The sequence below is a fragment of the Phodopus roborovskii genome, unplaced genomic scaffold (genome assembly GCF_943737965.1).
Source record: "Phodopus roborovskii unplaced genomic scaffold, PHOROB, whole genome shotgun sequence".
Classification (NCBI taxonomy): domain Eukaryota; kingdom Metazoa; phylum Chordata; class Mammalia; order Rodentia; family Cricetidae; genus Phodopus; species Phodopus roborovskii.
Genome location: NW_026126418.1, coordinates 22,323,427 through 22,467,605, shown reverse-complemented (window position 1 = coordinate 22,467,605; position 144,179 = coordinate 22,323,427). Strand labels below are relative to the sequence as shown.

At 34.9% G+C, this 144,179-nt stretch overlaps 1 protein-coding gene and 1 pseudogene across 1 annotated transcript; both read left to right on the top strand.

Moving 5' to 3' along the window:
- The first annotated feature begins 14,928 nt into the window (after window positions 1–14,928).
- LOC127222353 (methylosome subunit pICln-like) lies at window positions 14,929–15,791 on the top strand (annotated as a pseudogene).
- Window positions 15,792–57,164: 41,373 nt separating this feature from the next.
- Fsip2 (fibrous sheath interacting protein 2) lies at window positions 57,165–127,128 on the top strand. The gene is made up of 24 exons (XM_051184374.1): window positions 57,165–57,287; window positions 57,767–57,892; window positions 60,111–60,272; window positions 61,462–61,551; window positions 62,540–62,679; window positions 63,395–63,536; window positions 64,050–64,160; window positions 67,249–67,372; window positions 69,276–69,362; window positions 75,754–75,869; window positions 78,119–78,155; window positions 78,734–78,837; window positions 81,354–81,417; window positions 84,794–84,851; window positions 88,036–88,069; window positions 90,145–99,094; window positions 99,894–106,902; window positions 107,251–109,516; window positions 113,324–113,818; window positions 120,276–120,367; window positions 121,944–121,990; window positions 124,993–125,030; window positions 125,525–125,594; window positions 126,954–127,128. Exons 1-24 carry the CDS (start codon window positions 57,189–57,191, stop codon window positions 127,088–127,090), a joined length of 20,598 nt encoding a protein of 6,865 aa, XP_051040331.1. The 5' UTR covers window positions 57,165–57,188; the 3' UTR covers window positions 127,091–127,128.
- Window positions 127,129–144,179: the final 17,051 nt, after the last annotated feature.

Genomic DNA, 144,179 nt, shown 5'->3' with positions numbered 1-144,179 from the left:
CAATATGAGTCATTACCTTTATATACTACATAATGCAAAGATCAAGAGTGTTTTCTTAGCTGTGCAGTGATAGTGCACACCAAGGCAATTGGATCTCTGTGAGCTGTGAGTTTGAGGCCAGCCTGTTTCAAAAATCCAGAAAGAAAAAGGGCTTTACATGGAAAGAACAATGATTGTGCTTTTTAAGTAATTTTTTTCTTTATTGAAACTTATATTTACATACAATCCATATATTCTGGTTATGGTTTCCCTTCTCCCTACTCCTCCAAGTTCCTTTTTACCTTCCCCCCCATCCAGATCCATTTGTTGCTATCTGTCATTAAAAACCAAACAAGCATCTAAGGAATAATGATAACATGACATAAAATCAAGCAAATCAGAATAGAACAAACCAAAATAAACAGAAGAAATACAGCTTAAGGAAAAGCACAAGAACTATGTATAGATGCAATGACACACACATTCACATACAATGGGATCCCATAAAAATCCTAAGCTATAAGTCATAATATACATAAAAAAGAGAGGAGGAGAGAGAGAGTGCCCTTACTTAACATAATTATGGGACTAGAAATCTTCAGACATATATTAAATTTATTTTGTGTTAGCCATCTACTGATGAACATGGATACCTACATTTAAAGTGGTTTGTTTCTCTAGTGACAGTCCCTTGGAGTCAATTAGTTTTTCATTTCCAAGTGGTTATCTCTTGAAGATTGCTCCTGGGTTAGGGATGAGTACATGTATTCTCTTTTCTTTACAACTCTAGGACCCTATGTAGGACAGAGTCATGCAGGCCCTGTGCATGCTATCATAATTTCTCTGAGCACGTGTGTGCTAGCCTTGTATCTACAAGGTCTGTTTTCTTGGTGTTCTCCATTTACTCTGGCTCTTAACACTCTTTCTGCTTCCTCTACAGAATTCCCTGAGCTCTGGGGGAAAGGTTTTTATGGAGACATCTCATTTGAAGTTGAGTGTTCCAAGATTTAATACTCTCTGCATGAGCTGTGGGTCTCTGTATTTGTTTCTGTCTGACAGTGGATGGAAGCTTCTCTAATGATGGCTGAACAAAACACTAATCTAATGAGTATAGCAGAATATCATTAGGTGTCATGTTTCTGATATATCCCTTTAGAAAAATAGTAATATTTGGATTTCCCCCAAGGTCCCTGGCCTATCTAGTGTAGTGGGATATTCACTTTGTCTCCTTCTGTGGCACTGACCATGCCCATTGGTGGGTGGAACCAGGGGCAGAAGTGACCTGTAGAAGGAGGTCTGAGGAGCCAGGGAATGCTCTCTTGCTGGAAAGTCACAGAGAGGAGAGCAGTGGAACTTGCTGGTGTTCATCTGTGTAGGTTGCAAGTTATTTCTCCTTGAATAAACATCTATTCAGCCTATTTATTTATCCTGATCCTTATTTAACAACAATATCTGGTGTCAGAAGTGGGATCAGGATTTTCACGGGACCTGGGTTTCAACCAGGTGGCAGACACCATTCCCCAACAGGCAGGGTCCCTTGCCTAACCAGGTGGACTCACCACAGCTTTGGGACATCTGCTTCTGCTCTACAACTCCTTTGCCTCCACAGCAGGCCTGAGAAGGCACTCACTGCTTCTTAATTTTTACTCATTTCCCCACTTTGCATTCATGCAGAGCCACTTGGCGCCCGCCCTGCTTCTGAGTTTCCCACAGTTAGCCCTGCGGTTCCAGCAATTTCACAAGGCTCCTTTTACTCATTTGTCTAACAAAATTTAGCTTGCCATAGTTTGTTAAGAGCTATTCTACAGTGACAGGGATCAGAAGTATCCTCTGCTGCCAGACACTATTTGGCGGTACACTTCTGGACAATATTTGGTGGTACACCTCCAGATAACTACTATAAGCTGAGATCTACAACTAAAAGTATCAAAGTTCCAGGATAGTAGAATTGCACCTAAGGTAATTGTAATATCCTTTGCAATTTAAGCTGATATGTCTGAGATCAATTGTTCCATACCTATGGCAGATAATTTTACAATGCAGGACTTTAGGAATTATTTTACTTCATATATAGAAGGAATTTTAGGAGAAGAAAATTATGACTAGACCAATATGTACATTTATTTTGTAAATATCATTAACATTGTAAATATCAATAACATTAACATGATATTCTTAAAGAAATTGTTTGAGATTACAGAAAACATTAAGGAAGTTGTACAAACCAAAGGAGACTTAGTAACAAGGATTTGAAACATTGAAAATGATAGAATTCAAAACATAGAATGCTTAGAAAAAAAATGTTCAGAACATTGAAGATGGCAATGGAGAGCTGACAGGTAGAATATAAAACATGGAATATAAAAATGACCAAGTAGAAAACAGAATTTGTTCCATGTCTGATGCCTCAATAACCAGAACAGAAACAATGCAACTCATTAACACACTAGCAGAAACAACTCATTCCTGGTCAGAGGAAGTTACTAATAAATTTAAAAAACTGGAACATCAGGTAGAAAGACTAGATGATAGAATCTCTTCCATATCTGAGGATAATGGCAAACTAGCAGATAGAACATTGTTTCTGGAAGGCAGTTTACATGCCATTCAGATAATATCTAAAGATGAGAATATTAAAAACATGAAATCATTTGTAGTTGGAGAAAGTAAGAAACTGATGCAGTGAAGTCTTTAGAAAGTTATTTGATTCAAGAATTTCTGACACTCAAAGAAACAATGGTGAATAGATTTCAGGCTTTAGAAGACTTTCAGTCTGATAGAACTACAGGAAACAGGGCATGAAAAAGACTTTCCACACCATTTAGGGTCAGGGGAGCTTTCCCTGTATCTATTAATGAAAAACCAGCAATGAAAAAACACCCAAAAGGTGTCATTGCTTATCAGTAGGAACCAATTCATAAGAAATATTTAAAAGGTATAAAGGAAGCAGTAGTCTCTTATGGCATACACTCACCATATGTGAATCATGGGCAAGGAATAACAAGGTAACCATAAGGATTGGGATCAATTAATATAAGCTGTCCTTGAAAACTCCTCTCAATTAGAATGGAGAGCTTTATGGAGAGAGGAAGCAAAAGCTCTTGAATGTCAGGGCTTAAAGAAAGGTTAAAATTCTTGGTGAGGGTCTTTATGCTGACCCAGAAACCCAAGCTGCCTATGATGAACATATCTTGTCTCAATGCAGTACAGCAGCTCTGAATGCTTAGGATATGGTTCATGAATTAGGGGAGAGGATAGAATCCTATACCAAGATAAGGCAAGGACCTAGAGAATGCTTTAGTGTGTTTCTAGAAAGATTATCTAGGGCAGTACAATTAGAGGTAGCAGACATAGATTCTAGGCGAATACTCAGAGAATCTTTAGCTTATGAGAATGTGAATCCTCAATGCAAACAGGTGCTTTGGCCTTTAAAAATGAGATCAGCACCCTCAGATGAATGGGTCCTATATACTGCCAACATTGAGTATAATGACAATAAGACTGAAGCATGGGTAGGAGAAGCCACATCTAAAGGTCTGAGAAGACATCAAGATAACGGAGGTCTTAACTATGGTGACATAGAAGCTTGGGTAGCAGAAGCCATCTCCAAAGGTTTGAAGAGATATCAACATGTCAGATGTTATAACTGTGGTAAGATAGGACATCTAAAAAGAAATTGTATGCAAGCTTCCCTAGAAATAACACTCCCAGGAATGAATCGAACAAAGGCCTCAGCCTCCTGGGTTATGTAGAATGTATGACAAAAGAAGACACTGAACAAATGAGTGTAGATCGATCAGAGACAAGCAAGGAAACCCTTTTCAATTGGGAAACTCCTTGGGGGGCCTCTCGTAGTTCCCTACGACACAGGTGGTCCAAACATTGCCAGTCACAGTGGAAAACAATCTTCCACAGGACAATTAGAAAACTCTATGCCTATTATAAAAACTCATACCGCTCTGGATGACAAACTAGTGATGGAAGATGAATCAAACACGACAGAAGGAAATAAAAGCATATATTTTATCAAACCTCTATAAATAGTCAAAGGCCTAGATTGATAGTTATGGTGAATAACAGACTGTCAGGTTACTCGACACAGGGGCACATGTAACTATTATAACTAATAAATCTTAGCCTCAAAGATGGCCCCTGCATGAGGTAAATGTTCAATACTTAGGGATTGGAACCCTGTCTCAGATAAAACAGAGCATGAGATGGATTGAATGTATTGGACCAGAAGATCAGAGAGGAAGGTTGAGACCATATGTGGCTGATGTAGTGATACATTTATGGGGTCGTGATCTATTACAGCAATAGAATACACAGATTAACATTCCTCCAGTATTAGATAAGAAACATAAATGACCTCATGATTGTGGAGAAATATTATAAAGTACTATACAAGACAGATACCAAATATCCAGGCTGTAGAAGAACAGAATGCAAGTGCTGAACAAACAGAGGAACCAAAAGTCCTACCATTAAAATGGCTAACAGAGGAACCCTTCTGGGTATGACAATGGCCTATGACCGCTGAGAAGTTAGAAGCTTTAGAAAGCCTAGTTCATGAACAGTTAATGCTGGACATAAAGAGGAATCAACCAGCCCTTGGAATTATCCTGTATTTGTTATCAAAAAGAAATCGGTAAATGGAGAATGCTTACAGACCTGAGAGCCATCAATAAAGTTATCCAGCCAATGGGCTCTCTACAGCTTAGAATGCCCTTGCCTTCTTTGATACCCAAAGAATGGCCTATTATAGTTATTGATTTAAAGGATTGCTTCTTCACTATACCTTTACAAGAACAAGATAAAGAGAAATTTGCCTTCTCGGTACCTAATTACAATAATTCTCAACCAGTGAAGAGATATCAATGGAAGGTTTTGCCACAGGGAATGCTAAATAGCCCCACCCTGTGCCAATATTTTGTACAAAAACCACTAGAAATAATTTGTAAACAGTGTCCACAATCCATAACCTATCATTACATGGATGATATATTGTTAGCTTACTCTAAAGGAGAAATATTAGAAAAAAATGTTTGAGAAAGTAAAGGAAGTTTTACCTCACTGGGGATTACAAATTGCACCTGAAAAAATACAAAAAGAAGAGTCTATCAACTACTTAGGGTATAAAATAGGTCTACAGAAAATTAGACCATAAAAAGTACAGATCAGGAGAGATCGCTACCAGACCCTTAATGATCTTCAAAAATTACTAGGAGAGATTTCTCAACTGCAAACCATTATTGGAGTAGAAGGGCATGATTTGAAAAACTTGAAAATGGCCCTAAAATGAGACAATGACTTGAATAGTCCACGAATACTATTGGCTGAAACTGAAAAGGAATTAGAATGGGTAGAAAAGAGGATACTAGAAGCACATGTGGACCGTGTGGATCCAAACCTAGACTGTGTTCTTGTTATATTACCATCTAGAGAAAATCCTTCAGGGATTTTGATGCAGAGAGAAGATATCATATTATAATGGATATTCCTACCACATAAACAGAATAAAAAACTAAAAGCATATATAGAAAAGATCTCTGACTTGATTATAAAAGGTAAATTAATACTTCGTCAGCTAACAGGAAGGGACCCAGCAGAAATTATAGTACCTTTAACTAATGAGGAAATTTACTCCTTGTGGAAAGATGATGAATATTGGCAGAGAGCATACAGTAATTTTTGGAAATAATTAGCAACAATTATTCCAAAAGTGAAAGAAATGCATAAAAAAAAAAAAAAACCGATTTGGTTCCTTCCACGCATTGTAAGAAAAGCACCTATTTCTGTAGTTCCTACATTCTATACTGATGCAAACAAATCAGGTAAGGCAAGATATAAATCAGGAAAAATTAGTAAAGTGGTTCAAAGCCCTTACAATTCCGTACAAAAGGCAGAATTGTATGCCATTCTCATGGTACTCATGCATTTTACACAACCCCTCAATATAGTTATTGACTGTTAATATGCAGAGAGAGTCGTCTTACACATTGGACTGCAGAATTTATTCCTGACAATATAGAAATAACTTCATTGTTTATACAGTTACAAGATACTATCAGAAAGAGGACTCATCTTATATATATGACACACATCAGATTCCATATGGGTCTGCCAGGTCCTCTAGCACAAGGCAATGATGAAATTGATCGTTCATTGATAGGAAGTGTGCTAGAAGCCTCAGAGTTTCATAATAAGCACCACATGAACAGCAAAGGTTTAAAAAAGGATTTTTCTATCACTTGGCAACAAGCCAAGGAAATGTCTTACTTGCGCATTCTATTACCAAACTCCTTTACCACCAGGTAGTAACCCTAAATGTATAAATAGGAATGAAATATGGCAAATGGATGTCTTTCATTTTGCAGAATTTGAAAAATTAAAATATGTACATCACACTATAGATACATTTTCAGGGTTTCAATGGGCTACTGCTCTGAGCTCTAAAAAGGCTTATACTGTTATCACACACCAATTGGAGGTGATGGCCATTATGGGCATACCTGCACAAATAAAAACTGACAATGCTCCAGCATATGTCTCCAGAAAATTGAAACAGTTTTTTGAGTATTATAACATAAAGCATATAACTGGTATACCACTTAATCCTACAGAACAATCGTACTTTAAAAGAAATGCTCTATGAACAGTCAGGTGGAACAAAGATACCCAAACACAGATTATATAATGCCTTATTAACATTAAACTTTCTTAATGCTGATTAAAAAGGAAACACAGCTGCAGAAAGACAATGGACAATAGAAAAAACTTCTGAACTAAATCAGCTAGTGTACTTCAAGGATGTATTGACCTCAGAATGGAAACCAGGATATGTGTTACATTGGGGTAGGGGTTTCATATTTGTATCTACAGGAGAAGAAAAACTATGGATACCATCTAAGTTAATCAAGATCTGAGTTGAACAAGAGAAACATCTTAATGAAGAGAAATGACAAATCATCCAACAAATTAGGTCCCATGAGCTGTGCAGAGACCTCTCAAAGGTAGGGGAAGTGTTCTGTTCTTGTTCTTACAGGAAAACAGAGAAAACCTATCTTCAGGAAACAGCTGAAAGACACTGAACATGTAGGTACCTACAGAAGAGAAGACAGCTCTCCAGAAACAAACACTTAATGAAGAGGAATCTGATTTATGGTAGAAATATCTAATTCTAGTGAACTATTTCTATACAGAAATCTATTTCTCTTTACCATCCAGTATTCCTGTAGTCCCAATTCATGTAAACCAATGCTGGCTTTGGAGTTGGATTTGGCTTTCCTTCTCTAAATTCAAGCATGTTGTTAAGATTAAATTCATGGTCTCTGCGTTAAATCAAGAAGTCAATTGGTGTAAGGCAGAAGAAAACAAAATCTGGGGACTCATTTCTTATACTCAATTTTCTCTCTAAAATCCTAATTTTCTCACATACATGTTAATGCTTATTGGTGCCTTTCCCTTATGCATACCTTAAAGCTTGAAATTTTTACTTTAATATTGATGTTTAAGTTTTCCACAAGGAATAATAACAATTCCTAACAGCAGTCTTTGAACTTTCCAGAAAGAAGGTGTCCCCCCCGTCATCGTTTCAACGTGACTCAACCTGATGCATCTGAACTACAAACATCACCCTAAAACTGGTTTGAGACTGTTTTGCTCAATACAACTCATGACTAGCTAGCAGTAATGGTGCAACTTCTTATTACACCGTGTGCAGAGTTTCAAATAAGACTACAGTCTAGCATTTTCTGCCTCACAGTGACTAGCTACATATGTCACAGCCAGTTCTGTTGAGAAATTTGGTTGCTAAAAATTTTCTTCCTACATGATCTCAGGAAGCAATCATCATCGCATTTCAGCAGGAAGTAACCTTAAGATAATGATGTCCCCTTTTTCTACCCTTGGAATTTGGGGATAATAGTTATCTTCTTTGGGTTGGTTTTAGTTATTTAGGATCAGGTATGGAAGGTGATACGTACACTCGGGTTTATCTTTTAGACTGGAATAGGGTGTTGTTGGGAAAGGTATGGTTTAGATGGGATATAGGTAGATCAGCCTATTTTCTTGTGAATTATTGAGTAAGAGTGAGATAATAGTATTTTACAGCTTACATTGTTATATATTCTTATTTATGGTAAGCTATGTAAAGTTAAGTTTATATTTTGTTATACTGTGTGAAATCTTTCCACTTATGATGTTTTATGCACATTTATTCTTGCCATATTCTATGTATGTATACTTTTCTTGTATTCAAGACATTTTGTATATTGATACAATTTGGGATATGTATCATGCTGCCCTTTATAGTTCTACCTCTTGTCTTGACATTTCTACTCTACCTCTATTTTAGGGATTTATATGTATGTATATGTATATAGTTGTATTGTTTAAGTATTTGTTCCTGCTTTACTCAGGGAAGTTTTAATCAGTCTTTTAGCTAAGTTCCTGAGTATTACAGATTATCTTCACTCATGTTTCCTTTACCTATGAGATTAGTCAGACATAGATGCTTAATCTTCAATCACTTCATAGACATGCAGAACATGGCATTTAAATGTTTTAATATTAGTACTCCACTGACATGAGACACTGTTGCTCCTGACAGCACTGTGCACTTTCCCGAGAATATGTTTGACACTGTTGTTGCTCCTGCTGGAGTTCATTCTTGCCTTAGCTAATGGCCTCTTGGGCAAAGAACTGCCCCCACCTTGACCACTGATTTGGACCTGCAGTCTTATGTGCTTGCAGGAGACAAATACAGAAGACTGCTGGACCTTGCCAAGTCAGGGTAAGATAGCCTTTCTACTTCCCTGCTGTTGTTGTGGTCTGTCAATTACTCTTGGCTTTAGCCAAACCTGGGTGTACCAACATAGCTGTGAGACCTAAGGTGACTGTCAATGTAGCTTGCTGTTTCTGTCCTTGCTGCACCTTTTGGAAGTTGCCCAGCTGTACTTCCTGTCTACCCTAGTATCATTATTTTCCTTCTCAGGTCTTGGTGAGGTTGAATATTAAACTATCACAACTATTATTCTCTCTTCCTAGTTAGATATATTAGGTACAAGATTTAAGTTTTCCACCTTAGGACAAGTCTATTGTAAATTCCATTATGCCTTTACCCTAGGACTAAATATGTAGGTTGTTTTGTTCTCTCTCTCGATTTTCCTTTTTTTAGAGCACACTTGTTATTCACTGTTTTGTATATAGTTTTGTATCAAGTCTAAATCTTTTCTTTAAACGAAAAGGGGAATTGTAGTGGGAGATTCACTTTGTCTTCTTCTGTGGCACTGGCCACGCCCATTGTTGGGTGGGGCCAGGGGCAGAAGTGACCTGTGGAAAGAGATTTGAGGAGGAGCAGGGGAATGCTCTCTTGCTGGAGGGTCGTGGAGAGGAGAGTATCTGGTGGAACTTGCTGATGTTCATCTGTCTAGGTTGTAAGGTATTTCTCCCTGAATAAACATCTATTCAGCCTATTTTTTTTGTCTTGATCCTTATTTAACTGCAATAATATAATTTTAGGTTCTTAGCCACATAAGCAATATTGACGTAGGGGTTACATTTCATGTAAAGAACCCCAAATCAAATCAGATTGTGGTTGGTTTCTCCCACAAGCTCTGTATCCCTATTGAGTCAGCATATTTTAAAGGCAGATCACCACTGTAGATTGAAAGGTGTATAGTTGGGTTGATGTCCTAGTTAAGATTACTAATGTAGTGACAAAATACCATGACTAAAAGCAACTTGGGGAGTAAAGGTTTTACTAGGCTTACACAGTTCTTCATCTAAGGAAGTCACAACAGAAACTAAAACCTGGAGGAAAGAGCTAGGCGGAGACAATGTAGGAGTACAGCTTACTGGCTTGTTCTTCATGGCTTGCTCAACCTGATTTCCTGTAGCACCAAGGACTGCCCAGGTATGACACAACCAAAATGGGCTAGACCCACCACCATTAATCAATCACTAATTAAGAAATGTTGTACAGGATTACCTACAGCCTGATCTTGTGGTATTTTCTCAATTTAGGCAACCTAATTTTTTTCATAACCCTCTGAGTTTTGAATGAAAATGATCTTGGGACAGGGGAGACTTTATGTCAGGTGCATTAACCCAATTGTTCTACATCTCAGCCTTTCCTGGGAGAAGTGTTATATAGGTGACTTGGTTTTCTTTCAAATAATTTTTTAAACTTTCAAATTTGCCCTCCTTTCTACTGCTTTGGATGGAATGCACTTGTAGTGAATGAAGCAGATTTACTTACTTGGGAGAAATTGGATGCATGTTTCTGTGCTGGAAAATAGCCCCTATGTTGACCCTGGGCCTGCCAGTCTCTACATGTCACTTCTGATACCTTAGTAGGGTATCCTATCACCTGAGCATATTTTATGTGAAACAGGGTCCAGGGTTGCATTCCATTGTCCATGCCACTTTTGATCTTAGTCAAGAATTAATATATTCTAAAGGCTAAAGAGGTCTCAAAGTGCAGTCTTGACAAAAATCCTACAATCAACCATATGGCTTCTATTAATAGCACTAATGACTCCTAATAGCCAAAAATTACATAAGGCAAGACTGAATGGTCACCTGGTCTCATCCACTGCCTGTCTTCCACAGCTCACAGATATTATTGGTTCTTTGAGTGGATGCATAGTAGCCTTGGGGTCCTGGAGACTATAAAGTGTTACTGTGATCAGACATTCACTAGCTCTGACTCCTCTCAAGATGCAGGCCCAGCAAAGGGCATGAAAACACAAGGCACCTTTGTCTCATCTCAATTGTTTTTCTCATGGTCCTTGATCACCAGGGGTGGGAATTCTACTTCATTTTGTAGGTACATTTAGATATGTTCTCCCTTCTTATTATAGATGACAATTCTAGGTCTCTAGTCCAGATCATATGAGAATAAGCAATGACTGGAGTCCAATTCCAGAGGGAACTGAAGTGGTTGAATACCTATCAAATGAAATCCCATCACAGAAGCATCCTGATTTCTTTCTTCAAAGGGGGAAAGCACAGTTGGAAGACTTGAAATTTTTTTTAAAAGAGATTTTGGAATTTTACAGTGACTTTGGGTTTTGAAAAAGACTGGATATTTTTAGAGATTTAATAATTAAGTGTTGTGATTTAACAGTATGTGTTTACATGCCAATCTGACAAGGAATCATCTATTCTGGTTAATTTTATGTCAATTTGACATATGCTATAGCCATTCTAGAGCAGAGAATCTATAGAATGTTTATATGAGGCCAGTTTAACACAGTCAGTACTTCCATGTACTCCCTATACATGAGATATAAACAATACTATATTCCTTACCTTTCTACTAAACCAGTCAATAATCAGGTGTTAAAATTCTTAAAATTTTCCATATTTCAAATTTTTACATCTCCATTTATAATTACCTGCTTCATTCTAACTCCATTTCCCTTCTAATTTATGCTTCTCTAGAAAGGTCCTACTAAAGCTTTGGCCCCACTAACATATAGTGATTCATATGGTAGTTAATTTTGCATATCTACTTGACTAAACTAAGGAATGTCCTTGTGCATGGTTAAATGTTATTTCTGTTAAAGTATTAAGAGATTAACACTCATATCAACAGACAGAATGAGCATCTCTTCTTCCAATGTATATGAACATCATCCAATCACTTCAAAACCCCAAAAGAACAAAACTAAAGAAATCAAATTCCTCAAATGTCTCCTTTCCACTTCCCCTCTATTACAAGCAGATTTCCCGCCAGCCAGAGAGAGGGTCTAGACCTCTTCTCAAGTCTCTACATCTTGAATCTTCTACTATATCTCCCAGAATCCTTCTTGTCTCCTAGTTCCTCCAATCTTGCCTTCCTATTTCCCAACAGTTTTTTCTTTATTCATTAACCAATCAGAGAAACATATTTATAGAATGGCATCTCCCATCATCTCCTCTTTTCTGTCTAAAATAAAAAGATATGTTTTAACTATAACATAGTAAAATATGTAACAAAACAATTATCAAATAAGAACTATAGTTAAAAATATTTAGTCCATTAACATTTAGCAAGATTTAAAGAAAATATTCCATCATCTATCATATCTTTGTGAGTCTAAACTCTTATTTGTAACTTATCTTTAATATTAAGGAATGCTATAACCATACCTGTCTGTCTTCAACTCCCTCAAAGATCACAGGATAATATATAAACTCTAGAAATGACAGAGACAACTCAGCTACCAGGTCTCTACATCTTGAATGTTACACTACATCTCCCAGAACCCTCCTTGTTTCCTAGTCCTGCCTTCTTGCCTTCCTATTTGCCAACAGTGCTTTATTTTTCAACCAATCAGAGAAACATATTACAGAATGACATGTCCCATCACCCCTTCACTCCCCTCTCCTTTCCTCCCTTCTTCTGTTTTACTTTATCCTACTCAGCCCCCACTCTTGCATCTCTCCCTCTCTTTTCCTCTCCCCCTCCCTCTTTCTTGTCCTCTCTCCTTGCTCTCCCCACATATACACCTTGACTGACTAATACAGTTAGTTTCCAAATTCTACCTTTAAACATATCAAAGGATGTTTATTGCCTTTGAGATCTGATTTAGACAGCAGTTAAGGTCTGGAAAAGAGTTAATTCTCCTGCCTTAACCACTTTGTTCTCTCTACTTCAGTATTCCTGATGGTTCAAAGTCCTACATCTTCTTTTATTGTCTTATTTGCTCCTTTGTCTCTAGTCTTTCCTTTCTTCACATACTCTTTTATAATGTTTTAAAGGGTTCTCTAAACCCCCCTTATTCCACCCTTACTGTTACATAAAGGAAGCAAATACTATGCCTTTCTTGATTACTTAAATATATTCATAAAAGTTTTTAAGTAAACTTTATTATAATAACTTACAATTTCAAATTATCACACAGTGAAATTAACCAGACCCTAACTGCTATACAGTTAGGATCTGTTTAGAAATAATTAGAAAGAGTTTTCTTAACAGACAATTTCTCACACATTTCATATTGTGCAGTACTAAAGTGATTGGCTAATTAATAGGCCTTTGGAAAAGAATAATGAAGTAAACAGCCAATATATCACTTACTTATAGTGTGAAATTTCACAAGTCATAAGAACTTTGAAAATTTCTATTAACACTTCAAAGAATGCAAAAATGCTGATCTCAGACATTGTATACTTAAATATTGAGTATACAATTTGTTATGTGGTATTTAATATGAACAATTTTGTGTTTATATGAATACATATGAAAAATAAAAATATGGCATTTTACCAGTCAACTTTTTATTACAAGTGTTCACATGTATTTAATGATTTTGAAATTTTTATATTTCAATAATTTCTAAATTAATTTAATTTTATACATTTTATACCTTTATTTTAATAATATTGAAAACCATGAAAATGTTGAGTCAGTATGTATTAATATTTAGTGTATTGATATTCACATTAAAAATCCATTTAAAAATTATTATTATTACTGACATTTTATATGTTCACAGAAATAAAATTTATTTATAAAAATAACAACTACAGGGAAAATCAGAAATACTGAAAAAATCAGAAACCTTTGTAGTTTTGGAATTTAAAAATTTTTATTTCATTAAAGACATATTTTCTAACTGCTCTGAATTCAATTTTAAATAAAATAATTTCATTTGAACCATAAATAAAATCCATCTTATACCAGGCATTGTGATGCATATCTTTAATTCCAACACTTGGGAGGCAGAGGCATTAGGATATTTGTGAGATTGGCCAGCCTAGTCTACATAGTTCCAGGACAGCCTGAGCTACAAAGTGAAACCCTGTCTCTAAAACTTCCCCTGCCTCCCAAAATCCATTCTGAACATATACCATATAAAATGATGATTTTAATGTTTGTTTATTTGCTTCTGGAGTACAGTAATGTGACTACTTCCCATACTTAGCAAGGGATAATTTCTTGAAAGGAATTCACTGTGGGTATGACCACACTAATGGAACATTGAAATCTATTGCTCTATCTCTTAATTTGAATGGAATTAATATATCAAATTGTTACATAATGTGTTCAATGAATGGCACACTTATTCACTATGGTATAAAGACTTCCCTATTGTCAGAATATTTTATCTTATAATATTAAAAATTACAATCATTAATATTACTGCTGCTTTGGTAAAAAAAAAAATCTCTTTATGTAATGGGAAGCTATCAAAACCTTAGTAGTGAATATCTTCTCCAGTTCATACATTTTGTTACGAGAAAAAGCTTTATTTTTAAATTAATTAGCCATAGTTTTTCTAGAAATGTAGGGTACTGCTGAAAAAAATTAGTTCCCATAACTCAAACATGTCCTGGAAATTGTACCTTTACAAAAAAGAAAAAGGTTGGATATATAGTTTGCTCTTTCATAGATAAGAAAAAATATTTATGTTCAAAAAGCAACCAAATATTTTATTGAGTCAATATTTACGTTGTTATATTGAATATTTTCAATGTATACTTTGCTTATAATATATATGTATGTATGAGTGTGTGTGTGTGTGTGTGTGTGTGTGTGTGTGTGTGTGTGTGGTCCCTTGAATCTTGTTGCTCACATAGATTAAAGACATCAGATCTCTCTTGAGTAGAATTTATGGGCAGGCCTGAGCTGATAAACATGAGTGCTAAGATTTGAACTTGGTCTTGTGCAAGAGCTGTAGTAATCTTAAATGCTGACCCATCTTTGCTGCTCAGTTTTGAGCACTTTCTCATATATTTTTGACTATTTGTACGTTTATGTGAAAAATATAAATGTGTATGAAATTATAATAAAGTGCTTTTAATATATGAACAAATATGTGTCATTAATTGCAATTGACCTTAAAAATTATTGAAGTATTATGCTGGTACAAAACCAATGAATGGCTGCTTATGCACTCTGGGATTGTGGCGCTCGGCGTCTAGGATCGTCTGGGATCGTGCAGAGCCAAGATTTCACGGGCAATGAGCTTCCTCAAGAGCTTCCCGCCACCTGCGTGGGAAGATGGGCTCCAGATGCAGCAGCCAGACACCAAGGCTGTGCTGAACGGGAAGGGGGCTCGGCTCCGGCGCCCTTTACCAAGCCGCCTGTCTTGGTTAGATGGTTCTGGATTAGAATTTTCAACTGGAATACCCTACGATTAGTTAACATGCGATTTCCAGGGACCCAAATACTTATCCTCGAGAGCATGTTATGGTGAATGCCAAATTTGGAGAAGAATCGAAAGAATCTCTCTCTGATGAAGATGAGGAAGACGTCGATGAAGTTGAACCCATTACTGAATTTAGATTTGTGTCCAGTGATAAATCAGCATTGGAGGCAATGTTCACTGCGATGTGTGAATGCCAGGCCCTGAATCCAGAACCTGAGAATGAAGACTGATGATTACGATGGAGAAGAGTATGATGTGGAAGCACATGAACAAGGACAGGGGACATCCCTACATTTTACACCTAGAAGAAGGATTATCCCATTTAACAGCAGAAGGGCAAGCCACATTGGAGAGGTTAGAAGGAATGCTTTCTCAGTCTGTGAGCAGCCAATATAACATGGCAGGAGTCAGGACAGAAGATTCAGTAAGAGATTATGAAGATGGCATGGAGGTAGATACCACACCAACTGTTGCTGAGCAGTTTGATGATGCAGATGTTGATCAATGAAGATGATTTGTGCTGCTAAACAATTATCTCATAATGGTAGGCAAGAACTTGGTGCGTCTTCCAGTCCAGAGTGGGGCTGGTGAAAGGCTTTTTCTTTCTCCAAAACTTACTTTGCAAGACAGACTAAAATGAGACAGTAAGCTGTCACCAGCAGAAGAGACTGAGAACTTCATCAACATAGATGAATTAACTGAGTGGGTATTTTTGGCTCTCATTTACCCCCAAGCTTCCTGGTCGAAGTGTCTTCCTTAATAGGCCTCTAATTCCTGCCTTTGCAGTATGTACATCTGTCAGCCAGAAGGCCTATGAGGTGAAATGTACAGAGCTCACACTATACAGACTGGGTAAGAAAAACACTGAGAAGAGAAGTACAGGCCTCAGAGGAGGCAGGCTCTATCTAGTCTAGCCTTTTCCACAGAGGCATGGGTCCTTTACTTCAGGCTGACTCTAGGTCACCTCCAGGGAACACCTTGCCAGGACACAATAATTCTGTGCTAGCTTCTGCCCTCCTCCTCTTTCCCCAGTTGCTCTATTACATTCTCCCAGCATAGATCCTTGACTGTCTGCCCTCTTGGCTTTCTGTAACATAATAAGTAAAGTGTAATGAAGTCTGCAAAGTACACTTTGATGTTTTTGTCTTTGTAATAGTTAATAAATCTAGATTTTCTATATCAAAAAAAAAAAAAAACAATGAATGTAAAATACAAGAGTCTTAAAATACTAAGGATAATGTCATGAACTTGCTTAAGATGCTACATGGTATGATATAAACTAAATAAAGAATAAAATAAAACACAGAGTACAGGTGGACACATGCAAAAATCTACGTTTATATAGAAAAAATGTACATTTTAAGATACGTTGTTTTATAAATATAATAAATAAAAATTGATAGAAATAGAAAAATGAGTTAAGAGATTATGTTATGTAGCAAATGTAGGAAGTTAATAAATACTGTATGTGAGATAATCAACAGAGAGTTCATCTACAGGAAAGCTATACATTTTTCTCAACAAAACCTTATAGGTAAGAAAATCACCATTAAAAGATTTGCAAGGATACTTAACAACAGGAGTGAGAAGAGACAGGATTAAGCAAGCAGTTAACATTCATTCTCAAAAGGCAATAAGGAGAAAGATACAAAGTAAACTTTAAAATACATTTTATAAAATAGAGAAATATAAAGGATATGAGCCCTTGATAAAAGAAATGATGCTATTTCTATTTATGATAAATAGTGCTGTGAAAAAGACTTAAAGGAAAAAAAATTCTATTTTATATGAGAGACAGATTTTTGTCAAGAATTAATTTCTGGTAAGAAACAAAAGGAATAGAATGCCAACCATTTTATGAAGACAAAGGAAATGTAGAGAGAAACAAGTGTATGAAATACCATATGAGACGAGTTCCTGCCCACAAGATCCTTGACCCCCAAATCCAGGCCTCTGCTAAAGAAAGAGGCCTCAGCTGGAGAGTTCCAGTTTCCAGTGAGATCTGACTACCCTGCAAAACCTTCCCAAGTTTCAGCTCAGCTTTGTCCTCTTCTGCCAGCTATTGGCCAGAGGTGAGTCTGAGCCCAATTGGGCTGCCTCTCCCCTACAACCTCTCCCCCCCCCCTCCGCACTCTCTGGGTTGGCCCCTGATCCCACTGCTCCTGTGTCCTGTCCCCATCTAGAGCACCCTTGGAGCTCTGATACACCCCCACCCATCCCCACCGTGAGCCTGCCCCCCTACCATGTGCCCTACCCTACCCACAGTCCTACCACTCTGGTTAAACACTGGGACAGAGGGTGGAGCCAACAGTCCACCCTACTTCGGAGACTTCTCAGAACAATGCTGAACAAAGGAGACCTGCATATCCAAGCGGGACCATGCATAATTTCCAGCTGCTTGGTCTCTGACCCCTACCTCCAGTCCTCTGCTGGAGTCCCTGGCTCCTCCCAGAGATCCGCCATCTCTGCAAGACCACTGTGAGTTCCTGCTGGCATCTTATACTGGACCCTCATCCTTGACCCCATCCCTGGGTCCCTGTCTGCAGAGAGACCTCCTATACAGCTTGGACCACACAGAGCTACAGATATTGAATCTCTGACCCACATAAGCCCACTGGGGAAGTACCACAGAGAGAGGGGGAGACTCCACCAACACCTACTGGAAGAAGCTATGGGAAGAAGGCAATACAAGAAAACCCCTAAAAACAGAAAGGCAAGCATGACACCACCAGAATCTAGGGAATCTACACCAACTAGAATGGAACACAACAACAAAGCAGTGGAAGCAGAAGGGAACGACTTAAAAATTACCATCATAAAAATGATAGAGGCCCTCAAAGAAGATGTGAGAAAATCCCTTAAAGAAATGGAGGAAAAAACAAACAAAAAAGTGGAAGAAATGAACAAATTCCTTAAGGAAAGTACAGAAAGCCAAGGAAAAACAATTAAGCAGGGGAAAGAAAATGGTTCAAGACTTGAAAACTGAAATAGAGAAAATAAAGGTAACATAAACTGAAGGAATGCTGGAAATAGAAATACTGGGCAAAAAATCGGGAACTACAGACACAAGCATAACCAACAGAATTCAAGAGATGGAAGAGAAAATCTCAGGCGCAGAAGATAAACTAGAAGAAATAGATTCATCGACCAAAGAAAATCATAAATCCAATAAATCCTTAACACAAAACATCCAGGAAATGTGGGGCACCATGAAAAGGCCAAACCTAAGAATAATAGGCATAGAGGAAGGTGAGGAACCCCAGCTCAAAGGTGCCGAAAACATATTCAACAAAATCATCGAGGAAAACATTCCAAATCTGAAGAAGGACATGCCCATGAAAATACAATAAGCATATCGAACCCCAAATAGGCTGGACCAAAGAAAAAAAAACCCTCAACATATAATAATCAAAACACCTAGCATACAGAATAAAGAAAGAATATTAAGAGCAGTGAAGGAAAAAGGACAGGTAACATATAAAGGCAGACCTATCAAAATTACACCTGACTTCTCCATGAAAACCCTCAAAGCCAGAAGGTCCTGGATAGATGTTCTAAAAGTATTAAGAGAACACAGATCCTACCCTAGGTTACTATATCCAGTAAAACTCTCAATCACTACAGATGGAGAAAACAACATATTTAATGGCAAAACCAGATTTTCCAAATACGTATCTACAAATCTGGCCCTACAGAAATTATGGGAAGGAAAACTCCAACCTAAGGAAGGTAACTACACCCACAAAAATGTAGGTAACAGATAATCCAAGTACACAAGCAACCCAGGTTAAAGCAGAACTAATATATTCAAAATACCACTGCCAACAACAAACCTAAATCAAACAAGCATCAACAATCAATGGTCTTACTCACTCTCAACATTAATGGTCTTAACTCACCTATAAAAAGACACAGGCTAACAGAATGGATATGAAGACAGAATCCATCCTTTTGCTGCACACAAGAAACACATCTAAGCTTCAAAGATAGACATTACCTCAGGGTAAAGGGTTGGGAAAAGATTTTCCAATCAAATGGAAATAAGAAGCAAGCAGGCGTAGCTATCCTAATATCTAACATGTTTGACTTCAAACTAAAATTAATCAAAAGAGATGAAGACGGTCATTTCATATTCATCGCAGGAAAAATGCATCAACACAAAGTCTCAGTTGTGAACATCTATGCCCCAATACAAAGTCACCCACATTCATAAAAGAAACACTATTGAAACTCAAAGCTCATATAAAACCTCACATACTTATAGTGGGAGACTTCAATACACCACTCTCAACACTAGACAGGACCACAAATCAGAAACTCAACAAAGAAACAAAAGAACTAACAGAAGTTATGTCTCAACTGGGGTTAACAGACATTTATAGAACATTCCATCCAACGACAAAAGAATATACCTTCTTCTCTGCTCCACATGGAAACTTCTCTAAAATCGACAACATACTAGGTGACATAACAAACCTCAACAGATACAAGAGAATAGGAATAGTCCCCTGTATCTTATCAGACCACCATGCTTTAAAATTGGAACTCAATAACAACACAAATAGTAGAAAACCTGCAAACTCATGGAAACTGAACAATGTGCAATTGCACCACTCCTGGGTCAAAGGAGAAATAAAAAATTAAGGAATTTCTAATATTCAACGAGAATGAGGACACAATATACCCAAACTTATAGGACACCTTGAAAGTGGTGCTATAAGAAAGGTTCATTGCACTAAGTGCCCATATGAAGAAAACAGAGGATAGTCATATAAGAGAATTAACAGAGCAACTGAAAGCCTTAGAACAGAGAGAAGCGAACTCACTCGGTATGAGTAGACACCAGGAAATAATAAACTTGAGGGATGAAATCAACAAAATATAAACCAGGAAAACAATACAAAAAAATCAATGCAATGAAGAGTTGGTTTTTTGAGAAAATCAACAAGATAGACAAACCTTTATCCAAATTAACGAAAAAGCAGAGAGAGAACATGAAAATTAACAAAATCAGAAATGAAAAGGGGAACATAAAAACAGACACAGAGGAAATCCAGACAATTTTCAGGTCATACATTGTAAATCTGTATTCCATAAAAATTGAAAATTCAAAGGAAATGGACAAATTTCTGGATAACTATCACTTAACAATATTAAATCAAGAACAAACAAACAACTTAAATAGACCTATAACCCGCTATGAAATAGAAGCAGTCATCAAAATCCTTCCAACCAAAAAAAGTTCAGGGCAAGATGGATTCAATGCAGAATTCTACCAGACATTCAAGGAAGAACTAATACCACTACTATTCAAACTTTCCCACTAGATAGAAACAGAAGGTTCATTGCCAAACTCTTTTTATGAGGCCACAATAACATTGGTACCTAAGCCTCACAAAGACACAACTAAGAAAGAAAACTACAGAACAATATCCCTGATGAACATCGATGCAAAAATACTCAATAAAATATTGGCAAACCGAATTCAAGAATACATCAGAGAAATCATCCACCATGACCAAGTAGGCTTCATCCCTGGAATGCAGGGATGGTTTAACATATGAAAATCTATCAACGTGATCCACCATATAAACAAACAGAAAAAGAAAAACCATATGATTATCTCCCTAGATGGGAAAAAGCCTTCGACAAAATTCAACACCCTTTCATGATAAAGGTCTTGGAGAGGTCAGGGATAACAGGAACATATCTAAACATAATAAAAGCAATATACAGGAAACCAACTGCCAACATCAAACTGAATGGAGAGAAACTTAAACCAATTCCTCTGAAATCAGGAACAAGACAAGGCTGCCCTCTCTCTCCATATCTCTTCAAGATCATACTAGACGTTCAAGCTAATGCTATAAGACAACAAAAGGAGATCAAGTGGATCCAAATTGGAAAGGAAGAAGTCAAACTGTCTCTATTTGCAGATGATATGATAGTTTACATAAGCGACCCAATAAACTCTACCAGGGAACTCCTACAGCTGATAAACACCTTCAGCAAACTAGCAGGATACAAGATAAACTCAAAAAAATCAGTAGCCCTACTTTTTTCAGACGACAAAGAGACAGAGAAAGAAATCAGAGAAACATCACCCTTCCCAATACCTACAAGCAATATAAAGTATCTTGGTGTAACGCTTACCAAACAAGTAAAAGACCTATATAATAAGAACTTTGTGGCTCTAAAGAAAGAAATTAATGAAGATACCAGAAAATGGAGAGATCTCCCATGCTCTTGGATAGGTAGGATAATCAGTAAAAATGGCAATCTTGCCAAAGCAATCTACAGATTCAATGCAATCCCCATTAATATCCCACCACAATTCTTCACTGAACTTGAAAGGATAATATTCAACTTTATATGGAAAAACAAAAGACCCAGGATAGCCAAAACAACCCTATACAATAAAAGAACTTCAGGATGCATCACCATTCCTGACTTTAAGCTCTACCACAGAGCTATAGTTCTGAAACAGGCTGGTACTGGCATAAAATTAGACAGGTAGACCAATGGAGTCTAATTGAAAATCCTGATATTAACCCACACACCTATGAACACCTGATTTTCGACAAAACAGCTAAAATTATACAATGGGGCGAGGACAGCATCTTCAACAAATGGTGCTGGCACAAGTGGATGTGTAGAAGACTGCAGATCGACCCATGTCTGTCGCCATGCACAAAACTCAAGTGCAAATGGATCAAAGACCTCAACTTCAATCCAGCCACATTGAACCTCTTAGAAGAGAAAGTAGGAGGTACCCTTGAACAAATTGCTATAGGAGACCGCTTCCTGAACATAACTCCAGGGGCACAAACACTGAGAGAAACAATTAATAAATGGGACCTCTTCAAACTTAGAAGCTTCTGTAAGGCAAAGGACACAGTGGACAAGACCAAATGGCAGACCAAAGACTGGGAAAAGATTTTCACCAATCCTATACCCGACAAAGAGCTGATCTCCAAAATATACAAAGAACTCAAGAAACTATTCAACAAAACACAAAATAACCCTATTAAAAATGGGGTACAGAACTGAAGAAAGAATTCTCAATAGAGGAAATCAAAGAGGCTGAAAGACACTTAAGAAAGTGATCCACATCCTTAGCTGTCAGGGAAATGCAAGTCAAAACAACTTTGAGATACCATATTACTCCTGCCAGAATGACTAAAATTAGAAACACCAATGATGACTCATCTTGGAAAGGATGTGGAGAAAGGGGAACACTCCTCCACTGCTGGTGGGAGTGCAAACTCATACAGCCATTTTGGAGATTAGTATGGCGGTTCCTCAGGAAAATGGGAATTAGTTTACCACAGGACCCAGCAATCCCCCTCTTAGGCATATACCCAAAGGATTCACATCCATACAACAAAGATATCTGTTCAACTATGTTCATAGCAGCACTATTTTTAATAGCAAGAACCTGGAAGCAACCTAGATGCCCCTCAATTGAAGAATGGTTAATGAAGATGTGGCACATCTACACAATGGAATACTACTCTGCAGAAAAAAATAATGGTATCTTGAAATTCGCAGGCAAGTGGATGGCACTTGAAGAAACCATCCTGAATGAGGTAACCCAGTCACAAAAAGAGGAACACAGTATGTACTCACTCATATATGGATTTTAGACCTAGATCAAATGATCACCAGCCTATAAATCACACCACCAGAGGAACTAGGATACAAGATGTATTCTAAGAGATTCATATAAACTCCCTCACAGAACTGGTAAGGGACAAGTCCCCCAGAACTCAGGGGAAGTGAGGGGGTAGCAGATGGAGAGAGAAGTAGGAGAAAACGAGGGGGAGGAAAGGAAAACATGAGCGACCAAGAAGATTGAGCCTTGTTAGGAATAGAAGACAGGAAAGAGAGAAAGAGAGAGAGAGAGAAAAAAAACGTAAAAGAGGGAGCCAATATTGTTGTGAAGATATAATTGAACACAAAGAAAGGTCTAGAGAACTACAAGACTGCTGCCAAATAACAATTTGAGCTTCCGAGGAAAGGCTACCATAAATGCCCTTCCTGGAGTGTGAGATCAACAACTAACTTATCCATGGAGCCCTCAAATAATGCCTGTTGAAAACAGGAGCAAACACACATACATAAACACTGAGTGGAAGTAGAACTCAGATGCAGATGGAGAGGACAAGACCAAGCTGCAGAAACACATAAAGACAGCTTACCTGAACAAGGAGGAGCTAATGGGCCACCAGACTGATAGCTGGGAAGCCAGCATGGGACTGACTCAGGCCCCCCTGAATATGGGTCTCAGCCAGAAGGATTGAGCAGTCTAAGGGACCTCGGACAGTGGATCCAGGATGTATCCCTGGTGCACAATAGGACCTTGCTAGCACATCCCCCATGGAGGGATAACTGCCTTAACCTAGAGACAGGAGAGAAGCCCTAGTTCCTACTTCACATGATCTGTCAGACCTACATGACCCCAACTGGATGGCATTCCCCTACATATGGAATTGGGGTGGGGGGATGGGAGGGGAGGGTGGTTAGAGTGCATGTGAGAGGGCAGAGAGTGTAAAAGAGAGGGAAGAATGGAGGGAGAGAGGGAGGGAGGGAGGGAGGGAGGAAGGGAGGGAGAGGGATCGACATGTAAAATAATAAATTAAATTTAAAAACATGCTTTGTCTCCAAAATTTAAGTTCAAGGACAAGTTACTGGGGAAAAGGATTTCTATTTTTGTTTCCACAGAAAATGAAAAGATGTGGATTCCTTCCAGACTAATGTGGTTTGATCAAGCCAGACCACCTGAAACAGAGTACCAGGTGATTCTACATTCAAAACAGCTGGACAAAGCAGCCTTACAGACTATAGCCAGGATTTCTGAATCTTATTGGAATCCCCCATGACAGCGCCCCTTACCAGAAGGAAGTAGTTTGGAATAAACAAAGCCCAAATCCCCAAATATTGTCTATAAATGTTTGTTTTCATTTAAATTGACTTGGTTATATAAAATAAATTAAAAAAAAAGAAATACCATATGAGAACCATCTATTTTATAAATGTACTTTTAAAAAAATAGTAATTTTAATAAGTTTGAACAGATGCTTCATATATGAATAGATAGTGCTCATTCCAGAAGACAAAAGTTATTGAATATAAATCCCAGGAGTAGGTATAGGAGACTTTCTTACAAGCTCCCAGAGGCTATGTTAATGTCCTTGGTTGCCCACCAGAATTAGGGAATAAAAGTCTATTACTGAAGACAACATATTTTTACAACCCAGGCTAGAAGTTTACTCCAATTTGATTAATATTCATTGAGTTGGATGTTAATTCAAAAAGCTGTCCAGGAAGAAAATTCACCTATGGGCTTTCCTAGCTATAGACACCATGATCTGTGAATACTGGTGCAATGGTGGCCTGACTATTAGGAGGCTAATCAATCACTTTCTACTTGAATTTGAGGCCCACCACGTTGGAAGGAACTCATGCATAGTACACTATAAACCTGGCCAAGAACTTGGAGGTCATAGGCCATAAAGCAGAACCTACTATTGATGTTTTGCTTAAATTGGCAGTGTCAAATTGCCTTCTAAACACTCATGTATTTAGATGAGTGTTGGTTGATCTCAGCTTTCATCAGAGAAGGTACTTGTTATAGCAGAAGTTAAGGCACAGACATACCTGGTGAAATTTTAAATGCTAAGCCATTAATAGGTGTTCATATCACATCCTCCAAGGCTCAAGGGACATCTCAGATGAGGAACAGAAGGAAAGTAGGTGAAAAGGGTCAAGAGGTGAGCTTCAATACAATGTATTTTGGATATGACAAGGCCATTGCAACATGATCCCACAGTACCTGCAGAAGTCCTGTACAAGACTGTGTCAAGAACAGATGAAGAGATCATGAGGACCCACTCCTCAGTGAGGAACTGCAGGCAGTTAATAAATGGTGAAAGGGGGTTATTGATTTCTTCAGGGGCATATCCAATTCTCAGTTGCCCATGTTCTAGTAAATATCTTCTCTGAGTCATGCTTAGGTATACAGCCATAATGAATTTCAGTGAGTCTTCAAAAGAAAACAAATGCAAAGAAGCACTGTCACTCATTTGGAAGAAGGATTTGAGTGGAGAGGAGAGGGTAAAAAAGTGTAATGGTAGATGCACATGTGAAATTTGCAAAAATAAATAAATAAATAAATAAAAATGATGATAAAAGATACTGATCACATTAAAATAGCTTATTTTAGAGACTGAGTTATATTTATTGGGATAAGCACAAAGTAAACTTTCTTCCACGACTTTTTTCTGGATATAAATCACAACAACATAACAGTAATAAATATTTGGACATTTTCAAATAGGATACTTTTGTTTTGTTTTGCTCTGTGACATAGTCTTGCTATACAACCCAGTCTGGCTTTAAACTTATGGTTATCCTTCTGCCTTAGCCTCGGGAACACTGAGATTAAAGGCTTGAACCACATTTCCCAGTTTAAAAATACTATTTTGATAACCTAAAAGAAGTGTACTGCATGGAGACCTATGACTCAGCATCAGCACATGGATTCAGATTTCAGCATGTATGTGTGTAGTCAGACATGGTACCCTATCTGCTTCACTTGTCAGCACTGAGCAGATCAGAGTAGATACAGAAGCACTGCACGAATTTTCTAGCTGATAGCTGGAATCATAAGCTATGGTGTCTTAAAAAGACCCTGCCCAGAAGAATAAGGCAGAGAGTGATGGAGGTAAAAACATTCTCATGTCCTCTGGTATCTTCATACATAGGCACAAGTACTCGCAATACACATTTTAATCCTCTTGAATTAAAAAATGAAGCCAATCTTTGGCTAAATTAATAATGTGATTCAAAATTCAAACAACATAATATCCTGTTATCTCAGTGCATGTAAATTTCAGAAACTCAGTATCCAAAGGATTTATCTTGATGTCATATCATACATACATATGCATCATATTCATATACATTGTTGTATTTCTAATTGTATTTCTAATTGTTTGTATAACTTTTAATATAACATATCAATATTTCCAGATTACTTAATCTAATTATAATACCATTTTATTCTTATAATTTCTTATAATTCAAATTCATGTGTATTGATTATGAATCATAATGAAGATATATATTTAAGTATACATGTATATATATATATCTGAATCCTTAAAAATAAGACTAAATGATATTGTCATTTTCATTAACTACAGCCTTACACTATTCTCAGGATCATTTAATACAACCAAGTTGCTAGATAAGCTTTTTAAAGAAGAACTGAATTAATTTCTTTGTATAATGTCCCTTTTTATTAGAAACACATATAATTATTATTCAAAAATGTAAAATAAGCCTGCAACACTAGAAAAATATCTTATGTAATCGGAATATATTTTTACATGGATTGCACATTTATGATTTAGTTAACAAGAATATTTCAGCACTCAATTTGTGTGTGTTATCATAACACTATGAAAATAATGTTATAAACAAATAATTAATAGCCATTTATTGTACATTACATTTACTTCATTGTTCATATACCAGGTCTGTATCATGACATTTGACTCCTAGAGAGATGACATTTGGTATGAAATCAATGTGTTGTCTGAGCAGTCACAGACAATTTAACTTTCTCAGAATATATTGTTTTTACTGTTTGCTATAAAAGATCAAAATTAAATTCCCCATGGGTATTTTAACTGACATGTTAAGAAATACAAAAAAGTAATTTTCTAACAAGAGGGACTCCAGAAATGAACTCAATTTCATTTTGATTATGATATATATTGCAGAGACAAAAGAAGAATCTAACTGAGCCTTTGGAAATTTTCATTAAACTTTAATATCACCCGTTGCAATATTTGAATAGTTTGGAAAGAGACAATACACATTCAATTGAGATATCCATCTTTTAATACATTGTCTTACAGGACTGATTGGGCTTTCTAACTGCTAATAATAGTACTGTCAGATAGGAAAAGGTATATTTATGTTCTGATGTCAGTTCTTCATCAATAATATGAACTTGCCAGTCAACTTGTTCATTGAGCAGTATCGTCATTTGTTTTGTAGCCTCAAGCCAAATCTAGCTGTATATTGTGACACAGGCCTTCTAAGAATACAAAAGTATGCCACCATGCACAGATAGTTTAGACTTTTAAACATAAACTGTCGTATGTAGCTTGATTTCCATATTTTAGTGTAAAATCAGAAAGGTAAACCCTTGACTTATATTCTCAGAAGTCCTGTATTACAAATTCTGGTACTTTCCAAACAAAGCCCTTTAATCTTATTTCATTATAAATTTGCCTAAAATTTGAACTGTTTTTACGTGGTTGTTGTTGTTGTTGTCTATCATCATGGTGCCTTTGACATAGCATCATGCAACCCTTTGGAGACAATACAGAGGCAATTGATTCAATCTCCTGGAATTATTAGTAGGAGTGTGAGAAATTTCATTGTCTCTGAAAACATAACTTTTCAATTGCTTAGACCATAGAAGAGAATGTGAAATAAATATCAAAAACAGCTGGAATTTTTATCCAAACATCTCCACTACTGACTGCCATTGCCCTTTTCTGGTTTCTGTTGGATAAACTATTCAGACATCAGTGTATCAGTTCATAGACAGTCACAAAAAAGGTAGGTGGCACAAAAACAGTTTCCAGTGAAAATTATTCAGTTTAAATGTACTCTGGGCTGTCCTTAAAAATTATGTTTAGTAAAGATGCATGAAAGAAGAAAGTGGGCTGGTTTGGAAGAGCTCATCAGGCATGGATTCATCGGCTTAAGAAAGGCTTGGATATGATCAAAGTGCCTTATGCACATGAATTAACATGTCATAATGAAACATGTCAGTATGTATACTTGTACGTGTTTTAAAAAGAAACTTCTTTACTTCCAAAAACAATAGTTTTGGGGTAGTAATAGAAATAAGCATGAGTACTCAATCCAGGGCAGAGTTTCCAGATCAAAATTGCCCTCGCATATAATAGGATTTACTACAGGCAAAATGTCATTCACACCAGTGTTAGGATTTGCAAAGACCAGGGAGACAATTTCATCCTATTTCTTACCAGATTTTTAGTTTGGTTAAAAACCATAAATGAATAAGCCATCTCCTGACAACCTTTAGCAACCCATGTGAAATAAGTTAGATGTACCTTGTTTCAGGAAAAAAGAAACTTAACATTACAGCTTTGCTGTGTAAAACATGAAGCTGGTCTTTTTATGGGATGTGGCTTTGTGCTAGAAAACTCTTGATAGGTTAGGGAAGGGCAAGTGTGGATTTTAGTTAATTTCCATGATGATGCGGGGCAGTCCCCACAGTTTCTAGGAACAGAAGTGAAACTTCTAATTTGACATATGTAAATGTGCAGGTAACAAGTACATAGTCGTAATGCTGGAGAGGGGTATAACTGTGGCTGTATGCATGAGAATTGTCCCAGGTAGTCGCTGGCATTTGAACACTTTATCCCCAGTAAGTGGTTATGTTGAGAAGTGAGCAGGCCTGGCAGAGACAGGATCCTGGTCCTTGTGTCTAAGGATTAGGAGGGGTAAGAAATCTCTGGTGGCTGCTGCTCTGATTCTCTGATTTTTCAGCTTGCACCTCAATGTCTGATTCAGGTTCTGTTGTGTTTTCGTTTTGGGTTTGTTTGTTTGTTTGTTTGTTGATAAGACTAATTAGGACTTCACTTCAGTAAGCCCAGTAGCTTTAAAATATCAACTATAAGGCTTTAGCTTAGATCCTTTGCTCAAATACCCATTTCTTGTTGGCAGCTTGCCTCTACACCAGCATGACTCTGCATCTCACAGGAAAACTTCAGCTCATCATTCCAGTAATAATCATGCCCCCCCCCCGATGGTTTTAGTTTGTAACCTTGAATTTATTTGTAAACTCTTTATCTTCTTTTACACTTTCTAGCAGATTAGTCAGGCAATACATTGACTCAGTAAATACTCATCCAGAATCCTCCCACTTCCCTTCTTTACAGCTATTGGCATCTCCACCACCGTCCTTTTTCATTTAGAATATGGCATCCCTCCCTGCACAGTCTTACCCCTAGACATTCTACTGTAGGCAAACTCATTGTACAATGTGCCAGTTTTAATCCCTAGCCCAGCAAAATAAAGACAAACATTTGCTTCCTCTGGGATAATATCACCTTCCCAGGTCCCTTGTATCACACTGAATTCTCTATTCTAGTCATACTAGGTTTACTGCAGCATGTATGCCCTAGATTTACATGCTTTGGTAGACGTGCAAAAATAATATATCTGCATGAAAGCTCTCAACCACTCTCAAATTATCAAAAAGTACTGCTGTTACCTTGGTGGTTAACTAACACTGCTTTCTAGCATCTTATTCCATACACCAGTGAACTCCATTCTCTGTTTGATTATTTACTTCCACTGCATGTATTCATTTATCCACTATATTATTTATTATCTTAATGACTTTGTGAAGGAATATTCCTGAAAAGAACTACACCTTTCACCAAAGGCTTAACAAGTCTGAGAACATTGGAGACTATAGTCTAGAAGGTTACAGGTCTGAACCTCATTTACAATTTATCTTAGGTTATTTTCACCCCTCCTGGTAGCCATTTTTCCCCCACCTCTGTCAAATATAAAGTCTCTGTGACTAGCAGGTAAAACAAACCACTAGCCTTTCCCCATCAAAAGGTTAAGTGTCATCAGCAAACATCTGAAGCCTACAACAAAAATTTCCCTAATTTTGTTTTCATCATGAAGTAATGTTTTCCCCAATATATTTGAAAAGTCCCTTAATTTATAATTACCTTCATTCTGTTACTATAAAAACCTCATTAAACAGTTACCACATTGGAACATGGAATTTGGGGTAAACTAAATCTGTATTCCAGGGCAAAGGTCCATCATACTCATATCCAAAATAAAATCTTTCTTATCTCATTTATAATGACTGTTGTGTTTCGCATTGACAGTTTTGTTTTGTTTATTAAATGAGTACCACCATAACGGCAATATTTTTGTTTGATTAACTAATGCACTACAGTGAATTAATATGATCTCTTATACATAGTATTGTTAAATAGTTGTGTTTAGAAATATGTGGTTGTATGTTTAAAAAAAAAATCATCGCCATCAAATTAAAAGTCACACTGAAGTCCCAATCTCTGGCACCTGATATCTGGAAAAGTGATCTTATAGATAATTGGGTCATTGCAAAGGAAACCCAATTCGTGCAAGATTATTAGGATTAAACCTAATCAAATAACACTGGTGTATTTATCAAAGCAAATTTGGAGCGTTGGCATATCCACAGAGGAGTACATTACATGAGGAAACAGATACAGGCAGACCATTAAGTGATAATGAAAGCAGAGAGTGAGTGCTGCAGAGGTAAGCTGAGACCCTCGGGGACCTCCAGCACATCACAAAAAGTCAGAAAGAGTCAAGAGAGACTCTTACAGACCTCAGACAGATGACCTTGCTGACACTCAGATTTCTGACCTCAAGACACAAGAATAACAAAAAAATCTGCAGTTATTTCTGTTTTAATGCCATGGTTTGTGGTACCTTCCTTTAGCAGTGCTAGGAAACTGACACAGTAATTTGTTATAAAACATTACAAAGAAAAGTTATAGGAAAATTATTACAAACAAATTCACTGATTTTGAGGAGCAATCTGATGCCAGTTTAAATATTCTGTCATTAACCACTGCAGAATATCAAAAGAGCCATTGAATTTTAAACTTAAAATTATTTCAAATTTGTTAATCAAGTTTGATATATCTGTCATTGGTTTCATCCTAAATTACTATATCTTCCTTTTAATCTTCTAAGTCTTTATTATTTCTGCAATGTGTTACAGATTTATTTTTCAACTTTTAATGAAATGTATATGCTTCTGTTCACTATGATTCATCTCTAAAATTGCATACTTGTACTCTATATGTTTCTGTTATACACACAAATACATTTATATATATACTTATAGTCTGTCACAATGACAATAAATAATAAAATATCCCTTATCTAATACCTAATTTAAGTAATAAAATACTAACTTTTTATATAAATACTTGTTTGATATAATTTCTGATCTTGATCATTTGAAAGAATGACCATTTTAAGCAGTCAAATATGACCAATTTGTACTAGAAATCTATAGAAAGATCCAAACATAAAGAAATAACTAGATGGTAGAAGTTACGCAGATTTGTTTTTCATACATTCTATAGATAATAAATTATCCCACTTTACCCCACAAATATATGTAATTATTGTATGTTGATTTTTAAAAAGTTTAGGAAGTAGAAGTCCCATGTTTAGATTTATAAATTTATTTAAGAAATATATTTCCTCATCAAAATCACAATCTTTAATTTAACTCTTGATCTCTTCTGATTTTAACTAATGTTAATAAGCAAAAATTCAGGCAAATTATAATCTTTCTGTTTCCTCACCTTATTAAACATGGCAATCTTAATTATTCACTGAGTTCAAACTTTCGGGCTGGTATCCCATTTTATTAAACCAAATTCCTTGCCATGGTTATTAGTGATTGCGAAATAACCATAGGTAAATTAGAGTAATGAAAACAATATGTAGGTTTCATTTTCCAGGCATTGGAAATTAAAATATAATGTGTGAACCATGGGCTTGAAACATGATACCTAACAAGCTTTTTCTTCTTCAATGTCTGCTGTGGTCATTTCCATTGCCTGTCTTGTCCATAAACACAATTCATGAATATGTTATGCATTATATTAACAAATTGCATAATCATCAGCAAAAGACAGAAAATAAAACAATTTCTAGGTTTATGGCACAGCAGATCAATCCATAGAAGTCATGAGTCATTTCATCCTTGAGCTTATTAGCAATTAGTTGAAATATGAATTGGTAAGCAATGAAAACAATTTAATTCCCTTGAAATTCAATATCTGTATAAATTAATATCCCTCAGCAGTCCCATACTAATATCATTTCAAATTTACATACTTTAAATATGAATAGAGATTATTTTGCCATTTTAGATACTTTATTTTAAAGTATCATCTCTATTCATATAAATTCACTCACAGAAGGAGGAAGGGACAAGTCCCCCCAGAGCACAGGAGAAGTGGGGGGAAGGCAGAGAATGGAGAAAGAAGTAGGAGAAAGAGAGGGGGGAGGAGAGGAAAACATGTGTGACTAAGAAGATTGAGTCAAGGTAGGAATAGAAGACAGGAGAGAGAGAGACAGAGACAGAGACAGAAGAGAGAGAACATAAAAGAGGGATCCAATATTGGTTTGAAGACAAAACTGAACCCAAAGAAAGGTCTAGAGACCTACAAGACTGCTGCCAACTAACAATTTGAGCATCCATGGAAAGGCTACCATAAATGCCCTTCCTGGATAGTGAGATCAACAACTAACTCATCCGTGGAGCCCTCATCTAATACCTGTTGGAAACAGAAGCAAACACCCATAACTAAACACTGAGTCGAACTAGAACCCAGATATAGATGGAGAGGACAAGACCAGGTTGCAGAAACAGATAAAGACAGCTGACCTGAACAAGGAGGAGCTAACGGGCCCCCCAGACTGATAGCTGGGAATCCAGCATGGGACTGACCCAGCCCCCCCGAATATGGGTCTTAGCCAGAAGGACTGAGCAGTCTAAGGGACCTCAGACAATGGAACCAGGATGTATTCCTTGTGCACAAAGGGACCTTGCGAACATGTCCCCCATGCAGGGATACTGACTTAACCTAGAGACAGGAGAGAAGTCCTAGTCCATACTTCAAATGACCTGTCTGATCTACATGACCCTACCTGGATGGCATTGCCCTACATGTGGAATTGGGATGGGGTAGGGGAGGGGAGCGGAAGGTGGTCAGGATGCATGTGAGGGGTCAGAGAATGTAAGAGGGAGGGAGGGAGAGGGAACTGGGATCAACATGTAAAATAATAAATTAAATTAAAAAAAAGTATCATCTCTATCCTTTGTATCCATGTACTTTGCAGTTTCTGTTTCATAGAATACAATTTTGCACTTAGACCATGCTACTCTATACTCTTATCATGACATACAATTAATATTGTGTTCATCTTATTTTCATTGTAGATATTTTTTCTACAGTATATTTACATTTTGTTTATTCTTTTTTTCCTTTTCTTATTTATTTTAATTTACTTATCGATCCCAGTTCCCTCTCCCTCCCTCCATCCCTCTCTCCTTCTTCCCTTCTCTCCCACCCTCTCACGGACCCCTGACCACCCTCTCCTCTGACATATCCCCACTCCACATGTAGGGTGATGCCTTCCAGGAAGGGTTATCTAAACTGTCAAGTCATTTGGAGGAGGGACTAGGCCTTCTCTTCTGTCTCTAGGTTAAGGGAGTATCCCTCCATGGGGGATGTGGTCCCAAATCCTTTTGTGCACCAGGGATGCAACCTGGTTCCACTGTCAGAGGTTCCTTAGACTGCTCAGGCTTCTAACTGAGTCAGTCTCATGCTGGATTCCCAGCAATCAGTCTGGTAGATAATATTATAATAAACATAAACATTGTTATGCATGTCTGCATTGAACTATATGTGTCAGGTGATGGGCTGGATTTTTTGCCCATAAGCACAACCCCTAGGATTAGAGTAGAGACACTTGTTTTCAAGGATTGACGAACCATTAAACATTCCCAAATGGGATTTATTTATATCTCCTTCAAACTCATAAGACTTGCTTAAGTTTTATATAAATACCCCATTCTGGTACACTTAACAATTGAATACAAAGTTGGTCTGTCAGAAGGAGATAAGCAGATTAAAGGTAAAGATTTAATTATTGCAATCAAGTAAGTAAATGACCAAAATAATCAGTTGCTGAGGAAGAAAAGTCTGATAATTTGCAGAGGACCTAGGAGGAAGAAATAGTAATGCTTCCTTGTATTCTAGAATTATTCCTACCACCTTTGGCAAGAAGGGAAATTCTCTATTATGATTTCTAAAACTGTGATGAGTACCATAAATTTCTCTGGCTGTTGGCTCTACAATTCCTCTGCAAATAGATTTAGCTATGAATTGCTTGCCATTGATTTTAACCTTTGGCAGAGACCTACCTAAAATACAAGGATGCTTCCAGTCTCTATATTTATTCAACAAAGAAACCCACACATCTGCCACACCTCCACTCTTGAGTCATTTTATGAAGGTGTGATGGAAGCCACCTATCCGACAGCATGGAAAGGAAGGACACATTAGATTAACTGTCCTCAGGTAGTCAATCAAAACCAAGCATTTGACTCAATTATTTAGATTAAACTTATGACCTTATAGTTCACCACAGGAAATGCACTTTCTACCAGAATCCAATATTAATCCCATTGAGAAAATGGATGTGATTAGCAGTACTGCTTTACCTTTGGGTTCATATTCTCAGAATTGTATATCTTGTGTGGAAGGAAGCATAAATGTATTTCTTTTCCACAAACTCAGTAACTTTTGCCTTTGGAGTATCCATAAGTAGTTTGCAAATAGATTATGCAGCTCTCATTTGATTAAGGAGTTTGTGTAAACAAGAAATTTAGTTTTATGTGCATGCTCCAAGCAAATCTCCCAATAATAGTAGTCATCCCATTAAGAAAGTTGCTACCTAATTTGCTCCTAATTTTAGTTGTCATGTGAATCAGAAAATAAATTCAGGTTAGTTTCAATTCCCTAGATAGAGTAGCTACACATTGTACTTCTCCCTCAGACTTGTTTGTGAATCAGAATGAAGGCTATATAGTCACTAGTTACATCCAAATTTGTGCCTTAAGTCAGGTGGAATGGTCAAACGATGCTTTTAAAAGACATTTAGGTTTTTACGAAGTAGACCTTATTAAATTGTAGGATTTGTTCAGCAAATTGAAATTGTGACTGACTCTGAGTTGGTATTGATAAACAATACAGATTAATAATTCACTCTGTGATGGCCTCACCATTTGGTGGTAGTATAAATGTATGTGATAAATAACAACTGAATGGATATGGTGCCATCCTTAACAGTCAGATAGATGAATAAATAAGTTACATGGAAAATTTCTATGAAAGGTAAGGACTGAGAAATGAAAGCTATATTACTGAGACACATTCTTGTAGAGATTGCTCACAGTTCAATGTATACTATATACAAAGACACTGTAAGATTTAGTTCAACTCCTATTTAATCTATGCTTTATACTAAACTACCTTGAAAGACAGATAACAATGATTTATGGTTAATTTTATTGTCAGCTTGACTGAACTAAGAGATAACCTGGTAGCTGGTGAGACATTTTGGGAGATACTGTTCTGACTCATTTGTAGGGCTATCTTAAATGCCACTAGTTTTATATGGAACCAAGAACAAGAAAATGTTCTGCAAATATACAGGACTCTTCTGCATACAGTCAAGCACAATGATCCAGGACATGTCATTTGATCTAATATATACAAATGAGCACATAGAATGTAGTGCATCTGATAGTAGCAGACAGGGGTGTTGCATGGAGTCCTTAAAAAGCCTTTAAAAGTAAATTTAAGTGTAGTCCTTCAGGATTTGGGGAGAAAGTTCTTGTCCTTCTACTGAATCATAGTAGAAACTGAAGGCTTAACAATAGGCTCCCAATTATCTAAGTACCTGACCTACGTATTAAGAGCTGAATGTTAGCTGACCCACCATATTACACCACTGTGCTTCCCAAACAACATTCCACTATCACAGTGCTGGTTAACTTTGGCACAGTGGCTGTAACTTAATCTACTGCTATTTTATCCAGCAATTCTGTCTTCACACTTACCAGCCTGCTTCTGCAACACTGGCCTAAAAAGCACTGGCCCTGTTTCTGCAACTAAAGGTAGCTTTAACTAAATCTCGGTTCTTCTGCTTGTAAATAAGACTCAAGATTAAAAGGTTGAGATGAAAATCTGCTAGCTCAGAGAGGCAGAGTAGTAACCAGCTTTACTACTCTCCTTGCCAGAGTCTCCTAAAATGTATGTCCTTCTGCTCCACCCAAAGCATAATAAGCCACCCCATTTCAAATCCCTCCCAGCTACTTCCTGTGTGTCCTTAACTCTTCCAGATGCCCATCTGATGCTCTATGACCACATCCTGTCAGCTAGTTGTTAACTCAGCCTCCTGACCAAAGGATAATACTATTTAATTAATGCAAATGCAAGCTTGGGGTACACAATGTAATCGAATGTCCCCCAATACCACAGTCTTTTCATAATAATCATAACTTATTTAGAAATATCAATAAATTGCATTGCAAATATTACAGACATGCATAACATCTCATATCTCCTATATCATATAATGCCTACAATAGCTATTCTGTTACCAATGAATTTAACTACCAATAATATTCTACCCTATTGTTAAGATGAATTCACATTTCGTACTAAAAAATTAAATAAAGTATATCATGAAATTCACTTAACAAAAAGAATGTTATTGCACTGATGTTTAATCTCATACATCAGCGTGTATTATACATTTTACTTTATGAAATATAAAATCTTCTAAATTTCACATGGAAAATTATGCAATATATATTACATAATGGTCCCTGAAGAGAGCCACAACAATTTAGAAAAGATTTATATGCATATTAGATAAAGTTTTGACCATAGTACAATATAGCTAGAAATCATTTGCTATTAGAAATTGTACTAATACTCATAAAGTAGCAAACTTATTCATAAATAACCAATGGGACAATTAAGTCCAGATGAATATTTAAAATTATCTGTTGAGACAAATAAAAACATGATATTAGGAAGTTTGTAACAACAACTGACAAAAAAAGTAGAAATAACTCAAATAAAGGTGTATTGGTATACCTAATGAGGCAATGAAAACTAAAAACAAAGAGCCTAAATTAGACGAAGAACAGAAAGAAGAAAAATAACAGTAGAAATTAATGAAGTGGATATAAAATAAAAGAAGAGAAGCTAAACATCCAAAATAGTATTCCAGGAAACCAATCCGGTGATGATTTTCATTTTCCTTCTTATTTTCTAATCCCATTTCCCTTGTCTTATGCCCAGCCTGGTAGCAGATTGCCTGCTGCAATTTCTTCTTCCTCTCTACAACCACTCCCAGGGAACATAGCAGATCTTTTCCTACACCCTTCCTCATATCATCCTTCTAGCTGATCCCCATTCTTGTTTGGCAGGATCATCAGTAGTCATAACTGTCAGGGACTCAGAAATCAAATCACAAATGCCTCATGCTCCTAAAATCCAGGAGGGGAAACAGAAACCAGGAAACAAAACAACTACCCAACAAAAGTGAAACCAGATATCAACACCTAGAATTTCAATCATCCCAAACCAGATACCCAGAAGCCAGAATAAAAACACAATATCTCTACTAGAGTTCATCAACCGTAATCCAGCAGGCCTTGAGAAATTCAATGTAGCTGAAGCAGAAGAGAAGAACTTAAAAATTAGCTATTATGAATACGACAAAGGACCTTAAAGGGAATATAAAAAAACCCACTAACAAAACCCATGAAAACACAAACAGTGGAATGAAGTAAAGAAAACTGCTCAAGACATGAAAGTGGAACTTCATCAATAAAGAAAACCCAAACCTAGAGAAAATGAGATATAAGAAAATTTAGGAAGTCAAACAGGACTTCAGAGAAAAGTCTTACCAGAAGAATGCAAGAGATGGAAGAAAAAATGAGGACAAGATAGAGGAAATACATACTTCAGGTAAATAAAATTTTAAATTTAAAAATATTCTGCCACAAAATATCCAGGAAATCTGGGACACGGTGAAAAGACTAAATCTACAAATAATAAGAATAGATGAAGGATATGAAACCCAGGTCAAAGGCCCAGAAAATATATTCAACAAAATTATAGAAGAAAATTTCCCTAACCTAATGAAGGAGATGCATATCAAAGTACAAGAAACATACACAACACCAAATAGACTAGAACAGAAATGAATTGCATGGGTACATAATGATCAAAAGCTGAACGTACAGAAGAAAGAAAGAATATTGAAAGCTTCATGGAAAGAAGACCAATCATATAAGAAAAGACCTATTAGAATAATACCTCACTTTTCAATAGAGATTTTAAAAGCCAGAAAGACCTGGATTAATGTCCTACAAACTCTAAGAAACTACAGATGCCAGATGAAACTACTACATCTAGTAAAATATTTTATCACAATAGATGAATAATGAAAAACATGCCGTGATAACACCAAATTAAAGCAGTATTTATCTACAAATCTAGAAGGTGATAGAAGAAAAACTCTAACATGTAAAAGTTAACCACACCCAGAAAAATAGAAAAAAAAAATAATTTCAGATCAGTAAATCAAAACACTTAAGGAGAACCCACACATTAGCAACAAAATTATAGGAATCAATAAACAATGCTCATTGATAAAGCTCCACATCGATGTGCCCAGTTCTCCAATAACAACATACTACTAACACTTTGAATATAAAAACAAGATACATCTTTTTGTGCATCCAAGAAATAGACATTAACATCAAGGAGAGGCATCATCTCAAGATGAAATAATGGTAAAAGATATCACAAGTCAGTATAGGAATTAATATTTGACAAAATAGACTTCAAACTAAAACAAATAAGAAAAGATGGAGAAGTGCACTTATACTCATCAAAGAAAAAAATAAAACAAGAAGATATTGCAATTTTAAACATCTATGAACCTAACACAAGGTTAAAATTTATAAAAGAAATGCTACTGCAGCTAAAATCACATATTGACTATCAAACACTGATAGAATGTAACTTCAATAACCAACTATCATCAATAGACAGGTCATCAGAACAAAAATTAACAGAGAAATGCTGCAGATAAATGACATCATAAAGCAAATGATATGTTTACAGAAATTTTACCCAAACACAAAATAATATACCTTCTTCTGAGAATCTCATGGAACTTTCTCTGAAATTTACCACATACTCAAACACAAAACAGCTCTCAACAGATACAAGACTGGAAGTTCTTGAAAAAAAAAAAAGCAACAATGTTTAAAAGGGGTATATGGCAAGAAATAATCAAAGAATAAAAAAGCAATGAATAAGTGAATCAAAGAGTTGGTTATTTGAGGAAACAATATGATTGACAAAACCTCTGCATTTGACCTAAGAAGTTTTAACAAAGAATTCTATTTGACTTTCAAATAAGAGTTAATGCAATACTCCTTAAATTATTCCACAAAATAGAAGCAGGGGGATCATTGTCCAATCTGTTTAAGGGCTACAACTATCTTGAGAGCAAAATCAAATTAAGACTCAACAGTGAAAGATAATCAGAGATCAATTTCCCTTATTAACACAGATACTATAATTTTCAACAAAATACTTGCAAACTGAATCCAAGGACACCTAAAAAGTATCACCATCCATAATTGAGTAGGCTTTATTCCAGACATGCATAGAATGGTTCCACATATATAAAATGATAAATAAGATACACCTTAAATACATACTTAAAGATTAAAAACCATATAATCATCTTTTTAGATGTAGAAATGATCTTTGATACAATCCAGTATCCATTCATTATAAAAGTTCAGGAAAGAAAAGGTATTCAAAAGATATACCTCAACATAATAAAAGCAGTTTACAACAAGCTCAAAGCCAATGTCAACATAAATGGGGAGAAACTCAAAGCAATTCCATTAAATGAGAAACAGACAAAGTTGTCTAATCTCTGCATACTATTTAATATAGAATTCAAGTTCTATCTAGAGCAATAAGACAACTTAAGGGTATCAAAGGAATACAAAAAGGAAAGGAAGATATCTCAATATTTTACTTGCACATGACATGATAGTTGACATGAGTGACCTGAAAATTTTCATTGAGAAACTCTTAACACTGATAAACACTTTCAGCAAATAACAGGATACAAAACCAGAATCTTTTTCCTATATCAAATGGTAAATGAACTGAGAAAGAATTTAGGAAAATACAACCTTTCAGAAAAGACTAAAACAAAACAAAACAAAAAACAAAAACAAAAAACAAAACAAAACAAAAACAAATAAGCAAAAAGAAACTATCTTGAGGTAATTCTTAACAAGCAAGTAAAAGACTTGCAGAAAATTTAGGAGATAGAATGATCTTCTGTTCTCTTGGATATATAAGATTAGCATGGTAAAAATACATAGCCTATCAAAATCAATCTATAGATTTAATGCAATCCCCACCAAAATGGCAGTACATCATTTACAAAAACTGAAAGGACAATGTTCAGCTTCATATGGAAACACAAATAAAATACAGTATATATAAAACAATCCTAAATAATAAAATAACTCCTGGAGGTATCACTATCTCCAACTTCAAATTATACAACCAAGATATATTAATAAAATCAGCATGGAACAAGCACAGGAAACAGATATCTTAATCAATGGATTCAAATTGAATTTGCAGATATATATCCACATATCTATGGACATATGTTTTTTTAATAATGCCATAAATATACGCTTTAATATGGCTTTAATAAAGCCATAAATATATGATACACAGCATCATAAACAAATGCTGCTGTTCAAAGTGAATGGCTGAATGTATAAGAATCTAAATAGATCCAAACATTTTGCCCCACATAAAATTCAACTCCAGATGGATCAAAGACCCCAACGTAAACCCATATACATTAGACTTAATAGTTAAGAAAGAGGGAAACAACAGTCTCAAATTCATTGACACAGGAAAAGATTTTCTAAACAAAATTGGCACTGAGAACAATTAGTTAATGAGAACTCATGAAGTTGAAAAGCCTTATAGGGTAAAGGAAAAACAGATATGTAAGGAGTAAGGTTTTTCCCTCCAGTCTGGTTTTGTCCCACCACCATGCTAGCCCTGAGACTCTGTATTTGATATAAATGCTGTTGGCCAGTTACTTGTTTCTTACCTCAGCAAGTGTTGAGCGCTATCGCCTTGCCTGCAAAAACAATGCTCAACAACAGGATTCTTCAGCAGCTATGTTTATTGTGCGGCTCATTACAGCAAATTGAGGGAAGACCCCGAGGAGGAAAATGGGTTCTGCTTATATATGCTCAGAGGAGTCGTGTCCGTTACTGACAGGTGCAGCCCTCAATGCTCATAACGGTCACCCCATGATTTGGATCGCACATCCGCGCCTTGCTGGCTTATGGACAGGAAACTGGCGCCATCTTCGGGAATGGCACCAGTGGCTCTCTACATCTCCCACTTTTTTGTTTTATAAATGCAGCAGGCAAAGGTAGTGGTCTGATCTCCAGTAATGAGATGGACATTGTAATGACCCTGAATCCTGGTAGTCAGCCAAGTCAGTGCCATACCCGTCCAGCATCTTTTCCCTGGAGGTGGTGCCTTGGACACCAACCCACATGCAACCAGACTTGCCCTTCTCAGAGCTGCTCATGGCCAGAGTCAACACAGAGTGCAGTGCTAAGCCAAACAACCTGAGCGTGAAGAATTTATTACAGTAGGCTAAACTAAAGAAGCACCTGTATGCGTGCAATGTAAAAAAAAAAAAAAAAAAAAAAAAAAAACCCTGCAGAACGTTAGGGCTGTTTCTGGTAAAAAAAAAAAAAAAAAATGGGCACCCTAACCTGGTGCAATGTCATAGAAGACTCAGGGTGCAATGGCTGTCCTATTGGACAATTAATGTCCATTTTTTTACATGCTTAGCCACACAGTGGGAGAGAACCCTATCTCCATAGCAGCTAGGGATTGAGCGATAACCACTTTGTCATGTGTTTGTTGAGCACATAGCTTACACACCAACCACAGCAGGAGCACCACCCCACCATATAACAGCAGGCCCAACCCCATTACACCCGCCCACTCCTTAAAGTGGGAAAAAGCAATGGAGATCCAGGAGAATGATCCTTCTGATAGAGAGGCATCCACACGGATGGAATTCACATGGACGTTGGACATTCAGTGTTGGTCCATTAGGCAATCAAATTCTCCTGTCCATTCACCTAAAAGATACTGAAAAAGTTGTTTAGAAAGGTTTGCAGCTCTTGTATAATTTTCATATTGTACACTGGTGACACATAAACTGGAATATTTCCATTGACAGCCCAGTTGGGCTAGCTGCCAGAATGTGTCAATTTGTTCCTGCACCAAATCAATTCTCTGACTACCATCAATCCTCCTTTTAATCGTGAATCAATGGAGGTCTGTGATTGGCTAAGATCATGCCATATGGCTTTCCATTCCAAATATTGTCCCATAGTGAGGCATGCTTTTGACTTTTGATATGGCACAGAGGTCAAACATAGCCCTGTCATCTTCCATTCCCATACTATTTGTGCTGCCACAAAGTGTCAATCTGTTCCTGCACTAGATCAATTCATTGATTTAGGACCATAATACCACCTTTTAATTAATCAGTGGCTACTTTTGCTGAGAGGTTATTTAAGGCAGCTGCAGTCAACAGTGGAATGCATGGCAATGGCAGCCTTGGTGGCTCCCACTACTCCAGCTGTAATGGCAACCACGATAGCAGCAGTGATTCCAAAATCTCTCCTCTGTCTAAAGAGGGTCATGATGCTCGGCTCTCTACCAGAATGGGAACATACCTGGGCATTCTGGTCATAAGGGCCAAAGGAAATTTTCCTCCATCCCAACATAAAGAATAGAAGCATACTTGAGGTGTACAATATAGCATTCTTTCACTAGAGTTTGCAAAGGTGCTATTAATCACAAACACAAAAGGATTAGAGGCTCCACACTGAACTGGGTTTTGATTACAATAAGGAGCCCACCTGGGTTGCTGGGGAATAGTGGAGTTACCCCTCTCCAGTGCTCTAGGACTTCAACCTCTAATCCAGGTGGCATTACTTCACCATGTGGCGATTAAGAGCTTTCACCTGCACTATTGCAAAAGCATTAGTTCTGGCTTGCTCAAACCACATTAGTTTGGAAGGAATCCACAGCTTTTTATTTTCTGTGGAAACAAAAATAGAAATCCTTTTCCCCAGTAACTTGTCCTTGAACTTAAATTTTGGAGTCAAAACATTTTTAAATATATAAATTGAATTAATCCAGCAACATTTCCTTTAACAGTTGTTTCCTCAGCAGTCAAACAATACAAAGACAATATAATACCGTACAGTATCCAGATTCTCTCCATCTGTGGCTTTTTATTATTCTGTTTCTTTTCTATTTTATTATTTTTTATTTTTTATTTTTATTTTTTATTTTTTTTTGATCAGTCTCTCGGGGCTCTTTCACTTTCTCTTTGCTAGCCTTTTTCTTTTTGCGCGCACCCAACTTTTCGTCACATTCTGCTTCTGACATGCTTTCCTGATAGCGTGTCTATCAGAACTTACCTTATTTTCACATTCTGCTTCTGACATACTTTCCTGATAGCATGTCTATCAGAACTTACCTTATTTTGTTACCTGTCTGCCACAGTTCTGAATCCTCTCCAGCTGACTGAAGGGTCCCCCTTGTACCGCTGATGTCAGGTTCCCGGGTTTCAGCACCATTTGTCAAGCGCTATCGCCTTTCCTGCAAATAACGATACTCAACAACAGGATGCTTCTGCAGCTATGTTTATTGTGCGGCTCATTACAGCAAGTTGAGGGAAGATCCCGAGGAGGAAAATGGGTTCTGCTTATATATGCTCAGAGGAGTCGTGTCCGTTACTGACAGGTGCAGCCCTCAATGCTCATAACGGTCACCCCATGATGTGGATCGCACATCCGCGCCTTGCTGGCTTATGGACAGGAAACTGGTGCCATCTTCGGGAATGGCACCAGTGGCTCTCTACAGGCAAGCTCTATCTTAATTATTAACCAATTTCTATTAATCTAAGTATTTCCACGTGGTCTCATTTTACCAGGTTGTGGGGCCAGCATCTGCTCTCCCCGGTCTCTCCATGTTGACTCCTTTCTACTACTTCCTCGAATCCTCCTTGTCTCCTAGTCCTGCCTATCTTGCTTTCTTATTGGCCAACAGTGCTTTATTCATTAACTAGTATGAGAAACATATTTACAGAATGACATCTCCCAACACAGACAGGCTACAAAATGGGAAAACAATTTTACCAGCTGCACATCTCATATGTATAATATATAAAATATATAAGGAACCTTTAAATACTGAACTCAAGAAAACAAAGAATCCAATGAAAAATAGTCTTCTCCAAAGACTAAACAGAAGTGTTGAAGAAACACTTAAAGAAACGGTCAACATTTTTAGTCATCAAGGAAATGTAAATCAAAAGTACATTGAGATTTCATCTTACACCATTCAGAATGGCCAAGATCAATAAAACAGATGGCAGCTCTCAATGGCAAGGATATAGAATAAGCAGAACATTCACCCATTGTCAGTTTGGAGCACAAACTTGTATAGCTTCTATGGAAATCAGTGTGGCAGTTCCTCAGAAAAATGTGAGTAGAGCTACCATCAGACATAGTCATACCACTCTTGGGCATACACCCCAAATGCTCTACATTCATCCATAGAAATATTTGTTTAATCATGTTTATATCTGCTCTATTCATAACCAGGGATTGGAACAGTCTCGGTGTCTGTTAATGGATGAATATATAAAAGGAGAAATAGAATAGATAGTTTTGGTTGGATGGAAGCAGGACTAGAATGGGAGGATCAAAAGGGAAGGGAAGGGAAAAGAAATGTGAAGGGTGAGAAAGGGGAGTGGTGGTGCAGTTAACACTAAGGGCCAATTGTGGGCAGAGTTTTCCTGGGTAAATGTTTAAACACACTGTATGTAACACATTTAGTGAATTTTTCCATCCCATCTTAATCCATCTTTGCTGTGTCTTTAACCTTTTCTGTCTGTATGAGCAAAACTCCAACCTTCCAGGCAGCATGCATGGATCTTGCATTGGCAGCTTAAGCCTACAGGCAACAACTGAGAGACACCTCTTTGTACCACCATCCTTGTGAGAAACTGCAGAAACCCACCTGCAGCTTAGCTCATGGTCTAACAGCTCCAGGAAATGTGTCTCTGTACTATGGCTGGCATAAAAGTTTGGCTCTGTTTTTTGTGTTTAGAACCTTTAATAAACTTTCTCAGGCTTTATGTGGATTGAATATGGGCCTGGACATGGGATGCCATTTTTTGATGGAGTTTCCTGTGCCAAAAGTGGTCCCAGATAACCAAAAAGGAGACTCAATATTAATTACAAATTATTGGTCAGTTGCTCAGGTTTATTATTAACCAGCTGTTATAACCTAACTTATCCCATTTTTATTAATCTATGTTATGCCAGTGGCTTGTGACTTTACCTGTCCTCCTAATTGTCTTGCTCCCTCTGTGTCTCCTGGCAACCCCACTGACTCCAATCTTCTACCTCCTAGCGTTCATAATTTAGTTGCCCCACCTATATTTCCTGTCTGGCTACTGGCAAGTCAGTTCCTTATTAACCAATGAGAGTAATACATATACACACTATACAGAAGGATTATTCCACAGAACCAATTCATCTGTTTTATAGAAACCTAGTACAATACAATCATCCTATAGTACTTCCTTCAACAAAGCCTCACTTGTCCAACAAGGCCATATCTCTTCATAGTGCCACTCCCTACAGGCCTGTGGAGGACATTTTCATTTAAGTAATAATACATACTCTGCATGTTACCAAAGGATAAATTAAAGGCCAATCCACCTACAAACCCTTCAATTATAATGTTGACCTGCATAAAAAAATGCAGTAGTACACTAGTGGCACAAAGTTTGTGGAACATTAAGTAATCAATATCTTATTGGACTTAAGGCTCACTGCATGAGGTAGATCCCATCCCCAACACAGCTTGGTGGCCAAGAACCTAAACTAGATAAGCCATAGGCCTAAGGGGAAGCCACATTCTGATGTAGCTCCAAAATTACTAGTGATGAAATTCTACAAATCTTGTAGATCACTGACTTTCTCAGACAGGGTCAGAGAAGCCGAAAAAGCAAACAACACAGAGAACCACTATTGGACACTGTGCAGAGAATGTGAGACCTTGGAGCACCCAGTTCCAAATATGATTTCCCTATCAATTCTGTCCCCTCAAGTCTCCAGAAAAGAGGAGGCAGAAAGATTTTAAGAACACCTAAGAGAAAAGGCCCCCTAAATAAAGCAAGACTTACATATATACAAACTCACAGAGACAGTGGCATCATGCACCTGGCCTGTACAGGTCTGGGGCTGATCATGTCCCCATGCTGATTATAGAAGTAGACACAAGGCACATTGGTAATCCGCAAGCAATTACAAAGCTTTGAAAAATTAGTTTCTCTACTGAAGTATTACTGGATATACAAACCACTCTTATGGCTAGGCTCCAGGTACAGCAACAGATGGCCAACACAAAAACCAAGACAATGGCAAATTTGGAGGTCTTTGTATATTATAATGTGGTTTTTGTTTTTTGGTTCTTTTCTCCCTAAATATCTTTGTACAATGTATTATGTCTTTGATTATGTATTATTGTCTCCAATTTTGTTTTTTTTTTTAAATGAGATTTCTGTATTTGCCAATGTGTGTCTGTCTCTGCATCTATACATGTTTCTTATAACATTTCTTTAGCTCTTTGTTTTCATTTTATTTTATTATATTGTCTGTTTTCTTTTAGATTTGTTTTTCCAATGGCAGAGAACAAGATAGAATGTAGATGTGGATGTGTGGAAGGTGGGGAGGATCTGGGCGGACATGAGGGAAGAGAAAATATAATCAGAAAATATTGTAGGACAAACTATTTTAAATGAAAAAGAAGAACAGAATATGACCTGAAGTGAAGAACTAAAAAAAAATGTTTCTTTTAAATCTTAAAATATTAGGCTGAAAATATGGCTCAGGGTTAAGTATCCATATTGATCTTTCAGATTTCTTGAGTTCAATTCCCAGGGCCTGCATGTCTGTGACTCTAGCTCAAGGGAATACAGCATTTCTTCTGTTCTCTGTAGGCACTGCATTGATGCTGTGCAGTGATGATGCACACATAGAGATACACACATTAAACATATTTTCTTTAAAAATTAAAGGAAAGCAACATTTAAAAGTTTTAGGCAAATTAACAAGAAACTACTCAAAATCAGAGTTAATAGATAAAACAGTATAACTAAGAGCACAGAACCTAGAAAGGATCATTGGAGGTTATTCTGAAATACTATATGCCAAGACAACTGATAAGGTAAAAGAAAGGAAGAAATTTGTCATCTTTAAGTTATCAGGACTGAATCATGAAAACCCTGAAAAGACTCATAATCAGTGATAAAATCTTGTGTTTAATAAAGAGTCTTCTTCTAATAAAAGCCTAGGCAAGAAGGCTTTAATGTTTAGTTTCAGTAAGTGTTTAAAATGAATAAGTAATAATTTAATTAATTTAATTAAATTCATTATTGAGGAATTAAATTATTTTATTAATGAAGCAGAAGGAATCCATTTAAGTACATTCTATAAGGCCAACATTACTCTGACATAAAGCCACATAAAGATACAACTTGAACTTGATGTTATCTAGAACATCATGTTCTAGATAAACACACATGAAAATTATTCAATAAAGGTCTAGCAAATTGAATACCATATTACAATGAAAACATCATTTACTATGATCAGCTGTGATACATCTCAGGACAAAAGGTTGGTTGCATGACTCCATATTTGCAAATCTGAAAATTACCATTATCAACACAATAGAGAGAAAAAATATAATCATCACCATAGATACAGAAAAGGCATTTGATAAGATGTAAAATCTCAGACTGTTGAGAAGACTAAGCTGGTAAAGATACTGGCTTTCAAGCCTGACTGTCTGAGTTCCTAAGTTCTATCCCCAAGTAACACTTGGTAGAAAAAGAGAACCACTGTTACACTGTCGTCTTATATCTCCATGTGTGCTGAGCAGATTCATTCCTTGAATTCATTCTCTTTCATATATTTGATGCATCACCTAATTCCTTAGAAATTCTCTCTCAGTTGGAAAACAACCATGGGTTAGACCAGATGGCACTTAATCTTAGGCAGTAGAGAGTGGAAGAGATTCCCAATTGCTCTCATTACTCTGGACAGTTACCTCACTTGGACCAATAGACTTGAGAAGCTGACATCTAGAAAACAAACTCTCTTTTTGAACACTAGACTCTGCTGAGTATTTCTTGTAATGATTCTTTAATTTTTATGATGTCAATACCTTACTTCGATGTTATGTCCATTAATCTTTATCTACTGAAAACAAGATACTGACATTATAATGCCTACTAAAGAATGGAGGATATATGGGTTTATAAACCTCAGAGTATTGGAAAAATCTTGTACCACTTTTATGACCCTTTACCTAGGACATCATAGACACTAATTGAATATTTGTAAATAAGTACTAGTTACCATGTTATGAACACTCACTAGGAATTTGCAAAAATAACCCTTAGAAATTTTTTACCCTAATCAATAAATTATACTAAAGTAGAGGTTTCTAGAGTGATACAATTCCTCAGTTCCTGAAAAGCTAATATCTCAATAAAATAACAATGACTTTAAACACCCAGATGAATCTATGGGAGTGATATAGTTAACAATAGTTCTGAATGGATTTCAGTCACATTAAAGTAACACTAACTTATAAATAAGATCTTTTAAAGAACTAAAAATTATTTTATACTGAGAGATTACCTAAACTGACTCTAAAAGGAGTTGGTTCAATTTAATTCACCATCACTCAGATATTTAACTCTGAAATAACTTTACATAGTATTTTCTGCCTATCTGAAAGCAAAGCATTTTTTTTCTTTTATTTTGTCTTTTACACTTAAGTTCACTAATTAATGATCCAATATTATGTTTTCAAACATGTATAAGTTGTACAAAGATTAAATCTGATATTTAGTCTATCTACCACCTTAAAAATTTGTCATTGACTCACATTGAAAACATTCACAATCCTTTTATGTTTTAGAGTGAACAATACATTATTGTTAATTATCCCAGTGTGCTACAGAATACCACAAATGATCAATATTACATGATCCTATGCACATTTTCTCTAAACACCCAAGTTCATACAAGTTAGAAGAATAATTATCATCAGAGGCTGAGGAAGAATGATAGAGAATGGTTAGCTGAAGGTATTACAATTCTGGTGAGGAAAAAAAAACTGTTTCAAACAAACTGTTTGACAATTATTTTAATTCTTTTTTTGTGGAACAATAGCTAAGTCATGGTTATGTTTTAAAGACACAATGTGTTATCTACAGATTAATAATTGATGTAAAATATACTTCACAATAAGAGTATTTATCATTACATCTGTGGATCATAAAAAATATGGTGTTTTACAATGTATTTTTTATTGATTCTTTGAGGAACTTCATATATTTACATAATGTACCTTCATTATATCTACTACCTCTCCTCAACTCCTCAACAGAAACAGCTGACCTGAACAAGGAGGGTAGCTGGGAAATGAGCATTGGACCAACTTAGACCCCCTGAACAGTCCCTTAGCCTGGGCAGTCTAAGGGAACTCTGACAATAGAACCAGGATGTATCCATAGTGCACAAAAGGACTTTGGGAACACATTCACTATGGATGGATACTCCCTTAGCCTAGAGGCAGGAGGGAGGGCCTAGTCCCTACTGCAAATGACTTGACAGATATAGTTGACTCCTCCTGGAAGGCATCACCCTCCCTGTGGAGTGGGAGGGGAGGGAGGGAGAGAGGGAGAGAGGGGAGAGGGAACTCGGGTTGATATGTAAAATAAGATAATAAATAAATAAATAAAATAATCCACTATATCTTATTTGTGCAGTCAGTACGTGTGTGAGTATGGCCATCCTCCAGAGTACCGTCAACTACAAGGAGTCAAACCTCTGAAGAAACCTCCTCTCCTTGTCCAAGCAACCATCAGTTCCCAATTGCTCATCAGCTCATGAGATCAACCCCCCAACATCCATGCTGGAATGTAGATTGGGTTTGTTTTTTAAACGCCTTGTGCATATGGCTGTTGTGAGCATATGAATGCAAAGGCTATGTCATATGAAGAAAACACTATTTCATAACCTGCACTCCTTCCTGACCTCTGGCTCTAACAGGCTTTCTTCCTTATCTATGAACACAGTTTAATAAAATCCATGGTTTTAAAATTTTCCATGAATGCTTTTTTCTCAAATCAGTTTGTTGAGCCAAAAATACAGTATTTGAAAAGGTATGATTGCAAATTGCTCAAACGGTAAATCAGCTATAACTATTTAGATTCATTCTTTGTACATAAATATTTTAATGGAGTTTACATTTATATTAATCACTGTAGTTGTAACTGAATAATGCAGAAACTCTATGTGTGTTTGAGGATCTCATTGAATTTAACTGTTAATATGAGATTATGAGATTCATTTGAAACCACAATTTGGGGGCAGTGAATTCACCTTTGTACTTTCCTATATTACAATGATCACAAAAAAAAAAAAAATGGTTTTCCAAGGAAGATAACAAACTTGAATCATGTGGTTATATATTATTTATGATTTATTAAAGATTGCCTGAGGATTAAGAGACCAAAATTAGCCTCAAGCTACAGAGATCAGACAATGGTTATACACATCTTTAATCCAAACATCCAGAAGCTAGAAGATGGTAGTACACACCTTTAACCCTAGCACTCAAGATTAAAAGGTGTATGTATTTCTCTGAGCAAGGCCACCAAGATCTACACATGATTGATCTAGTCCTAAAGAGAAACAGCACATCAAGATGATTTTAGCATCTAGATTACACACTTTTAATCCCAGCACTAGTGTGGTATAAAGGATAGGAACAGTATCCTCAGTAGTCAGTATTATGCATTCATTCTTCAGACACAATGAGGATAGGAAGACATTGAAGTTTTGGGATTCTCCAACCCTGCAGAGAAGAGGATACAGTCTGAGGCTTGGTGAGAAATCATTAAGACAGCCCTTTCTGTCTGAGGTAGATTGAGAGCTGCCCAGATGTTTTGCTTTTCTGTTAATCAGCTTGAAGTTTAAACCCCAAATTCACTCTCCACTTCCTTTTATTTGTCATGCCACAGTATCAGGGCTGTGAAATGACAGCTTGAGCTTCAAAATTATTTCATCTTCCCATTGAAATACTTTGCCATTCTTTATCATAATATACCCTCTGCTACCCATGCCACTGATGTTAAATGTTATTCGTAAACTGTAGGGTTTCAATGGTTTTCTAATTAGTTTATCAAATATAACTATTTCATAAAATTAAATTACTTATTTAATTTATTAAATAAATACATAAATTTGTTGTATTTATTATTTCTGTTGTATTTCTGTATGTCTTATTGTCTTAAAAACATAGTAATTTAAATCTATTTAAGTAATAATATACATACATTATTATTATTTCTGTGACAATAGTCATACACAATTTGTTACTTTTGTTACATTTTATTTCATTATAAACTTTAGTTACCTCTTTAAAAAGTTAGACCATGCAAGGTGATTTTGAACAAAAGAGAACGCAGTTGGAGACATTGCAACACATATACTCATGACATACAAAAAGCTAAAACTATACCAAACAAAACAATATGGTGAAGGCTTAAGAAATGATGGGCAAATAGGACACAAAAGGAATTATAGAAATAAATCTGTGCATGCACAGCCAATTAATTCTTGAGAAAATTGATAAAATCATATTTGCTGTGCTTATATATTTTATGACACATGATCAATACATTTTTGTTTTAAATAGCATTTTTCAATGTCAGAATGTTATCAATTAGCAAATGTATCTTTATTAATAATTGCTTTCATATAGAAGTAGGTATTTAAACAATTGTCTGGTATCTGAATATCTTGGCACAATCTATGATATTAACTTTCAAAGTTAATAACATAGCATTCCCCGTACATATGAAAACATTCTCTTCAAAGTTATTTTATAAAATCAGGTAGGGCATTGGTGGTATAGTGGTGAGCATAGATGTCTTCAAAAATTATTTTATAAAATCAGAAAATACTCACAGGTAGTCTGCATTATATGAATAAAAATTCAATGGAAAAAAGGTAAGAGACTTCAAGAAACTGAATATTCATTTGAATCTTTTGGTCACGAAAGTATAACATAGTCAAATTCGCACCCTAATGTTTGTTTTCATAGATAGTAGACAAAACCCTAATAAAATGAGAATAAGAAATAACATGTACTAAGGCACCTCTGTTAACAATTGCACTGAATCCTCTCCTATATTAATTTTTAAATGATATAATGATATTAAATAGATATACTTATTACCTTTCATAAATTGGGGTTCTGATGTTTACTATCCATTCAATTAAAAATTAATGGAGTTATAGGCTCTGTTATTTGAATACTCAATTCTTGGTTGTTGACCCAATTTGGTAGGTGTCCTTGTCAGGGAAACTGTGTGACTGGGTGTTTTGAGACTTTATAGACTCCAGCTGGTTCTAGTCTCTTCCCTCCACTTTGTGCTTGCTCCAGATGCCACACCTGCTGCCATACTTGCAGCTTCCCTGTGATGTGGGTGGACTCTCATCCCTCTAGAACTATAAGACTAGCTAAGTCAACCCTTCCTTATATGAAACATGAAACACTTTAGTCATGGTATTTTATCACAGTAATAGAAAAGTAACTAATATGCGTTGTAAACTTATAACTATCTTACACAAATGCACACTAGATTTTGCTTTGTTTCATTGGTTGTGTGTGTATTTTTACTGAAATAACATACAAGAGCTCTAAAGCATGACAATTGCTTTTTGGATCTGTAACACCAACCAATCTATTAAATCTTGAAATAACTCAAGGATTCCATTTAAAGTAAGACATACATGATATATGAAACTTATTTAACTATAAAAATTTAGTAATAATTTTATGTGTATACACATTAATAAGATTTAGGATTTATCTGTGTCTACTTTAATCCTAAAGCTCAGACAGTCACTAAAAAATGTTAAAGTGCCACAGAAATTAGAGTATTTATAGTGTGAAAATCTTTTTGTTGTTGTTGTTGTTGTTCAGAAAACTGCATATATTGTAAAACATTGTCAAAGAATGCACAACAGTCCTAGGAAAAAATACTAAGCTGCATTGTTTTGTTTCATTAATTTTTAACCTTTATTTTTATGTATATAGGTATTTTCCTGCATGTGTGTCTGTGTACCATGTGGCTATAGTGACCATGGGGCCCAGAGAGGTTACTGGCTGCCCTATAACAGTGTTTACAGATGGTTGTCAGCTGCTATGGAGGTGCTGTAAATTGAACCTAAGCCTTCTGGAAGATCAGCCAATAAACTTAATCACCGGGCTGTCTCTCCTCACACTAGGTTGTTAAAGCATAATCCTAAACCAGACATAACCTTCCAAGCTTGAGAACCCATCCCAGGTAAATACCATCAGTCTATCTTAGGGGAAGGTAACTATTTACATTCATTTTAACTCAGGAACACTTATCACCTGTCTCTTTAAATTGAAGAGAACTGAGCATAAAGCTATCCACTTTGTAAAGGCCCAATGAGATAATTCACACAAGGAATTTAACTAAGCACCCACCAAATTTTAAAACACAGTTAAGAATTACGACTGTGCTGTGGTGATGCAGGTCTGAATCCCAGCTTATGGGAAGCTGAGGACTAAAGCTAAAGGCTTGCTTAGGGGGGAGGGAGCAAGATCTAGGAAAGTGTAAATTAGTAAGACACTATCTCAAAATAAAAACTGCAGATAGCAAGAATTGTAGCCATTATCAAATATCCTATTTTCACTCACAGTTTACAAATGACTGTCCACAATATAGGTGAAACTCTGTCATATCTAAGGTGAGAAAGATATAAAATTGTTGCTCTCATTTTTCAGTCAATTTTTGGTTTAAGCATGAAACAGAATACACCCTATTAGCAAGCACAATTTAAAAAAAATGCTAACTGTAAATTATTGTCCTTATTCCCCAAAAAAGTGAAAGTTTGAAAGTATCGTAACAAGTATATTACTTAATATTACTTCAGAAAATGATAATAATGGTAATTACTAGTTTTCTAAAGTTTTCTAAAGACCACAATAGCATGAAGCAAAGTTTTCTAGCATATCTTTTGTAGCAGAGTACAATCAGAGAACTGCCTTTAAATTATAAAGAAAATTTGGTTTAACATCTGAGCCTTAAAGATCAAACATGAAAACCAGTTTCTTTATTATCTCTGTTATAAAAGAAAGGAAAACATGTTAAATTTCAGCACTATAAATCCTCCATAAGAACTGTCTCATAAGAGATATTGTCCCCTAACTAAGTTCACATCAAAACAATGGTTTCAAAATTTGTAGGTCATTTAAAGAATAACAGATTTGATTTTAAATAACTGCAAATCAAAAACAGGCATAGACCATATTAGAAATGAAGCACCTATGTATTGAGGACTTATGGGTATTAGTCTTTAAATGAAGTATTTCCCCTGAGCTTTCTTTTCTTCCTTACTTGAAGGAATCATTCTACTTTTGTATCTTAAAATCTCAGAAGAGAAAAACATAACATGGTTTGAATAGTCCTTCAATGGAAATCTTTGAATGATTCCCATCTTTAGGAATATTAACTTCCTGGGCCAGGACAGTAAAGAAATAATTAAAACCACTAAGAAAATCATACCCTGTGTGTCAGGGTGGCACATGCCTACAATCCCAGAGGATTGTGAATACAAGACCAGGCTGCACTATGTAGTTAGACCCTTTCTTAAATGCACAGACACACATAGACAACGGAGCATACCTATGGATGGATTTTTCTTTGACTGCCAGTCCCCAAATTAAGACCTGGAAACATTATTAAGCCTTTAGCTTAGGCTTATCTACTTATCTTATAAATTAAATTAGCCATTTTCTATTAGTCTACATGTTGCTAATGTTGTGGCTTTTACCTCTACTCCCACATGTCCTGCTTTGTCTGCATCCAGCTAGCGTCTCCCCTTCACCTAATTCCTCTCCTTTTCTCTCATCCTGGAAGTCTTCCTGACCCCTTCCTGCCTACTATCGAACATTCAGCTCTTTATTAAACCAATCATAACGTGCAAAGACACATTTTCACAGTGTACAAAAATATTATTCTACAATACATATCTTTTTGAGTCAATACTTAAAACTTTATTGTGGTATTTTTGCATAAAACTTTCAAAAAGGGAGGCAGTATCTATAATTCAACTAAGATTCTTTATGCAGAGAGTAAGGAAAAAAAAAAGAACCAAAGATAAAGTAAACATATAGTGAAACAACTTAAGGATGCATATAGCATTTATGTTATTAAGTGAAAATGAGTGAATTTATAACATTTACAAGGTTCTTTCAAAGTACACTATCAAACAAAAAACCAGCAATTTTCTTCCCATAGAATGTATTAGTTAGGGTTTCTATAACTGTGATAAGCTAAAGCAGTTCAAAGAGGGAAGGGATTATTTGGTTTATGTATCCTGAGCCACAGTTCACTGAGGAAAGTCAGTGGAGGAAAGCTAACAGGACAGAAACCTGGAGACAGAAGCTGAAAAAAATAAAGGCTATGAGGAGTGCTATTTACATGCTTGCTCTCCAAGGATTGCTCAGCCTAATATTTTATACACCTAGGACCACTTGTGAAAGGGTAGCACCATTCACAGTGACATGGCTCATCCCACATCAATTGCTAATTTAGAAATTGCCTTGCCCACAGGCCAAAAGAGTGGGACATTTTCTCATTTGAAGGTTCTCTCTTTCCAAACAATTCTAACTTGTGCTAAGTTGATATAAAACTACCCAGAACATAGGGCTTATGTCTAAAACAGCATGATTGAGAAAAATTTTCAAGAAAGAGATTAGAAAGAGTATGACAAATGTACACAAGTACCAACACAACACAGTAAGCAGCCTCTAGCTAACAGGATACTTTTGCATAGGGAAGCCTCAGCAAGAACAGGATAGAGACGATTTTTTGTTATTTTGTTTCCTACAGAATGTCTCCAAAGATTAACTTATTTCTCTGCTTTATTATTTGTGAAGCCACACTACAGATAAAGCTTTTCTCTGACTGTTCACTAATTAGGTGAAAATATTAGCAGCAACATAAAATCTAGCCTTAAGTGATAAGCAGTTACCTTAAATAGCATTGTGATCCCCTGCAATGTTAATATAAACAGCCAGCTGGAAGGGGATGATAAGGATGTAGTAATTTTTTAATTGGCACTTGTCTGAGCACGAACATTTAAAATGGTTACAATACCAACTACATGAATCAGTGACAATTATTCCATGTTAACAAAAACAAATTTCCTTTAATTCAGTATTATGAAGATTAAAAAGTAAGGAAATTACAAAACCACAATTAGAGGTAGTTTATTTAAACATGTTAAAATGAATGTTTATTCTTTGAAAATATTGAAAAGAACAGCCTTATTTCCTTGGTGGTTGTACATAACATGATGTGGTTTAGAAAAACAAGCACGCACGCACACACACACACACACACACACACACACACACACACACACGCACACACGCACAGAGAGTGAAAGAGAGAGAGAGAGGAGAGAGAGAACCCTCTGAACCCAATACTTATTTCAGTCTAATAAGAATAAACTTAAATTATTAGACAGTTATCATGGTACTGTTCTCTATGAAAATCTGATTTCTGTCACAACTTTAAACATAATACATGTATTACTGTCCCCAAGCTCCTCTCCGGTCTTGCCCATCTTCCCATCTACCAACCCAACTTTATGTTTTCTCTATATCTAAAACTAATGCAAAATAGACAAAAACAAAAATCAAAACATTTAACAAACCAGTGATTTAAAAAAAAAAAAAAGTCAAATAAAACTAACAAAATGTCTTGTTTGTTGTTCGGATTGTCTGAGGGGTGATGGTTTCCAAGAGTACCAGACTTTCAATCTGGTTCGTCACAGTCCGGTTCTCTGGGGCCGAATTTCCCAATTTGAGGCACTCGATTTCCTGCGTGGTCTCCACTGTTGCATGTGGAACGCAAGCTCGTGGGGCCACAGGGGGCTGGCACCGGTCATTCGGAACAGAGGGACCACGGTGGAGGAAGCCAGGAAGAGCCAAGGGAGGGAGGGAGGCTCAGTCAGCCATGGAGCTGTACCTCAGCGCCTGCTCCAAGACCGCCAATGTGGCTGCCAAAAAAGCAGCCTCCAGCAGCGTGGCTGAGGACAGTCAGCAATGTGGAGATGTGAGTGGAGTGGACTCAGGCCAGCGTGGGTGTCCTGGGCCTCAGGCCTGGGAGTAGCCATTACAGGCCTCAAGCCTGGGAGCAGGAATCGCCTCACCAGCTCCTGTCTGGCTATCCAGGGTACCCTAGTCAGGCTGAAGAGAGGGACCCCTTGAGGATGTGCCCTAAAGATTTTACTCTTTGAGGTCTTCCATAGGGGATCATCACATCATTTGGGGCAGGGCCTAGATGGGGCGTGAGATGGGGGAGGATATGTCGGTTATATGGGAGGTTGGGAGGAAAAAGAAACTGAATTGATAAGTAAAATAAGATTGTTTCTAAATTATATATATATATATAAATATATATATATATATATATATATATATATATTAAAAAAAGACTACCCTTTGCTTTCTATCCTTGTTGTGGGAGGAGATGGGCCAAAGCAAAGCACTATTAGTGAAAGAAAAAACAAATTATCTGATTATATTTCACAGGGGGCACACAAAGCTCCAATTCCGGGGGTGGGAGCTGCTCAGCTACTGGATCTTCCTCTTGGGGTTAAGTTGCCTATGATCCCAGGAACTGATACTGTGTATTTTACTACGAATATCAGTGAAAAGGTAAGGCAACTTTTCAATGATCACATCAGATGTCTTGCTTTCCAATACCTTATTGTCCTTGCTGTTAGACAAAACAGCAGAGTGTATTAGGAGAATGTGTACCAACCATTAGACATTGTACTACAGGTATTTTTGGGATTATACATAAGCAATTTCATCCAATATGGCTTTATAGAATCATGATCCAAAGGACTTAGGTCTTTGGCCCTATTTTAATTTATAATACAGAGCAACATATTAACATTTAATTAGACAACCTTTATATGCCTATTAATTTTTTTTGGAACATCTGATTAAAAGGCTATTTACTGTTTGTTATTAATTAGTACTAGGGTTTTAATCAATACTAACTAGGAATAAACTCTCAATGAAAGACATTTTTGTTTTTCTCTTTTGAAACTACCACTCATATTTTTGTCCTGTCTGTCTCTAAACTTGATTTACTCTTTTTTCTTCTTCCTAATTTGTTAATCTGAGACTTTCTAGAGGATCACATGTGAACTACATGACAGTTGTCAATTCATTTTTGCAAAGCATTGATTTTTCTTTATTAAATTGTATGATGCTGCCTGCCCACTTGCCTTAAAATGATTAGTTTTTTTTTGTCCTATCCCTATCTCCTCCAGTTCTTGACTAAATAAATCTGAAAAAGGCTTATTATATTTTTGTTGAGTGGATATTTTAATATTGAAACATGTATTTGTTGCTGTTAAAAGTGAACATCTAAAAGAAGTTGACAGCAAAATATTACCAAGAAAGAGAATAAATTCCTTCCTTGACATATTTCTCTCAGTGATATATACTTCTTTTCTGGTCCAATTCACACTGAGTTAGAGTCTAAGCTACAGGGGGACTGGTGCTCTCTGGAAGCTTTGGTAGACATTCAATCTGTTTCTGATTGGGCCCTTGGAAAGGTACTAAACTTGTAGCAGGAAGACCTTTGTGACTTAACAAAGGGGTGTTTAATGCAAATGAAGAGCTATTTTGATCCCTTAGGCTTTCTTTTTTGCCCAGTACAAAGCATTGCTTCTGCCTGCTACTTATTTTTAGTGGCCTACTCCACCTCATTCTCTAGGTGTCAAGAAAGTAACTGAACTTGTAAAATGAACCTCCAGGACCCTCTGGATTGGTGCACAATACTATGTGGTAGTGTGAATTGAATTAGATGCCTACAAACAAGGTGCATGCCCCCTACATTTCCACCCCTCTCATACTCCAATACCATCACCTGTTTTCTGACTTCGCATTGTATTAGTAAACATTAAAGCTGACAAGATGCAAAAAGAGCATTAGCATACTTTTACACATTGGTCTATCAGCTACCTTTTCTTCTTCAGAAATACCTGCACAAGCTAATATCATTCTCCCTCTGAAACATTAACAGAGAATTCACACCAAAACCTTACACGGATAATAATCAGTTGAAAAATGAGATTAAATAACTTAGGTGTTTCCTTCATAGTAAAATATAAGGAATCATGAACATTAGTTGGCTGTCTTTATACTGTTGTGTTTGTTATAATATTCATATGGTAAATTGTTTATATGATAATATTGTATGAATTTTTGTTTGGTATTAATACAAAGGACAGAATCACAATTTCTGTATATATGCCTTAAAACTTGTATTTCAATATGTGTAATTGTATGACATAGACATTGATTCTTCTTTATGACTGTAACACTCAAAGTGTGTTGAGTTTTTTATCCTTTTTCCTTAGTTTTTATCCTTTATCCTTAGTCCTTAGTATTTAAATTCTACATTGTTTATCGTCATTATTTCCACTTAATCTTAGTAAAAAGGTTTTTCCATTATTTTTCTTCACTTTCAGATGATTGGAACATAATAATTAATATAATCTTTCTCTTGTGTGTAGTGTCTTAACCTAGGGAGGAAAGAAAACAGAGAGTCCTAGCATTGGCTGTAGTTTTTAAAACAAATCAGACATTATTCCTTTCCTCATCCCTGTTTTTGTCTCATGGCCATAAGGTGATGCATCAGAAAAAGAACCAATTTAGTGGGGCCAAATGATTAAATTACTCCACATGGGTGAGGAGGGGAAAAAGGGAAACTTGCATGAGTAAATCTTCCTGTTGCTTGCTTATTCCCAGTTCAAATGTGAACTGCTTATTTAATTTTTCAGTCATGTCAGCAGATTAATTAAAAGTGAAAATACACTAACTCATATTTGTAATATTTTAAAATCTATGTATGCAGCTATTTCGACCTTCCTATGGTTTTAACCTCAGTGATCCTTACTGTCGACTTTTGGAAACCCAATATAAAAGTCTCCATGATCCACATTTAAGAACATACTATAAACGCAAAGATATTCTGAGAAGACTGAAGAAAGGTGGCTACATCACCAGCAATAACAAAGTGAGTTAACAGATGGTTTTTTTTTTTTTTTTTTTTTTGCTTAATCAATGAAAACTTAAACTACTTGTGTTTGCTCCCCTTGTGAAGAGAAAGCCAGTCTCTTGCTGCAAAGACACAGGTCTCACCTCAAAGGGGATATGAAATAATTTCTTCTGGAGCCGAAAATGAGTGACCATTGCTCAGGAACACAGATTTAGGTTCCACCAAATTGCTTGATCTAATGTGGAAGTAACCACATGAAATTTTTTAATAATTAAGCAAAGAAAATCATAAATCAAGAAACCTTTAAAATACATCGGTGGAAACATCAGAGAAGTGGGTATAGCCAAGCAAGAAAGTGTCAGGTATAGGCCTTGTATGCTATATGAATAGCATTCTTAGCCCTTTGGTGAGTAGAAAATAAAGATAAGGGTTTTTGTCTGTTAGTTCCAATAAATGTGGGAAAGGAATGTCTGAAGACACCTTAAGATCAGTTACACTTAGACTGTAGATCTGCAACATTCCTTCCTGTCCACATCACTGAAGTCCCAGTCAGCAGGTCAGCCTTGGCAGGTACAGTGTCTTTCCAGGAACTGTTTTTCTGTATTGTCATCATTAACTTTATTGTAATAGAATACTTCTTTATCAGTTTTAAAGAATACTCAGGGATAAGAAAATGAGGGCTTCCACATGGGATTATTTCCTTCACTCTCTTCTGTCTGATATCAAAAAATTATTGTCAAGTGTTTTGAAGAAGTAAAGATATATTAATTTTCCCAGCTGAATCATATTTCTCCTTTTTCTGTATGTAATGGTACTGTGTTCTTGTAAGTGATTTATATTTTTAAAAACTTCAAATCAGAATGTAGGAAATGTAGTTGGTTAGCATACCACGAGATTGTTCTTATTGCATTGAACATATTTACATTTATAATCCAATTATAATTAATTAGAATTATTTTAATAACTACAGTTATATGTAAATAATAATAACTTCTTTATGTAGCAATAAGAAAGTTTTATTTCTAAATAGAAAGAAATTTCTTACAAATGTAGAGGTACCACCAATTAAATTGTTAGTATTTTCTTACTCTTCATACCAATATGTCATTAAAATTGTCATTGCTCTGATTTCCTCTAATAAGCAATTGTTATGACTTTAAATTTTCATACATTTAAAATATTTATACCGTTTTCATTTTATTTTTAGATTGTTTGTAGCTTGAGAGAACTGAATAAATACCGGCAATATCTTACGAGCTTAAAATTAGACTTTGAAAGAAACTATTTAAGAGAACAGGTAAGTTATGCATTTAAAATTGCTGGTTTAAAGGGAAGATAAAAGATGGTTTTATGTTGCATGATATTGTATCAGATTTTGAAGTTTAATTGCTGAGTAAGTAATCTATGTAAAATTTGGAGCAGAAATGAATATTTGTAAGTTACATTTGCCAAATAATGGAAAAGGGATTAGATCATATCAGCATATTAATATTTAGTATTGTTATTTATATTTAGCTGTTAATTTAGTAAGTAATTCTATAACCAAAACATCAGTAAGTGAGATAAGCTACATATACTTTAGCTGGCACTTGAAGCTGTTATACTAGAAAAATTCCAATGCTAAAATGAAAACAGTCTTAGAAACAACTGACTTCCTTTGTTATATATGTAATATCCTACATAATACTGAAAAGGTAGACTGTGTTTATATCTATATACATACTTTGTATTCATTAACAAAAATTCATAAAAGTTAAATAGAATTATTATGATTGTTTCTTGTAGTCTTGCATCAAAGTCGTGTATAGCATGTCTCCCTCCCTTCGGGTTTTTGTATGTATAATAGGATTCAGATTTTTTTTTGTTAGTTAGTTAGTGTGTGCTCACAATTTTATATTACAAAGTGAAAATGTTAAAGAAAAATAAGAATGACTAAGAACCATTTACAGTTGAAATCACAGTACTTTTCAAGCTGGAACAGGAGAACAGTGAGTTTAAGACCAGTCTGGGTTATATATTGTGAGACCTTGTAACATTACAACAAAAATTAGATAGAAAACCAGGGAGGCAGAAGTGTAGTATTGATGAACAATAAAATATTTGTCTTCTACTTTTAGAGAGATAAATACTTATTTTAGTTCATCTGCCCACATGTGTAGTGGACTTAGAATAAAATTAATTGCAATTAATTTATCTCATAAAATACAGCAATGTTAATGGTTCTGTTTCTTGGAAATGTAAAAACATATATTTCTGGCATTCTTTTATTTTTTTAAAAAAAATAGCAATTGATAACAAAGCAACTACATAAACTGCAAGAAACCAGCCAACTTCCTCACTGTTCTGATGTCACACGGTTCCAGAACTGGTTGTTACAGGACAACACACAGTCTATTAAGGACCAAGAGCGTTTGTTAAGGCACAGGTGAGCCTGAAGTCACAGATGTGTGTGTGTGTGTGTGTGTGTGTGTGTGTGTGCGTGAGAGAGAGAGAGAGAGAGAAATGAATATTCAAAAGCATTAATAGTAAATAGTGTTTAACTCTCCTTTATTAGTTAGTAGAGAGAGAAAGGAAGGGAAATCAGAGAGGTACAGGGATTAAGAATCTTGGTCCTAAAGCTCTGTGTGTCAACTTCTTCCATTGCAGCTGAGTTTTCTGGGAACTCGAGATAATGGAGTGAGAACTAGAGGAAGCATCAAATCTCAGTGCCATTCTGTAGAAATTATGTTTAGCAGTGGATAAAAAGGAAAGAAACTTTTTATAATCACCCTTTAAAGACTGACAGCATTAAGTATGAAGAAATAAGTCCAACTGAAAAGCAAGAGTTTTAGTATATCTTAAGAAAACATGAACATTCTAAAACAACTGCAAATTTATTCAGATATTTTCCATTAATGATCATTAATTAGCATTCCATTACCAGATTTATCTTTTATGAAAATGAAACAACGTTCCACTCTTTTTCCTTTAGGAAGAACGAGAGTTTTTTGTCGTGACTTTTAGATTGTGTAGTTGTGTTTCCCAGACCTTCCATGGGAGTTTTGTGTTACTACCAAGAGCAAGCATGGCAGTGCTTGATTTTGGTGTATAATGATAAAACTTCCCAACTCACTTGCAATCATATGTTCATCCTCACTCAGATATTTGGATATGATCAGTAGAGAATTAGAACAACTTGAGCGCACGGCAGAAGAACAACGCCTGCTCCGCATGGACAGAGAAGAGCGACGACAGCGGGAATATACAAGAAAAAAACTTAGTCTTCGTAGAAAAATTGAAGAGGTAAGAGGTGAATTTAAATGTTGTGAGGGGAAGAATGAGTATGATTTTTCCATTTGTAAGTAACTTTAATAGTAGATGCAGATGCTTCATCCTCCATTAAACTTCAGTGTGCACAGGAAATAAATTTTAAATTACCTTTAGTAAATATCAACCATAGCTAACTTTTACTCTTAATTAAAAATTATTCATTTGTGTGCGCACACCACATAATGCGGTGAAGAAGTCAGGACAGCTTAGGGAAGTCATTTCTTTCCTCCTGCTAATGAGGGCTCTGGGAATTTACCTCAGGCTTAGCAGCAGGCAACGGGCCCCCTGAATCACCTCCCAGCTTTCTTAATACAAATGCCCTATGAAAAGGCCATTCGAAAAAGGCTGAATGACATATATATTTATAAGGCCTGATAACTGTTTGGGCCCTTGGCTTGCCAGTTTTTTTCCTTGGTGGTGAACAAAAGACACCTGCAGTGAAAACAAAAGGCCCTCTTCCTTTCATGGTAATACTGTGGCCCCTAGGAATGGAAGACAAAGGAAATGATGCTGCTCACGAAGATAGGAGAAGATGTTAAGAGAGAGCAGCGGGTAGAGGAGCAAAGACGGAGAAGCCGAGAAGAGAGTGACAGAAAGGTACTGTGAGCCTTAAGTTCTTTCTTGGGATGTTTGAAGAGAAGCTTGATTTTTCGGAGTAAAATATTTGTGTGGGTAATATTAAAATGTTAAGAAACTAAAACCTAGGTGTTGCTTTGTGGCACAGCCTGTTCATGAACTCCTGAACAGGTCCCAAGAGACTTCGGTCTCCTGAGTGCACGTAGGCCTTGTACCCACTGCCAGATCCACTATACCCAGATATACACATGTTTACATGTCCTGTCCAAAGCATTTTCACAGTGTGAAAAGCACTGTTTCATTATTTGATGTAATCTCTTTTGGATTAATCTTCACAATAAAACAGTGGCTTTAGTTCTCATAAAAATCTCACTCATAAAATGTTATTTTAGAGAACTATAAATTTCTGATAAAATTTCTTTGTTTTTCCTTCATTCAAAAAAATTTACTCTTTTATGTTTAATAATATGTAGTGCCTTGTGATTTAGAATGTAAAGCAGAATAAGGACAAACAGTAGCATATAGAATCTTATACCAGTTTACTAACTGTTGAGTATACACACACACACACACACACACACACAAACACACATTAACTGTACAATATTCTTAGGAATGGTTATTTACTCCTGAAGTAAGCATAATTTTTGAATATTTTTAAAAGGATTTATTTATTTTTATTTTATGTGTGTGAGCGTTTAAAAGCACATATACATGTGTAGTACATGTGTGCATGTACAGAGGCCAGAAAGAGTTAGATCTCCTGGAACTTGAGTCACATATGGTTGTGAGCCACCATGTGGGTGCTGGGAATTGAGCCTAGTTCTATGCAAGTGCTCCTAACTCCCGAGCCCCCTCTCCTGTTTTTGCTTTTACATTTCATAGATTCCTTTGTAGGTTGCTTTTCATTTAATAAAACATACAAAATGATTTTTTTCATGTTAATAAATATATATAAATTATAAATTTTGGGTAAATTATTCCTGTAAAATTAACAAAGTTATATTTGCATTAGAATATATCATTATACATAAACATCATAAAAATGGAAATTGAATTATTTGTTTTATTTTCCATAAAGTAATATAAATTGAAGCTTATATTTTATTTTCCATTCTTTTTTTCACATGCACATGTTAGTCTTGTTTGAGATTCACTGTTTGTGTGAATAAGTAGCCTTGTCTTATTTAATATAATCTGAATATCACCTTTTGTTCAATGTTTCAACAGCTCTATAAACACCTACATATAGCATACAAACAGACATACATAAAATAATTAATTACAGTAAGTATTAATAATAGAATAGTAGTAGGCAAGGCAGTTTCCATTGATATTCACCTCAAAAGTAAAACATTACTATTACTAGAATTAGTTATGAGGTTCTCCATGTCTATCATACATACTTTTCATCAGGTTTAAAGTGCTATTGTTAGATTTATAAAAGTTTTATCAGAATGGAATGTTGGTGGGTTGTCAAATATTTTCTTTTATGATTTTGTTTAATGGATGGTTATGGTTCTTTGGAAGTATATAATATAAATCAAATTTAATATGTTCAATTTATCTGGAATGCATGGTCATGGAATCAATTAATTTGGCCTGTAATATATATGATGTGTAGTTTGATACAAATAGCCAAAAGTACCTGTATAATTTTGCAGAAGAAATGTTAGCCTGTTTTGTTTTATTTTTTTCAATCTTGTGTAGTGTCTTTGTCTAGATCTGGCATCAGAGTAGCATGATCTCATTCAGTTGGTTTGTAATCTTCCTCAGGGTTTCTCCTGAACCTCAGAGTTCACCATTGGTAACAATTTGGAAATTTCTTAGATATCAATTGTGAAATATTGCTGTCATATTGCATATTAGTTTCTTTTCTCTCTGTGGTCAAATATCAGACTAGAAGTAACTCAAGGAAGGGAGAGTTTATCGTGCTTTCAGTTTGAGAGGATACAGTCTATCATCATCTTAGGGAAACAATGCAGGATCATGACAGCTAGTCACATTGCATACACAGTTTGGAAGCTCAGAAAAAAATCATTGTTTGTGCTCAGCTTACCATTCTCCATTTATTCATTTATTCTGAGATCCCAGCCCCCTAGGATAGTGCTGCTTACATTTAAGGTATGCCTCCCCTTTTCAGTAAATCTGCCCAATAAATAGCCTTGAAGATCCACCATGTGTTATATACCCATTGTGAATCTAAATACCGACAAGTTTTTGGTGAAGATCAACTGCACATGCTCATCCATGTTTTCCTCCTTCTAGGACTTTAACTGCATCAAGCAGATTCTATATCTGGAAGTCTGAATCTTTTCCCTTTCTGTCCTTCCTTTAAGATAATTTCTATCATTGAATTGTTACATAATGTAGCTCTTTTGGGTGAACTGGTATTCTCAGCTTGAAGTCTAAAGTCTTTGTCTTTCCTAGGTCAATCATAATTAAATGATGCAATTTTATAGGTCACGTGGTCCTGTTTCTTTACAGGCCTAGTATTCTTCAACTTGATGACATATATTGACTTCCTTTATTCAGTCTTTATGGCATCAGAAACAATGTGATTAATCAGACTAGTGTTACTGTTTATCTGAACAGGTTATTTCCTATTATTGAAGCAAGGGCCACTTTAGTATGTTTGCTAGTATGACTCATGAAGCCTTTATACTGGGGCTTGTAAAAATACATATAATTTTCATATTTATGGAAATGCAAAGTTCTCTTCTCTCTTACCCCTCAGGATGTTTCTTTATACTATATTGCATACTTCTTTATGTATACTAATCCTTTTATTTACAGAATGCTGTGTCTAGTACTCTCTCTGCACATTTGTCTCTCTTATGCCATGTCTATGGTCAATAGTATCACAGAGCTTCACAGAGAAAAGTTACATTTCAAAAACTGTAATAAGTCCCCCAAAGTATTCAGTGAGGTAAATTGCTCCTAAGTGTTTGATTAGAAATAGAATGAACGCCTGCTACTCTCTACATACTCAAAATTTACAAGTCACAATTCAGTGTTTCATTCTACTATACTGCATGGTTTAACTATATGTTAAGGATTTACAAATGCCAAATTAATACTAATCAGTATATTTTCTTTAACATTTTAGAAACAAGCAATGCTAGAGAGAAAAATGGCTTATCATTTACAAAAAATGCAGGATACTGGCATTAAAGATGACACAGGAAGAAATGGATTTGAATATAAAGGACAAAACGGAGCTCCTTATGAATGTGAGAATATTATGCCACTAAGTAGGATGCATTGATCAATGTAACATATAATATCTTACATAGTTATACTTGCTACCCATTTTATATGAGATCCTAAGCTTACCATTTCCACATTACTATTCAAGTTGAAAAGAGAACACATGCAGATGTGCAAGCAAACACACACACACACACACACACACACACACACACACACACACTCACATACACACACCCCTACCTAAAATGAAATAATCTTATCAACTCATTCAAGAAACAGATTTGATTGCCAAAGATATTTTACACCAATTTCCCTGTACTTCAGATGATCACATATTTTATTACTAACACATTAAAACAGAATGCAGCTGTATTGGGTGCATTGATATTCTCAGCTTGAAGTCTAACATCTTTGTCTTTCCTAGGTTAATTATATTGAATGATGCAATTTAACAGGTCACATGACCCTGTTCTGTTACAGGCCTATTATTCAACTTGAAGCTATATATTGACTTCATGTATTTAGTCTTTATAACTCTCTCTCTCTTTCTCTCTCTCTCTCTCTCTCTCTCTCTCTCTATATATATATATATATATATATATATATATATATATATATTCAGTCTTTATAACTATACACACACACACATACACACATATATAATAGTTTATACATAGACATTGTGTTTTGGTATGTTGTCAACTAGTACAAATAGAAAAACTGACAATTATGGAAATAAAGATGGAGAAAAGGTTGTAGAGAGATGAAGAAATGAAATGGAAAAGAAATGAAGAAGGTTTAAAAGTAACAGAGCATGACTTGACTGTCCCCAATTCATATCAGCTTCATTTTATATGTAACATCAAGCAATTATAGTGAAACAATCTATATTAGTTATTGGTTAACATAGTAGAATTCTTTCAAAAGTTCCAGGATTGCATACTGTTGAGAAAGAACATGGTCATCAGTCTTGTTATTTATCAGTCCTACCTTTTGTTGAGTTCCTCCCTATGTCATTCTATCACTTTATTAACTGGTTTTAATTAGATTTTGCCTTTACCTTCCTCTACCCATGTTTTGCATCTGTTTAATTAATTTCTTCTACTGACCCCAAACTGCCATTAAATTCAGTTTAAATGGTGTATGCAAGCATTCATCATCACATGGAGTCATGGAGTTCATTCCTAATTTAAACTTCTAGATTTTGTTTCACACTATGTGCTTGAAGATGACAACTTTCCATTACTGGTGCCATGTACAGGTTCCACAGTCAGACTACTATTGTCCACAACCTCCTCTAATGCTTCCTTTTTAATTTTCAAGACTGCAAATGGTTTTTGCAAGTTATTTGGCATTTCACAGACATTTCCATCACCTAAAACTGAGCATAACACACTCAACAACATTGCTACATCAATCTTCCTTAGAAAACAGTATATTAATATTTTAATAATATCAAACTGACAAGGTATAAAGATAACAATTTCACAATTGTAGTAATGTCTTCTTCTACTAAGTAGAGAAACATATGTACACACCTTATATTTTTGCTTTTATTTATCTGTAAGTCAAATTCAAGAATCTCATAGTCTTTGTGTGCTGATAAATCTTCATCATTGTCATTATGTTGGTATGCATTCCCACAAAAAGGAAGCCTCATGCTTATGATGCAGGTTTCCTTCTTTCAAATATAAATAAAAAAGTCTCTCCAAGTATATCTTTTAAGTAAAAAGCATACTACTTCAGAAATAAGTATTTCCTCCCATTTGACATTAATCCCTCTGCTCCTCTCTGTCCTCCAAATACCACACATAGATTAACAAGGACTTATTTTATCTTGAGAATGAAAGGATATTTGATCTTGGTTAATTCTGTTATCACTACTAATACACTACTAATAATATGTCTTATTACATTTTTAAGCTTCTATAAAGAAGAAGATGAAGCAGTTTGATGATATAAAGATAGTTTATCCTGATGGTGAGGAGAAAACGTGTAAAGGAACATCAGGTAATTGAATATTTTAAGAAATATTCCCATGGGGGGGTCAGGAGATTGGGAGGGGAGAAGGGAGGGAGAAGGAATTGGGATTGATATGTAAAATAAGAAAAAAAGAATATTAGACTAGCAATTTTGGAGACTACAGAGTTGGGGTGACTTTCACTTGGAAGCATTCTGATGAATGACTGATTTATTTTTTTTTAGGCTATCTGCCATGAACTAATATCAGAATTTAATCTTTAGATAACTAATTTAGTGCCTTCAACTGGCCATTGGACTTTCACTTAAGAAGAGTTAAATGCAGGATTTATAAATGTTAATTATAGATACAGGTTGGCTGATTACGAAACACATGCTAAATATATTGATTCTAAGCTAAAGTGAACAGTTACTGAAGTATCACTTTCTATCATGGATATGCTGTCTCATTTTATTTTCCATATAAGCTCACCGGATTATACCATGAGCTTCCAAACAGTGATATAAGTGATATACATGAAAGTGAAAAAAACTGAATAATATGACAATTCTTTCACTAATAACTCTCAGGGTGCAGTTAATAGGTAAACTTAGAATAACCTAAAGAAAACAAAGTCCAAGTTCTTTCCTTCCCTATCTTTAGCTATCTAGTCTGAATTTGAGGTTTTTCATCTCTGTGATGCTTTGAATGAGAAAGACCTCCATAGGGTCATGTATCTGAATGCTTCATCCATTGGTAGAACTGCTCACAACAAATGAGTAGGTGTGGCATTGTTGGAAAAGTTGTGGCATTGTGAGTGGAGTGACTTTTGGGTTGCAAAAGCCTGTCCCAATCCCAGTTAGCTTTTCTCAACCTCCTACTAGAGTTTGGGCAACATACCATGGCCTTTAAGGAATTCTTACACACCCTTTACTAACAGCTATCACAGCTAACTCCATCTACTTCAATATTTAATAATATTGTATTGTACATGTTGTTTTTTTGAGTCTCATCTTTATTTTAAATGTCTTTGCTCTTATTCCAGTTCCCTCTCCCTCTTTCCCTCCCTTTCCGCCACCCATGACCCCAGACCACCCTCCCATCCCACCCACCCACCCCCTCTCCACAGGGAGGGCAATGCCTTCCAGGAGGGGTCAACAAAATCTGTCAAGTCATTTGGAGTAGGGACTAGGTCCTCCCTCCTGCCTCTAGGTTAAGGGAGTATCCCTCCATGGGGAACAGAGACAGCTGAACTGAACAAGGAAGAGCCAATGAGTCCCCAGACTGATAGCTGGGAAATCAGCATTGGACTGACTCAGACATCAGAGTCTCATCTTATAACCCAGGTTGGCCTCAAACTTCTAGCAGTCCTGCCTCAGGTTCTATTGTGCTGGTACTACAGGCATAGGTTACGAGACCACTGTCTATCTTCAAGTTGGTTTCCAGCATGGCTATTGTTTTCATTATGCTCTCTGAGCAGTTTTATCGGTGGTATTCTAGGTTATAATATTATTTTTCTTTAGACTAAACAATGAATGAGTCAACACTGTATCTCCTTTACTAGAATATAGCAGTCTTACTACTATATACTAATTCTTCTTTGTCAGGATTTCCTCATATACTATACACACACACACTACACACACATCCAATATCCAATTAAATGATACATAAATTTTCCTTTTAATTATTAAATACATCTTACAAACTTATTAAGGGAAAACATATTGTTTATCATGACTGTTACCACTGCACTTCACTTTAATACCTTTATGCCAGGTCTTCGTTCTGGTGTTATTTCATTCATCTCAGTCTTCTTTGGTGTCTCTTTTATAAATCCTTTCCAGCAACAGATGAGCCTAGTTTTGTGTTGCTGTTGTTGCATTTAATGTCATAATCACTTTATCTTTACTCCTGAAATTCATTACTCTCATTTAAAATAAACTTTAGGTTGACAGTAGGTTGTTTGAATACTTTTGAAAACCTGTATGCCACTAGTGAAATGACTCAGTCTTTGAAGTGCTTGACACCCTGGTACACAGCCCTGAGTTCTGTTCCCTAGCATTCATATCAAAGTCCTGAGTTCCTAATCCTGTGGTTGGATGGGGTTTGGAGGCGATAAAAGGATGCCTGGACCACACTGGCCAGCTGAATAGATGAGCTCTAGATTCAGTAAGAAACCTTGGCTACAAATATGAATGTGGAGCCTGATCAAAATAGACAATTGTCACTGACCTCAGGCCTCCACATATGTGTACACATGATTGAGTAGACACTATGCCAGCAGCATCATGGACACACACACACCACACTTGTCTAGACAAAGACAAAATATTATAATTACTTTTTCAGAACTCTGTCAAAATACTCGTAATATTTAATTGCTACTCATATAATATATCCAATATGATATTTTATACACCATTCAAAATTGGCATTCAAAATTGGCATTGACATTTTTCCTCTTAACAGATAATTTTAGAGTTTTTAAGTATCTTTAAAGTTTGTCTAGTAAACAATTCAAAATTAAGTAAAACTGAAGTGATATTAAAGCTTTGTGTGCCGAATAAATGTTTATTCAGGGAGAAATAACTTACAACCTAGATGAACACCAGCAAGTTCCACCAGATGCTTTCCTGTCCAAGTCCTGCCAGCCAGGGAGCATTCCCTGGCTCTTCCTCAGACCTCCTTCCACAGGTCACTTCTGCCCATGGCTCCATCCCCAATGGGCGTGGTCAGTGCCACAGAAGGAGACAAAGTGAATATCTCACTACACATGACAACCACATTCAACAATTCATGAGCCATTTTATCTATATCTTCAATATTTATCTATTGCCAAATTGTTTTGAAGCCCATCCAGCATATAACATCTTTATCAATATTTCAATTAGTAGTCTAAAAAAGATAAGATTTTAAAAATATGGGATAAAATATTAATGATTCATAATTCCATATCATCAAATAATTTATATTTTCAACAATATCAATGTCAAAATTTTTTTCAAGTTAGTTTGAATCTACACTGATCAGAATAACAAATAGGTTGATATACCTTTGCCTTCCCTCTTTGAAAAACACCAATATAGTTTTTGTTTTGATTTTGCCTTTTTTATTAATGTGTAGTATTTATAAAATGATAGGTTTCATTATGATTTTTATATGTAACATGTCATATATACAACTCAAGAACAGGAGGCACATGATTGTATTATAGATAAGGATAGTATTTTTGACAAAATTCCCCCATACCCTCTGGAAAAGCACACTTCAACATAAGAAAGGTGATATGTGACATCTGTACCTAACATTATATTCAGTTCAAAGATCAAAGCTTTTCCACTAAAATAAAGAACAAGTCATCGTGCCTACACCTGTGATCTAAATTCTTATATACATATAGTTCTTGAAGTTTTAGCTAAATAAATTAGAAAAGATAAGAAATTAAAAAGGAAAGAGATAGTAAAGAAAGAATTAGCATCATCATTATTTGTAACTAGTGTGATTCTATGTACAAAAAGACATAAAGGCTCTAACAACAAACTCTTTGGACACTGTGGAGATGGATGTTTATGGGCAATATAATCTCTCCAGAAGACCTTTCCTGATAATTAGTGTGCCTTTATTCTAATGTAAACATGCTGAGAAAGAGTAAACCCCATTCATTATACTTACTAAACATTTTTGAGTAAAATTAATGGAGAAAACAGAATACTACAATGACAATTCTAAAATACTGAAACATTGAAGACTCAAGAGAATTGGAAAACATCTCATACTATGGGTCAGCATAATATTGTCAAAATAGCTATCCTATAAAAATCAATCTATAAGTTTAATATAAACCTTATGAAAATTGTTAATCCCCCAAGTTCAAATATAAACTCACTAAATTCCGTTTGGATATTTACTCTAAAAACTCAAAACAAATCATATAGAAACTTGCACATCAACACTTATTTCAATATTATTAATAATAAATTATGAAATCAAGATAGATGACCTTCAACAAAAGAATAAAGGAAATATGGTATATATGCACAACAGAAATATATTTGGTCAAAAGAGAACAAAATTTGTTATTTGCAGAAATATATATGCAAGAGTGGAATATAATATTAAGCAAATTAAATCAAGCTCAGTGAGAAATATTGCATGTTTGTGCTCATTTGCAAATTATAGATTTTATGTAGTTACCTAAACATATATATTTATATAAGACATGAATGTACAAGTGAAACCATAAGATTAAGGGTGACTAATAGGAAGGGTAAGTGAAAAGAGGTAGGGAGAAGCTTATTATATACCTGTATAGAAATGTCTTTATGAAGCCCAGTGTTGTATAAAATGTATATGGCAATTCACAATAGGGATAGTTTCAAAATGTTGGCACTTCAGTGTTTTGAAAGTATGTGTAAATTTAATTTTCCTTAGAATTTGGCTTCAGTTCAATGAAGTCAGTTGAACCCAAGAAGTAATTTGTGTTTGTAATCTTTTTTGTAGAAAATCGTTTTTAGACTAGTATTATATTTATTAACCAATAATTACTCATATTTTTACTTATTCATAAATAGGGATTAATATGTGAGTTTTTAAAAATGTCTTTTATGCATGTTTTCATAGCATACACTTTTTATTGTACACCTTTCTTAGTCATTTGGCAATTATCTGTAATTTCAGCTGTGTTGATATGTGTCCTTTCCTTTTCTTGGTCAGTCTTATTCATTTTTTACTGAATTTACAGTCACCTGTTGGTATAATTACCTTTTAATATTTTTTACAATGTCTTTCACTGATGTTCTCTGTTTATCATGTATTGACAGGAACATGTGAAAGGAAATAAATTATGATCTGTTAGGGATATAGTTTTTGATGTTACTTAGTTATATTTACCATATGACCGAGACAGTTTTAATGATAAAGCTTTATTCAAATGAACTGAAGTATATGCAGAGACAGATTAGTAGTTTTACATACAAACACACACACACACACACACACACACACACATATATATATATATATATATTTAGCATAAAAATTCACAGAAGTTCACCTCAGAAATGGCTGGAATTGAAAACAACTGAGATGTCCATGAACTTTGGTAGACTACAAAGTGTGGTATAGCCAAACAATATTATATTGAATAAAAAATCATTTTACTTCCCCCAAAATAAAAAAAGGATATTACACATAGTAAAATTACATTAATGTAAAATTTCAGAAAACACAAACTAATCTTTTTTTAAGTATATAAAAAATATTTAATAATATTGGACAGAAAGGAAAAACACAAGATAAGCTTAAAATAGCTTAGTAAGAATAATCAAGACAAGAAAACACCGTGCCTTCTAAAATCAATATGTAAATTATGTATGTGTGTATATATATATATATATATAAATAAATATAAATAAAATCTGTATTGTAGCACAACATAGAAGTTCACTGTTCACAGTGACATTTTATAAGTCTTAGTTTACTCTTAGCTAAAGAAACAATGAATTTTGATATGAAGGCACATATGGGCAGAAAATCACCTACAAAAGAACACACAAATTAAGAATTTAATCATAAAAATTGATGCTGTACCTACTCTCTTTTTAAACATCATATTTTTGACATGAGAAAGGCATCATATTACTTCAAAGACTCCTGACTTCTAGACTCTTGTTTTTAATTATGCTGTCCAGTGGCGCAATCAGTTAGAGCGGTGTACTTATACAACACAAACTAATCTTAAGAGTTATAGATCAGTACTTTTGGAATAGATAGATTGGTTACAACCATTAAGGGGAGCTCTTAAATGAGTAATTCCAACATATTGTGTGTGGATTCAATGATGCTTTCAGTTGTATCTCTTTGGAAATTATTGTTACAAATGAATATTTTGCATTTTTTATATTATTTTATTTAAATTTACAACAAGCTTGTTTTACATGTCAACCCCAGGTCCCTCAGCTTTCCATCCTCCCTGTCCCCCTTCCAACCCCAATTCTATCCCATTTCTGATCCCCAGGGAGGGTGTGGCCTTCCATGAGGGAATCTTCAAGACTGTCATATCATTTGGAACAGGGCCTAGATCGTCCCCCATGTTTCTAGCTAAGAGAGTATTCTTCTTTGAGGAATGGTTCTCAATGTCCATTTGTATACTAGGGATAAACACCAGAAGCTCCATAGACTGCCCAGTCCTACTAATCAACACCCATTTTCAGAGGGTCTGGGTCTGTCCTGTGCTGGTTTCCCAGCTATCAGACTAGGTCCATAAGCTTCCCCCTAGTTCAGGTCAGCAGTTTCTATGGGTTTCTACAGCCTGGTCATGACCTCTTTGCTCATTACTCCTCCCTCTCTGCAACTGTGTTGATAATTTGTTTAAGGAAATACAATTTGTTCCACTTAATAACATGTTTAAAAATAAATATCTTTCCCATTTATTCCTAGGACAAGTATCAAGTGTTGTCAATCAGTCTCAGAGTAGTTCAAAGAATGTTACAAAAATATCAGGATCCTCGGTTGCTTATCAGCCAGACATACAGAACAGTAGTTCAGAACAAAAGGTAAAAATGTTTCACCTGCTTCAGTTTATTATTATTATTATTATTATTATTAATTTCATTTTATATTCCAACCAAAGTTCTCCTTTCTACACCCATGTACATACCCCTGTACATACCCTATCTACTCCTCCCAACAGGTAAGGGCAGTTGACAAATTCTGGCACCTTAAGTTGATACAAGACCAAACACCTCCCCGCTGATTGAGGCTGATTGATGGCATGCTTCATAGGGAATGGGTTCCAACAAGCTAGCTCATGCACCAGAGACAGATCCTAGTTCTATTACCAGGGCACCTCATGTAGCCCAAGCTTCTCAAGTGTCTCCCATATACAGAGAGCTTAGATTGGTCCCATGGAGGCTCCATGGCTGTTGGTCTAGAGTTTATGAGTGTCCATGAGCTTGGGTCAGCTGTCTCTGTAGGTTTCTCTAACATGATCTTAACCTCTGTTGCTCATGTATTCCCTCCTCCCTCTCCTTCTGGATTCCCAGATTTCAGCCTGGTGCTTGGTTGTGGATCTCTGCATGTGGTTCCACCAATTACTGGGCAAAGGCTCTGTGAAGATAGTTGGGGTATTCACCAATCTGATTACCAGAGAAGGTCTATTCAGGCCCCCCTCTTCACTATTGCTAGGAGTCTTAGCTGGAATTATCTTTGTGGATGCTTGGGAATTTACTTAGCAACAGGTTTCTCTCTAACTCCATAGTGGCTCTCTCTATCAAGTTGTCTCTTTTCTTGCTCTTCCTGCCTCCTCACACTCCCTCCTCAACCATTCCATTCCCCCATTGTTTCATAACCAATCCTTTCTATTTCACCCATCCCCTTGCCCCCAGTTTATCTAGGAGATTTTATCTAATTTCCATTCCCAGGGTGATCTATGTGTCCTGTCTCTCTTAAGGTTTGCCTTTGTTATCTAGCTTCTCTGGAGCTATGGATTATAGTCTAGTTATCCTTTACTTTATTTACATTTAATATAAACTTACTAGTGAGTACATACCATGTTTGTCTTTTTGAAGCTGGGTTACCTCACTCAACATGTTTGTTTTTGTTTAGTTTTGTTTTTGTTTTATTTATAATTCCATCAATTTACCTAAAAATTTCATGATGTCATTGTTTTTACTGCTGAGTAATACTCCATTGTATAAATGGTGATATATATGGATCTATCTGCAGTCTTCTACATTTTGACATACAATTGTGCCAGCACCATTTGTTAGAGGTTTTCCTTTTTCCTTTGTAATTTTTTGTTTCTTTGTCAAAACTTAAAAGTGTCCATAGGTGTGTGAGTTAAGGTCTGTGTCTTTGATTTGATTCTATTTGTCCACATGTTTGTTTTTATGCCAGTACTAAGCTGTTTTTATTACTATAGCTCTATATTGGAGTTTGAAGTCAAGGATGGTGATGTCTCTGGGAGTTCCTGTATTTTAAAGGATTGTTTTAGCTATTCTCTTTTGTTTTGTTTTTCAATATGAAGTTGAATAATGGTCTCTTCAATATCTGTGAAGAATTTTATCAACATGTGTTCTCTCTGCTGCTAGCCTTGTATTATTAGGGCAAATTAGTTCTTACAAGAAAAAGTGATACTACTCTGGGCAACGAAGAGTCACTTTAGTGTGATTATCCATGTACTGTGAAATTTAACAAAACAAATCCAAAGCGAATTAGTAATAGTGATGCTAAAGTTGCTGGGAGTGTAAGAAATCTATCCTCATGTTGTTTACCAAGTACTGGGATAATCTAAAACATGGGAAAATAAGATAATTTACTTTTATTAATAATTTGAATGCAAAATGAATCCATTGAATGCAAAAGTGAGTAATGTAACAACCATGTCAAGGACACATTGTCTAGTCAGGCATAAAGATAGAAAATGCTACACTAATCTGGAGTGACTAATTTTTTCCTCTGGCTCTGGTTCTAAGGAATATTTTAAATGAGCATTATATAGTGTTGCATGGACTTTGAATTGATTTAATTTTATTTCTCTGTATCCAGTTGAATGACTAAGTTAAATGTCTCTCTGTGTCTTAAGGGGAGATCTACATTGCTATAAATTGAACTCAATATTGAACTAAATTTAAGATGGTTAAAACTACCCTGGGATGTTAATTATATTCACTGTACGTGGTACACATTTTTATGACAAAATTAGAGCATGGAGTGTAAAAAAAAAAAAAGCATCTGGATATATTTGGTACTCTGATAGAAGTATTGTTACTTATATTTTTCTCTTTAATATTTTACCATGTAGAGAAATGGAGTAACGAAAAAATTAAGTGATGAAAGAGGTAAGATTATGAAGATTCACTTAAGTATATACTTGTACTCCATTACATAATTTTAAAAGAAATGCTTAGTTTGACTTTTTATTATTGAAGTGCCTTTTCCTCCAATCACTTCTCCTACTTTTAGCTCACTGTACAACTTGATGTTAAAAAAATTAAAATAAAAACTTCTTAAAACATCTTTTTATTACTTATTTTCCTTTTGCCTAAAATCAATTTAAAGTACAGCTTTGTTTATTCCTTTGTAAAGCTATAAGTTGTCATTGAAGACTGAATATAATTAAAACAGTCCATTTTGTCAGTGGGCCCTGTTAGTTTATGAGACTAAGTTGTTGAGGTCATCAAAAAATAAGCATTTCAGATTTTTTTTTTGAAGCAATTGGGGAAAAGTGACATTTTAAGTAGTAAAATCCACAAAGATGTTGTCCTTGGAGAAGTTTGCTTAACTTAGATTGCTGATTGTGATTATTCCAGCCAGTATTGCAACTTAGTAGGTAGAATGCCAGAGCAAGCCTGCAAGTTCTGTTTCTCCTTTGGCTCTACAGTGCATTCCTATTTAAAACTATCTCTTATCTCTCCAGTTCCTGTAAACACATCCGCTCGAAATTCAATTATTTCAGCTCAAATTTCACCAACAAAGAATACTAGACTTTCCCATGCATCCTTAGCTCCTCAAAAAGACGAGGTATGAGACATTTAAATTTTTCTAAATTCAATCATAATAAATGAGATATGTTAAGGTCATTTTAATATATGAAAATGCCTTTATTTTTATCCTTTATTTTATTTATTTATGCCTTTATTCTTTAACCTTACTACTAGTACACCTTCATTCCATTAAATTTATCATAAAATAGTAAATATGAACAACACAGTGTCTGGAAACCTAAATATAATTCACAAGGTCTAATATTTACTGTGGCCATGGAACTCTCAGAAGAAACAGTTGAGATTCTAGTGACACTGGTTTAGCATTTTTCATCAGTAGTCATGGAAAATTACCAGAGGGAATCCAAGTGTATACATTATGCATGATATAAATATTATGTATAAATTTTCCATCTGTTTTCTTAGGAATAAAATCAGTATTTCCAATATTAGCATGACATTGATTCAATACACTAAGGAGCTTATATGGTTTTCAATAATTTTAAATAACAGATATTTAATAGATTATATCCAAATAAAGTCTTCATGGTAATCTTGAAAATGATATCATTTTATGTGACTTATAATGCAAGTAATGCAGAATAAAAAAATGCAGAATTTCTAAAATGTATTATACTTTCCATGATTGTATGTCTCTGTGATACATTTTATTATAAATGAATATTTATTAACTGTATTTTTGCATAGTTTGTTCCATAATCTGCTGTGTCACTAGCTTTGTTAAATTTGCTAGCAATCAGGAAAAATTTTAACTGTTGGAATAGTCACATTGTTTACCAAATTTTAAAGCCTCTAATATTTAAAAAATCATGAAGGCCTGTTAAAACAATGTCTTAAACCACATTTTAAAAGCATTACAAAGAAGAAGAGGCCAAAATGCATGTATCAAGTTTATTCATGGAATTGTAAATAAAAATTGACATGATAACATACTGTGTAGGTTGATTATTGCAATACTCCAGACTACAAAATGAGAAGATTGGTGTGGTATATCCAGATTACTTTTACATTAAAATATAAGGAAACAATTTGCCTCAGCAAAAGTATGTGCAAATTGTATTATTGACCTTTCTAAGAACAGCATGCTCTAATCACTTTTCATATTACTCCAAAATGGGTAGCAGATGTTCACAGATACTTATGACAAGAAGTTTAGTTGTTCTCTAGCACACTGTGCAAAGCCTAAAATTTTCAGACATTTTTCTTATTGCTTTCACATTTCAAATATTGAACAATGATTTTTTTTTTCTGCAAGCAGGTTAAGTGCCAAGAAATGTGTAGAAACTCACAATCACTCATAGAGCATACATGTGCTATCTTTTCCAGTATCACTGAATTGCTGCCCTTCTAATTAAGTTGACTTATTTGCCTTCTTCATGTAGTTCATATATGGTTACCAGAAAATGCTGCATCTCTAGGAAAGTGGCACCATAGCAGGGATACAGAGCCTTCCTGTTAACCATCTATGTCTTCAGTTTTCACTCCTAATGCCAATTCCAACTATATTTATTTTCAATAAATTGTATAATGATACTATATTTGACAAGACTACAACTATATGTGCTGAGTGTCAAAGTTGGAAACTCATCAGATGTGTGATTTACAGTATTGTGAACATTTCTAAGAAATATATTAATTTTAATTGTATAAATTTTAAGTATATTTATGATTGTGAGCCTAGCCTTTAACAGCTGAGCTATCCCTCCAGCCCTTTAATCCCAGTTCGAAGAGGCAGGTGAACCAATGTGAGTTTGAGACCAGCCTGGTATACAGAGCAATTTCTAGAGCTACATAGTGAGACTGTCTCCAAAAAAAAAAAAAAAAAAAAAAAAAAAAAAAACACCAAAAATCCATCACTGTTACTGTGAGCAGACTGACTTGTAACTCAATCCCATTTACCAACTGTGAACACCATGGGCAGTTTTCTCCTGGGCTGTGTCCCAGTTCCTGTATTGCTCTTAACACCTCTGCTGGAGGTTAGTGATCACCTCAGAGGAACAGTCATTTACCTGGAGTCCCAACCCAAACAACTTGAGACCTAGGGCCATGCCTCTCACCCACTGGCAAAATCAGGGATGATTCATCATGTGGGGAGGGACCAGCCAAAGTTTTAGACAGCTGAGGAGATGGGGAAGGAGGTTGGCCTGGTTTGCTCACAATGGAACCTTGCTCCCAAGACCTGTGTGTGCTCCCTAAATTTGGCCATATAGACTGAGATGGTGCTGAACTAGAATCCAGGTATAAATGAAAGTTCGTATTCCCTCTGAATTTTGTATAAAAACCAAACTCTCTTGGAGTTTGGTTGAATCAAAGTTTGATTTGCTTTGGGTGCCCTTCTGCTTCTGATCCCATGTGTATTAAATGAATGAGCACAAAGGTTAAAAATAAAAGTATAACATAAACATAAAACATGGATATTTCTTAAAATGAAGATTTGTGAGAAATTTAACAATATTAATTTTAAATGTAAACATACAAATATAAGTTGGTGATGAAAATTTGGAGAAATCTCACTTGCTGTTGTTAATGTAGAAGGACATGCAAGGTGATTGGAATGGAAGACCAAGCAAGAAATCAAGCTATGTTGGTGAACCAGGTAAATACAAGCAGGCAATTACACAACTATTAAAAATATTCTTTCACCTGCCAGTTATTTTGCCATTCCAAATTCTATGCAAGTTAATGCACTGATCTCTGCTGAGCCTTGTGCAGAGAACTGAACACAGAAGAAAAAGTTAGCCAGGACTGTTACCCAGAGCTTTACCTTGTAACATAAGAGGCAGTCTTCACAAACACACAAACCAAGTTGATCAATACAATAATGTGTGAGTGTATAAAAGCCACATCCTTTATGAAAAGAATACCTAGGACCATGTGAGTCAAGAGAAAAGAGAATTTTCTGATTCTTATTGTTTCCTTTATTTTTGAGCTTATACTATAATTACATCATACAACCTTCTTTTTCTCCCTCCAAAACCTGCCATATACCCCTCCTTCCTCTAATTAAAATATACATATATTTCCTAAATGCTCATTTTGTACAATATTACTTGTATGTATGTTTTAGGATTGAGAAATTGATATACTCATCCCTGAGGAAGACTGTTTCTCCTGCTGTAAACACTCATTAGTTACCCATAGGTCTTTGAGTAGAATTCAGGTCACCTGGATGTCCTCCTCCCACATTAAAAGGTGTATTATTTTGTCCTTGTTCAGCTTATTTCCAGACAGTCATGTTGATGACAATTTATGGGTGTAGTTTCTGACATTTATAGGAGGCTTAGCAGGGAAGTGCACTCCTTGTTCCCATAGCTCCTACAATTTTCCTCTCTTCTTTTTTTCAGTGTTCCCTGAGCCTTTAAAAATTTTATGTGTTTTAATCTCATGTTGGTTTTAATCAAAATTAAAGTAATTAACTAAAATTTTGTGCTTATATGTTATGTCCTTTTACTTGTCTAGTAGCTTGTCTTTTTCTGTCTTTCAGATTTTGAGGTATAGTTTGCAAGTAAAATGTTATGAATTCAGAATAACCTGCTTAATAATATTATAAAATGAGCCAGTCTACATATCTTTCACTTCACTTACACTTGTGCATGTATGTTTGCATGTGTGCATGGTTAGAACACTTAAGATATTCTCTCCTGACAGGTTTTAAGCACACAACCAAATCCTGTTAACAATAGTCACACTACATATTAGCTCTGTAATATTTATTCACTTTACTAAAGCCAAAACTGTGAGCAATATCACTTAATGATCTTTTCCTTCGAGTTCATTGAATTCTGTTATGAGTTTGACAGTCCATATTTCACATATAAGGGAGAACATGCGAGAAGTGTGTTTTAGCACTTTCGATTTATTTCATGCAACATAATCATCTCCAGATTTGTGTGTGTTCCATTTTCTTTTCTTTTTCCTTCCAAGAGTGCCCTCACCCTTTTTATCCCCCTGCCCTCACCTGAAGGCCCATCTTTCCAAGTGTCTATAACACCATATTTTGTATTAACAAACCAACAAAGCTGAGTTGTACACTGTTTATGTCAGTGCTGGTTGCTTCTAAATTCAGCATGTGTCCTTTTAATCTGCTATTATATAATCAATTCAGAATAACACATACTTATACAATACACTGTGTACTGCTTATTTTGTAATAAATATGAAAATTTTATGCTATTTTATATGATGGACTTTTGGGTCCATGAACTTGATCCTCAAACCAATATCATAATAATGCCAAGGGACAACTCTATATACCTACAATATCTATCCAATCATACATTAAAATGTATGTTTCTATGTATCAGTACATTTGTTCCTATAGCATAATACCAAACCTAAAACAGGACTCATTGTCCTGGGCTCGAGAAGTTGGCTCAGTCAGTCATTACTGCTGCCCATTCAGTAAAGTAATTTTCTGTGGTGATTATTGTTCGTGAACACTTTCGTATTGTGTGTGTGTGGGGGGGGAAGGGGGAGGGTCAGGGATAGAGTGTGTGTCTGTATGTGTGTGTGTGTGTGTGTGTGTGTGTCTGTCTATCTGTCTGTGTGAGAGAGAGGGGGTAGAGAGAGAGGAACAGGGATAGTGATTGTGTGTGCGTTTGTGTGTGTCTGTGTGTGACTGTGTGTGTGTGTTTCCTTATTAATCAGGGAGTCACACTGGCCTGGTATATGAAAAATAGGCTAAGCATGCTCTTCATAAAGTGCATGGGATCCACCTTAGTCCATCTCCCTGTCACAGGGTTTATAAGTATATGTCACTTCATGTAACATTTTTTCTATGTATTAATCTTAGTTTCTTCTCCAAAATCAAATACATGAAAACTTGCCACACAAATTAAAGAAGTATAGAATTTAGAATATATATATACACACATATATATATGAGATGTTTGCTATTCATTATTTGAAAAATTAAGAATTACTGATTAAATTGATTTTCAAATGGCCGTAAACAAAACACAAATTTTCTCTAGCAGTCCATTCTAAGACTTTAATTTCCTGTTTATTTACATAGTTAACATAAAAAAGTCTCCATGTCATATCCAGTATAGCAATAGAGATGCTGTGTAAAGAGACTTTCTCTATGTCTTTATTAACCATAGTCAGAAGTAGATTCCCACTACATTATATACAAACTAAGTCAGACATTTCAACAGGACAAGATAAATGAACAAGTGATAAGGAAACATACACCAAATAATATATTCCAAAATTGGTATTGCTGAGAATATTATGGTAAAACTATTATATTTTCAAGATAGATGAGCATACTTGTGATTATTATTGGAATATGTGGTTTTAATTTTTTATTTTTAATACATCTGTTTCATTTTTAAAAAATTATTTCTGTGAATGTCTGTATGTGCATATACACAATTTCAGGTGCTGGAAGAGACTAGAGGATGATGTTGAATCCTCTAGAGCAGGAGGTTCAAGCCTTTTTAAGCTGTTTGACATGGCTTTTGGCAACTGAGCTTGGCTTCTTATGAGAGCAGTATGATCTTTTATCTGATGACACCTGTTTCCAGCCCCTATAAAGTCTTTAAAATGAGCACTGTAGCATGCTTTGGAAATGCTAAGGAAGGATATCTCTTTGTTTAGGCAAGTTTCAAGGAAGATTTCAAAGAACAAACATAGAATCAGCAAAACTTTTAAAAATTAAGAAGTATAAATACAGGGTTCTCCAAAGGAAATGGCCCAGACAATAGTCCAGTGTCATAGAAAGCTTGTTTCAGTAGGACATACTCTGTCTGTAGACCACAGAATACATACAAAAGAGGAATTGGAAAGGTTGATAGAGTTCAGATTTTACAGTATATTAAAATTGGTGTTGAGAACTTTCGAAATTACTGTAAAATGTCCGTAAAAGGTAGATAGTTACAAATGAGAACTGGTTATTTGACTATGGTATTGCCATTTTAAAAGTTAATGGGTATGAATATAAATTACAATTTTCTTTTTCTGATGTTTAGGGTCTCAGGGTGGTGCTCCACCTCCGGGTATTTTTTCTTCTCCTGTTTACTCAAATATGTAAGTATTCAAATTATTAACATGGAATTATCTATTCATATTTTGATAACTGCTTAAATACATGACTACATGAAATCTCCTATTTTTTGTAGTTCTATTTAGATTTATTGCTTGGAAATCTTCAAAACTGAGTTTGAATTATAGACAAAGTGAAGGCCATTCTCTCTCCTTCTAGCCAGTCCTTTGCTCTCTGTACCCAGGATCTTTTCCTTTTTTTCCCCCAGGGTTTCTTTGTATATTTGCAATGCTTACCTATGAAGTTTGAAATGCTGGATCTTTGAAATATTTACCTATTACTTTTGAGAGTATGGGCTTCCAAAGCCTGACAAAATAGTTCATCATACAATTTCAATGAATTGATCAACTTTCTCCTTTAAAATGTTTAGTATTGTCCATAATAATACTAATGGTGGAAACTGAAACTTCTAGAAAAGAGATGTTTCATAGAAAAGCTTTCCATTTCTCAAACATTGGGGAACAGATATTTTAGCATTTTTTCAACTTGAAAAGAAAAAGCACAGACAGAAGACAGAAGTCAACATCACTTGTTGTCTTCATATTTTCTTTGAAATTTTATTCTTATGAGGCAGAGTCTCTCCCTGAACCTAACCCAGCTTTTATATATGTGCTAGGGATCTGAATCCAATTCTCATACACTGAAAGACATTTACACACAGGACTGTCTTCCCAGCAACCCAGTGCTAAAATCTTAAAAAGAAATCAACAAATCAAATGAAGTGCAAACTAAAGTTTACAACCCTAGATTCATATGTCAATGTATATATAAAAGAAAAGATCTCTGATGACAAATGATTTTAATGTTCAGCCTAAGCCTTGTATATGGACATTTATCTTGAGGTAGATGAGTGTCAATATGTAGAACTCAGTCTATGTTTATAGAATACACAACATTTTTTATAGCCAGAAGGAGCTAATCTCAAACAAGCAAAATAAGGAAGAAAGATGCCACCATGTACAGATAATGATTATTTGTATTTATGGGATAAATAAATGCTAAAGGAAGAACACTGCAACTTTCTTTACTGTCTGCCAAGGCTCTGCTCATCATAAGGATTTTACTGTGGAGACCCCACATTTGTTCCAATGTCAATCACCTTTCACCTCCCTCAAATATTTATTTGTCCTTTTAAAAAGTGTAAATGCAAAAGATTGCTAATGTAGAAATGAAAATTCATGACAGAGAATTAAGATAAACTACGTTAGCAGTGGGAGTAGAGTTGTAAAACTAAGCATTAGATCATTAAATTTGAAATCCTCTGCCATATAGACTATGGTGAGAATCTGTATTGTTTAATAAGTAAAGGTCCAAGAGTTTGGTACAATATTATTATCATCAAATTAGCATATAATTAATTACTTTATCAACAATATGTAACACTGAATTCAAGAAACCATTCAATAATGCTCTTCATTTGAGATATGGTATAAGTAGGCACATGCCAAAAATTAATTGCCAAGCGTCTATTGAGTACATATTGTATTTAATGAACAGTGCAGATGTTAGGCAATTATTAAGACTTACAGAATTGATGCACTGTGATTTTGATGAATTAGTTTAAGGAAGCAATATAGGCTAATTTAAAACTCCCTCTATTATATACACACCTTTTTGTAATAAATATGTTTGAGATGGTGCAAGCCTTCATTTTTTTTTTTTTTAGGAATTGTAGAATTATGTTTCTGACTTTTTTGTATATGTCCATTTTTTTATGAAAGAATGGATTTTTTTAGGTCTTTACTCTTTCATTATTTTTGATTCTATGGCTTGCCTTATAAAAAAAATTGCTTCTGTGAAGATGCTGGGGACTATAGTGAAATGCCTCATTCATGCTAGGCAAGCACTGTAGCACTCACTGAGCTACACTGGCAGCTTAACATAGTAACTACTTGTTATTGCCTTTTCAGTTATTTATTTAGGTATTTTATAGATCTTTGATCCCTGTTTGGACACATGGCATTTGTCAGTGCAGATTACTATAGAACTCCATTCTATGCCTTAAGGCAGAAAAAAAATAAACAACTTTAGATGATCAAAATAAATAAATATATAAATAAATACATAAATGAAAATGTGGAACTTCAAGCCCCCTTCTCACCTCTGTCTTCTTTCTACAACTACTCTTCTCTCCTCTCCTCTCTTGCTCTAGTTCCAGCTCAGCTGGTAGTACATGGACTCAATCTTCCTACCTCAGACTCCCACAGAGCTGAAAGCACAGCCACTATGCCAGGCTCCCCAACCCATTTCTGAGCTGCAATAATTAAAATGTTTTGTTGGATGGTGTTGTGTTTTTCACACAAGTAAGCTTCAATACTGAGACTTTTTTTCCAAAATTTTGTTTTACATTTGGAGAAAAAATAATTTTGGAATGTATAGGCTTAAGGAAATTAAAAAATAGTGCCAACTCGACTTTAATTGGGAAGAGCATAGCAAATACTTCATGTTTGGGTCAATCGGAACACAGTTTTTCTACTTACAGTAATTTTTAATACTAGTTCTTATACTTTTTTTTTTTACAATTCATAAACCTATCATTCACTTCATTAGTATGCAATAATAAATCTAATTACAACACTTGAAAGGATGTGTTCATGACATCATTACATGAATATGATTGAAGTTAGCATTGAATGTAAATAGAACCTATGATTCTAACAACTAGTTGCTTAATATTAATCCAAATGCTGTCTTTCTGCTGTGAGGTGAAACCAAAGGAGGATAAGACTATAGGGTCTTAAAATGCAGCTAGAGTAGTATTAGAGAGCTACTCTGAAAACTTACTATATCAGCATCTCTATTAGCAGATAAAACAGACTAGTCATCTGTTCCTTCCTGTTTTATTCTGTGTCACTCCCCAGGGAACTACAAAAATGGACACATCAAAAGGATATCTGAGTTCCAACTATCAGAAACATGCATGTTTTTGTGTTCTATTGTGTACTGTGATTCCACTCTCCTAAGTAAATAACACACACTTTTGAGTCAACAGGCCCATATCTTAGCAGAACATTAAATAAGAACATTGAAGAAAAGAAAATAAAGATTATTTTGTATTAATGTATAACTCTCATAAAAAGAAGTGATAAGTAACAGGAATTTTAAAAGTACTTTTATAAATTATTTGTCCTAACTTAATTAAATCGTATATTTTTCTTAACTTTACAGGCAACAAAATCTACAAAATTGCTTGCAAGATAAAGTACGTATTATAAAATCAACTGATAAGACAGTATATTAATTATCATATGCCATTCTAGGAAAAAATGTAATGTAAATCAGATACTTATATAAGCATGTACTGATATTCGTTGTTCATACCCTTTGTCTTTTATTTTAATGGAAGTTTACTTTTAGATAATTTTAATAGTTTCCTTCTATTCTAAAGTTGTTATCAAAAATACTTCTGGTACTTTAGGAAGACTTCTTGGGTTTTGCATGGAGAATCATTCAGGGACCTAGCATTGATGAGCAGCATGAGATAATGGGGACTCATCTCCCCGGAGAGATTATTAATCAGTATTGCTTTCCAGATATTGATGGCAAACTGTAGAGAATGTGTTGAGATGCCTGAATTTGTCTTTAGCAATTCTCTTGGGAAGTACCTGCTACCAAAGATCACAGGTAAAGGCACTACTTGCTCACCTGTGAGCTGAGACTTGAAGCAAGAGAAGAAAAGATGTAAAGATGGCATATTTTAGTAACATTCAACTCTCTTTCTTTTAAATGCATAAATGAAAAATATCTCATTGTTTTATTTTCAGGCATTGCTAAATTTCATCCTTGGCAATAACTCTTTTTTTTTTTTTTTTAATTTTACATGTCGATCCCAGTTCTACCTCCCTCCTTCATACCCTCTCTGCCCTCTCACATGCACCCTGACCACCCTCTCCTCCCATCCCCCTACCCCAATTGCACAAATCTAGTCAGACTAGTCAGGAACCTTTTGAAGTATCACAGCAGTGATTGAATCCTGCTCAGTTAATAAGGCATTAAGCTTCAATTAGCGGAATGATTCTCTGTTTAATATTATAATTGAAATATATTGAAAAATTAAAATTCCTTCAACCTCCTGTAGCTGCATGCAAAATTTTGGTCTCCCTCTTTTTTTGTAATACAATTGGAAATGCACTATTCTTAACCTAGTTCAGGAATTGCAGTACGGTACTGTTGTTCAATATACCTTGAATAATATGTTAGATACATTTAGGATTGTTCATTTACAATAATCATCTATTTTTAAATTTATTATTAATTATTTAATTTTTAATAAAGGCTTTAATTATATAAACAAGATTTTTATGCTTACAATTATCTTAATCTGTGCTTACAGAAGCACTAGTAATCATATAATAGTAGAAAAATACTTTTTTCACAACCAATATCTATCTTCATTTATTTTAATGACTATGTAATATATATATATATATATATATATTTTACATAATGATCCTAGTTCCCTCTCCCTCTGTCCTTTCCTCCCTCCCTCCCTCCCTCCCTCCCTCTTAAGAAATAGGGGGATTAGTGCTGAATGGTCTTTCATTGGGTGCTTCCTAAAAGCTTCAAGATGAATCAGAGGAGAGTATGCTACATAGATTTTCAACTTTTCTTGTAATATTAATTTAAAACATGAATAATTTCTATTTACCATAGATATATTTTGAATAGGAAAAAATCTGTTAGCTTTCCTATCATGTCTTGTATTTTCATTAATCTATTTTCTACTTTCCTAGATAGTTTGTACTGATAGGTCATGTTAGCTACAAAACAAATCTAAAATATGCTAATTTTTGTATTCTATAAAACAAAGACTATGTACTTATTGATAAGGCGTGATATAGAAGGTATAAAAATGCTTCTAAATATCAAAAATACTTTTACTATATCTGTTTGAAAAAATACTTTGAAATAATTTTATCTGTTTTTAAAATATATAGCAGAGTTACGAATACTACATTGGGTTTTTCCCAAAACATTTCATAAGATGTGACTAAATAGGAATTTTGTAACTTTAATTTTCAGTTTATTTAATCATTATGAATGTTGGGAAATAATTTATATTTGAAGCTTAAAGTATTTCTCTCCAGTATAAAATAAACCAGCTTAATGAAATTTTGAATAATTCTTTCTTCATTTTAATATAATTGATGGTGGTATTCTATTATGATAAATAATTATTACATAATTGTTTAACATTAAAAAATGTACCCCTGTATCTCCCAAATATGGAATACATATTTATATGACTTTCTTTTTATCTGATTACCTTATTTCTAGATAACTTCTGAAGAACTAAATAGCATAATTCAAAATATAATGACCTGGGTTGTAGCTACAGTAACCAGTATATTGTATCCAGCCATCACAAAATATGAAGAAAGAGTGCAGAGTAATACTTATCCAGTGTCTGACTCAGACCTTTCTTCTGATAGTTCAAGTTTCTGTAGTACATGTAGTGAGGGCTTTACATATAGAAGCTACACAGCTAAAACATTTCAACCAGATCCATGTGTATTTGCCAGTGACATACCAGTAAAGAAACCACCCACTCCTTTGAAACCTCCTTCTGCACATGTGGAAAGAACAGTTATTGGAAAAGAATATCATATGAGAGGACAATCAGTATCTTCACAAGTCAATTACAATAAAACCAGCTTGGAATATCCATTTCCTAAGATAGGAAGTAGTAAATCTGATAGTCACCTTGTAACATCATTAGAAACAAACACGAAAAAATCTAAAGATGCTACCACAGAAACAGATAGCTTAGAGATTCCTTTGCTATATGATCAAAAAGCCAAGGCCATGGATCAGATGAAAAATTTAAAGAATGTTTTTGTAAACTTTAAATGTCACTTGAAAGGAGAAACACAACTTATTTTAGAAAGTATTTTTCAAGAAATAATGTCTGACTTAAGCCAGGCCATTCCTTCTCTGTCTTCTGTGACTGCTGAAGTTTTTGTTGATCAGTGTGATGCAGAAAGAGAAGACTTGCTCTCAAATGTTGACATATGCTCAGTAGCTTCAGAGATTGTCGAAAATATGCTTGAGAAGCTGGAGTCTGCTGTTGAGAAAAAATGTGTGCAGTTGTTTTCTCAAGAAGATTTGACAATTGATATTAAACCAAGTTTATCAACTAGTGGTGAATATTTCTCATCCTTAGATACAAAACCATCAGAAGATACACTGACTTGTTCCTTGGAGCCAATGTGTGATATTGCTGATGATATGGTACATGCTATTTTAGAGAAGTTGATGACTCTTGCATCTTATAAGAAAAGTGAAGTTCCTCCTGAAGACACAACTAAACATTTCCACCAACAAATAAAGACAGAGCCAACACATAAATTTCATAAAAAAACTGACCAAAAGAAATCTAGTCCTGAATCTGATGCTGCTAATTTAATTGTGAAAGAAGAAATACAAAATTTAATATCAAATATTTTTACACAGTCCTCTTTAGTTGGTTATGTAGAAGAAGCAATAAGTACAATACTAGGCTATGTACAAACTGAGCTTAATAATGAGAGACTTATTGCATCTGAAGAAACAGTAGTACTTCTTCAGCTACTGGATGATGTCTTAACTCAGCTTCACCAGGGGCCAGCAAAAAAAAGTATTAAAAAACACAGACAACCTAGAGTAAGAAATCTTCCTGATGTTGAAGAAAAGTATAGACTCACTGGCACTAAGTCATTTAATGGTCTTAGAAATAAAAGACCATTTCCCCCTGTTAACGTCCCCGGCATGGTTCTGTATTCTGAAGACGATGATGAAGAAATAGATAATCTCGTGAAAAGTGTGCTTGATTCATCCTTCTGTGATGAAAAAGCAAAATCACAAGAGCATATTACTAACCACTGGCCTACGAAGAGAGACACTTGTTTTGAATATAAAAGAAGTAATAAAGTACCAACAAAAACTTCTCAAAACAAACCTGGATCTCATGACTGGGGATTAAAGTTGGCATTATCTCTTAGTAGTGAAGACATTGTGAAGGCAAAGAACTGCTTGATTAATGATGCTTCCATTTTCAGCCAAGATCAAAAGTATCAAATACAAAAGGCTTCAGAAAAAATAGTTAAACACATTTTAACAGATATGTTCAAGGATATGTTTTCTATTTCATCTCATTACCCAGGAAGCAAAATTGGTGAAGAAACCTCTGATTGTATCTCAGAAAAATCTCAAGGACTACCAAATCAAGACTGGATGGAACAGTTGTTCTCTGGGTCAGAAATTTGTGCACTAGCACATGAAATAACAGATTCTGTGATAAATATACTCCACAAAGCCTCAAAATATATTCCTAATACCATTAAAAATGCTATTTCATCAGTTCATCAAACTTGTCTAGATCATTCAGATACTCCACAAACAGCCAAAGAAATATCAAGTAAAACACCATTCAAAGTATGGTTTGACAGTGAAAAGAAAATGAAATATTTATCTTCACTTAACGTAGAGCTTGAAAAGACATCCCAGTTAAGGTCTGGAGAATGTGAACCTAAGCGTGTAAATGATATTACTGATAAGATCATTAATACAATTTTTAAAAGTCTGAAGTTATTTGTTTGTCCAAAATTAAAGAGGCACAACAAATCTTCATTGGTAGAGACATCATTACATTCTCAACTTAGTACTTACACAATGAAAATAGTCAAAATTGTTTTACATGCTATACAGAATGAACTAGGACGTAACAAGACAAACCCAAATACTAGGGAGACAGATCATATCAAGTGTCATGCAAACAAAGGGTTGTTTGCTGATCCCAATGAAGCAGTAGACTCCCATATGAGCAATGTCAATGACATTATGGAAAGTCCACTACTGACATGTATTTGTGAAATGATATCAAGTACAAATGAAGATCAAACAAATACTTCAACCTTTGCAGATAAGGCAGTGTCTACAACATTATGCGGGTCTGACAATGTTAATAAACAAAACATTTTGTCAAGTAAACAGGATAGGAATTCTTTCAAACAATATATGGCTACACCTTGTACTCACCATAGCATCATTAATGGAAAGGATTTGAAAGATAGTCCCAAATTGAAGGTGTTAGATCAAATTGGAGAAACACTTCATGAAATGTTAAGCAAACTCACAGGAGTCCATCATGATTCTCAACCATCTTGTAGTCAGCAAGACACAGAGAAGTCACATAAGGATCCTCCAACACTATCTAATGTTCAACTCATTTCCAAAGCAATTCTGGAATATGTCCTTGCAAAACTATGCGATATTGACATAGATACCAGCATTGTAAATTCTGGATTAAAAACAGTCTCGGAAACAATTGACATTGACAACCTTTCATTTGCCTCAATTATGGAAGAAATGGCCAAATGCACCATCATAATCTCGAACATAATTTCCAAAATGATGATGGGTAATAAAGAGATTACTAAAAACAAAGCAAAAAATGATCTCCCAGGGTCTTCCAAAACTGAGAACTCAAAAGGAATATGCCCAAATAAACTGAAAACTGTTGCTTCAGATATTCTTAACATGGTTTTTGCTAAACTGGAAGGATTTGCCAGTGGAAGTGTGGAAAATGTCAGCGTTCTTAATGATGAAAATAAAAAAGAGAATAATATGGATTTAGAATGTGAAAGCAAAAATTCTCCCACAGATTCACATGATAAATCATTGCAGTCTACTTTATACAATCATGCAAAGAAGGTATCAAATGCTATTTTGAAAGCCATTCAAACAGAATTAAATATTAATCCATCAGATTGTAAGGAAAATAGAAAAAGCTCACCACAGGAGACACAAATGTTTACAAATATAGTTGATTTAATTTTAGATGTAGTATCTTCAGATGTATTTATTGAACCAGAATCTGAGAACAGGGGCATTGAAAATTATGGATATCGACCAATTTATGGAAATTTTCTTCCTGGAGGAGCTGAATCAGAGTCATTGCTAGATGGTGATGACACACAAAATAAAGAATTATTTAGAGATAGGACATCACCCAGAAAAGAAACTAGCACTTTTTCTACTGACCAGTGGATCCTAGAAAGAATCTTAAACAAAATTGAAGTGAAACTGAAAGAACCACACAAATCTCCAATTATTCCCATTATAAGAAATATTTTGAATGAAATTTTTCAAAGTGCTTTAATCAGTCAGTTAAATATCATTTCTCTCTCACACTCTCATTTTACTGGCATGCCTCATAATGTCCCTGTGTCAACTATTCAAACATCTCAATTTTTGAATCCGTTGATGGACCCTTTAGTGTCTGACACAGATGTAACTGTAGTGGTAAATGATGTGGTTAGGACCGTATTTCACAAACTTTTTTCAGCTGCCATGACAGAAAAACCTGTAAGTGAAAACAGATGTGAAACAATTATCTTTTCAACCAATGTTTCTTTTCATGAGCATACCTATGCAGGAAACAGACCTGTCAGTGTGTTAAACAGAAATCCATGTGATATTCAGTCGAGCTGGAATGTTGACAAACAGACCAAAATAAATGTAGTTGAAGATATTGTGCAGGCAATATTAGAAAATTTAGAAAATTTTGCTGCTTCCAAAGTAGAATCTCTCTTTCATCCCCAAGTCGATTTCAGAGTTCCAGTGACTTTGCCAGTGCAGCGGGAAGGGGGATCATTAAGCAAAGCATTATCAGACAAGGACTCCTATTCTGATAATCAGTTTCCCTGTAGTTTAGTGGATCATGGTGCCCCAGAAAAGATGGACACTTGGTGCCAACTGTCTTTGTCCAAATTAAATATTTATGCAAAAGAAGTGGCTAGGAAAATTTTACAAGGTATCAAATATGAGTTAGATAAAGAACAAGAAAGTCCGCTCCTGACAAATAACATTGTGTTTTCTGAGAATATTGCAAGTCAGATTGTTAACACAGTGCTTGATATTGTGTCATGTAAAACCAAGTATGACAAAAACAGTTCTGACAAGGACAATAATTCAGATCAGCAAGATGGTATTATTGAAAGGCTAGTCAACAAGACAGAATATCGAAAAATCCTTGAGTTTCAAATTCAAGATACCATTGAAGGGATCTTATGTGATATTTATGAAAACATTATATATCAGAATAACCTCTCATTTGCCACACCCACTCTGAAATATAGTATACCTACCAAACACTTAGAAGCAAATTTACAACCAGTTGTTGGGGGTACAAATATTATCCCAAAAGTGTCAGTTCCTAAAACAGATGTCATTTTGGTGTCCAAAGATATAGTGGATATCGTGCTTCATAGCCTTACTTCTTTGGTCATGCTTGCTATAAATGCAAAGGACCCTGCTTCTGCAAGATTGGCCTTCTATGATATGTTTCCAAAATCACAGTGCCAACAGCATCTTTTTATAACACACAGAACTGAAGAACAGCCAGGGCATTTTTTACATTCAGAGGATAAGAATTTAGCTTATGCTGATGCTGACCAGATGCCCATGAAGAGAAATGAAGATACCAGGGAACCTGCGCTGGATCCCTGTGAAGAAAATGCCAACTTCATTACTGAAACTATTTATAATCGGTTACAGTCTTTTGCCACAGAAAGAATAAATTCACTAATAACCCCTGCCTTTCAGTCTAATAAGGAAAATGTATTTATTAGCCAAGAATTTGAAAATGGTAAAAATAATGACAGCATTTTTCATGAACCAAGCCAAGTTGAATCTGGTGTGAATGTCCTAAAATTATCAACAATTGAAACAGACGCTAACCAAGAGCTTTCAGAACCTGTTTTTGCCAGCTGTGGAGAAAGCCTTGGAACCACAATCCATTTATCACAAACTACCCTTAAGGACTATGCTGACTTCATTGCCAGTACTATTTTGAAGCTTATTAAAAATGATTTAGACTTAGAAATACAAAATATGCACATGTATTCAAACAACATCTTATTTCAAAAAAATATCATTGTGAGTGAAATTGTGAATAGTATCTTAAGGATTTTGCACAATAAAGGATCTGTAAAGGAATTTTTTTTACCCTCATCAGAAAATCCCAGGTTTCCACAGTTAACCATACCAAATGAAGTTTTGCTGGGATACAAAGAGAAGGGAAACACTGACACATTATCACAGTTTACAAATCACCCCTTAGAAGAAAGTCAAATAATACTGGAAAAGGAAAGCCAAAGAGTTATTTTGGAAGAAATATTTATGAGAAAAGGAGATTCAAAACCAAGAGAAAAAACCAAAATATTCAGTGCAGTAGAAGAGGTTTTGAAGAAATTGAGTCAAAACATAATGGAAATCATAGGCCACTTGCCTCCATTTAATGAAATTCCTTATATTGTGTCTAAGTCTAAAAGTAAAACTTCAGGTATAACACAGAAGAAATTCTTTCAGTCTCATATTAACAATGTATCAAATGATATACTTGAAAATATTTTGGGAGAAATGCACTCTGTAGTTGTGACATCATTATACAAAAAAACTAAAAGCAGGAAAGAAGTAGAAATGCTTGACAACAATGTTACATCAGTAAAAGCATCATGCTTTAAAGAAACTAAGCCAGCAAGAAAAAGAAGCAATCCTCCTAGATTTGGGGCACCAGAAATGCATCCTTACACTGACAATTTAAATGCTCTTGTGTTAGAAAATACGTTTTTGCCATATTCACCATTGCAAATTGGAAGATATTTAATTCAAATAGTTCTTGACAAGTTGTCAAATTTTGTTTCCCTGCATTTAGAAGAGAGATTTCTCTTTGAAGGTAGTTATGATGACATGTACCTTCTTAGGCTACATAATTCTAAACTTAGCCCTAAGAACAGCCCTAGGCCAGGATGTAAAACAAGTTTAAAAGGAAGGTCAAAAATTACCTCTTTATATAAATTTAAAACAAAACCACATCTAGGCATTAGTGGTACTAAATCTAAAAGCAAGACCAAGTTAGGTGCTGGAGAGAAGACTCCAAGAGAAAACAGATCTAAAACTGCCCTTGGGCTACCACAAACTTCGCCAACAGAGGATGCCAAAGTCATACTGAAAACAAAACTACCAGCTTCAGAATTGAGAATTTATGCCAAGAATATAATAACTGACATATTAGAAATAATAATGAAAGAACTTGAAATTGTGGTACAAAATAGAGCCGTGTTAAATACAAAAGTTTTAGTATCTGGTCAAATCCTTGAAGCAAGCAAAATTGTTAATGCAGTGTTGCAAGAATTATATGCTACAAACAATCACATTTTGGCTTCTCCAATTAATGTCTCAAATCTGGGTGATTTTCGCCTATCAAAGCAGAATCTGGGTGCAGGCTCCCCTACCGAGCAACAGGCATGTTTTTATTTAGAGAATGTTTCCTCACAACTAGAACAGATTTTTCCTAAAGAAGGAATATTTAAGAAAATGTTTGACAAATGGCAAACAGAAACAAGTGATACAGAAAATGAAAAATCTAAACTTTTAACCATAGCTGAAAACATTTTGACTGAAATTTCAATTAAAGCAAAAGATTTGGAGTATTCACTTTCACTTTTAAATTTACCACCTCTTGAAGATCCTGAAAGCAGATTCTATGATCGCTTTAAATGCGGATCTACAAGAGCTGAGGATACGAAAGCTCAAATCAATATGTTTGGAAGGGAAATTGTGGAAATGCTATTTGAAAAATTACAGCTGTGTTTCTTGTCTCAGATGCCCACTCAAGATAGTAAGGGAATTCTAACAAGTAGGAAAGAACATGTTACTCCTAAGAGCAAGCATGGTGTTCCAAACAAGCACAACCTTTGTGGCGTGCAAACCTGTAACACGAAGATGAAAGACCAAATGTCTACAAGCCCTAGCAACCAAATTGTGCAGGAGATTGTAGAAAGAGTCTTAAACATGTTAGAGTCATTTGTGGACTTGAAGTTTAAGCATATCTCTAAATATGAGTTTTCTGAAATAGTGAAAATGCCTATAGACAATCTCTTTCAAGTACAACAGAGACAATTAAGCAAGAAAACTTTGCCAAAGTTACAACCATTGAGCAAGTTTGGTGATGAACCCAAGTCAAGTACTATTATATCTAAAGAAAACATACAGAACACACTCCTACAGGTTCATTCATTCCATTCAGAATTACTTACATATTCCATCACTACTGTCAGTGACATGCTTAGTATAGTCAAGAATAAGCTAGACAAAGAAATAAGCCAAATGGAGCCGTTTCCAGTTAGCATATTGAAAGAGAATATTGCTGCAAGTGAAATCATTGGGACACTGATAGACCACTGTACTCATTTCGATGACTCTTTGATCACAAAACTTCCAAACAAAAATTGGTTCAAAGCAACTGAGAATGTTTACATTGTTAATCAGGTTGAATTTGCATCTCCTATAAGAATGCCTACATCAAAGATGAGAAACACTAGTATGAGGAGTAACACTCCACAAAGGAGTGTATCATCTGGCTTGGGGTTTAATTCAGAGGATGACACAAAACAAAAATATGAAGTCACGTCTAATTCACCCTCACATATCAGTTCCTGTGTTGAAAACAAAATTAAAAGCTCAGAGCCCATGGGAAGGCCTACATCAAAAGCTGTGCCACCATGTTCTAGAAACAAAGCACAAGACCAGAGCCAAAAGAAACAAAACTTTGGACTTGTTGATGGCACCACCAAAGGTAACAATTCTCTTCCTGAAGGCAGTGTGTTACAAAAATTGTTTAAGAAAGCCAATGACTCCACAGAAGAATCATTAAAACAAGTCATGTCATTTATAGAAATGGGGAAAGGTGAAAATCCAAGGGTTTTTCATTACGAGACCACCAAACCAATTGAGCCAAATGAAATTAAGACAAATGCTTCCCCACTCAAAATATGTTTAGCTGCAGACAATATTGTTAACACAGTCCTATCCAGCTACGGCTTTCCCCATCAGTCACATTCTGATGAAAGCCTGGAGACCATGAAACCATTTTTTATGTCAAGGCAAAATCCTTTGTCTACGGTATGTGAAGGAGAAAAGGATGAGAAAAATTTGCTTAAAATGTGGTATAAACGAATGGCCTGTATAAATGAGGAAGAAAGTGAAGGACCTGAAGCCTGCCAAGGGGATTTTTCTTTATTACACAAATGGAAAAATAAAAACTCCAAAATGACAATGGAGACTTTGGAGGAAACTGACACGATCACTTTCGATGATCATGAACTAGGTCCAAATGAAATGCATTTGGTGGCAAGACATGTTACTACATCTGTGATCACACACTTGAAGAACTTCAAAGCTGCAGGTAAGCAAGAGATAGGTTAGTTTTAAGTTGGAATAATTTGGGTAAAACAGTGAAAGGTATATTTAAAAGATCACTTGTCCAAGAGTCTACATTTTGTTTTACCTGAAAATAGCTTCAAAAATGTGGAATAACTTTTTGATTATTTTTAAAATTCCCATAATGCATAATATGTTACTGAGTTAACTGTCTATGTATTAAATATAAAACATGTGGGGTTTTGTTTCCCTTTAGGCCAGCAGATAAGGGGAAAATCAAAAACAAAGTAGGGAACTTTGGTTGACCATGCACTGTGAATTATAAAGTTTGCAAAGTACTTATGCTTGCCTCTGTTGCTGCAGTCTCTCATTAACCATTCTAGAGTTGATATACTTATGTTTTATTCAAGATGATAGAGTAACACAAATCTTTAAACTTCCAAGTAAAATGCAGCACAGCATTAAATATTGTCATTTAATATAATTTTAAATAATCATATCACTGGAGCTGTAGCAGTCCTGTTCACCAGTCCTGAAAATCTGAACTCTTAGTATCCACAGTTATAGAGCCAAGGCAGAAATCTACCCATGTCTTAGAGATTTGAATATGGAAAATCTGTTTTCCTGTTTCTCAACATACTGGCTAAGACTAAGACTTTACAATTGTGAAGTATTTAAGGAAAATCCCATTTCTTTTGTCATTAAGTTTTACCTTTTACCTTAGTAAGGAGCTTTATAGACAAAATATATTGCCAATATATTGAATTTTCCAAAATTTCTCTAATTCATTCTAAAAATGCTTATTTTTTCTTACATTTTTTTAGTTTCAACTGATGAGAAGTTGTCTCATGTTTCTTCACCCCCAAAGAAAAATTATGACTCAAAACAGCCTCTAAAAAGCATATACACTAATTCTTCGATGTATCAGTTCTGTGAATATCTCTCTGAATCAGTCATCTGCTACTTAATTTCAAACATTTCTGATGACACCAAAGAGGGTAACAAAGACAAACCATGGGAAATCCAAGATATATTAGCTAACAAAAATATCTCAATTAATTCTCAGGTGTATAAGAGCAGGACTATTTCCATTGGAGAACTTGCCTTAAGTATTTTTGAAGTTATTATTGAAATTCTTTCTAATGGTAACATTGTAAGTGCTGACAAGGCACATCAGGCTGCCATAAAAACCAAGTACAGGTTCTGTCCAAGTGTGACTTCTTCCAACATTGATGATATCTTTCAAGATCTCTTAAAAGGAGTAATTTGTGTATTGTCCAAAGTACTAGGAATAGAACATCATTTTGAAAATAATATAAGAAACAAAACAGTTACAAACAGTATGCCGATTTTCAACAAAATCAATACTGTGGAAAGTCAGATAGGCCCCAAGGGCTTGGAATCATCTCCTCACCTAATTGATCACCTTGCTCAAAGAAATAAATTAAATTACCTGGCATGTAGGTTAAACAGTCTGGTTGGTAACCTAAAATCTCATGAATCCAAAGAAGTTGTCAATGAAGTCTTCAATATTGTTTTAGATTTATTTTTACCAGATGAAATCCCCGATGGGGATATGAGTTCTGGTAAACTATCAAGAACATTTTTCACCTCAGATAATCAACAAAGTAATAGAATCCTTACAAATAATCTAGGTCTTTCCCCTAAATCAGTTTTTCTTCTCAATATTGTTTGTGAGAAACTTATTAGAACACTCCTAGAAAAATGCACAGGCTCTGCATTTCTTGAGGATAGTTCTCTTTTTCGTGAAGTAGCAGAAGAATGTCATCATCGAAAATTACTTCGAAGTGTTCAAGGTGGAGATTTTGATTATTGTAAGGCACCAATGGACAGTGAACAATTTCAAGATTACATGCCAGACATTTTGGAAAATCTGGCAGACATGGATCAAGATTTATTATCATCAGACTGTGTACTTAATGTTATATCTCACAGCATGGTTAAATCTTTGATGGATAAACTATCTCATGGTTTTCAACAGGCTCCTTTTGAAAACAAATGCATGAACTACAGAGCAAGAGAAATACAGCCTTTTTTCCCAAAAGCAAAAAGGCGAGAATTAACAGAATTGGGACAAAATAATGCCCATGTAGGATTCATGAGCAATGACAATAGTTTTTTGAACAGGTCCTTGAATAATGCAAATGCAGCTAGCTTTAAAACACAAACTACATTTGGCAAACAAAGGGCAATAAAGCCTTTCTCTTTGTCACTTCCTGATAAACAACAAACAAGAGGAATGAACACAGTAGCCTTCAGTAAGCTATGTCAAAGAGGTGCAAATAGTGTTTATTCAGCCACGTTTTTGGAGGACATAATCTCGGAATTATTTTTTAAACTGACTACCTCTTTGTGGAGGAAAAATATAAACATCAGTGAAACCTGGCTCAATGACATAAATACATCACTTATCAACTATGTAGTGAATGAGTTAAATAATGCTCAAATCACTGTTCTAAGGTATCCCGAAGAAAGGCTCTATTTTCCATCAGCACATAAAGAATGTGTTACTAAGATTGTTGATTCCATTTATTATGATGTTGTACAGCAATACGAATTTAAAATAACCTGTGGGAATAATCTGTCATATGACAACACTTCAGTAGCTGAACGAATGTATAATAGCATATTGTTAGAGATTGTAGACTATCAGCTTCCATCTTGCTTCAAGGGAAAGCTCAGGTCAAATTCATATCATACTCTCAATGCTGAAATCATACTTTATAAACTTCAAAATAATTTAAGAAAATATATCTCTGAACCCATATCTTCAAAAGATTATAGTACCATGTTACCACACTCATTTTTAGAATATGTCATCAGAAGACTTTTAGCTCAGCTTATTCCCCTGCCTATAAAGCCTTCACCTCCAGAAAAACAGTGCTTAATGAGTTCAAATTTTAATGAAATGTCCAACTGTATAACAAATAAAGTTATGTCAGCCATTTCAAAACATAAAATCTGGTTCACTATCTATGATAATCAATGTCTCCACACAGATAAAAACCTCCAAAAGATGGTAGACTCTGTTTATAGTAATATTTTACAAATGTCTGATTCTCTTGATTTAATACAGAAGAATATAATTAGCAGAAGTCCGATTATGATTGACCAAATAGCCAGTTTCATTATCCAAGAAATTATTGAAAACCATCTTCAACCATTTTTGTGTGGAGAGATTTTACCTCGCCCAAAAACTCCACTGGATGAGGTATCTTATATGGTCAAACAAGTTCTCAGTGAAGTTGTAGAGTCTCACAAACTCCAGAAGCCATCACCTTTTGGCATTTACCCTGATAAATTTGTAGGGGAAATAGTTACCAGAGTTTTATCAAAGATTTTTAGTCCTAATCCAAATACTAATACTGAGATGGAAAATATGACCCAAAAAATAGTAAACTCAGTGAATAACCATTTAGACAAATCTAAGATTCCTATTCTGTGTGATAAACAGTCATCCTTTCCATTTAGTGATACAGATATTGTAGATGAACTTGTCACCTCAGTATATAGAAATGTTTTGAAGCAGCATGGGCTAGATGCTGACATTGACGAGTCTGAAAATAGTGACGCTTTTGTGGAAAATATTGCCAAATTAATCATGGCAGCTATTTCAGACTACCTTCTTCACCCACTGTTTTCTGGTGATTTGTCAGCTGCTTCCTGTTCTAATTCAATGGCTGATAATATTATTTATGATGTTCTTGGTAACATCAATAAATCTGGTAAGCCAAACCAGTGTTTACCTCCATATAATACATTGCTACCATACACATTTTTAGAAAATATGATCAGAGTACTATTATCTAAAATATTTCCTTTTCCTAAAATGGTTTCAAATACAGCAGCTCCAAAAGATAAAGGAGTAAATTTTAATGAAATTGCTTCCAATCTGATCAGTGATATTAGGAGAAAAATTTCCCAACATGAAATTAGGTTTTCAAAAGACGAAGATAAGGCCAAGTCCTTTTACTCAGAAGATGATGTTCGCCATCTTGTAGATTCTGTTTTCACAAACATTTTAGAAGACTCTGAATCTCAAGAATCAGTGGAAGAAAATATCACAAAAAGTAATGAGGTTTTCATTGACAAAATTGCAGGTTTAATTATTAAATATGTATGTGAACAGCATCTTCAGCCATTTGTAGAAAAAAGGCAATTATCTACTGCACCGTGCAAATGTTTTGATGACAGACCACAGTTCTTGTATGCTAGTGCTTATTCTTCAACTTTTTTGGAAGATGTGGTCTCTGGAGTAGTAAGTAAAATATTTCACAGAGTGGTTGGCATTGTACAAGTGGAGTCAACAAGAAATTCAGAAGATGCTCTGTTTGATAAAGCTGAAAGTCTCATATATTGGATAACAGAAGAATTTTCAAAAGCCCAGGTTACAACTATAGAGAATGCTGAGGAACGGTTGTGTTTTCCCCCAGTAGAGAAAGATGCACTCAAAAACATTATTGACACTGTGTACAGAAAAGTTTTAGAAGAATATGAAATGGAAATGATGCCTGATAATGATTTTCTAGATGACACAAAGGCATTAGCTGGCAAGATAACGAAAATCATTCTAACTGAAATTTTGGATTTCCAAATTCCACCAGATCTTATAGCAAATCTGCCTGTAAGTTTACATTCCAAACTTAGTCAAAATACTTTGGTAAATAGAGTTCATTACGATATTAGTAAATCAAGATTCAGAAGACAAGCATCAACAATATATACTACTATGCTCTCACATATTCATTTAGAAAAAATAGTCACTCAGCTTATGTCTCAAATAAGTCCATCACACTCCAGTGTAGAACATTCTGGTACTTCTCAATCAGACTTAAGTAACACAGTTATGAAACTGATAAATGAAATCATGTCAATAATTTCAAAACATGCAATATGTATTGTAAAACATGGAAATGAAAAACAAAGTATGATTTCAGAAAAAGACATACAGTCAATGGTTGACTCCATTTATGCCGATCTTTCTCATTCAAATCTATACCAGTCTCTTACAAAGGATAAAAAAGGTGTAAGTAGCATACCTGTTTCAAAAATAGCAAGTTTTATAATAAAAGAGATCTTCAATCATCATCTAGAGTCATTCTTATCAGGAAATAAAAGTTTTCTTTCAGCTTCAGTTGTTCAACCTTGTAAGCAGAAAGCAACAAACCCTAAGCAAAGAGAACTATCTTTCATTATGAACTCAGCTGTCTTTTTGGAAGAAGTAATTTCTGAGCTTTTATGCAAAATTCTTCAGACATTTGTACAGAATTCTTTGGCTGATGAAACCCCAGAGAAGGCGATAGCCAAAATAATGGATATCGTTACAACATTAGTAAAATCAATTGTTTTAGAATTCACTGCATCTGAAATTTTACTCGCAGAAAATTTGGATGAGAGTCTATGGTTTTCAGAGACATATAAAGAAATGGTTCAAAACACAGTCAACTCAGTTTATGAAAATATAATAGATAAATATAAATCACTGACGCAACTACATAGGGCTTTACAAAATGACACATCTTGTATCGGAGGAAAGATATATCATTTTCTACTGGAAGAAATTTATGATTATCAGGTACAGTCATTAGTTTCAGGTGAATTAATGCCTTCTTCCTATTCTTTCCCTCGAGCAGAAAATATCATCAAGAATGTGCTCAATGTCATCTTGAAGGATACCAATGCCTTGCCATCATGCATTACAGTGCTCCCTTGTTCTCTGATAGAAAATATGGTTTATAAGCTTTTAGTAAATATCTTCCCTACAGATGACACTACAAGTAAACTAAAGGAAAAAGAGGTTGGGTCAGATGATGGTGACGAGTTCTTGGCTGCAGCTTCAAAACTGACTGATGAAATTATAAAAGAAATTTCTGAACATGAGATAAGATTTGCTACTGAAGAAGAGAATGCAGAGTGTGCACAATTGGGAACTACTGAGAATTTCGTTGATTCTGTATGTAATAATATTTTGAAAAATTCTGATTTCCAAGCAGAAGTACAGAAAGATGCACACAAAAAGGGAGGTTCATTTCTCAGTAAAATGGCTGGTTTCATTATGAAAGAAGTCATGGATCATCATTTGCGACCCTTTTTGTATGGTGAAGACTCATCTTCTGCTAACTTACCTGAATATGGCCATGCTTCTGTTGTTACTACATCTGGGAAAGAAAAGGCACAGCCTTCTCTGTTTTCAGCTGCATTTTTAGAAGATGTAATTGTTGACCTTGCTCACAAATTTTGTTCTTTTGCAACTGTTACTGAAGATTCTAGGAAAAATGATAAGCCAGAGCCAGAAATTGTAAGCTTAGCTATCAACTTTGCAAACTCTCTCATACGGGAATTTAGAAAAAGTGAAATCAAAGTTTTACCGCATGCTGAAGAAATATTTTCTTTCCCACCCATTGGGAAGGAGACAGTTGATGAGATATCTAATTTTGTATATGATCAGTTCATAGGTAAATTTGGATCTGATAGTATTCAGAAAGATGACAGTGGTAACATTGTTATAGAAATGGTTTCTTCTTTAGCTCAGAAGGCAATCTCTGCATTCAAGATCCAACCACTATTTTCGGGGGACTGGTGTTCGACTTTCTTTTCATTTCTAGATCCAGAAAATATTACCCAAAGAGTTCAGCTCATACCACAGAAAACATCCATGCAGATTAGTCAGTGCTTAAAACAGAGCCAGCTTGCTCTATCTAAAGACTTATCAATGAAAAAAGATGATGCCCAATCTCCAATACTTAACTCTATAGCTACCATGATGAAAAGCAATATCATTAACCTGATGTCAGGATCAACTACTGGTGGCACAGATACAAAGAAAGAAGATGAAAATAAACTGAAATCTACCACTCAAAAATATGAAAATGTCTCAGAAGTTATGTCTCCAACTACCAGTATGAAAAGTAAAGGTACTCAAGTTCAACATGTGAGTGACAAATGTAAAACTAATGAAACTGAGAAAGAGAATTTAGTTCTAATCAATGAACAGGGGCAGATGATTGAAATATACACCCATTTTTCAGTTGCTACTGTTGAAAACAGTTCTGAGAAGGAGGTACCTGTATCAGATTTTGTAACGGACAATGAAGGGAAAATGGACAATGCCAGTAAAAGCTTAGTGAAAACTGATGACAAACCCAAGAGTAAGAGTAAAGAGAGCATAAGAGACAAAACTGTAAAAATAGCCCAACAACCTGTCATGGAAGAGAGGACACAATCTGTAGCTGAAACAGACATAGATGAAGAACTGTACTCAGAAACTGAACGTGTTGAAAATGTCATTGAGAATATTTATGACAATGTTTTAATATCTTCTCAAGAGCCATTGGATTTTTCCAAACCAATATACAGCAAAGGCCTCCTAAGTGATAAAGCTTTAGTTATACTTCAAGATTCTGCACAGAATGTTAAAACAAAGGAGTTATCCCCACCAGTTAACAGAGACATCACTGCCAATAAGAAAGCAAGTGAAGAAACTGAAACTAAAAAAGAAGATAAGACTGAAATAAGAAAAGAGAAAGATATTAAAATTCAGCCTAGTAAGCCAGACCACCCACAGTCTCCATCAGAAAGCAAACCTACAATTATTCCTGCTAAGTTTCTAGAAGATGTGATCACTGAATTGGTGAATAAACTAATATTTACATCTTCACCAGAAAAAAAACCATGTGATAGAACTCCAAAGGCAACTGAGGACCAGCACCAAGATGAACTTTATGATACCGCTATGAAACTCATCGACTCAATGGTGAAGCAGTTTTCAGATGCAGAAGTTAAGGTATTTAGACCAGAGAAGGGAAATGAGATTTTCTCACAAACAACCAAAGAATCAGAAGCTCATACAGGACCTCCTGACTCAATGGTGAAGCAGTTTTCAGATGCAAAAGTTAAGGTATTAAGACCAGAGAAGGCAAATGTGATTTTCTCACAAACAACCAAAGAATCAGAAGCTCATACGGGACCTCCTGACTCAATGGTGAAGCAATTTTCAGATGCAAAAGTTAAGGTATTTAGACCAGAGAAGGCAAATGTGATTTTCTCACAAACAACCAAAGAATCAGAAGCTCATATGGGACCTCCTGACTCAATGGTGAAGCAGTTTTCAGATGCAGAAGTTAAGGTATTTAGACCTGAGAAGGCAAATGTGGTTTTCTCACAAACAACCAAAGAATCAGAAGCTCATATGGGACCTCCTGAGGTTAAAGAAGCAACTACAGATAAACCAGCATCCAGCATGAATACTAAAAATGTAGATAAATTGCCACATACACATAAAACAAATGAACAATCCTCTTCTGACAAGATTCCTTCCATAGATAGAACACCATCAGCTGAAAAATCAATTGTCAATAAAATTGTTCACTCTTGTGTTTGCAATGTTTTAAAGGAATGTACATCTCAAGAGTCTGTTTGCAAGAACATCAACAATAATGGGGAAAAACTAGCAAAAAGGCTAACTAGCACAGTGATAAGTGAAATTTTTCAGCATCAGCTTAACATGATATTTTCTGATGAGATACCAACTTCAGCATGTGTGCCTCTGGAATCAAAAGATGTTGAGAAAAAGGTCCAAAAGGCAGTGGAAACAGCCAGTAAAGAATGTCAAACCTCATCTCCATATACTATAAAGTTGCCTTTCAAATTTTTAGATGATGTTATTTCCGCTCTTTTAGCAAAAGTGTTTTCAAAACTATACAATGTCAAAACAAAAATATCTCAACAAAATGTTTTGACACAACTTGACTTCCTTCAAATGAAGTTAGTAAGTACAGTTGCAGCAGAGATTGCCAAAAATGAAGATATGATTATACAGTATGTAGAATCCTTGCACCCAAATGATGATGAAATTATTCAACTGGTGGTTCAGACAATTTATAATAATCTTTTACCACAGTTTGGATCACAGGAAACCATACAAAACTGCATATCTAGTGGATGCCGACTCCTTTCAAAAACCATAGTGGATTTAGTTCTACGAGAAGTGGCTGGCAATCAGTTACAGAACTATTTTGGTGGTGAACTGACTCCATATCAGTGTGCAGAAGTTGACAATGTTGTTGAAAATATTCTCACCAATGTTGCCTTAACTACTCCATCACAGCCACCACATCCTCGTAAACTATCTTATAACGTAATAGAAGCAATTTCTGTAAAGTTCTTATCCAAGCTTTTATCCTTGTTTCCAAAAGTGCATATGGAAAGAAATAAATCTCAAGAAACTGAAATGCAAAAAATAAGCTCAAAAATATTAAAGTCAATCCAAGAATGCATCTCGAAAAGTAAGATCAAAGTTGTAAAACCTGACAAGGAATCAGAACCTGTGCCTTTAGCTGATGATGAAACTATTGAAAAAGTAGCCAATTCTGTTTATACAAATCTTTTAAAACATTCTGGCTCTGCTACATCTGTATTTGAAGATTTAATGGGTAAGAGTAATGTCCTTCCTGACATAATAGGTTCATTAATGGTGAAGGAAATTTCCAATTCAGAATTTCAACATCAAGCAGAGGAAGAACTTTCAAGTTCAGAATTAGTCCTAGAAGCTGTCAAAATTATGGACAAGGTGGTGAAAATTATTGATGAGCTTAAGTCTCAGGATAAACCTTCATCCATAAATGACTTAATGTTAGACTCTAGAGTTTTGGAGGAAGCTTTGGCCTTGTTCTTGGCTAAACTAGTAAAGAAGCCTGGTGCTGTGAGCAAAAACACAGACAACTTAACAACACCTGAGTTAAATAAAATTGCATCTCAGTTGACAAAATCTGTAACAGCTGAAATTTCCAGAAGTAACATAAGTCTTGTGGATTCTGATCCTGAAGAACAATCTTTAGATCCAGAAAACATTGAAATGATTTCTCAGGTTATTGAGTCTGTTTATAATAATTTAGTAAATCAATCTATAGCCCATGATGAGCTCTATGATATAAAAGGTACAAAGAAGTCATTTCCCAAGAAAGTGGCTAGCTTAATTGTCCATGGAGTTTCAAATGTTCCATCATGTAGAGTTAGCACAAAGAGTTCTAGTGCTGGTGCCTTTGGAGATATAGACACAAACCGAATTGTTGAAAAGGCACAAAAGCATGCTGCACGAATGAACTCTGACTCCGACACAGAGTCAGATGATGTATTAGAAGAGGAACTTCCAGTTAGAATAATTCCACATGTCGGGAATAAACCATTGAAAATAGATCCAAATATCATCGCAGAACACTTAGCAGTTATTTCAATGAAGACTCTGCCTCTGGAGACACTTAAGATGGACTGTATAAAGAGAACTGGATATAGCATAGCAGAGCTGAGAAGAGCTTCCATAAGTGGAAAAGGTTACTCTTCCACAGACGTGTCTGAATTAGGAAGGAGACAGAAAGAAAGACGCATCTCATTGGATAGGTCAGGAAGACTAGATGTAAAACCCTTAGAGGTAAGTATTGCAGCAATGGAGAAAATCAGCAAAAAAGTAAGCCAGTTCCATAATTTCCTTCCTTTTCAGATTTGGAAAGATATGCTTGTTATTTTACCAGCTGAATAGGGAATTGGTTACAACAGTTCATCTCTACAGGATTTGCCATGTCATTTGCATATTTCACACTAAATGCCTAAGGCTAGTTTTTTATAAGATAATCCATTAAAATTATTTTTCTTTGAAGCAGGAAAAAATAAATATGTATCCTTATTAAAGTTAGAATGACTGGAATGTAATTTTAGTTAGAAAAATTTAAGAACATGCAGTAAAAGTCATCTACTTAAGGCAATACAGTACTATTTTTCTTTTATTATTTTTTTAAAAATATTTCTATGTAGTATATTTCATTCATATTTCTTCCCCAAGTCCTCTTGTATCCTTTGTGCCCTCCCTACTCACTCTGTTTCATACACTTTCTTTCTCTCTCTTCTTTCTTAAAAAAAATATCAAAGCAAACAACAACAACAAAACCCAGTAAGAAAACCATAAAACAAAACATACCAAACAAACAAAACATGAGTTCAGTTTCTGTAGGTCAATTACTACTGGGCATGAGGCCTGCCCTGGAGTATGATTGATATACCTAGTGACATTCTTTTAGAGAAAACTAGTTTTCCCGTTCCCAGCATGTTATCAATTTCAAATAGCTTCATGCTTAGGAGTGATATTCTGTATCCACCTCCTTTTCTCACTGCTAGAATTTTGTATGATTTGAACTTGGGCATTCTGTCACACTCTCTGTGAGTTCATGTGTCTAACAGACATGCTGTGTTATGTCTAGAATATGCCATTTTCTTGCAGCCATCTACCACCTATGACAACAGTCTTTCCATCTCGTCTTCTTCATAGATACCTGAGCATTAAGGGTAGAGGTTTGATAAAGACATCACTGAGTGCTACAAAGTCTTTTAGTTTTTACACATTTTCTAGTTGTGAATGTCTGTATTAATTACAAAGAGGATTATTCTCTGATGAGTGATGAGTGAGGCACTGATCAATGACTATAACAATATGTCATGTGATATCATTTAATTGTTGTATTCCTTTATCAGAATAATAGTAACTGGATTTCCTCTAGGCAAAAGATCTCTCTAGTCTCAGGACATTTGCCACATGATCAGTGTCAGATATGGGTTCTATTTTATTTGACTGGGTTTACATCCAATCAAAATTGGTTAATTACTGCCATAACTCTTGTGCCACTACTACAACAGTATATCCTGCAGTCGGGTCACTATTGCAGGCCTCAGGGTTTGTAGCTGGATAATATTATTAACTAGTTTTCTCCTCCTATAGCATTCAAATTGCCTTTTTGTACCAGAAAAGCTAGTCACTAAGGGTGAAGCTTCTAGTTAGGCCCAGCTCTATTTCTCCATGTTTGAAGACATAAGTATGTGATGTCTAGAGCAATGATAGTTTACTGACAAGTTACAGAAAAGGGTAATTTATCAATAGCCTATGATACTTGAGAGGTTCTATAGGACCCCTTTGGTCAGCAGTTCGATAAAATGGAACCCATTCCTGCTATAGAGATTCTATTAAAATTCTTATTGAATGTGTGCATTTTTGACAGATTTTTGTTTTTATGAATTGTGCTTTGAACCATGGCCCTGACACATGTATAAACTATATTCTCCAGAGAATAAATACTTCAATTTTTTTCCAGTATGATTCTGAAAATTACTGAATTAAGAGTAAAGACTGGTGATTGATCATTGAGTTACAGACCAGGTCACTGTTTAGCCCTGGCCAAACTGGAACTCACTACAAAGGCTGGTGATATTTAGCTGTCTCTTCCAAAATATAACATTCTCTTTTAGACAAAGACCTACTAAAACTCAAGAATTAAATACAACTTATAAGACCCTGGGACTTCTTAAGGCATATAAGATTCACAAAATTCTCCTCAAAGTCACTTCATCAGTAACAACTACTAGAAAGTAGAAAGTTACCTGAAATTATACAAAGCCCACAATGGATGCAATTTTAGTGAGACATCATGCTGTGTTGGGATTTTTACTAATAAAGCTACCTTTGAGTAATCTACCCTTCTCTAAGTAATCTCTCACCCATATTCCTTTATATAACCCCAATAAAGTTACTGGTTTCAGTAAGGCTAGTAAGCTAGAGTTGTATTAAATTGGTTTTTTGTTGTTGTTGCTGTTTGTTTGTCTATCCTTGAGTTCTGTCTGAAATGAACAGAAATTTTTTCATGTATCCCCAGAAAAAGTTACTCTGGGCTCTCTCTCACTCTTGACTATCATGCCTCTGTCTATTGGTGCTAGAATTGCAGATGTTTATGTTTTTAAACTGAAATACTAAAATTATTGTGCACTCATATCCTCTAATCTGATATGTCCTTTTGTAAAGAACATATGATGGCCCTTGCCAGTATTAAAATTTCCTCTCCTTTCTGAGTTCCAAATCCTACATTAGTATATATTTTGTGTCGTATTAATTATACAGAAGTAATTCTTTGAGAGTAAATGTCTATGAGCATCCATTGAATAATATTACTAAATATTTTAATTATCTATAGAACCATCCATAACAAATGTTTTTCCTGATTACCAACTTTATTTATATCACAGTGAGTTTTTAAACACATATACCATTTTCTTTTTATGTGGAGAAAAATCCATTTCACAATAGTAGTAATAGTAGTAGTAGTAGTAGTAGTAGTAGTAGTAGTAGTAGCAACAAAAACAATAAACAACCAGCAGCCATTTAGAATTCAAAGCCCAGAATTCTTACATGACAATCAGATTGTGACCATGTCATTTGCAAACAAAGAAAAAGAAAAAAGCAACCGTAACTTAGGTCAGTTACTTTAGATACATGGCTTTATCACATGACTTAATATTCTGCTTGGAGATACTATACTTTTCATCCAATACAAAAAACAGTCTACAGTAACAAATCCCCAAACTATATTGTATATATTTTAATTTTCCAACTTTATAATGTTTTATATATAAGAAATAAAGTTGATTGTTTTGAATTTTTCAAGAGTTGATGCTAGATACTTTATTTCCACGGAAGATACCTTTTTAAGACATTGTCACTTGAAAATATAGTTTGGAAACTTGCAAACAAATGTTGAGTTGAAGACTAATTATAAATTTATACTTTCTGTGATATAAGACAAGCTACTAAAATGGTTACTGAATTATAATTGGATTCTTTTATGTTTAAAGTAGTAATTGGTATTTGACTAGAATATAAAAAAGAAATGAAGGTTTACCTAGATTTGCAAAATATAAAGAATATGATTATACAATAAAAAATAATAATCTAAAGATCATAATTCCAATGGGTCATTCGTTTCATGAGTAGAGTTCATTAAAGTCTTGCCTTTTCTTTAAAAATGAATGCCTACATTTCTACAGGATTACTTGTCAAGAACAAAAATGTTCTACATAGTTTTACGATAATTTTTAAGAAAAATTACAAAATATAAACAAATAAGTTATTTTATAATAAAGCATAAAGTTTAAACAGTTCTGTTAGACTGAGTATTGGAACTAAATTATGACAGATTAATATCATCTCAATATAAAAATAATGCTAGATAAAAACAAGTATTGCTTATGCTTTTTACTTATTTCATTCTTTTAAAATAGTGAAAACATACTAGTAAGTAAAATTTGAAGTTATTTGCTAGATTGAAGTTAGACATCATAAAAAAATAACTATGACACAAAGTAATATCAGAAAAGACAATGACATGATTATTTTTAATATTTATTGTACTTTCAATTCTAGGCTGTTGGCAGGAATTCATTTCAAAATGTAAGAAAGCCTGATATCACCAGAGTAGAACTTTTGAAAGATATTCATAACAAAAAAGATCTGATCGTTCGGTTAGTAGCTCATGATATTAGTCAAAAAGATTTAGAAGGTAGCTTCAGAGAGGACATGGTTTCTGATGAAGAGGAAATTGTTTTAGGAGAGGTTGTTGGACATCAGTGCTTAGGAGAAATATCTGAAGATCATGTTCAAGAAGTTGTGAAACCTTTAGAAACCCAAGTTGTTTCTCCCAAGACAACAACGAGCACAAGCAGCCTGAGAAAGTTCTTAGCACTAAGCAAATGTTGTCACCCCACATCTGGTGAAAATATTGAAAGTATAGAAGCAACTGGAAATCAGACAATGGAGCCTATCAAGACACATGTTAAAAGAACTGTTGCTGAGCTTGACATGCCCTCTTCCAAAAGCTTAGCAGAAGGACCGTCTTCTAGGGAAAAGTTACAATATAAGGTAGGTAAGAAACATGATTCCCAGCAAATTGGAAGGGTAAACAACCTCATACATTCTGTTCTGGGATAAACCTAGATTATACAGCAAAGCATACTAGAGTCATTATTTGCATATACATACATACATGCATGTATATAAATAATTAACTGAACATGAAGCTCAATTATTTAATACAAAGAAACCTAGAACTACTAGCAGAAGGGAAAATGGAAAATAAATACTGCTTAAGAGAATTCAACCGTGTTTGCTAAACAAATACTATATATTTGTTGGATAGCCATAGATCACTTCATGTCAATAGGATGGATCCAGATACCTGACTAAATTATACAGAAGTTAGAAATCTGTATAATGTCAGATTGTTTCATAGCGTGTGTTAAGACCTACGTTCAATCTATACCATAGAAAACAAACAAATAACAACAAAAGGAAAATTATTATCTGGACCTGTGTTATTTTTAACTAAATCAGAAATGTTCGATTTTTCCAATAAAAGACTCAAGAACCAGGTGCTGGGGTAAAGGCCTGCTAGCTCAGAGAGGCAGAGAAAACACCTCGCTGATCATCCTCCTCCACTGATATCCTAGAAAAAGACCTTTCTTCTATGCCATCTCAAAAAACAAACAAAAAAAATAAAATAAATAAAACAAAACAAAACCTCAAACTCAATGCCCCTCCCTTCTACTATCTGTAAGTCTATCCATCCTCCTGACTCTCTCTTACTCTGAATAGTTTAATCCTATCTCCACTTCCTATCACCTACTTGCTTGTTCTACATCTTGACCAATGGTTGACTTTACTGAATACTATTTACAATATTCAAGCAGAAAGCTCTTGAATTGAAGCTGTCCTAAGCTTGAGCCACACCACAACTAGAAACAAGGTTTTCCAGTAAAGAAAACATAATATCGGGGTACACAGTATGTATAAAATATTCTGGAAAATTTCCCCTTTTGTCTAAATAAAAAGGAAATATTTTTAACTCTAATGCAGTAGAACTATTTGCAATACTGAAGCTATTTCTGCCATGCTTTCCACACGTGCAGCTAGGTTGTATTTGGCAGTCTTGGAATTAATTGAGTTCAAAGTTCTGTAAAATGTTTGTATCTGATATGAACATAGAAATATGAATGTCCTAAAACAGTTTGTGGTCTAAAGCTGATCCTTAGATCACTAGTTACAGCTCCAAGCTAGGATTTCAGGTCCATCAGCTGGAGGTAAACAATACCATTTGTCCAATTTACTCTTTTGGAGGGGGCATTTTCTCTTAATGATCCCTCATTTTTTATTTTTTCTACTTTTTTGGTAGATACTTCACTTTTCCATTAGTCTCTGGACTACTTACTTGTATGATTTTATTCTCCTGGAAAGATAAACTCAAAACCCTACATCAACCCAAACTCTGAGAATTCCTTTTCTTTGTAGGCTATATCTTTCCTTTTGTTTTCCTAGTTGTTTGTCTTGTAGCCAATAATGCTGCACTGATTTTGTGGTTTCTTCCTCAGTATTGGCCTTTCCATCCCTGGTCTATAGGCTTGCCATTTTCATTAGTTTTGGTTTGTTTAGTGGTTTGTTTAAGGCATCAGTAAACCATTCTGTTTGTTCCACAGTTCAAAATATGCCTATTTTGGGGAGGAGTGAGCTGTTTAAGGATGGGGACTGTGAACACTTTAGCTACTTCCTCAGTGCAGGAAGGAACATACCCCTTTATTCCCATATTCTGATCATGAAGAAATTCAGAAAGTTCCACTGTAATACATTTCCTTATATGTGTAAGCCTGTGAGGGACTCTGCCTTTGAATAGATCCAACCCATCATAACGGTGCCCTTATGACTATAACATGATTGGAATGACTAAGTATAAAGGTCTCCATTCTCAAAGAGAATATTTATTCTCCATATATGAAAAGTGTTTGCAATAGACACCAATAGGCTAAGGTTGATGGACTCCTTACTTTATGAAGAGTCTCCAGTTACCAATTTACCAATAACTATGTTATCCATATTTAGGGTATCATGATTCTGATTCAATGTTGGTCAGATTTGCATATGTAGAGAAGAGCTTACTGGCAGAATTACAAAAACTGCTCTTAGTTGCCTTTATAGTAATCATCTAGAGGTCTTTATAATACTCTGCAAACATGGTATATGATTTTTATAGTGTACAAACATACCAACGAGGTACTATATCTGAGTTTTCTCCATGGGAAGTGGGGTTAAAGGCATGTGCCATCACAACCTTGTTCACTATAACTCTAGAATTTAGAAAAAAAACTAATTTAAAGAGATCCATCTCTGTCTGTGCTGGGATAAAAGGCATGGGCTACTACTGTCCTGCTCAAATATTTTATCTAAGCTCCAAATTACTCCAACGCCTAGAGATTTAGAAAACACGTTTGAACTACAGTAACTGTTTGAATTTATTTAAAACATTTAAAATCTCTTCACTATGCTTTAAATACCAAACAACAACAACAACGCCCATATTTAAGAAGCAAATTCAAAAGCAGATAACCTAGAAGACATGGGCCATGGAGTAATATATCTACAATTCAACAGTCTAACATGAAATTAAGACACATACATGGTGTAAGAGTCCTTTATTTATTTAATTTTTTTTAATTTGTTCATGCCTGATCAAATGAAACGCCATTTGTTAGTCATTGTAAGTTAGTTTGGATTGAATGGCCAATGAGCTATCACATCTATTTTAGGAGGTCTCTCTTGTATAAATCTAAGCTATTGCAACCTTGATGGTATCCATCACTTTTCTTGACATGTAGAAACAAAGGCAAAATCTCTTCCCCTGTATAACACATATCCCTATAACCAGTCTGAGGTCTACACAACTTTAAATATACAGACTGATTTAATTCAGCAGGTTTTTCTAATAGCAAATGTATAATTACCAAATCAGCCTTTTTCAAACTCAAAGCAGATGCCCATTGAATACCTGAATAGGTATCAATTGTGTGGTGTAAATATTTTAATTTCCAAATTCTATAAAATTAGACAGATCCATCTGCCGTATTTCATTCCTTTGAGTACTCATTGGGTTACTTCCTATAGGTAATGGAGTTTGCTGTATAAAGTTCAAGTAAGACATTTCCTTATAATAACCTTGACTTATTGTCAATTGATGGAAAATGTCTTTTTTCAAACTTTTGCTAATGACATGGTGTCATTTTATGAAATCCTGAAGCCTTTAGCATATTTCCTATCAACAGTTTATCAATTTCATCATAGAATTAGATGTGACACACACACACACACATATATATATATATATATTCCTATTTATGTACAACCTGAATGATCCATGACTCTTCTTGATAATAGCTTTTAATATTTTTTTCTCAGAAGCATCTTTTATTTTATGGCTTGATTATTGTAATGGAGAAATATTAATCTGTATGTTCCATTGCTGCTGGAAATCATTTCCACATAAACCTATGGCAATATTAGCCACATATGGCTTTAATTTTCCTATTTGACCTTCTGAACTTATATACTTAATCCATCTTGAACTTTGTTTTACTTGAGATGCCTAGAAGAGACCAATCAGGAGTGCAACATTTGGATGAAATTATTGTTCTGTTTCTATGACTCGAAAAACTTTAATTTCAGTGCCATTTAATTTTATTTTTGTTTTAGTTTCTGATCATTTATAACAGTTTGCCAAAATACTTGTTTTCTGAATTTTTTGTTTTATCTACTGAAGCTGTTCTATCCTTAATTACATCCAGAACAGTGAAAAAAAAATATTTTAATTGCCCTGTGGATGAATTTCTCTAATGCTGACAGGGAATAATTGAATCAAATTTGATATAGGGCCCTGTGGGAGGCCCCTTAGGGCATTTCCTGTTACTTTGCCTGCCCCTCATTGATCTGAATTCATTGGTCCAATGACAGCCTTTCCCATACCTGCAGTATATACTACCAGAAGGATGGGGCCTTCTCTTTGGATTATCTCAAAAAAAAAAAAATGTTTCTAAAAATGTCTTGTCTACAATCCCTTTTCAAATGACCTCGCTTACCACAGTTAAAACATCTGACATTTCTCCTATCAAAAAAACCAACATAAATGTGAGATCAAATATCACTCATATTTCTAATCCATTCTTATATATTCGTGGTGATCTTGCCTTTAAAGGTCTAATCATCATTTTGCATTCTGACTTAGTATAGTAAATGGATAAACTAACTTTGGTTTACTAACAACCTTGGCTGTTGGGTGTTTTTTGTTCTTTTGACTATTTGTTCTTTAGGAACCCACCAACCAGGTCCCAAATAAATTACATACAGAGGTTTATTTTTAATTATAAATGCCTACCCTTAGCTTGAATTGTTTCTAGCCAGCTTTTGTTAACTTAATTATCCCAGTTATCTTTTGCCTCTGGGCTTTTGTCTTTCTTTTACTTCTGTAAACCTACAAACTCTTACTCCATGACTAGTTGTGTAGCAGGGTGGCTGTCTCGTGGAGTGCTCCTCTCCTCATTTTCTCATTGCATAATTGCCCTTTTATGTTCTTCTGTGTATTCTCTCTGCCTGCCAATCCTGTCTGTCCTTTCTCCTTCCTTGTTGTTGGCTATTCAGTTCTTCATTAGTCCAATTAGGTGTTTTACACAGGCAAAGTAACACAGCTTCATAGTTGAACAAATGCAACATAAAGGAGTTTAACACCTCTTTGCATCATTAAACAAATATTCTCTACAGCATGAATAATGTAACATCTTAAAACTTGGATTGTGCTCTTCAGTTTTATCATGTAGTTGTACAGTACGTTCTTGTCTAAATTGCTCTGTCTGTGTCTGAATATTTTTCTCATTTTCATTTATAAGGCTTTATAAGGCTTGCATGTTATCAACCCACTTTTCATATTTTGCACAAAAAAATTGTAGCTATTCAGAATAAATTAAGAGTTACTGGACTGACAGTAATTATAATTGATACTATGCACACCCACAAAGTCATTTATCTTTTCATTTTCTCTCCTGTTTTCAAGTCATTTAAAATAGCATTCTACAGGGTCTTAATGCTCCATATTATTATATTTCCCATCCTTAACATGGGAAAGATTTTTTTCCATTTAATATTAATTATCTCCTTGAGAACTTCCCGGGTGTCTTTCTGATTTAAAATCTTCTCAGTTTGTTAGCAGCTAGCACAATTTCTATGTCCCTGTGGCCATGCCACATATTGAGATTTTAACTAAATCTCAAATGTTCGATTTACCAATAAGTCTCAAGAGCCAGATGCTGGGGTGAGAGAATACTATAACGGAGAGGCAGAGAAAGTACCTGGGTGACCTTCCTCCACTGATTTCCCAAAAAAGATCTTTCTTCCTTTCTTCTACACTATTTAAAAAAAAACCCTCAAACTCAATGTCCCCTGACTCCCTCTTATTCTCTATGGTTTAATCCTATCCTCACTTCTTATCAACTGGTTGCTTGCTTTGCCTCTTGACCTCTGGTTGTTTTATTTCATCTTGTTTACAATATTCAAGGAAAGATAATTTGGATATAAGGTATGTGCTATGTTTGAACTACACTACAACTAAAAACAGGTTTTTCACATAAATAATGCAACCTCAATGTTCACAGTTTAATCGACTATCATGCAAAGGGTCTGAAACAAAACTTTCACTTAATAGACATGGTATCTTCATAAATTACATGGTGACTGTTTTTACTACATATATTTTGACAACTTTCGTAAATGTAACACAGTTATACACAGTATTTTGAACATCACAAATATATTCACCTATTAAACTTCTTGATCATGATGAGATACAGTTCATGTTACTGCATCCAAACCATCAAATGATGATAAGAGACTCAATGATCCTTGTGGTTTTAACACTGTCCAAAAGTCAGTACTAATCATATTTTTAGAAATGTGATATGAGACAATTGCTTGAATAAAACATCCTCACACTGTTTTTGTACTATTGTGTTTAGGCTAACACAAAAGATGCAGTAAACCACAGAAAATAAACATATCTAATTTCAGTCAAATCAGAAGCACAGGATTTCCTAACAAATATATCAGAGTATGTGTTAAAATGTCTTATCAGACAAGCTCTTGTGATGTTGTATCTCTGCTCTTCCATTTAATGCAATAAACTGTAATTAAAATATTTTAAAGTTTAAAAATAGAACATTACATTCTTCAGTATCTGTACTAGGTTTATGTTTAAAATATGTTCAAAATCTAGTATCGTAATTTGGAATATCTTCACAAAGCCATTTCAAAAAGCTTACACTAGAAGAGACATTTTAATTAGAATTAAAGTGACCATCTCCACTTTTATTTCTTTAAAAATATTTTAAGTAATCTATAAATCTTTCTTTTCATTAAAGTATTGATTGAAATACAAAAAAAAAAAATGGCAATGGGGGAGGAAGTACATCTCAAGTTCCTTGTTTGTAATTCCTGATCTATAATTTTGCAGAAAGAAGAAAGCCTTGCTATGGAACCAACACATTACTTCATACACAGAATTATGAGTACTTCATCATACAACCAAGAAGACCTCATTTCTGGGTACTTAAAACTTAGTGCAGAACAAGTCTAGAAATTTGACATGAAAGAATGGATGCATTAGTAAATCTGTTAATGAACAAGTGTCTAGAATCAAAACCACCTCACTTCTGATTCTCATTCCTTGACTTGGTACCCTAAGTCTAAAGTTTTCACTTAACATATGATGCTGAATTTCTAGTTACCTAGCCTCTACATATCTTTTGGACACCTGCTTTCTAGTGTATAAATGTTGTAGATTAGATAATGTGATAGGATGCTGGTGTTGCTTATAGTTGTTGTTATAACCCGATGAATAGCCATAGAGAGAGCACAGAAAAATTCCTGATCAGTTTTGTTAAATAAGCTAAAGGGATGCGTAACTCTGCCATACAAAAAGTGTATGAAGAACACATGGAAAAATGTTAATCTGGAGTGCTCAAATATTAATTTTAATAGCACAAACTAGCTGAATTAATATAGAATAATATAGAAAACACAAAATTTAAAGTAAAAATTATTGAATAGAATAAGAAGTATTCTTTGTGTGACAATGTAGTCAATATAAACTCAGAATGAAAAATATCAGTATAAAAAATGGAAGATGTTTGCAAATTATATACATTATATGAGTTCACTATCTAAACCACTCCCCATACTTTAAAATTAAACAACAAAAACAATTTTAAAATACAAACTACTTGAGTAGAAATATCCTCTAATAAGATGTACAAAAAGTACATGAAAATTGCTTCACATCAATAATCACTAAAGAAATGTAAACCAAAATCACAAAAGATGTCATTTGAAACCATGACTGTCACTGAAAGAAAAGGGGAGAGAAAAAGGATATTAACAGAGGAAAGGAGTATTAAGGATGGAGAAAAACTAAATATTTATGCGCTGATAGTAAATTATAAAATTGTGAAGTCATTGTGAAAATTCCTGAAGAATTAGCATGTGACCTAGCAATTTTGAGTATATTTCTAAAGAACTGAAAACAGTTAATGCAACAAGTATTAGTGACACTGTATGAAAACATGATTCACAATAGACCGATGAGAATGGCAGCCTTTCATCGCTGCTCATCAGTAGATGAAGTCATGAGAAAATGTGTCTTACTCTTTTGAATATTAGCTACTATTTAAAGAAAATTCTCACAGAATACTACGCCCATGAATATGGGTGAATGATATTGAACTAATTAAAATGAATCACAAAATGACAAATATAGTTATGACTCCATTTTTCTGGAATATCCAAATCCTGAAGTAAAAAAAAAAAATGATTATTTTTTTTTAATGAATGAGAATGGGTGTTACTGTTTGAGCACAAAACATGTCTAGAGTTGGGAAATAGAGATCTTTGTGCAGTAATATATATCTGGTTAATGACACAACACTGTATATTGCAATGTTCTATAGTTGTAAATTTTATGTATATTTAATAGTAAATTTAAAAGTGGGGACAATCAATTTATAAATCATTCTCAATCCATCTTGAATTTTAGCAGCATGCTATACGAGGTTTGCTTCCATGTGGGAAATGGCAGATTGTTGTTAACTAAATATATTAAAATTGTTCTTTTTTTTTATTTTAGTGAAGCAGAAGAGTTTAAACCAGATCTAAAGGCTAGAGCATTAGAAGGTTGGATATGTTTCTTAACTTTTAAAACTGATTTTAAAAAATAACTTTGTTGACTATTTTGATAACTTAATTATTTCCTACTTGGAAAATGGTAGTTGTTAACGTAAAAGTGATACTAGTTTATTTTGCCATTTAGGAAGTAACTCATTATCATTTCACCCAGCTTTTGAAATAAGCCAATTGCTTTGTTTCATATGAATTTAGGCTGATATCCTGATTTATTATAATTTTATGCTAATTTATAAATGACCTAGAAGTGGATTTAATTAGCTCATTGAAAAGTTATGCTTTCCTTGTATCAGAGCTTACTTACTTACTAAGATGCAAAATCCCATTTAAAGACTAAATAGAGTTGTTCACAATAAAATTTAGCTAGCATGAATTGTTTAGTTTTGTTTCTAAATATCAGCTTATATGAATTTTAAGATATATTAGTCCAATATTTGTTCTGTTCTCAGGAGATAAATCTGATCAAATAAAAAACAATATATAGAAGAGGTGTAGCAGTCGTTTTTACTATGGCCTTTTACCATGGCCTTGAATTTCAAGCTACAAGTTTATTCTGACTATTTATTTCTCTGCAGCCCACTCAAGACATCCTTCTCTCAACTGGGATGTAGAAATCATTTTTACTATTGTTAGCAACAAATCTGTATGCATAATGGTAATCACCAATGAGATTCCTGAGTTTTGAATTGTGAGTTATAAGATCTAGCTAGGAACTTCTTAGTGCAAATCTTTTATTTCATTATAGAAGACAGTCAAGGAGGTGAAGCCAACATACCAATACTTTGTCTAAGAGTTCACACTGGGCTTCATTCGTTGTGGTTAACTTTTGTGTCCTATTTTGTTTTGTCTCACTTTGATGTTTGGATTATGAATATTTCTTATATTTGTAAGTGATATTGTCACTGACCAAGTCATTTTTCATTCATCTAAAGATTCACCAGTTGTTTTTTTTGTTGTTGTTGTTGTTAAAATATTCCATGTGTAAACAATGAAGACAAAGTTTGTTCTTATGGGATTTACATATTAACTTGAGTTGAAGAGTCCAATGATCAGAATATAAGACAAATCCAGAGGCTGTTAAATCCCTTCCAGTTTTACTAATGACCAAATTTCAAGATATTGCAATGGTTACAAGACCTTCCATCATTAGCTTATACTACCCCAATTGCCTTTCTTAACTCTTCCTCTGTTTTCCTTGTGGCTTTCTCTACTCCAACAAACTGATTCAACCTCCTTGCCTTCCTGAAATCCTACAGAACCTTTCACTTGGGAAGACTTTAGGAGTTTTCTTTCTCCTTAGTCTCCCTCATTTTTCTCTCACCTGTAGACTTTTTCCACTTCACTTTCCCAGTGAGAACTCTCCTGATCACAGGCCCTGAATTAGAAATTAATTATCTTCTGTGACCTTAAGTAGGCCATGTCTTTGCTTTCATTTTCTCTCCTGAAGTTATCTAAGAGATGATATATTTTAATTATTTGATCTTGACTGGTTTTTGTCAAATGCAAGCTTGGTGAATTGGTATCCACTGAAGCCTAAAACAGAACATCAGCATGTAGATGTTAAAAACACTGAGTGATATAGGACATGGAAGAAGCATGTGAAAACAGTTTGGGTTATGAGATTAAGGAACCCACTAGACATGTAAACTGAGATGATATATGAGCAATTGGAATTCCAATACAGATTTCAATGGGGATCTGTTTGAACATACTTATTCCTAGTTTCATACAACATAAAACAAATTTTCAAATAAGTGTAAATAGCTGAGCCACTTATGTAACTGGAACTCTTAATCAAAACAGTTTTCTAGATAGTCCTGGAAGTCCAAAGCCTATGCCCTATAGAAACATTAAAATAACACACACACACACACACACACACACACACACACACACACACACACACGTGTTTACATGTTAGGCCCTCATATTACACCCAAATATTCCCAACCATTTCAAAGAAAAAGTCAATGTGAAATATAAAGTAGAATCAGATCCTTTATGAGTATAATTAACTAATCATGAAGTTACTAATTTTGCTAGGTATTTCAATCATTCTTACTTACTTGAAGTTTTGCCTTTCTTCTTTTTTTAGAATCTTTATAGCTCCCAAAAGATAATTTCAAATATTCACTTGTGATGACATCGCATGTATATAGTATACAGTACTTGAGTATGCTATATTTCCTCATGTCTTCTTATAACACAGTCCGAGTAGATAGTCTTGCTCCTATTTTACTATGAGGAAACTGAGTCAGAAAAATTACATTTAATTTGCACCCAGTTCTGAGCAATGAAGGTAAGACTCAACAGACTGCTTCTGCTGGCAGATTAGTTCCCCACTGAAAATGGGTCTCTGAGAATCTTTTTTTGTAGAGTTATTTCTCCTTCCTTGTGTTTCAATGACACATTGACCTCGCATGGAATCTCATGCAGATTTTTGATCTGATGTGATTCCATTGGATTTTCTCTGAGTATTAACTCAAAGATACCCTGTTTTAAAACATCATCACTTTCTTATTTATTTCTGTTACATATTTTGCTTTTGAGTCTGAGTCTTACTATGTAGTTCTGGCTGGACTGGAACTTGTGGAGACTAAACTGGCCATGAAGTCACAGAAATCAGACTGCTTCTGTTGAAAATAAAAGGGTGTGCCACCACGTCTGACTCACTTTTTTATAACTAGATAAATGTAAAGGATGTTAAAGTTGAGAAGGTCCTTAGTAGCTATCATTAATATAACCTCTCTATGATAAGATCATACCCTTTCATAATTCCTAAGTAAAAGCAAAAATGTCTTATAGTATTATTCTAGGGCTTTTATTTGTTTCAAATTTGTTCCAACTGCCAATCCATTATAATAATAATAACACTGCATGTCTAAATTATATTATTTGAAGTGAAAATACTAGATTCATATCAACAAATATATGTATCTATGTGTTTATGAATGTGTGGATGTAAAAAAAAATATTTTTCCTGACTTTCACAGAATGTTCTCAAGAACCACAAGCAGGGAACTCAAGCAGTGTTCAGGTAAATATTTTCAATATCCTCTGACTTCTGTACATTGGGGTTTGGCTGTGAAGTAGCTCAATTTTCAAGTTCTATCAGAGCCTAAGTTGTCAGAATTATTGAGGAAAGTCATGAAACATTGACTTGTTCACAATCAATGAAGTCATACTTAGATCTCTGCATCCAAATGAGACCTGTTCTTAATACCTGAAAAATCAATGAATGCAAAGGGAGATGTGGGCAAAACGCTGACCTTTTCCAAGAGTCAGAAGAGCTCAACCTTTGATCATCATGTGGTATAGCCAAGGACATCAATCATCATATAGACAAATCCTAAGAACTACACCTGGCAAAGTTAACCTGCCTGAGGCTCAGGAGGGGTCATATTTGAAGAAGAATAAAACAGATTTCACTTGGGTGAAATTGTATGTTTTAGATGTATTTAGTTATTTCTTTGCGTAAGTAATCTTTACTATCTAAAGACTAAGTATGCCAATTTGTCTTGGCAGTTTGTCACCATCTTTGAAGGATCAAAAAATATGGCCAACAGTGCATGTCCCTCAAAGGAACACATTTCAGGTACAAAATACACTAACTTTTAACAACTGTTGAAATAAAACTGTTATTAAAATTATTGTTAATGCAGGCATTTTTATCACTGATCTTTTCAGGATGAATGGCCCTTGTCTTGTACATTGTTAATATGTGATTATATAATATCCATACTATTTGTATAAAAATATAGTTTATTATACAAAATGTCTTTAACTTTGAACACCAAGGGACAACAGAATAGCATTTGTTAGGTCACAGCTATCCATATGTTACTAAAGAATGAAGTGGGAATAATTGAGGAGGAAAACCATAATGAGCTCTCCAAACCTACCTATATAGTTGCTGAGCTACATAGACACCCCCTTTCCCAGGATTTTTAAGACCTACAGTTATTCAGAAGCAGAATTGTTTACAAGAGTGTGTGACTTCCTGAGCAAGATAGATGATGTAATACAAATGTAGTGAAGGCCGTGGCTCAGAGGAATTGGCATGATCCATTGGCCACTAGAATGCTAGATTCCAAGCAGGCTCTTCAGAGCTCCTTCCTTCTTTCTTTCCTTCTTTCCTCCCTTTCTTCCTTCATTCTTTCCTCCCTTCCTTCCTCACCCCTCCTCCCTCTCTCCCTCCCTCCCTCCCATCCATCCTTCCATCTACCTTCCTTCTTTCCTTTCTTTCTTTCAAGGAAAAATCAAATATGCATATTTAAATAAAAATTCCTGACTTTTGAAAGTTATGTATTAAAGTTAGGAAAATGTTGGGCTTTGACCTCTTGTGTGTTCTCAAGTCCTATTACAAGTTATCATAACAAGTTAAAATCTGAGGGGTTATTAATATCTGATACAGAAAATTGAATCCAAATACTGACATTTTCAGCATCTACACATTCATATCTTACATGATAAAGAAATATACCTATGGACTTTCAAAAGGAAATGTACACAAAACAGAGAAATCACAGCATCTATTACATTTCATTTTATACTTGAGCATTATAAAATAGAATCCATATTCATATATCCCCATATTTAGCTCATTAGGCATTTTCAAATAATTTCAACAGGACAAGAAGTGGACTTTGCACATTTACCTGGAGATGCCTCAAGGTCAAGTTGATACAAAATTACTGAACCATATTCCCAGATTAGACTTTCTTTACCTGTATGATTGTACACAAGGTCTATGATGTCACCCAAGCACATTGCCCATAAATGAAGGCAATGTTCTGCATCATTCCTTAGGGGGAGCATAGCGAGTCAAATGAAGACACCACAATTCTGCTTTAGCTTCCACAGATTACAAATGCCAACTTCTGCATTCAAAACCATTGCTGTAATGTAACAGTTCAGTTACCTGTTCATTAATACCATATTTTTTTTTCCACAGAAACATCCAAGAACATTATTTCCAAGCAAGGGTCTAAAGTGTTGGCCAAGGTATCTTCAACTCTGTCAAAGGTGTTCTCCCGATCTAGTGGCAATATTCCGAAGTCGTCCTCACCACCTCACCAGGATAAGTGCTAAGGCTTCTCCACTTGATAAAATTGTGATATCCTATAAAATAAAATATTTAAAGTAGAACATTCTGTCCAATTATTATAATACTTCAACTTAAAATATGTACATTAGTAAAGGTTTGCAGTTGAATAAAATTTTTTTTATATTATTTTATTTTTTAGATTATAATCACATCATTTCTCCCTCCCATTTTCTGCCTCCAAACCCTCCAGTTTACTTCTCCTTATACTTTTATGGCCCTTTTTAATTAATTGTTGTTACATGCATATATGTCTATGCATATATGTTCATACATAAGACCTACCCTTTCTGTATAATGTTACTTGTTTGCATAATTTCAAAGCTGACCACTTAATATTAAATAACCAGTTGTGTTATTTTCTGGGGAATTCTATCACTTCTGCTCTCAGCATTCCTTACTTGGCTGTATTTCTTTGTCAAGGATTGAGGACTTGAATTCTTTCTCCCTTCCACGTTAAAATGTCTATTGCTGTTGTCCCTGTTCAGCTCATGTTTAGGCAGTCATGCTGATGAAACTTTATGGATGTAACTTCTGAAATTACTAGAAGACAAAGCCTCACAGCAAATTCCTTGTTCTTCTGTCTGGTAAAATCTTTCTTCTCTTTCTTCAACAGTGCTCATTGAAACTTAGTTGCAGCAGTTCTGTATATGTTACATTATTAACTTATATAAAAATTTATATAATGCAGTACCATACTCAATTCATAAACTTGCAGGTATATGTATGCATATGAAATATATTGTTTAAATTAGATAAAATTGTTTATCTCTTAAAGAAGTTATCATTTCTTTATTGTTAACTTAAAAATTAATTTGAGATATCTTTATAGCCATTTGCTAATATACACCATATATATCAATGATTCAACTTCTGGGTATAAATAATTGTTTACTAAGGAAATTTTAGTAAGATTTTAAACTTAATTATTATCTGTATGCTGTAACAGCAAATGACTTAAATTTTAATTAATAAGCCAAGCAACCCAAAGTACCTGCTAGAACTGAATATAGAGTTTTCTTGTTAAATTTTTAGGATTCATATCATTAAGATGATTATAAAGTAGATGTCAAAGCCAATATGAGTTATACAACACAACTATGAACCAGGCAGTACACTACGGAACATTCAGATGGTTTATATCTCAGCAGTTCATATGGTTTCAATACCTATGAAATATTATTTCTGAACTTTCATTTTTACAACTGGTAAAGTTAGAAAGCTACATTGTTTTGATAAATACCATGACCAAGAACAATTTGGAAAAGAAAGTATTTATTATAGCTTATAACTCTCATGCTAACAGTCCATCATGGAGATAAGTCAGGAGCAGTAACATAGAAGCAGGAACTGCAACAGAATCCATGGAGGAACACGTCTTTTATTGGCCTGCCATACAGATTTTGGTTAACCTACTTCCATATACAACCCAGGGCCACCTTCCCAGCAGGGGCACTGTCCACAGTGTTCTGGGTTTATCTATATCAATTAATCAAGACTTGCCTACAGACTGACCTTACAGAGACACTTTCTCAACCAACATTCCCTACTCACAGATATGTCTGAGTTTATATTGATAAAAACTTACTAGCACAGATATTAAAAGTATTAACTAGGACTTCAATAAATATTGATACTAATTTAATAATAAGTAAAGAAGATATTTGGAGGAAGAAAATATAGTGAGGAAACTATGTGTAATAATTGTATGCATTCTGGAATCAACTAAAGGCAAATTGTGGGAATTCCTGTGATGGATATTCTTGGTTACATTATTTGAACATAAAGAGACACTTTAAAATGTGAGCAGCCCAGATAAAAGCTGGCAGGAAGATTCTCTTTTGCCATTAATTACTCTGGCTGGCAAGTTCACATGTCCCCTTCTGGGCACTGCTGAATTGTGGCTCAGCTTCAGGCTTCCAATATAAACTGAAAATCCAGACTCTCCTAGAATCTTGTGATCATTTTCCAGGATCTTTTCAGCAGTTTTCCTCAACGACATGGACTTTGCAGTGTTTTTGATAAACACAGTGTAATGAAATGTGAAGCAACCAATACAAGAAGTACTCTGGCAAATCCACAAATCCATAGAAACTAAACAAAATTCTCTTCAACAATGACTGAGCCAAAGAGGAAATTAAAAAATGGATTTTAAGCATGTCTTGAGAAAAATGAATATCAAAATGTAATAAATCACACTTGATAAGATTCAAAGTAAGATTCCCTAAAGGGGAATTTTATAAATCATCATTTAAAATGAAAAAAAAAATGCTGAAGAAACCATCTATTTGTCTCTCAATGATTGAGGAAAATAAGAACAAATCCAAAAATCAAGATAAGAAACAAAATAAAGATACCAGAACAAAAATAAGTAATATAAAAAAACAAAAGTCACCAAATAAAAAGTGTCTTTGAAAAAAAAAGCACAAATTAAAAGTCTCCTATCTAATCTGAAAAAGAAAGTAGATCCAAATAAAGTAAAAGAATAAGACAGAGGCCTCAGAAGCTACAAATGATTATAATGTGCTATTATGAACAATTATATACAACAGAATGCATAATTGGAAGAAAGAGATATATTCTTAAAGACATGCAACCTCACAACATGAGAATAAAGATGAAGTGGAAAGCATAAGCTAAAAATGAATTCCAATAAAAATGTCCCATTGAAAAGCCTAATAGCCTATGCCTTCATATATCTAATCTGCTAGTATTCAAAGATTAGCAACAATTATCCATAAAAATTTCTAAAATGTAAAATTACAAATACTCTTAAGATTTTGGTTACGAGACTATCCTTAAATGGCTGAGCCTTATCTCCTGCCCAGACCCAGAAAGACAAACGTGGTATGTACTCACTTATAAGTGGAGATTAACTGTAAAGTAAAGGATAACCATGTTACAAACCACAGAGCCAGAGACACAAGGAAGGTTCAAGATGGGTACATGGATCTCCCTGAGATGGTGAAATAGAACAGATTCTGAGGGTATGGTGAGTGAGGGTGGGTGAGGATGGGCACAGGAGGGATGAGGGGAGGGAAAGAGCAAGTGCAGAAAGACACAACCAGAACTGGGGGCATTTCAGTGACAAGGTGGAAACCCAATGCAATGGGAACTCCCAGGAATCTACAAGGGTGACTCTAGCTAAAACTCCTAGTAATATGGATAGAGATACTGCCTATAACCAGGCAAGGCTTCCAATGTAGAGATTGGGACACCAGCCCAGCCATAAAGTCTGTGGCCTACAATTTGTCTTGCCTACAGGATGTCCTGAATTAAATGGAGTGGCCAACCAATGAACTGGTCTAGCTTGAGCCCCATGCCACAAAAGGGAGCCTATGCTTGACACTGTTCAGAAAGCCAAGAATCAGAGCCCACAGACCTAAGAATAGGATTAAACATGACTGACCCAAAACAAACTAAATAAGAAAACAAAATGATTCATGATGATGCTCTGCAATACACCAGAGCCTAGCAGAACCATCAACAGAGAGGCTTCATCCAGCAATTAAAGGAGTTTGTGAACTCCTACAGAAGAGGGGAAGAAAGGACATAGGAGCCAGAAGGGTCAAGGATACCACAATCAAACCTACAAACCAGCTAAACAGGGCTCACATAGGCTCAAAGAGACTGAACAGACATTCAGAGAGCCTGCATGGGCCTGACAAGTCCTCTGCACATATGTTAACAGTTGTGCAGCACCGTGTTCCTGTCTCTGGCTCTTTTGCCAGGTTTTAGGACCCTATTCTTCCTACTCGGTTGCTTTGTTCAGTCTTCATATTAGGTGTTGGGAAGTGCATAGCCTTACAGAAACTTGAAATGCCAGGTTTGGTTGATATCACTGGGAGATCTGCCCTTTTTTGAAGGGAAATGAAGGCATGGATTAGGGGTGGTGGGGGACTGGAGGAGAGAAGGGAAGAGAAACTGCACTCAGGATTTAACATATTACAGAAAAATAAAGTATAAATAAATATTTTCAAATTCACTTTATAAGACTTGCATTACTCTGCTAACTAGAGTCAAACATGAGTCATCAGTTTTCTGATTAAAATATTTTCAGTAAAATTAGCATTGGCTATAATGAATTAACTTTATTAGATAATTTTATGCTATACAGAATAAAAGTCATAACAAAACATGTAAAAGATCTGTATAAGTAGAATTCGTATATTTAACAGGGTAAATCAAAACTACTGCATGACTTTAGGGTATTCATTTAAAAATATTTTTACATAAAATTTTAGAAAGCTAAAATCCTATTAGAATTCATGCATTCCTTTTAAAATTATTTTTGTTGTTGTTTTATGTGTATGATGTTTTGACTGCATGCATGTCTTTGAAGCATGTGTATGCAGTGCCCACCAGGGCTAAAAGAAGGCATTGGATTCTTTAAAACTGCTATTGCAGAAGTTATGAGCAGCGATGTGGGTGCCCAAAATCAAGTCACATCCACTGGAAAAGCAGCAAGAGCTCTTTTTTTTTCTTTTAATTTAAATTTGAAACAAGCTTGTTTTACATATCCCAGTTCCCTCATCCTCCCCTTCTCCCCTGTGCCCCCTTTGACCCCATCCCCTTTCTGTTCCCTAGGAAGGGTGAGGACTTACTTATAGGATCTTCAAAGTCTGTTGTCATATCATTTGTAGAAGGGCCTAAACCCTCTTCTGTGTGTCTAGGCTTAGAGAGTATCCTAAACTTGGCCTATAGCTTCTGCTTGTTCTTAACTAGTTCTAATAAATTAACCCATTTATATTAACCCATGTTCCATCATGGTATTAATCTCTTCCATCTTATATTTCCTGCTTCTTCATGTCTCCTGCCTTCTTCTGTACCTCTAGTTCTCCTTGTCTTTCTCTCTGTGTAAATCCAGCCTATACATCTTGCCTAGCTATTGAGTATTCAGCTCTTTATTAAACCAATCACAGCAATATATCTTCATACAGTATACAATATCCCAAAACAGTATACCACAAAATGCTAAAAGTAACTTTTGTACACATACCCTTAACCAAAGCAAACCATTTGTATATATACAAAACATCTAAGAGGATCTTAGTGCCATATGTATTGGAATATAAAATCTATGGGCAAAAAAGTCTTAGTGATATCCAAAGATACATATAATTTCATCATTTTAATGTTTTATTAGCAGTGATGGCCTAGAAGCATTTAAGATGGTTATCTTCTATTGCTATATTTTGTAAACTGCACACTTTTGTTCACAAATAATTTTTAATTCAGTTTATTTTTAGTGTAATTTTTGCGAAGTTTTGTTTTTAATATATTTTAATTAAACTATAATTACATCACTTTTCCATATCTCTTTGCTCCCTCAAACCCCTTCCATGGCCTTCCACACTTAACTTGATAGCCTCTTTTTCTTTGATTATTATTGTTACATATATTTACATAATAAATAGAATTAGCTATATAGTTTGTGTGGTGTCAGGATTGATCACTTGGCACTGGATATTCTCAGTATATACAAATTATAAAAGGAAATAAAATACCAAAACCAAAGAATCATGAATAACTCTCTAGAAAATTATGATAGCACAGTTGTAGGATGGCTTTGAATATGAAAATATTATTCAGACCCAGTCTTTATAACACTAGAATCACTGCAATCATATCAACTTTCTATTAAGATAGTCTTTACACTCATAAAAACATCTTCATTATATATAAGAGAGAATTCCCATTTTCCAATAAACACAAAATAGAATGACTAACACTATTACAGTCTTCAAAGAAAATGCATAATCCAAGTATGTCCACTTCTATATGTGTAAATGCATGTTTCAAAAGAAAATACAAGAAATGGACTCAAAGCCTGATTCTGTTTCCATTAGGCACATATCATAAGATATGTCCGGTCAAATCATTAGAACTGCAAAAAAACCAAAAAACAAAAAACAAAATTTGTATATTACTGAAACAGAAATAAATGAAGGGTTCTAGGACTGACAAGTGTTAGAATAAATTATATATATATATATATATATGTATATGTATATATGTGAATATATATTTATAGGAAGTTATCAAAATGATTAATGTAATAATAGATATAGAGTGATTTGTATGTGTAAGTAAATTTTTAAAAAACACTAAATACAATGAAGTTTTTGCTATTTCAAGAAACCATAGTCAAGAGGTTACTATCCAGTTTAACAATGTCTCTTGCTTACCAGAGCTCTTAAATCTCACAATCACATCTTACTTACATATGTATGTTAAGTAATTTGCAATTTCATGTTTTCATTTTGTCTTCCTGTTACCTTATTTATTTCAAAAAATTTAATTCTTTATACATCAAATCACAAAACACATGATTCACATTTTGGCTTTGACAATTATATTATCCTTTAACTGTATCAGAAAACAAGTATATAATGTTCTGTTTAGGTCTCATGTAAGTTTCTTCAATATGTGGATTCAAATATCCTTCATTGGTGTTCTCCTGGTATCTGAGAAACAGGCTTTAAATTTTCTCTAAATATTAATCTTCAGGTGGTGTTTTTTTTTCACCTTCCATTTGTTTGAAAAGTATTTATTTGACTTTCATCCCCACCCCACCACTGCAAAAAAAAAAAAAGAAAAAAGTTTTATTAGCATAGTGTTTTACTTTGAACCCTTTTTTGATATTGTATTCAGTTTGCTTTCAATTAATCATTCTTTATGTGACACTAGAGATACAATGTGTACCAGCATGCCTGACTTAATCTAGTTCTTTTCTGGCTTTTCGTTTTTCTGCTCTCTTAAATGCCATCCTAGAGGCTTCATCCAGTAGCTGATGGAAGCAGAGATCCACAACTGGAATCCAGTTTCAGAGAGGGAGGGATGATAAACAAAGGGGTCAAGACTTCACAGGGAAAACCATAGAAACAGCTGTTCTGAGCAAGTAGGAACTCAGGGACTCCAGTCTGACAGCTGGGGAACCAACATAAGACAAAACCATGCCTCCTGAACATGCTGGGAAAACTCACAAAAACAGCTGACTTCAGCAAGTGGGAACTCATGGACCCCAATCTGATAGCTGGCGAACCAATATAGGACCAAATCAGGCGCCTTGAACAGTGGTATGATTGGGCAGTCTATGGGGCCTTCGGCAGTGGAAGCAGGATGTATTTGTAGTGCATGAAGGAATTTTGGGATCCCATTTCCCATGGAGGGATACTCCCTTAGCCTAGAGAGACGGTGGAGGACCTAGGCCCTACCCTAAATGACTTGACAGATTTTGATGACCCCTCATGGAAAGCCTCACCCTCCCTGGGGAGTGGATGGGAGATGGGATGGTGGGAATCAGTGGGGGTATGGGAGGATGAGAGAGAGAGGGAACTGGGATTGGTATGTAAAATAAGATTGCTTCTAATTTAAATAAAATTTACTAATTTAAAAAAGATTCCAAAAAAATGTTGGATTAGAATTGGACTATGTTGAATGCCTGAGAGTGTTACTTATAAAGGGGTTTATTGCATCGAACAACTCTGAAAACAGTCCTTTTCTTTTTTTTTTAAATTTTCTTTCCCCTCCTTAGTGTGCTCCATGCATACTTTGACAAACCATTTGATATGGTTTATGTTAAAATTCTCTTTCCACACCTTAAGGAGCTCCATGTTTACCTTAATAAACCATATCAAATGGTTTATCAACACAGGACACTGGTTCACTACAGGTATTTAGGAACATCTTTCTGTGCTTTAGTCAAAAGTTTCTATTGTATTGCAGGCTACAGCACTAAAATTCTTTTCAACAATGAATTTTTATCTCTGGAATACTTCCTGGATTTCTCTAGTCATGATAATTGATTATTATTTCTAGTGCCTTAAAACATTTGTGTGTATGTGGGTGTGTATGCACAAGCAACCGCAACTGTGTGTCATGACACAACAACTGTGAAAAATCTAAGGACAACTCACAGAATTCATTATTTTGGTCCTGGGGATCAAACTCATGTCATCAGGCTTGGAAACAGGTACCTTTGTCCACTATATTTTCTGAATTCTTTCAATCCATTATTTCTTTCTCTTGACCACATACCATACTTTCCTGTTTATTTTTCTGGCAGGTTTTAATTGCCAGCAGATACTGTGATCTTTAGCACAATTATGTCAAGATTTATTTTACTATTTTAAGACATATAAGACCTAGTTTGGTAATTATTTATAATCAGTTTTCTCCATTTAAACTTATTAAATTTCGACAGTGAAGTTTCTCAAAATTATAGTATAGGACAAAAAAAGTTCTTTACAAAGCAATGACTCTGAGTCATCTAATTATTTTGTACACTATAAAATCTATATGCTAGATGTCATTTTTGTGCAAAGTTTATAAATGGCTTATCTTAGTGTTTCCTGGTAACTCTTTTCCAGGTCCTCAGTGTTTTGCTTTCATGTATCCATGGTTTTGCACAAATCAGTACCTAGTTGGAAGTTCTGGAATACACGGATATCTCTGCATATCTTCAGATTCTGTTCTCTCTCTGTCTTTCTCTACATCCAATGTTCTGAACTTTTCCTTGTCAGACTTGAGCCTGTGCTTTCTGAGTTCAGTCGTAGGTTGTGGCAGTCTTGTTTGATCTGTTTCTTTTTTTATTTATAATTTACTTATTCTTTTAAATTCCATTTTACATTCCAACCCTTCCACCCCTTCTTCCCCCTAGCCTCCTCCCACTCAGCTGTTTCTTGTGCTGAAGTAAGAAACTTGTTTCCCTCTTGGGGTGGTTGGTCCGTACCTTTAATCCCAGTACTTGGGAGTCAGAAGCAAGTAGAACTCTGTGAGTCAGAGGCCATTCTGGTTTATGTGGAAAGTTCAAGAGATGCTTAATGAGACCCTTTCTCAAAAAGAAAGAGAGGAAAGGAAGAAAGAACAGATCATTGGTGTTCCTATAGGACATCTTTATTTTCTTTTCTCAAAACTCACTGGCATAAGCCATTTTTGTTCAGTGTCTGTCTGTCTTCTGGTTGTCACATAAGGAGGAAGGGTATACCTTCACCCATTACCCTGCTATATATGGAGAAGGAAGAAATATGATACGGTCCTTATTGTGCCCATCGACTACCCAAGCTTGAACACAGCAAATATAAATGTTGGACCTTTGCAAACAGCCAAGACGACATTCAAGTACACACAGGAAGCAAAGCACAGCATATGAGTTTAGTGTTTTACTAACAAGAATAACAGTTTAGATAAGTCATTTTGTTGTACTTCTAACCAGCTTATGACATCATCAGGAATAATTTTACATTTTCCAGATTCCCATTGCTAATATGAACCCTAAAGACCTGATGAAATTCTAAACAAGTCCCATATATGATCATTTCTTACAAATGACTCCATAAAGAATCGCAAAGTTCACAAGTTCGGTTTTCTTTAAAATGTAAATAAAAACATATTTTGTTTGTCTTTTACTGAAAAATAAATTTCAGGTTTTATTGAAACATGATTAGAAGAACTGATAAGTATTAGTATATCTTGGTTTAAACTATGTATCACTTTCTGAGAATCTTACATTTCTAGCTTGCAGAAATCCAAATCTAAATACTGAATAAACTATTTTATTTTATAATTAATTTTTGTACACATTATCTTATTTGCAATGTAAGGAGCAAGGAGCAAGAAAGCAGCTGTGTGTTCCAGCTGTGGCTAATTGCTTTTACCAAGGAGGCAAGCAACACCAGTATGAAATAAAGCAATGTATTTTCTCCTCAAAATGGCTATCTCTATTTTAAGAAAAAAAAAAAAACTGTAGTTACCAGTGGAGCCTAGCAGTTGCTAAGAACAACTGAACACTTACGAAGAAATTAGGCTACCACTACATTAGCAATATTCCAAGGAGGAAACACTCAAATTACTGTGGAAGCATTTTAAAGCCTTCTCTTTTAATTCACTACTAAAAGTGGAAAATAAGAAAATTGTTGTGTTTTGGCCAATAATAGCAGTTGAGCAACAGACAGATTTTGTCCATTTCTGTTACAAGTAGTCAAATTCTACTCCCCATTGTAGCCAGAGACTCAGGCATAGCCTTTAATAACAGATAGGAAGAAATGTAGTGAATCCATGAGAGGCACAGAAAGTGAAGATGATCTCTAGAGACTGCTGTCTCTAAGAGTTAATGGAAATGGAGTACACTCCAATACAAAGCTTGATTGTAATTCATCACTTTCACACACACACTTCTGGTTGTCAGCTATCATAAGTTGTAGTTCTATAGCAAATTTAAACTTCCAAACATATCTGGAAGACTGTGGTGATATATTGTTTATGATTTATTAAAACCACTGGAGATCAAAATAGCAAAACAGCCATACTAGCTAGCCATAGAAGCCAGGTGGAGGTGTCACACACCTTTAATTACAGGACTCAGAAGACAAAGGCAGATGGATCTCTCTGACTTCAAGGGCACCAAGGGTTACACGAGATTGAATCATTATAAAAGAGTAACAGAACTCACATCCTTAATCCTAGCACTAAGGAAAGTAGAAACAGGAGTGATATGGCTGGGCAGAGAAAGGAATAAAAGACAGGACAAGAAGGAATGAACAGAGCGCTGTTTTGCCTCTAAGGATGCATAGAGACAGGGTTGCCATTTCAGCTTGTTATAGGTAAAATCTACTGACTTGTCTGGTTTGCTTCTCTGATCTTCAACTTGAAGCTTGAAGCCCAATAAAGGTCTCTGGGTCTTTATTTTTCCTGCAACAGAAGACTGTTATTTCTAACCACTAACAACATTAGGGCCTACATTTAACCAGAATTTCTTCTAACAGTAGAAAAGCTATACAATTACCCAATGGGTATGTATCAAATCCAAAATTAGAATTGTGTTAATGCACTAAAATTAGATTACAGATGAAGTCATTTATCTCTAGATCTATAAATGTGCTTGCAACTTATATAGTGTCATCTCTACAATTAGTATCATTTCCATTTTCTCTCAAATAGTTGTAGTTTATGCTTTCATGCATATTATTTTATAATTGCACATTTTAAAGGCCTTGCAAGATAGGAGATAAACTACTGTCCTATTTGAGACATCAATGATTTTAGAAAACTAAATGATAACCTAAAGCTATATATTCAGTTGTTTACAATTTGTCTGTTTGTTAGATGTAACACGAAAAATAGAAGACCCAGAGACAGATATTGCCGTACAAACTTCAAGATGAATTGAGAAAAGTAAAGCAGCCAGCCATTAGCTCTTGTTTTACCTCATATTGAAAGGTGATCCTGGCTCCGCCAAACCTCAAACTTGTGTCTCTGCTCAGTGTGGCTGAAGAATCCTGAGACTTAAACGTCTTCCTATATTCAATGTAGCTGGAGAATGAAGGGCTAATGCTGACTGCTCCTATCTTTTATTACCCTCCTGTGCTGAGATTAAAGGCTTGTGATTCCAGGTGCTCAGATCATCCTTGTTTGAGTTGTTTATCTTTAGGACTGGATCAATCTTGTATAGACCTGGGTGACCTTGGACTCACAGAGATTGGTCTACCTCTTAATTCTGAGAAGGGTACCACCACCTCCTAGCTTCTGGCTGCTGGAATTAGAGGTGTGTATCACCACAATCTGATCTCTATAGCTTGAGGCTGACTTGCTGTCTAAATCTCAGGGAAGCTTTAATAAATCACATATTGTCACCACATATTGTTTTAAAAATTTTGTTCACATTTATTTATTGTGTGTGTTGATGGTGGGGGGTTGACTATGTGCAAAGCACAGTACATATGTGTAAATCTAAGAACAGCTAGTAGGAATTGGTTCTCTCCTTCTATGTGGCTCCTGGGGATTAAATTCAGGTAGTAGGACTTGATGTAAAATGTCTTTCCCCATAGAGCCATCTCACCAGACCAGTGTTATATTTTAAATACTAAAAGTCATTTCTCATGCTGTAGCTTGACATGATGTACAAGCATTCGATCTCTAAAATCAAATCTTCCCTCTATTACCTCTAGGCTGAAGCAGTTTCCTCCCTAATATGGGGTTCCTCACTGGGTTATGTAACACACATTTAAAGCACTTAGAATTGTTAATGTTTCTTCAAAGTTTGCTACAAATTTGCTGTTCATGTAGGATATGCATATTAGTAGCTACTATTTTACAGCCACTATTTTTTATTGTTTCATTGTCTCTGCTTGGTGACAGAGAGAGTTTTAATTTTTTTAATACTTTTTTTCTCATTTTACATATCAATCCCACTTCCCTCACCCTCCCATCCTCCAATGCTCCCCACTGGCCCCCATCCCATCCCCCATCCTCAGTCACTATTTATAACACTCATGGGAGAATACTAAACCAAGTAGAGAGTCCCAGTTTTATAGAGGTTGCATTGTAGAGCTGCAAGAGGATGAAGGCAAAGAAAGGCCAGCAGAGTGATAGTGGAAACGTTTGTTATAAATAGAAAGTCCATGAAGAACTATTCAATAAATAAGCAGAGCTAAGTCCTTAAACAAATGAGGGGGAAAATCCCAAAGAGAGGTGGAGGCCTTATAAATTATGATTTGTTGTCACTCAAATTCATGTTGAGTCTCAGTCCCCACTGTGTTGAGAAAAATACCCAATGAGAGGAGTGGATGTCATGAGGGCAGAGCCCTTATGAACAGTGTAATGTCTTTTTCATATGAATGAGTTCCTGTGATCCCCAGAGCTCTCCTGACAGCAGGCTGTATGAAGCAAGTCATTGTGTTGTCTCTCTTTTTCAACTTCATTGGAATTTTTTAAATATTTCCCAACAGTAAAAGTATTTAATTCCTAATATAACCAGTTTCTCAGTGTTTATAAAAATCTTTATATCTATTAGTCAGGTTAAATTAAAGAAAAATGTTTAACTGTATTTTTTTATCTAATAAGAAAAGCAGTTATAAAACTTAAATGTACACAATTTAAATATTTTAAGCAAAGCATTGCTTGTTATTTTGATTAAAAAATGCACACTAAAAATCTCTCATAAATACAAATAAAACCATATGGAAAATAATAATAGCTAAGCTGCTTTATTAGTTCTATAATGTAAAATATTCACATTAAGAATTGTTGTGATATGGATAAAAATAAAGCTTATTATTATTTTTTTCTAAAATATTTTGGGGAACCAAATCTTGAAGAAATTAAGAAACAATACTCCTCAAACTGTGCACAATAAAGAATGGAACATGCTACATAATCCTTATAATATTTTTAAATTTACATATTTTAATGATGACATTAGAACTTAAATTGTAACCTTTGAATAAAGGATTGCTTTTGTAGCCTTAAAAAATATAGCTGGAAGTTATTATTGCCAAGCAGCTTGAGTTGATAATTAACAATAATGGAATTCTCAAAATAAAGAAAAAAATCTAACTTCTTGTTAATAGAATTAAATTTTAAATTAGAAGACATGTTTTAGGTAGTAAATAATCATCTCTCAGATAGAAAACCTCCTACTAACTTCCTTATGAATGTAATGTATTTTTCATAGTTCTAAAACATGTAAATGTAAAATTTAATGCTTTAAATTCAAAGTGTATTTCATAAGTTAATATTAGAAAACTATATTTAAATACCATGTAATATTAACAGTGAAATATGATATAATTTATTAGTGAAATTATATTTCATTTTTATTACAAATCATAATTATGCCAACTACAGTTGTAGTTTATGTTAGTATTGAAAAGTGAGTATTTCATGTAATTGAATCATAAATTTTACCCATTATACCTGGACTTTATATCTTTATTCTGCATAAAAGTTCCAACATTCTTAATTGTATCCTGTGTTGCCTTTTATAAAATACTTTGTTTGGTAAATTTATTGTACAATTATTTCAGAACAATATGAGCACATAGAAATATTACATTCACTTCTTACATACATTTTTCTTCCCATTTTGTTTAATGGTTGAGTGGGGAACTGTTATTCCATATTTCAAGGTTTATTTGAATATTGGATAGTACATTAATTTAATTGAAATTTTAAAATGAAAAAATAAAACCCATTTCTCATAGAACTCTATAATTAAGAAACTTTATCTCAGCCTTTTTGGTGGATGTGGAAACATACTGACAGAGTCTTGACATCAAGAAATGCTGTGCTGAACAAATAGGCTAGGCTAGCTCAATTTCATTTATCAGATTTCACCCAAATTTGTGTGCTTCTCAAATTAACTCATCCCATGCAACCAAGAAGGCTATGGATTATGAAAGTGGAATGACCAGATCCCTATAGCCTGCCAGAATACCACGTGACAGGCTGTGGTCATCCAAAATCTCCCTTCCAGGTTATATTGTGCTAGCATTACACTGTTGAGTCTTCTTCTACACAAATCAAATTCCAACAGTATTAGTATTCACTAAGACCTTTTAATATATCTCAATTCTTAAACTTGTCTTAACTAGATCAGATATTCAGAAATTTCTGCTTTAGCACATCCAGATGCTGACAGATGCTGAAGTATCAGACACACTAATTACTACACTGGATTGTTTTCCCACTGCCTTCCAACTATAGATGGGGGGGGGGGTCAGTGAAGTAGTTAGTGAAGCCTTAGTCTTTATCATCCTTACTGAGATAGCCATCTATAAAGACTTTGTTGTACTAGTACCTGTTTGAACTAAATCTACTATACTTCAACCTAAGATAATAGGACATTTGAAGAGCTTCATGAACTTTCTGTGTGGTCAAGTTTTGGTAACCAACAAGCACTAAAATGTTCTACTGTGAAGAACACTTGTTCACCTTTCAGTTCTTATCCAATTCACTCTCAGTGGAGACTGTCTTTTCCTCATGATAGTCAGTATGGAAGATAAATAGGTTATAGAGTATAGCAGCTTCCATTTCCATGATCTGTGACATTTCTGTGGTTAAGAAAGGTTCATCTAAAACCAAGTTCCTTTCTACATATCTGGAATAGATATTGTATGATCTTTTCTAGGAGATATAAAACCCCAGACACATTTGGGATATGGAATTTCAGAAGTACTAGGTTGCCTGGTTCTCTCCTCTGAATGATGAGGATAGCTAAAAAATAGTTTCAGAAGTCTAAACAGTAGTCAGACGTGCTCTCCCTTGGATTCAGGTCATGCCTTTCTGTCCTTGTATTCCCCTACAAAGGGTAGTAAAAAGCATTATGACCTATGATTCTCTAGTTCAAAGATTGCTCTTCTCATATTTTCCACTTCTATTATGCAAGTATGTTCTTGTACTCAACTTCTTTTTATTTATAATAGACTCTGATACATGATGTTTTCTTTTAACTGAGTCTAGTTTCTTATATGTCAAGTAACTTAAATATTGTGAAGATATAAACAACATGTGGAAAAAGGACATTTCAGGATAACATCTATAAACTTTTCTATACAGGAAAGTAAATAAGAAAACCAATTATTAAATAATTACAGAAAATATTAGGGCTGTTTTTTAAATGGTAAGTTCACTAACATGTACAAATGTTGTGTAGCTGGGTTGGTGGCACAATCCCTCCAGTGGAAGTCTTGTCTGGTCATAGGAGATAGCCAGATCAAGTCAGCTACCTACTTCTAGCTAGAGCTAGATCATGGGGATCCAAATCAGTAACGAAGTAAATTTGCAGATGACATGATAGTATATACAACCAACCCCAAAAATTCTACAATGGGACTCCTACAGCTGACAAACACCTTCAGCAATGTGGCTGGATACAAGATTGATTTAGAAAATCAGTAGGCTTCCTATACACAAATGACAAACAGGCTGAGAAATGAAACATGGAATCACCACCCTTTACAATAGCCACAAACAATATAAAATACCTTGGTGTAATTCTAACCAAACAAGTGAAAGACCTATATGAAAAGAACTTCAAGTCTTTGATGAAAGAAATTGGAAAATATATCAAAAGATGGAAAGATATGCTATGCTCATGGATTAGTAGACTTAACATAGTAAAAATAGCAATCTTACCAAAAGCAAACTACAGATTCAATACAACCACACTCAAAATTCCAACACAATTCTTTGCAGACATTCCTTGAAAGGACCATCTTCAACTTCACATGGAAAAACAAAAATCAAAACAAAAAATTCATAGCATAACTAAAACAAACCTGTACATTAAAAGGTTTTCTGGAGGTATCACTAACCCTGATATCAAGCTCTACTACATAGCTATAATAACAGAACAACATAACATTGGCATAAAAACATATAGGTGGATCAATGGAATTGAGTCAAATACAGACATGAATTCATACACCAATGAACAGCTGATTTTTGACAAAGAAACCAAAATTATACAATGGAAAAAAGATTCTTCAACAAATGGTGCTGGCATAACTGGATGTCAGAATGTAGAAGAATGCAAATAGATCCATATTTATCACCCTGCACAAAACTCCATCCAAGTGGATCAAAGACCTCAACATTAATCTAGTCACACTGAATGTGATAGAAGAGAAAGTGGGAAGTAGCTTTGAATGCATGGGCACAGGAGACCACTTCCTAAATATAACAATAGTAGCACAGACAATGAGAATAACAATAATAAATGGAGTTCCTGAAACCGAAAAGCTTCTGTAAGGCAAAGGACATTGTCAATAAAACAAAATGTCAGCCTACAGAATGGAAAAAGATATTCATCAACCCCACATCTGACAGAGGGCTGATCTCCAAAATGCATAAAGAACTCAAGAAACTAGACATCAAAATACCCAATAATCCAATTAAAAATTAAACAGAGAATTTTCAACAGAGTTTTCTTAAATGACTGAGAAACTCTTTTAAAAAAATGTTCCACATCCTTTTCTATCAGTGAAAAGCAAATCAAAAAGACTCTGAGATTCTATCTTACACATGTCACAATGGCTAAGATAAAAAACACAAATATCAGCTCATACTAGAGAGGAGGTTGAGCAAGGGGAACACTCCTTCACTGCTGGTGGGAGTACAAACTTATACAGACATTTTGTAAATTAATATTTTTGTTTCTCAGAAAACTGGGAATCAAACAACCTCAGACCCATCTCATGATTCTGAGCCCTCCCTTGAGACCACCTGGAGTGCTATGTCCCAGAGGTTGAGTGGCCCAGAGACCTAGGATAGAAAAAAACAAGACTGGAGAAAACA

Coding starts and splice junctions, on each gene's coding strand:
- Fsip2 (XM_051184374.1), top strand. CDS start 57,189: ATGGAGCTGTACCTCAGCGCCTGCTCCAAGACCGCCAATGTGGCTGCC. Junction 78,156..78,733: donor AAAATTAAGTGATGAAAGAG/GTAAGATTATGA, acceptor TTATCTCTCCAG/TTCCTGTAAACACATCCGCT. Junction 125,595..126,953: donor CTCAAAGGAACACATTTCAG/GTACAAAATACA, acceptor TTTTTTCCACAG/AAACATCCAAGAACATTATT.